This window comes from Mesoplodon mirus (assembly GCF_964341445.2).
Source record: "Mesoplodon mirus genome assembly, chromosome: 1".
NCBI lineage: Eukaryota > Metazoa > Chordata > Mammalia > Artiodactyla > Ziphiidae > Mesoplodon > Mesoplodon mirus.
Genome location: NC_138976.1, coordinates 231,497,200 through 231,618,718, shown reverse-complemented (window position 1 = coordinate 231,618,718; position 121,519 = coordinate 231,497,200). Strand labels below are relative to the sequence as shown.

Genomic DNA, 121,519 nt, shown 5'->3' with positions numbered 1-121,519 from the left:
GAGCAGCTAGGCCTGTGAGCCATGGCCACTTGGCCACTGAGCCTGCACGTCCGGAGCCTGTGCTCCGCAACATGAGAGGCCACAACAGTGAGAGGCCCGCGTACCACAAAAAAAAAAAAAAAAAGAAAGAAAGAAAGTGATAGAAAGAAATTATCAAGATTAACATTTTAGTGACATGTAAAAAAGAAGAAAGGGTTGATAAAGCCAAAGCTAATTATTTGAAAATAATAAAACCAACAAAGTTTGTCATCATTTCTCAGGAAAAAAAAAAGAGATAACAAAAATAAATAATTTTAGGAATAAAAGGGGGATCAGAACTACAAAAATGGCAGCAATTTTACAAATTAGAAAAAGTACTATCAACAGGTATATCATAAGAAATTTGAATATTTAGATAAAATGGAAATTTTCGTATGATATGCCAAGCTAAATAAGAAATAGAAAACTTTAGGGCTTCCCTGATGGTGCAGTGATTAAGAATCCACCTGCCAATGCAGGGGACAAGGGTTTGAGCCCTGGTCCAGTAAGATCCCACATGCCATGGAGCAACAAAGCCCGTGAGCCACAACTACTGAGCCTGCGCTCTAGAGCCTGCGCACCACAACTACTGAGCCCACGTGCCGCAACTACTGAAGCCCGCACACCTACAGCTCATGCTCCACAACAAGAGAAGCCACTGCAATGAGAAGCCCATGTACCACAATGAAGAGTAGCCCCGACTCGTCACAACTAGAGAAAGCCCACGCAGAGCAACAAAGACCCAATGCAGCCAAAATTAAATAAAATAAATAAATTTATTTTTAAAAAGAAAACTTTAATAGACCGATAAACAAAAATTTAAAACTTACCCCAATCCTCTTCTCCAATTAAAAAAATAAAAAGCATCTTTCAAGGAACATATTATTCCAACTCCATCAAACAGTTCATAAATAGAAGATAAGTAAAAAAGGAAGAATGCTCCCCAATTTATTTTGAGTCTAAAATAAACTTTTCAATCAAAAAAAATCAAACATAGGAAAGGAAATTTTCAGGTCTGTGTCATTAATTTATATAGAAATAAAAATCCTAAACAAAATATCTGAAAGAAAAATCCTAAACAAAATCCTAAATAAAATAATAGCAAACCTTATCCACCAAGGTATAAAGAAATAAAACATAGTTTATAAAACCCTTCCAAAATAAGTTCACATCTTTTATTGGCAATTTCCTAACTCTGTAAAGACCTCAAATGTCTCTAACCTGCTTCTTCAGCCCCAAAATTGGAATAATGTCTTTCTCTTTGCAAGAATTAAATAACAAAATAATACCCTGTATGTGAGTCAGTGTTTTATAATCAAAGGAAAAAGAGATTTGGAGCCAGACAGATCTAGGTTCACACCACGGCTTGTGAGTTCTTCTGAGCCTCAGTTTTCTCATCTTTAAAACAAAGCTGATAAGCATAACTACTTTTCAGGGCTTCCCTGGTGGTACAGTGGTTGAGAATCTGCCTGCCAATGCAGGGGTCACAGGTTCCATCCCTGTTCCGGGAAGATCCCACATGCTGCGGAGCAACTAAGCCTGTGCACCACAACTACTGAGCCTGCGCTCTAGAGCCCTCAAGCCACAACTACTGAGCCTGCACGCCTAGAGCCCGTGCTCCACAACAAGAGAAGCCACCATAATGAGAAGCTCACACACCACAACAAAGAGTAGCCCCCACTCGCTGCAACTAGAGAAAGCCCGTGCACAGCAGCAAAGACCCAATGCAGCCAAAAATAACTAAATAAAATAAATTTTTAAAAAAGAATAACTATTTTTCAAAGTTGTTTATAGAATTAAAAAATAACTTATTAGAGACTAGAGTCCAGATCAGGATAGCAGAGTTGGAAGACCCTGAGCCCCACTCCCCCAACGGACACACCAAAACCACAAGTACCCATAGAACAACTCTCTGAGGACGACCTGAGAACAAGCAGGATGGGTTTTCTAGGACTAAGGATATGAAGAAGGGCCACACGGAGACGGGTTGGAGGGGCAGAGATGCAGTCCAGTCAGAACCCACAGCCCCACGTAAGTGACCCACAAGCAGGAAGGTATCACAACCGCAATGTTCCCCTGAGGAGCGATGGGTCTGACCAGCTCCAGGAGGACAAGCCCCCATAGCGTCTGGCTTGGAAAATCAGTAGGGCTTCTATCCGGGAAGGCTGGGGGGCTGTGGGGAACTGAGACTCCACTCTTGAAGGAGATTCATTGACTAACATTAGGGTGGATGCCAGGCAGGCAAGGACCTGGGGAAACTTTCTCCAAGGACAGAAGTACTGGTTGGAGACCTTTTTTCTTTTTTTTTTTTACTCTCCTTCCAACTAGCAGGCCCGGTGCTGGTGGGGTCGTTTCTATCACTCTCAATTAACCTACCTAACACCATGTGCCCTGCCCTGGTGTTCCCCTGAGGACCCGCCCCACCCAACCCACCTCTCCAAAGCAGCTCCTACCCCACTCAACTGACAGGCAGCCCTGGCCAGCACCAATGCCCCCCAAAGCAGATCCTACTAGAGAGGGCTGGCCCCACACACCCACAGCAGTCATGGTCAGGACAATCAGCCAGATGAGCTAGGGGCCAGCCCTGCCCACTGGTGCATCCACAACCACAATGGGAGAGCACACACAGCCCACAAAGAAGGTACCTCAGGAGCACCTGGCTCTGGGGACCAGGAGGCATTGAGCCAAAGGACCCCATAGGACACCTTCTATACAAGGCAACTCTCTCAGGAGTGAGAGATGTAGCTGATATGCCTAATCACTGAAACTAACACAGAGAGTTACGCAAAATGAGGAGACAAGGAATACCTTCCAAATGAGAGAACAAGACAAAACCCCAGGAAAATTACTAAATGAAATGGATATAAGCAATTTACCATATGAAGAGTTCAAACTAATAGTCACAAAAATTGCTCACTGAACTTGGGAGAAAAATAAATAAAATCAGTAAGAAATTAAACAAAGAGATAGAAAATATAAAAGAGAAAACAAGGAACTGAAGAATACAGTTACTGAAATGAAAAATACACTAGAATGAATCAACAGTAGATTAGAGGATGCAGAAGAATATATCAGCAATCTGGAAGATACGGTAGTGAAATCACCTAATCAGAACAGAAAAAAGAATCTCAAAAAATAAGGATAGTTTAAGGGACTTCTGGGACAACATCAAGCTTACTAACATTCACCTTATAGGGCTTTCAGAAGGAGAAGAGAGAAAGGGACAGAAAACCTATTTGAAGAAGTAACAACTGAAAATTTTGCCAGCCTAATGAAAGAAACAGACATCCAAGTCCAGGAAGCACAGAGTCCCAAACAAAAAGAACCCAAAGAGATCTACACCAAGACATATTGTAATTAAAATATCAAAAGTTAAAGCAAAGGAGAGAATATTAAAAGCAGCAAGAGAAAGACAATTTGTTACAAGGGAACCCCCATAAGACTATCAACAGATTTTTCAGCTGATAAAAATCAGAAGCAAAAGAGAAGTTATCAATACCACAGAAATACAAAGGATCACAAGTGATTACTGTGAACAATTATATGCCAATAAAATGGACAACCTAGAAGAAAAGAATAAATTTCTAGAAACATACAATCTCCCAAGACTGAATCAGGAAGAAGTAGAAAACATGAACAGATGGATTATCAGTTATGAAATTGAATTGGTAATAAAAATACTCCCAACAAACAAAAGTTCAGAACCAGATGGCTTCACAGGTGAATGCTACAAAACATCCAAAAATGTATTAACACCTATCATTCTCAAACTTTTCCAAAACAACTGAAGAGGAAGGAACACCTGAACACATTCCGCAAAGCCACCACCATCCAGTTACCAAAACCAGACAAAGAAACCACAAGAAAAGAAAATTTCAGACCAATATCCTTGATGAACAGAGATAAAAAATCCTCAACAAAATGCTAGCAAACCAAATACAATTCAATAAAAGGACTGCACACCACGATCAAGTGGAATTTATCCCATGGATGCAAGGATGGTTCAATATCCACACAGCAATCAATGTGATAAACCAAATTACAAAACAAGGATAGAAATCATATGATCATCTCAAGCGAAAGGAACTACATAATGCTCTGACTGAACAAATCAAACTGCCTATTTTCAAAGGGCATTTTACTTTCAAATTAAAGGTAAAGAGTTCTGGGCTAACTCAGTCTGCAGAATAGCACCAATATGATGAAAGATGCCCATTTTTAGCCAAGCTGTCAGCTGTGGTCAATGCTTTATATTAGTGAATTTTAACGGCAGTTGTGAGAGCCTGAAGAATGCAAAGGATTAAATATCACTCTAGATTGGGTTGTGGGAGGTGGAGAAATCATACAAATGTTAAAAAATGTTTGAAGCTGCAATGATTAAATAAAGGAACACATCAATTTGGAGCCACTGGGGAAAAAAATCATATGATCAGCTCAATAGATGCAGAAAAAGCATCTGGCAAAATTCAAAATCCATTGTGACATAAACTCCCACAAAGTGGGTATAAAGGGGATATACCACAACATAATAAAGGCCATATATGACAAACCTACAGCTAACATCATAAGAGTGACAAGCTAAAAGCTTTTCCTCTAAGATCAGGAACAAGACAAAGAGGCTCATGCTTGTCACTTTTATTTAACACAGTCTAGGAGATAAAAGTCATCCAAATTGGAAGGTAACAAGTACAACTCACTAATTGCAGATGACATAATATTATATAGAAAAGCCTAAAGACCCCACCAAAAACCATTACAACTAGTAAATGAATTCAGTAAAGTTGCAGGATACAAAATTAATATACAGAACCAAACCAAAGTCATTAGAACTAGTAAATGAATTCACTGAAGTTGCACAGTACAAAGTTAATATACAGAAATCTGTTGATTTTTATATACCAATAATGAATTTTCAGAAAACTAAACAAAGAAAACAATCCCATTTATAATTGCAAAAAGAATAAAATACATAGGAGTAAACTGAACCAAGGGGGTGAATGACTTGTATCCTGAAAACCATGACACTAATGAAAGAAACTGAAGACTACACAAATAAATAGAAAGATATACCATGCTCAAAGATTGGAAGAATTAATATTGTTAAAATGTCCATGCTACTGAAAGTAATCTAGAGATTAAATCTACAAAACAAAACAAAAAAATGTCAAAGGCATTTTTCACAGAACTACAAAAGACAATTCTAAAATTTGTATGGAACCACAGAAGACCCCAAATAGCCAAAACAATCTAAATAAAGGAAAATTAAGCTTCGATTGGTCATGCTCACTGATTTCAAACTATACTACAAAGTTATAGTAACCAAAACTGTATGCTACAGGTGCAAAAGTATACACATAGATCAATGGCACAGAATGCAGAGCCCAGAAATAAACCCGTACTCATATGGTCAGTCTTTGACAAACAAACCAAGAATATGCAATGGGGAAAAGTCAATCTCTTCAATAAATGGTGTTGGGAAAACTGGACAGCTACATGCAAAAGAATGAAACTGGACTACTTTCTCACACTAAATACAAAAATAATTCAAAATGGATTAAAGATTTAAATGTAAGACTTGAAACCAGAAAACTCCTAGAAGAAAATATAGGCAGTACACTCTCTGACATCAGTCTTTGCAATATTTTCTTTGGGTCTCTCTCCTCAGGCAAGGGAAACAAAAGCAAAAGTAAACAAATGGGACTTCATCAAACTACAAGCTTTTGCACTGTGAAGGAAATCATCAACAAGACAGAAAACCCAGGCTACTGAATAGGAGAAGATACAAGTAGATCCTGTTTTATTGCACTTTGCTTTGTTGCACTTTGAAGACCTTGCATTTTTTACAAATTTGTGGCAACCAGCAAGTCTATAGCCATTTTTCCTACATTTGCTCATTTTATGACTCTGTGTCACATTTTCCTAATTCTCAAAATATTTTAACTCTTCTACCAGCAGAAAGAGTATGACTCACTGAAGGCTCAGATCATGGCTAGAATTTTTTTAGCAATAAAGTATTTTTAACTGAGGTAATTACATTGTTATTTTAGACATAATGTTATTTCAAACTTAAGAGACTACAGCATAGTGTTAACATAACTTTTTACTCATTATGAAATCAAAAAAATATGTGACTTGCTTTACTTTGATATTCACTTTATTGCATTGGTCTGGAACTGAACCTTCAATAGCTCAGAGGTATGCCTGTATTTGCAAATGATATATCCCATAAGGGATATGTAAAATACGTACATCCCAAAATACGTAAAAAAAAAAAAAAAACCTCACACAACACAAAATTAAAAGAACAAACAATCTGATTTAAAAAGGGGACAGGGGATCTGAATAGACATTTTTCCAAAGAAGACATACAGATGGCCAACAGACACATGAAAAGATGCTCAACATCACTAATCATCAGGGAAATGCAAATCAAAACCACAATGAGATATCACCTCACACCTGTCAGAATGGCTACCATAAAAAGACAAGAAATAACTTGGCAAAGATGTGGAGAAAAGGGAGGTGTTACACACTGTTTGTGGGAAAGTAAATCAGTGCAGACACTATGGAAAACAGTATTGCAAGACGTACTTTTGTGTTTTCCCCTTTCTAATAGGTCCAAAAAAGGAGAAGCTCATCTGGTGGGACGCTACACAGAGAAGTGCTATTTGACGTGGGCTTTAAAGCACAGCTAAGATATAGATAAAGAGGAGGGAAACTCAGAGCCAAATAATTGGTCTTAAAAAGAGGAAAATACAAACCTTATACTGGAGGACCTTCTGTGAACTCGTTTAGTTTGGCCAGATCATGAAAGATATGTTGACAAAGCGTAGACAATATGGCTCCAAAGATAGTTTGATGCCAGATTGTAGAGGAAGGAGATAAAAGCAGAGCTCTGATTAGCTCCACCTCAAACTGCCTTGTTCATGCCCACTGATGCCAGGTTGGGGGAGGCTGGATGCCCTGATGACACAGTGGGGAAGCACAGCGGTGATTTACTCTCAGCAACTTTCAAATACAGTTGATCCTTGAACAACATGGGTTTGAACTGCACAGGTCCACTTATACTTGGATTTTTTTTCAATAAATACACAGTCGGCCCTCTGAATTCTCAGGAGCTGTGTCCACAGGTTCAAACAACCATGGATCGTGTGCCATGATTACTATCCACACGTGGCTGAATCTGCAGATGCAGAGTCTGTGGATACAGAGGACCCACTATGGGACTTGAGCATCGAGGAGTTTGGTATCTGCAGAGGGTCCTGGAACCAGTCCTCCACAGATACCATGGGACAACTGTAGACAATACAGTATTATTACCTGTATTCACCATGCCATACATTACACCACATGACTTAATTTATAACTGAAAGTTTGTACTTTGGACCCCCTTCACCTGTTTTGCCCACTCATCACCTCCCACCTCTGGCAACTACCAATCTCTTCTCTACATCTATGAGTTCAGTTTTTTTGTTTTACTAGATTCCACATAAGAGATCATACAGTCTTTGTCTTTGTCTGATTTAGCTCATTCAGCATAATGCCCTCAAGGTCCATCTATGTTGTCATAAACGGCAAGGTTTCACTTTTTTTGGCTGAATTTTATATATATATATATTTATACATATATATAATGTATATATATATATACATATATATATATAATTTTTTTAATCTATTCGGCCATCAATGTACACTAGTTGTTTTTATGTCTTGGCTATCGTCAATAATGCTTCATTGAAGATGGGGGTGCATACATCTTTGAGTTAGCATTTTCATGTCTTTCAGATAAACACTCACGAGTGGGATTGCTGGATCATATGGTAGTTGCAATTTTAATTTTTTGAGGAATCTCCATACTGTTTTCCATAGTGGCTGCACCAATTTCCAGTCCCATTAACAACAGTGCATAAGGGTTCCCTTTTCTCCACATTCTTGCCAATACTTCTTATCTCTTGTCTTTTTGATGATGGCCATTCTGACAGGTGTGAGATGATATCCCATTGAGGTTTTGATTTAGATTTCCCTAATGATTAGGGATGTTAAGCATGCTTTCATGTGTTTTTTGGCTGTTTGTATGTCTTCTTTGCGAAAATGGCTATTCAGACCCTCTGCCCATTTTTCAATCAAGTACTTGGGGGGTTTTGTGAGTTCTTTACATATTTTTGATATTAACCTCTTATCAGATATATGATCTGCAAATATTTACTCCCATTCAGTAAGTTGCCTTTTCATTTTCTTGATGGCTGCCTTTGCTGTGCAGAAGCTTTTTAGTTTGACATAATCCCACTTGTTGATTTTACTTTTGTTGCTTTTGCTTTTAATGTCAGATTCAACATATCATTACCAAAACCTATGTCAAGGAGCTTACCCCAATGTTTTCTTCAAGGAGTTTTATGGTTTCAGGATTTATGTTCAAGTCTTTAATCCATTTTAACTTTTATATGTAGTGCAGGATAGTGGTCCAGTTTTCCAAGCACCATTTATTGAAGAGACTGTCCTTTCATATTGCATATTCTTGCCTCCTCTGTTGTAAATGAGTTGACCATACGTGCATAGGTTTATTATTTCTTATAATACCATAAACATCTACAATTTTCTCAAAATAAAAATTTTTGATAAATGGCTCTTCCAGAAAACCCTTTATAGGCCCATTGCAAATATGATTTTCCCTCTCTTGGGAAAAAGATGGGAATAAATTATGGTGGGAATGATGATTTTCCAGCAATCTCATCAAGGTCTTTATACATGTTTCTCAGAAAAATTTCACATCGATACAACAAATGGAACATAAATCATTTTGTTTTCGGAGTTCCTATGTAAATTCATTCTTCATAAGTTGTTCCAAGCTACTCTTTAAAGTTGTTGCTAAAAATCAAAAAGGAAGCTGCCCATTAGACCCACCTGGAAGAGGTTAGGTGTAACTCCTTCTTGCAAGAGAATACCACGTTATAAGAAATAATTTTATTCTCCTCCTAAAAATTAGGAAGTCAGATTGGCTCAGTCATATGGAAAAAATCTTCATGTCTCCATCAGACTTACAAAACTACAAATAAGGGGTGGAAACCCATGTGACAATATAGTAATACTGTGTACCATTGTGTTTTAGTTTTGTTTTGCTTTTTTATTGGAATATAATTGCTTTACAGTGTTGTGTTAGTTTCTGCTGTACAATGAAGTGAATCAGCTATATGTATACCTATATCCCCTCCCTCTTGGACCTCACTCCCATCCTTACCCATCCCACCCATCTATGTCATAAGAGAACTGAGCTGAGCTCCCTGTGCTATACTGCAGGTTCCCACTGGCTACCTATTTTACACATGGTAGTGTATTTATGTCAAACCTAATCTCCCAATTCATCCCACCCTCCCCTTACCTCCGTGTCCACATGTCCATTCTCTACATCTACGTCTCTATTCCTGCCCTATAAATAGGTTCAGCTGCACCATTTTTCTAGGTTCCACATATATGCACTAATATACAATATTTGTTTTTCTCTTTCTGGCTTACTTCACTCTGTATGACAGTCTCTAGATCCATCCACGTCTCTGCAAATGACCCAATTTCGTTCCTTTTTATGGCTGAGTAATATTCCATTGTATATATGTACCACATCTTCTTCACCCATTCATCTATTGTTGGACATTTAGGTTGTTTCCATATGCTGGCTATTTTAAGTAGTGCTGCAATGAACACTTACAATGTGCATATGTCTTTTAGAATTATGATTTTCTCATGATATATGCCCAGTAGTGGGATTGCTGGGTCATATGGTAGTTCTATTTTTAGTTTTTTAAGGAACCTCCATACTGTTCTCCATAGTGGCTGCATCAATTTACATTCCCACCAACAGTATAATAGGGTTCCCTTTTCTCCAGACCTTGCGCAGCATCTATTGTTTGTAGATTTTTGTGACGATGGCCATTCTGACGAGTGTGAGGTGATACCTCATTGTAGTTTTGATTTGCATTTCTCTAATTAGTGATGTTGAGCATCTTTTCATGTGCCTCTTGGAAAACTGTATGTCTTCTTTGGAGAAATGTCTATTTAGGTCCTTTGCCTATTTTTCAATTGGGTTGTTTTTATTTGATATTGAGCTCCATGAGCTGTTTGTATATTTTGGAGATTAACCCTTTGTCTGATGCTTCATTTGCAAATATTTTCTCCCATTCTGAGGATTGTCTTTTTGTCTTGTTTATGGTTTCCTTTGCTGTGCAAAAGCTTTTAAGTTTAATTTGGTCCCATTTGTTTATTTTTGTTTTTATTTTCATTATTCTAGGAGGTGGGTCAAAAAAGATCTTGCTGTGGTTTATGTCAAAGTGGGTTTTCCTCTAAGAGTTTTAGAGTATCCAGTATTAGGTCTTTAATCCACTTTGAGTTTATTTTTTGTGTATGGTGTTAGGTAGTGTTATAATTTCATTCTTTTACATGTAGCTGTCCAATTTTCCCAGCACCATTTATTGAAGAGGCTGTCTTTTCTCCATTGTGTGTTTTTGCCTTCTTTGTCATAAATTAGGTGACCACAGGTGTGTGGGTTTATCTCTGGGCTTTCTACCTCATACCATTGATTTATATTTGTTTTTGTGTCAATACCATACTGTCTTCATTATTGTAGCTTTGTAGTACAGTTTGAAGGTGGGGAGCCTGATTCCTCCAGCTCCGTTTTTCTTTCTCAAGATTGCTTTGGGTATTCAGGGTCTTTCGTGTTTCCATATAAATTGTAAAATTTTTTGCTCTAATTCTGTGAAGAATGCCATTGGTAGTTTGATAGGGATTGCACTGAATCTGTAGATTGCTTTGGGTAGTACAGTCATTTTTCACAATATTGATTCTTCCAAACCAAGAACATGGTATATTTCTCCATCTGTTTATGTCATCTTTGATTTCTTTCATCAGCATTTTATAGTTTCCTGAGTACAAGTCTTTTGCCTCCTTAGGTAGGTTTATTCCTAGTTATTTTATTCTTTTTGTTATGGTGGTAGGTGGGATTGTTTCCATAATTTCTCGTTCTGAATTTTCATTGTTACTGTATAGGAATGCCAGAGATTTCTGTGCATCAATTTTGTATCCTGCAAGCTTATCAAATTCATTGATTAGTTCTAGTAGTTTTCTGGTGGCATCTTTACGATTTTCTATGTATAGTATCATGTCATCTGCAAACAGTGGCAGTTTTACTTCTTCTTTTCCAATTTGTATTCCTTTTATTTCTTTTTCTTCTCTGATCGCCGTGGCTAGAACTTGCAAAACTATATTGAATTAAGAGTGGCATGAGTGGGCAGCCTTGTCTTGTTCCTGATCTTACTGGAAATGCTTTCAGTTTTTCACCATTGAGAATGATGTTTGCTGTGGGTTTGTCACATCTGGCCTTTATTATGTTGAGGTAGGTTCCCTCTATGCCCATTTTCTGGAGAGTTTTCATAATAAATGGGTGTTGTATTTTGTCAAAAGTTCTTTTTGCATCTATTGAGATGATCATATGGTTTTTATTCCTTAATTTGTTAATATGGTGTATCACACTGATTGATTTGCATATATTGAAGAACCCTTGTATTCCTGGGATAAATCCCACTCAATCATGGTGTGTGATCCTTTTAATGTGTTGTTGGATTCTGTTTGGTAGAGATTAAGGGGCAGTAAAAACACTGCTTTGGTTTCTAAATGTCTGGTTATTCAGAAATTGTTGTAGTGCGTGTTTTAAAATAATGAAAATCAGTTTCACCAAAGAAAGGAGGGACCCCTAACACGGCACATGCAAGGATGGGTCAGTTCCAGGGAAAAGAGTATTCTTCTATCTCCAGACAAAATGAACCACAGGGGTTTTCTAAGCCGATGTAATCTGTGTATAAATAATGCCATACAAGGGATCATCTTTCAGTAAGACATCTTGATAGTAGGAGAGAGCAAACCTTGCCCTGAGGAAAAAAATGCTCTGTTCAAGTTTAGGGTCTAAAATAGGTTCTAGAATGATAAACTGAGGTGAGGCTGGGGCAGGAAAGTGACCATATATGAACTATGTTCTATAAAATGCAAATGTGTATGCAAGAGGATGGAAAGACATGTGAATTTAACACAAAGAGACCAACGGTAAATAGATTAAACCCATTTTATTTGTTTGTGGTTTTCAGTTTCTTATGTAGAATTAAAATCAAGCCAAATCATCAGTTTTTTTTTGTTTTTTTTTTTTTTTTTTGCGGTATGTGGGCCTCTCACTGCTGTGGCCTCTCCCGTTGCGGAGCACAGGCTCCAGACGCGCAGGCTCAGCGGCCACGGCTCACGGGCCCAGCCGCTTCGCGGCATGTGGTATCTTCCCAGACCAGGGCACGAACCCACGTACCCTGCATTGGCAGGCGGACTCTCAACCACTGCGCCACCAGGGAAGCCCCAGGTATGTTTTATTTAAAGCACCATGGAATTTATACCAAACTCCCATCATGTCTTATAAAAAGTAGTTTAAGTTCACTAAAAGGTACTCTTCCAACAGCCATATCTAAGTCATGGAATCACATTTAAATTAAATAGAGAGAATATATTTCAATGTCAGGATACTGTAATCATTTATTCTAGCCTTAATAGACTTTTTACAAATTATAACATTGAGGAGAAAATTGTTGAGAATGTAATATTTGTTTAGGCCTCACAGAGCAAACATTGTTCTTCAATCTCATACAAAATCCTTGCATTTCTCAATCAATCTACAAAGTAGCTGAGACATAACCATTGTTACTAAACGATACAAAGAAGCCAAGGTTTAGAGATACTAAGTGATTCATCCAAGGATGCTCACAGGAGAGCAGGGCAAGTTTGATCAGAACCCTGACTCCAAACTGCTTCCCTTTCTACTTCATCATCTATGTATTCCCAACAAAAAGCATGAGAATCATAAAATATGACTTTAAAAATGCCCAAGGCAATCTTTTAATTAGTTTGGATAGACTTCATTTTCAAATGTTCTTAAATTTTTCAAAAAAGGTTTGACTCAGTTGTTCAAATGCTAAGACCACGTTGTCCTCTTCATTTTCACATAGTTCACGCAAAGAAACACTGTAAATGGAAATACAGATACACATAAAACTCACCCATTCTAATGAGCGTCAGTATCATAAGAAGGGCTTTCCCCAGGGAGGTAGAGCTAAGTAAATCCCACTAGATGATGAAATGTGAGCAAAATGAGGAAAAGAATCATAAGGAACATATTTATCTCAAAAACAAAAAACAAAAAAACACCTTGTCAATGAATCAATCAATCAAGACAATCACCATGCAGCTCCTCTCCCTGTATTTTACCAAGAGGATTTTTTTTTTTTTTTTTTTTTTTGCAGTACGCGGGCCTCTCACTGTTGTGGCCTCTCCCGTTGCGGAGCACAGGCTCCGGACGCGCAGGCTCAGCGGCCATGGCTCACAGGCCCAGCTGCTCCGCGGCATGTGGGATCTTCCCGGACCGGGGCACAAACCCGTGTCCCCTGCATCGGCAGGGGGACTCTCAACCACTGCGCCACCAGGGAAGCCCCCAAGAGGATTTTAATGGCCACCAAGTCCCATGTAACCAGATCCCTCCTCCCTTCAATAATAGCAACACAAATCCCCTTCTTTTTCCCCACATTTTTTTTTATGGAGTCATTTTGTGGGGTTTTTTTTTTCAGTATGTACTTAAACCCACAGGCAACTACCTCTACAAAAAGCAAAGCAATCCTCTGTTTACCTAGATGTATGAGAAAATTAAGAAAACATGGTATGATAAACAAAATAATGGCCCACAAAGATATCCATGTCCTAATCCCTAGAAATTTATAAATCCTTAGGTTACATGGCAAAGGAGAATTAAGGCTGTAAATGGAATTGAAGTTGCTAATTGGCTGACCTTGAGGTGGGGAAATTAACCTGGATTATCTGGGTGGCCCACTGTTGTCACAAAGGTCATTCTAAGTAGAAGACAGGGGGCAGGAGAGAGTGAATGTCAGAGTGACCTGATATAAGAATCTGCCCCCCAATGCTGGCTTTGAAGACAGAAGGGGCCAAATCAAAGCATCTAGAAGCTGGAAAAGACAATCAAACAGATTGTCCCAGAGGCTCCAGAAAGGAATGCAGCCTGACAACACCTTGATTTCAGCCCAGTGAGACCCATTTTGGACCTCTGACCTCCAGAACTGTAAGACACTAAAGTTGTGTTGGTTTAAACACTATGTTTGTGGTCATTTGTTACAGCAGCAATAAGGAACTGATACCCAGGTGACGAGAATGGAGAGAGGAAATCCAAGGATGGACAGTGCAGCTGGGCTCATCAAGGACTTGGAACAGTCAGGACCTGACCTTTCATCAGCCTTTTGTAACCTGTACCTGCCTTGATTCCACTAGAGGTCCAGTTTTTCCCTGGTGTCTTCATTGACCTACTGCAAAGAATGACCAGCTCTGTACCCACAATACTGAATTTCCTCCTAGTTACAGACTCACAATTGTGACTCTTGGACATTTCCTCCTGAACAATATTCAAGAGATATAATGTGACACATACCATCTAACTCACTTGTTTTTGTTCTCAGTCCTCAGATCTCATCCTTGCGCCTATGTTTTTACGTATCATTAACTAAAATGGAAAACTTGGTTGTGGAAACTGAGAACGTGAGGGTCTAGGGATTCTTGAAGCTTTGGGATACTGCTGCCTGTTGGTCTAAAGTGCCTGGGCTGAGGCTCTGGTCTAGGTGAAAGTTCATGGATTTTGGAATTAGTTCTATTATAGAAACAATGCAACAGAGAGTTGAGGAGAAGGTCTACAAAGTCTCTGGGGAGCTGAAATGCTTGGCACCTAAGAGGCTCAGGGGCACCTTTAAGTATGAGCTCAACAGTTTTCAAATTACCATTAAATTATTAGAAAATCTGAAATCAATATTTAAAATGTATATCATACCTGATAGATTGAATGGTGAGGCAAAAATCTTTCAACAACTGATAAGCAGCTCCTTCATTCATCCTAAACAAAACAACATTTTGAAAATTAATGGTATAAAGACATTAAAGAATTTATTTCATATTGAAATGTTGGATTGGTCATTAATGTATTACTTTTGTCTGTCAGGATGTATTTACTAAAATCATTTCTGCCACAGACTCCCAGATGATTTAATCTGTGAGAATGACAATTATGAACTCCAGTCACAAGTTCACAACCAGAGATACGCAATGAACATGGGAGGCTGACCTTCTAGGAGAAACCCAAGTCGGAAAGTCAAGATCAGGAGCGTGGATGGGGCCAGAGAGTCAAAGAGAAGAACCAAGTGAATTACTCACTGGTGTCACAACTACTTTATTCACAATAATGAGTCCTACTGTCAAAAATGATGTGTTTCTCAAGAGGGTCAGAAGTTTTAAATACTTGAATTCACTAAAGATTGTTCAAAAGGTATTTAAAATGCACACTGAATTCCCGATGGTGTGACAGAATTCCCCTCCCCCAACACACCCACACACACGTCCATGTGCTCAGTGACTGGGCCAATTTCTCCATTCCCAGTAAATCCCTGCACACTGTTTTGAAAATGGTTTCCCTGCCAAAGAGTTAAAACAACTGTCATAGTCTCAGTCCTCAGATGTGTGAATTATATTCTTTTCATATACTTCTCTCAGACAATGCAGAGCATGGCATTATTTGTTATTGTTATCCATTTTTTAAATATATAATAATAAATAGTACTAAATAAAAAACATATCTGTGAACATGTGCAAATATTGATAACTGTAGTGTAAATCTTTACACTAAGTCAGCCTAAGTCTCAAGATTTTGCTGGTCAAACACGAATAACAATACCACCAAATGTATTTTCTCTTGCCCTTAGTCTGTAAGAAAAAATTTCAGTACATTTAGCATGATTAACCTATACTTGAAATTATAAGAAGGTGTTTGCCTAATATTCATTACATTCATTTATTAGATGTAAAGATGCAGATGAAGATGGATATAGAAATAGAACTGGAGGTAGAGGCAGAGGTGGAAATGACAGAGAGAGGTAGAGGTGAAAAGGATAGAGAGAGGTAGAGGTAGAGATGGGGATGCTGGGGATGACGGGGATGCTGAGGATGACGGGGATGCTGGGGATGACGGGGATGCTGGGGATGATGGGGATGACAGGGATGCTGGGGACGATGGGGATGACGGAGATGCTGGGAATGACGGGGATGCTGGGGATGACGGGGATGCTGGGGATGATGGGGATGCTGGGGACGACGGGGATGCTGAGGATGATGGGCATGACAAGAATGCTGGGGATGACGGAGATGCTGGGGATGACGAGGATGCTGGGGATGACGGAGATGCTGGGGATGACGGGGATGCTGGGGATGATGTGGATGCTGGGGATGACGGGGATGCTGGGGACGGGGATGCTGGGGATGACGGGGATGATGGAGATGCTGGGGATGACAGGGATGACGAGGATGCTGGGGATGACGGGGATGACGGAGATGCTGGGGATGACGGGGATGCTGAGGATGACAGGGATGCTGGGGATGACGGGGATGCTGAGGATGATGGGGATGACAAGAATGCTGGGGATGACGAGGATGCTGGGGACGACGAGGATGCTGGGGATGACGGAGATGCTGGGGATGACGGGGATGCTGGGGATGATGTGGATGCTGGGGATGACGGGGATGGCTGGGGATGGCTGGGGAGGGAGATGGAGACGGAGACAGATAAAACACACCTGTTGTCCTGGACCAATCCTGTCAAGGAACCGTGTTTATAGAAATCGAGTGCATAAGCATTGAGCTGCATTCTTCTTCCTTGGTGATCAAATCCCTGTGGCCTCAGCACAGGAGCCCGAGTGCTATCAATGCCAATGGTGCGCAGAGTGACCTGAAGAAATAGAGCTCTCCTTAACTTATTATTTATGTGTAAAGAAAGTTTATGATTTCTTACATTGTGCTTCATAGTTCCTTCCTAGAATCAACATGTTTAAGGCACACTCTTCACAGTGAAGGAAGAGGGTGTCCCTCATACACACTGAGGTAGTGCTGTCCAAAGTAGGACAGTAGGATGGCTTGGCTCCACCGATGAACATCACTGCCTCACAACGTACAATAAAAATGTTAGCTACCTGGCCACTAGAATATAGCAAGACTCGCTAGGAAAGAAAAGCTAATTTAAAATTTTATCAGTATCCTAATTGGTGCAGGAAATACCTTTGTACACAGAGTGTCAGGGAGCTGGTGCCTTGCATGTCTGGAAAGAAGGCTTAAACTGAGGAACTCTGACAATCTTTGGATCCCAATTACTGGAACAAAAGGGAAAGGGAGGAAGATGGAGGGGAAAGGAAAAGGAAAATAAGAAAAGGAAGAAAGCACATCAGTAGTTTTCCATGTCTGCTCATTTTCTGAAAACTCTATGGGGTCAACAGGAACTCTAGTGCAGGGCCAGTGAGAGTGCACACTGGTACAGCTACTTTCTAAAATGACTGGGGAGTAGCTCAGAAAGTTACTATTATTAAAAGTCCTTAGAATATTCTTATTCTGTTATGATCCAGAAAATTGTTTTGACCCCGAAAATCTGGAAGATTTGCAATCAAGGGGAATTGGTGGATAAGTAAGGTAAAATTACGTGGGGGAATGCAGAATCTAAACACAAGAGGAAAAGAACTATATCAAAATTTAAATCATTAAAAATTTTATTCTTGACTGTTTTTGACAGTTATGGGTGTTAAAACACTTTAGTATTTATATTCCATTTTATACATTTAAAAGGATGATGCAATGGTTCTATTTTAACATATCAACATTTATCTAAAAATGTAATCTGTATCATTAGAAACTATTTAAATATATGATAAAAATATATGTGTCTATTTAAAATGCACAAGGGTCTATACAGTTTTTCAAAATTCTCTGAAAACTGTGGAGGTTTCTCAAAAAACTAAAAATAGAGGTACCATATGATCCACTGATCCCACTCCTGGGCATATATCCAGAAAAGACAAAAACCATGATTGGAAAAGATACATGTACCCCAGTGTTCACAGCAGCACTATTTACAATAGCGAAGGCATGGAAGCAACCTAAATATCCATCAACAGATGAATGGATAAAGCAAATGTGGTACATATATACAATGGAATACTACTCAGCCATAAAAAAGAATAAAATAATGTAATTTGCAGCTACCCAGATGGACCTAGAGATTATCATGTTAAGCAAAGTCAGAAAGAGAAAGACAAATACCAGATGATATCACTTACATGTGGAATCTAAAATATGACACAAATGAACCTCTCTATGAAACAGAAACACACAGTCATAGAGAACAGACTTGTTGCCAAAGGGGAGGACGGGGTAGAGGAGGGATGGTTTGGGAGTTTGGGATTAGCAGATGCAAACTAGTATATATAGAATGGATAAACAACAAAGTCCTACTGTATGGCACAGGGAACTATATTCAGTATTCTGTGAGAAACCATAATGGAAAAGAATATGAAAAAGCATATATATATGTGTGTGTGTGTGTGCATATATATATACCTGAATCACTTTGTTGTACACAAGAAATTAACACATTGTAAATCAACTACACTTAAATTTCCACAGGTTTATTCCAACATTCAAATGGGTTATCCAGCATATTTGAAATGTATCTAGTTCTTTATACTTCATTTTTGACGTCACTGATCCAGAATATATGGGATTTACAGCGTCTACAGCAATACTGGGAAAGCCTGAAGATAGTCTTTTTTTTTTTTCTTTTTTTTTTTTTTTTGCGGTATGCGGGCCTCTCACTGTTGTGGCCTCTCCCGTTGCGGAGCACAGGCTCCGGACGCGCAGGCCCAGCGGCCATGGCTCACGGGCCCAGCCGCTCCGCGGCATATGGGATCCTCCCAGACCGGGGCACGAACCCGTATCCCCTGCATCGGCAGGCGGACTCCCAACCACTGCGCCACCAGGGAGGCCCCCTGAAGATAGTCTTATGTGCTCTTTTCACAGGAAACCTCTGTCAATCTCCAGAAAAGTGGTGGGGATTTCTGTATAATGGAACAGGGTTCCTCAGGCCAGGGTGAGAAGCTGGCCTCAAGAGCACCTTTTCCTGGATATTTCTGTTGATACGTGTGAAATGCTTTTCAATTTGGGGAAGTTGAAGTCCTTGCTAAGCTGCCTAGAAGTATAAATCCAATTCTTTCTTAAAGACGTTTTATTTATAAGCCTCGTTTTCCACTTACATGGTCTGAAGTTTCTAGATGAAGCAAATTGCCATCAGAGTTCCCAGAGAGACAGGCAAACGGAGAAATGGCTATTCTTCCTTCCTTGCAGCTCATCAAGTGAGACACAAGTTGCGAGTCTTCACACTCTTTACCTGAGAAATCTGGCCATAAGAGGTTGGCACAAATCAGCTTTGAAGATTAAGCCAGATTGCCAAGCTTTACACACCTGCTCTAGACCAGGCGGCAAAGGGGAGCCATTCAACTTTCAAGGACCAACACTGTAATGAAGACTGAATGAGACAGATCACCTGCAGTAGCAGCACATCCTGGCGTAGAACGCATTCAATACATGTTAGTTATTAACACTATTACCAACAGCGTAAGAGTTTGTATATTTTAGTTGCTCGGATCAACAGGTCATAAAAGACTAAATTTAAATTGTATCCTCTTTTAGCCCAGAATTGTTGTTATTACCTTGGTCCTTTTTCCCACCGAACTCAGACTTGGCTGCAGAATCCTTCTAGACAGGCTGATTGATTCAAGCAGCCACCATCCGCAGGTTTGGAAATGGCATATGAGAAGCAGTGTGTTTTCCATTCCTCCCTTTGTAAAGCGCCAGAGGGCGCGTTCAGAGTGGGCTCTCATCTGTGACTGAGGCCGAACCTTCCCGCTCCTTTTCTTCCTCCTCTGGATGCTCGCCACACCCACTGCCACTGTCTGCTTCCTGCTTTCACGCTGTCCAGGAAGCTACACGGTCCTCCTCCCTGACTTCTTCCAGCTGAGGATGTTAGGAAACCAGGAAATGGCTACCCAGAGCTCACCCCTTTCCCTGTATCCCTGTCACCGTTTCCAGTTTAGTTTCTCCTGGAAGATTTCCATCCAATAGCTCATGAAAAGTAAGAGCAAAGATTAGGAGTGTAGACTACGTGCTACGTGCTGTTTGGAGATAGTTACAGACATTGGCTTAACTATTTAAAGCTCACCCTAGGTGGACAGTGTTATCCTCCTCATTTATCTGTTGAGAAAATCGAGGCAGGAATATGGAGTCCCCTGCTCGAAGTCCCACTGCTAACAAGTAGCAGAGCCAGAGCTTGGACTCAGGTCATATGCAGACAGTTTATGCTCATGACCACCATGCACAGCTCCTCTCAAGGAAAAAGTGACAGAATCGCTTCTTGTTTCTCCTCATCTCATAGGTGTCCTTACTCCATTTTCCAGGCGTGTCCCAAATCCAACCTTTAATCAAGATGGTTTATAAATGACTCTATTCAATGTCATTCTCCACTGTCCTTTACTTCTTCTTTTTTTTTTTTTTTTTTTTTTTTTGCGGTACACGGGCCTCTCACTGTCGTGGCCTCTCCCGTTGCGGAGCACAGGCTCTGGACATGCAGGCCCAGCGGCCATGGTTCACGGGCCCAGCCGCTCCGCGGCATGTGGGATCCTCCCGGACCGGGGCACGAACCCGTGTCCCCTGCATCGGCAGGCGGACTCACAACCACTGCGCCACCAGGGAAGCCCTGTCCTTTACGTAATTCTAATAATCATACCTTCTTCCTTGAGAGAGCAGAAAGGACCCCCTTATTCTAAGGCAGACTGATCTTTCCAGGGCTCTATTCTTTTTATGGGATGAAATATTCTTAGGCAAGATTATTTATTTTTTAAACTGTTCCACAATGGAGCTAAGATACACTTACCTATTTTTGACAATGGGAGCTGATGTTCTTGTCTCATATCAGCCAGTTTGGAAACAATCAGTAGGAAAGAGGCAAAGTCCTTTGTCACGTTTGTGTTATACTCATTTAGAGCAGCCTTGAAGTCCTCAGGGAGATCCTCCAGAAACACCTAAATCATCAAGGAGGTCATCCAAAAAAAAAAAGCAAAAAGAAAAAACTGGAGGCCAAATATTTTTCAGAGAGATCTATGTACCATCCTTGAAAACTGAAAGTTTAGAAGAACTGCAAAGAACAATGTAATATAATTCTATAGTTATCTATCTATTCAGTAATGTAACTGTTCCATTCTTTCATCTATGAAACTCAGGTGAAATTCATTTTTTATTCCTGTTTGTGTTATAAAAACCAATACCTTTACTCTTAAAAATTTGTTTTCATGCTATTTAATCAAAACTCTTTTAAATAGAAGTATGCCCTCAAATGACATTAGACTTGTGAATATTTCAAAGAATTTAGTGACATGTTTGGAAAGCAAGCAACAATATAAAGTCCCCGGAATAAACCTCACTTAATTGTGAGGGTCTTTAAAACACCACTGGATTCGTTCTTCTAATATTTTGTTAATTATTCTTCCATCTATATTTTCATAAAAGAGATGCATCTCTAATTTTTTATAATGTCCCTGTCAAGTTTTGATATTAAGTTTAAGTTTTGTTCCCTCTTTTTATATTCTCTAGAAGAGTCTGTGAAAATTTGCTGTTATTCTTTAAATGTTTAAAAAAGTTCACCACTGAAGCCATCTGAACCTGGGTTTTTTTAAATGGGAAATTAAAAAAATATGGTTACATTTCTTTAATAGTTATCAGATATGAAATTATTCATATAGTCCTTGGTTAGTTTTAGAAAGTTGCATTTTCTAGGAATTTGCCCATTTTGTCCAAATAGTCAAATGTTTTTTCCATTTGATGTACTACATAAAATCTGTAATTATGTCTCATTTTCTTTCCTGATAATTGTAATTTGTGCTTTCTCTCCCTTCTTTGTCAATGAGTCTTGCTGTGTATTCATCACTTTTATTATAAATCTTAACAAAGAAGCAACTCAGGCCTTGCTGATTTCCCTTTTTTTACAATTGTTCTCAATTTACTTTATTTCTGCTCTCATTTTATTATTCTTTTTCTTGTATTTCCCTTAGGTTAGATATTCTGTTTTATTTATTTTGCTTTGTTTTGTTTTCTCCTAACTCCTTAAGCTGAAAAGTCAAATCACTTGATTTTTTTTCAGCCTGTCTTCAGCCTGTGGTTATAAAGGCTATAAATGTCCCTCTAACCATTGCATAAATCACATCTTATATTTGTATGTATTCTTCATTATCATTTAACTAAAATATTTGATAATTTCCATTTTATTTATTTTTTGTCTTATGTGTATTTAGAAATGAAACGAGTTTGTTCAATTTTAAGGCAATTAAGGTGTTTCTGGTCCAGAAACAAATTTCACATATATATTACCAGCATATATTTGACAAAGGTACCAATAACACACAATAGAGAAAGGATAGTCTTTTCAAAAATGGTATTGGCAAAATGATATATACATGTAAAAGATTGAAATTGGACCCCTACCATATGCGGTACATAAAAATAAACTCAAAACGGATTAAAGACTTAAATGTAAGACCTAAAACTGTAAAATTAATAAAAGAAAATATAGCGACATTGGCTTTGGCCATGATTTTTTAATGTAACATCAAAAGTATAGGCAACACAAGTGAAAATAAACAAGTGAGACTACATCAAACTAAAAACCTTCTGCACAGCAAAAGAAATAATCAACAGAGTGAAAAGGCATTTCTGGAATGGGAGAAAATATTTCTAAACCAACCATCTGATAAGGTGTAATATCCAAAATACGTAAGAATCTAGTACAACTCAATAGCAAAGCAAACAAACAAAAACACAAAAAACAAAAGCAAAAGAAAAACGGGCAAAGGACTTGAAAAGACATTTCTTCAAAGAAGGCATACAAATTGCCATCGTGTATATTAAAAGTTGCTCAGCATCACTAATCATCAGTGAAATGCAGATCAAAACCACAATGAGATAGCCCCTCATACCTGTTAGAATGGCTATCATCAAAAAAAACAAGATTATAAGGGGTGAAGAAAAATTTTAAATGTAGAAAAATTCGAACCCTATACACTGTTGGTGGGAATGTAAATTGGTGCAGCCACTATGAAAAACATACAAAGTTTTCTTTAAAATATTAAAAATAGAACTATCATATGATCCAGCAATTCCACATCTGGGTATATATCCAAAAGGGTTGCAATCAGGATGTTGAAGAGATACCTGTACATCCATGTTCACTGAAACATTATTCACAACAGGCAAGACATACAGACAACCCAAGTGTGTATCAACAAGATGAATCGATAAGAAAGTGTGCTGTGGAATATTATTCATTCTTTAAAAAGGAGATCAACATGGATGTACCTAGAGGACATTATGTTAAGTAAAATAAGCCTCACAAGAAGGACAAATACTGCATGATTCCACTTACATGGGGGACCTAAAATAGTCATATTCATAAAAGCAGAGACTATTGTCAGGGGCTGGGTGGAGGTGGAAATGGGGAATTGTTTTTCATTGAATATAAATTATTGTTATGCAGGCTAAATAATTTCTGTAGATCTTCTCTACAACATAGTACCTATGTTAACAATACAGTACTGTGTACTTTAAACTACATTAAGAGGATAAATCTCATGGTAAGTATTCCTAAATAAATAAATAAATAAAACCAGAAGAAAAATTTTGGACATGGTGGATATGTTTAGTGCCTTTGTTGTGGCAATGATATCACAGGTGTATGCATATGTCCAAATGCATTAACATGTATACATTAAACGTATGCAATTTTTATATATCAATTATACCTCAAAAAACTTTTTTTTTAGTATGTATGATGCTCTCATTTAAAAAAAAAACTTTAAAAATAAGGTATGCATATCCTCTTGATATGTCATGAAACCAATCACAATATATTTACCGTTTTAACTTATGTTTAAAACATACGCTAAGTATCTGTACACATTCATGCACAAAAATAAACAGAGTGGAGTGAAAATTATATTCCCATTTTCTTCTGCCTTCCATTATTTTGGTCAGAAAGTCAGCTATCAATCTTATTATTGCTTTTTTCAAGGAAATGTTTATTTCGGCTCTAGCTGATTTGTGTTTTTCTCTTTGTTTTTGATTTTCAGTAGTTTTAATGTTTCTTTATCCTTCTTGAAGTTGACTAATCTTTTGAAACTATGGAGTGCTGTCTTTCATCAGCTCGGGAAAATTCCCAGCTATTATTTTTGAATACCCTCCTGCCATTCTTCTCCCTCCTCTTCTTCTGGGATTGCCATTATATTACATTAAACTTTTTGAATGTGATCTACATTCTCATATGCTATTGCTTTTATTTTCTTTTTTTTCTCCCTGTGCTACAATTCAGATACCTTTTATTGAGCTATCAGTCAACTCACTGATTTTGACTTCTGATATGTATATTCTGATCAGACATCACATTTTTCAATTCTGGACTGTCCAGTTAATTACCTGGTGAAATTCTCTATTCTTTCATCAATTTTGTAATTATCTAGTGAAATTCTCCATCCTTTCATGAGTTCTATCTCTTCACCCATTTTCTTGAGCAGTCCTTATATTCTAACTTCAATATCTGAATCATCTTCGTGTTGATTATTATTGCTTCTTTCATTCCTGCTAATTGGTCATATGTTCTTGCTTACTCACTTTTTTAGGTTTTTTCTTTTCTTTCACCAGAAGTGTTTGTAAAAGAACCTGATAGACTTCAAACAATGTTATCTTCCACTGGAGTGAGCTCCCCAATTTTGTGTTTGGCCAAGTGAGTGAAGATGTGATCACCTCAGTCTAAGTAGAGATTGAAGTGGATTGATACTGTTTTCCAGTTTTAGTAAGTCTCAGTCTACATCTGGTGCATCTCTGCTCCTAGGCCCTCTGGGGTTTTGAGTATGAGGCTGGTGGGTCTCAGTCTTCTCAGCCCTAAAAGATTCCCAAAGATCCACTTCATTCCTGTAGAGCTTCATAACCTACATTTACACCTTCCAGCCCTAGATGGCTTTAAAAATGCCTTGAGGGTAATATAAGCCTATGAATAAATTCAAACTCTTCCCTCTAGTGGGTTTTTATTTAATAAATGCTACAAGACGGCAAGAAATTTGGTGTAACACCCCAACGTTTCATGCAGATATGACCCAGTGAATGTCCTGAGTTAACACTCTCTCAAGTGTCTATTCTGTCACTCCAGCCCCATGGAATCACTAAAAGCTTTATTGTTTTGTTTTGTTTTGTTTTGTTTTGTTTTTTTCTTTTTGCGGTATGCGGGCCTCTCACTGTTGTGGCCTCTCCCGTTGCGGAGCACAGGCTCCGGACGCGCAGGCCCAGCGGCCATGGCTCACGGGCCCAGCCGCTCCGCGGCATATGGGATCCTCCCAGACCGGGGCACAAACCCGTATCCCCTGCATCGGCAGGCGGACTCTCAACCACTGCGCCACCAGGGAGGCCCTGTTTTGTTTTTTTTTATCTCATAGGAGAGGCTCTCTGGATATGTTAAGTACAACTTTCAACCTCGTCCAGAATCAACAAGTTCTTTGAGAGAAAAATCATGGTTGGAGAGTCCAATCACACCTTGGATAAGTTCTTGCCATTTTATAATTTTAGCCAATATAATCCTCATCCCTTCCACAGCTCTCTGTTGCAACAGGAGTGATGGCCACCTAGCATGTCCCACCTGGAAGTGCTCAAATTTCCAATAATCTTTAAAGGAAAAAAGAGAGAGAAATAGGAGGCCTCCACTCAAAACCTTTTTTTATTGTGCTTTTTTCTATCATAACCACCTGTGTAAGAATAGAGATACTGACTTGTCTTTTATAAGAAAAATAAGTTTACTTAACCAAAACAAATAATAGTCCAAGAATGTACATGTGATGAAAAAGATATGAAGATGAAAAGTCAATGACTAAAATTGTGTTCACTGGTCTAGAGAACATTCTGTGAGGGCTAAGAATGGTAACTTAACATTGTGATGTAAGACAATATAGATGAACTCTTCTCTTTTTGTTCTTCTTTGTCACCTTTTACCAAGGTTATCTGGTATAACCAGCCCTTCCCACTTTCTCAGATTCTAGTGAAATACATTAGTAATAATATTTTATGCTGATTTAATGACAGGGAATTATGATCAAAGAAGTCATTGCAAATAAAATCGGACAACAGTCTGTGTGTCAAGGGATGATTCTTAGATGACTATTCTATTTTTTCAGTGAGAACATTATAGTTTACAGCATACACTTCCTGTCCATAGACCTACTGCAAGGAAAAAAGATGCTAAAAGACCTAGAGATTCAATGATGGGAACTATTAGTTCATTTAATGTATAATTACGCACATTTTTTTTCTTTAGCCACTGATTGCTACACGTTTATACAATCCAATGGAAAACATGAGCAAAACTTTTTATCCCATTTTTCCTCAAGGCATTTAATCTTTTGATAGATTTATAGAGGAGACATGTGAATTAAAGATTAAATATAACACTGATTACAGAAGAACAAATTATTTCTATAAAACAAATGAACTCTATATTAATAAAATTCTACTGCTGTGGAATCATTTATGGTAGGACCTATTAAATTATCTTAATTATTTAATGTTATCAGAATCATAAATTTTACCTTGGATTGATAAAACTTGAGTGTAGTATCTTGGAACTTTGCTGGAAGATACTGTCTTCCAAACAGATTTGCCAATACTAACACTAGCTTTTCCATAACATCTTGAGAAAATTGTTTTGAGCCTATACAAAATAAAATATCTTGTCATAAACATAAAAAGTGCATTAATCCCATTTTTAATGTTTAAATTGAACAATATAAATTGAATGTTATATTGCATGTTATTTCATGGAGACTAGAAATTTGTAACAAGTATAGCAACTAGGGAATGACTATCTCTGCTGGCAGTTTTACACCTGTGCCTTCTTTCTCCTTCTTGCTGCTCCCCCTCTACTTCAGACTCTTGTAACTCCAACCAAAGATCCTTGTCCCCTTACCTGGGACCTTCCTCTTTAGTCTATGATTGGTTTTCTTAAGCATTTAATGATCATGATCTCACCTCCTAAAAAGCCTCTGATTGCATCTCAATGCCTCATAAACAAAATCCAATCTCCTCAGCCAAGCACGTAAGGGTTTCCAAAACTAACCCACAAATGACCCCCCATCCCCCTCCCCTCCCCTCCCTGCCACTCATGTTAATATACTATCAACCCCTAACACAACATGGTAAAGGAACTATACTCCAATAATTATATATATATATATTTCCCATCAACCTGACTCACTCCCATCCTCCACAGCACGTGACTGTTACATGGTCATGTTAAAAAGTGCCACCTTTAATAACTTGCTCATATTTGAATCTTGGCTCAAGACTTACAATATTTAGGTTTTGTGACCATGGCAATTTGTTTAACTTCTCTGTTTCTTCATGTACAAAATAGCAACATCCATATTATCTGCCTCATAAAGCTTCTGTCTCCATGTTTATAACTGCACACACCTCCCTACATACACGCACACAGCAATAACACAACTGCACTTCTTGTTGCCTGAAATTATTTCTCCTCTTACAGAGCTTTTGGGAGACAGAACTTCCTGAGTATCCTTGTTTCACAGAACAATGCACATTCAGAGCCTACTGACATTGTGTAAAACAGAGTGTTCCTGCCAGTCAATGATGGAAGATAAAGCAAAGTTATGCTGTGAAAGGCAAGGAAATCAATAGGCATCAGGAACTACAATGAACTTAAGCACAAAGACAGAAACATTTCTTTTAGGGACATAGTTTAAAGATCTATGGTTTAGTTATAAAAATCAAAGGCTTTTATAAAAACTGCATTAAATGAAACATTAGATGGGCTTTACAAGTGGAATTCACAAAAAATGTACACAATTTGACAAAAGCAAATCTGGGGGAAAACAAGTTTCTAGATCATACAACTAATATGATATCAGCTATTTAAATACACTATAGAATTATATTCAAAGAAAATATGATTGGAGGAAAATATTCACAAATACCAACAGTGAATATTTTTTTAACATGATGGTTTCCTATACCCTTTTTCTATGAGTATATATTACATTTAATTAGAAAAATATTTATCAAAAAATCATATATTAATATTTCTGAATCCTGGAATCAAGGAATCTCTCAAGTTAATAAGAAGTTGTTATTTTTAAATAGTTGCCACAAAATATGGCTTTCTCCTAGGTAATCTATATTAGTAGGTATATAAAACTTTATTTTATCTAATTTGGTATCTCCAAATTATCTAAATATTAACTTGTATTTTCTTTGTAGAAAAAAAAAATGTCCTGAAGTGTTAGCTTCACTATAGCATCTTTGCTGTTTTTAGACCATACGTATGAAATGTCAAGCTTACCTTTCCTGGTTGGCTGACAGAGATTATGGAAAAGGCCTCTTACAAGAAAACTGACGAAAACAAGATTAGAAGGCTCGTGATAATGCAAATGTGACACAAGTCCAGCAAAGCCTGTAGGATTACCTTCTTGATCTAAATAGCCCTAAAGAACAGACATAATTTATTAGTTTGACTCAACTCAACCACATACCTTAATTAATAGACAACTTATTAAATGCCAGTTTAAAGTAGTACTTAATACTGAGAACTAAAACATTGCCGGCCATATCAGTAAACAAAGGATGTTGCAGCCATCAAGCCATCACATTACAGCAGCCTGGACAGCGAGCCCTGAGGGAACTCAGGATGGAGACAGGATGCTCCACCATCAAGCCCTCAGCCACTGCAGCCCCCACAATGGTGCACCTGAGGACACTCAGGATGGGAAAGCACAGGACGCTGGCCCCAGAGAGCTGAGGTGCAGATCAAAGGAATGATTCCAGTGAGCCCAGACTTTGCATCTTCCCATACACAGAAAAGCGCTAAACTCCTTAACTGGAGGTGTCTGGTTTTCTTTAATGAACAGTCATCTTTTGAAGTTCTGACTACCTGGTCTTTATTGCAAAAACCCCTACAGATCCTAGCTCCTCCCTTGCCTCTTGGGAGAAGCCCCTCAAGTGTTATTTGAGATGCTATGTCCTGGGCTTGAAGTCCTAAGAATGTCCACTGAATAAAACATAATTCTCAACTTTCAGGTTGTGCTTTTATTTTTTCAGTCCACAATACCAACATAAGAGAGATTAGTACTCATTACCTTGCCCACTTTGATCATTAAATCAACTGTAAGTAGTAGGAATCCTTGGCTATCACCTTGGAAAGACTGGAATTAGTTCAAGATGATGAGAAACAGAGATGGTACGGATCCTATCTCACAAAAAGGCAAACACGGTCCTACCTCCTTGACCAGGAGTTGCAGGGAGAACAGAAAGTACAGTTTCAGCATCTCCAGCGCCCGGGGCTGCTTGAAGGACAGCAGTGAGTGCTTGAGCACGGACAGCACCTGAGGAGAGGAGCCTGTTAATTCACACTGCGCTCCTGCTGAGAAACACACTCCTGGATAACAAGAGACGTGCATTGGAATTTAACATTTTTTCCTGCATATTATGATGTTTTGACACCTTAAAAACCTTGCCGGCTGGGCAGAGACTGATATTCCCAGGGCTACTTCCTAAAGATAACAATAACTTGACAAAGCTTGCTTTCCCTCTACAAACCAACCAATCCCAACTTTACGCCCCACCTGCTGCCTTACCTGAATCTCACACACCAAGCCAATATTCCCCTGTCCTAAAGCACCCCAGGTGCCAGGCAAATAGACACCACTGCAGCTCCCAAAGCCCACCCAAATTATTCCAACTAGCCGGTCCCAAACTATTTACTCTGAGATGCCTTGCCTTTCCCATGGATCCCCTCCCTCCACTCGTGTCTCTTGCCTCCCGACCATCCTGGGGTCTCATGAAGCCCTGCATGGTGCACCCTGCCTGCATTTCTAGGACCTCTGAGTTTCTACTTTGTTCCCCTAAGCCTCTCGTCTGTCTCCTCTTGTGGCCACATCCAACTGACCAGCTCATAAAAGAATATAAAACAATCAAATATATATTACTAATATCCATTTTACCCCACAGATACCAGACCCACCTAAGATTCAGTGGGATTTCACATGACTTGTTTTACCATATTCTTACATGGCACACCCTTTCCCTAACAAAACGGAACATATAAAACAGAATCATTGGAAATGAAACATGTTGCCAAATAATCTGGTAATATATGTGAATCCAGTTTAAGAGCTTACAATCTTGGGTTGTTCTGGAAGAAAATACGATATTATTGATACATTATCCCATGTCCTGCAGTATCGTTGCAGAAACGATGGAATTAGGTTGATTAAGGTCAAAGTAATAAAAATATTGAGATAGTAAAACAGCATCGAGGTAACAGTTCAGATATCTTTCAACTGCCCACTACAACGTTTATGAGGTTCAAGTAAAAGGAGAATTTCCCAACATCACCGAAATTAAACGTGGCTGCCTTTAGGCCTGGGAGTTCACAGTACCCGGGAAGAATCTCTAGTCAATGTAAGGCCAGTGGACTAGGAGGAAGGAAGGAAGGAAGGAAGGGAGAGGGGCAGGGAGGGAAGGAGGGAGAAGGAAGGAAGGGAGGGGGTGTACCATCCATCACCTCTCCTTTGGGGTGACACGTTCTCAGGGAGCCATGAATGCCCTTTCCTGCAACTTCTCTCTCTCGCTCTACATTTAGAGCAACAGCCAGGAAACAGCAGAGTAGTAAGAGGGTGAGTGACTTCTGGTGGTTCACTGTAACTCTGGAAATGCAGACCACGTCACTAAAGTCTTATTACGACAGTAAGAGTTCTGACTGCAGCGCCTACTGCAGTTCGTGGTGACGAATGGCCTCCACAGGACCAATCTGTCAGGGACATTGGCAGAAGATGAACTTTCAGTCCAGAAAGGTACATAACTTGAAAATATGCTAAATGTTGAGGTTTGGGCCAAAAGCTATTCATCTAGCTTCACATTTAAAAGGGTATTTAAACAGCACTGAGGTGAGCAGAGAGTGAAACCAAAAGAAAAATCATGCACGCTTCTTTCTTGGCAAACCACCAGATCTGAAGGGATGTACTTTCCTTCAAAGGTGAGAAAACAGAAAAACCCACAAGAGATCAGTTCTTTTAAGAAAACAGACCAACTTCCTAAAATTATTCAGTCATGCTACAACTATTTATTGGGTGTCTGTACCAAGAATTAAGACAAACAAACACCTTTGGCCTAGGGTGCTTACATTCCAGTGGGAAATATAGAGAAACTAAACAAAAACATGGTAGAGATGGTAGATATAGACAGAGACAGAGATTTGCAGCTGGGTAAGGCATGGTGTGTGCTACGTATAAATGAGCAGGGGTCACAGTCGGCACAGCAGACGGGGGTCCGTCGACAGCACAGGAGGAGTGGTGGCAGCAGGCTAACAGCAGAGCAAGAAACTGAACAAGATGGAAGAGTGAGACTGTGCACACATCTGGGGGAAGGTTCTGGAAGCAGCAGAAACAGCAAAGCCGTGCCCCTCGGACTGTTACGTGCCTACTGTCGGTGGAGCAGGTAGTGGGCTCATGTAGGAGAGCAGGACGTGGTGAGTCCAACAAGGGAGCCTGGGACCAGGCTCTGTAGAAACTTACAGACCATCACAAGAACACCTGCTTCTACCCAAAAGTAATCTGACCTATGAAAATGGGTTTTTTTAGAAAAACGTATTTTGGAAGAATTCTTTGGCATCCTCAATGGAGGCCAAAAGATATGACCTCTTATGAAACAAGGCACAACTGCATAAGGTAAATGGACAATATAAATTGACATTTTAAAAATATTATTATGATATGAAAGGGTGACACAGGAAGTAGTGCACAATCTCAGGGAAACAAGTCCAGCAGCAGAATGAACATCCACATGGTATCCCCTAAGGAGTAGATCTGAAACTTTAGAGGGTGCATCAGAGACACAGGAGACAAACTCAAGTGTCCTCTCATAATGAAGAAAAACAACAGTGGAGAACAGGAAAACGACTTTTGATTTAAAAAGTTGTAACTTTTCCTGGAAACTGAACAAATCAAAACGGAAGCAAATATCTAAGATCTAACTTAAGAAATCTTTTCTTAGCTCCAGAATGACCTGAGCCCTGCACAACGCAAAGGTTCTTAACATTACCGAATTGTACACTTCAAACCGGTTAAGATGGCAAATTTAATGTTACATGTATTTTACCACGATAAAAACTTCTGAGCATGAAGACTGAAAGTTTTCATCATGTAATAACCAAAACATCAATAAAACATAAAAGGTAAGACACACAAAATAGAAAATTCTGGGGAAAAGAATTTAAATATACAGACTTTTAAAATACTCATATAATTACATAGGCAGAAAGAAATAAACTATAAGAAAACAGGAATTAGCACAGTTCCTCTAGAGGAGATTTCAAGAGTCTGTTCCTCTATGACTGTAAATGCCAGAGGGCAGTGAAGCGATTCTAGTTTGATGTGATAAGTAAAAAGAATATTCCAAGAAATTTATGCCCATACTTGAGTCTTTTATGTGTGAAGGTTACAGAGAAAGCTCCTCACACAGGCCAAGGCAAAGAAGACCAACGACTCTGAAAACCTTTTTGAAAAAAATTAAAAAGTTTGCAAGAAGACGTATCCTTCTCTCCTGTATAGAGGTTAAAAAATGAGAACTCAAACATGGGGATATTTTGGTCTAAAATGATATGCACCTGGCCTGTAGGAGCATCAACAACATAACAAGAGGCTACTCATCACAAAAGTCCTGGAAGAATCCTCATCTTGGCAAACAGGATCCAATTTAGAGGGCAGGCTAATCAATATACAAACACAGGGAGGAATGGGTCCCTTCACAATGCATCTTCATAAGGATGAAACCAAATATTAAATTATGAATTTTAAATTTCTCATTGTGGAATTAGACTCAAAATATTTATCTGAGCAGAAAATTTCACGGTAAGTTTATAACCATAGCCTTAAGTCCAACTAAATATAAATATATCTTTGCAAGGAACCAAATACACACGTATACTTAGAAATATGACTGAAAAAAATAGCAAAATGAGAATGTGACTGTTTTTGGAGAGCGAAACTAGGTGCAGGTGCTTTTTTTCTTCCTTCAACTTTCTGCATTATCCAAATATTCTTTGATGAACCTGGGTTACTTTTTTATGAAAAATAAATTCTTTTATTACAAAATCATAAACACAAATCTTTTTGTAACCCAGATCTTCTTAAATCCATAGCTAGCACCCTTCACTCCTATGGGGCAATGTTTATCATACATGAAAATAGTCATCTGGGGCAAATCCAAATGCCCATTGGCCATAAATTCTATGATTGACAGAGACAACAAAACTAATTGTTACTCTCCCCACCCGCCCCCAGTCCTCTACCAGCCAAGACACCACCAAGCATTAAAGACTGGTGACTCCAAGAAGCTATCACTACAGATGTAAAAAAGAGCCCGGCCAGTAGCAGAGACTCAGCCCCAGAAACCGTCCCCACAGTACCTTTGCCTTAGCGTCCTCGGGGTCATCTCCCTTGGAAGCCAGGAGCATGAGTCTCAGGATCAGGGATATGCTGAGAGGAAACTGCCCTCTCAGCTCAGGGACATTGGATTTGATGAGCTTTTCGATTTTAGGGAGTGGAATATCAAAGAAATACACATCTCCCCCCAGGTCTTGACCTCGTCGTCCGGCCCGTCCAGACATCTGAAAAGAGAATAGAATCACAAAGTAAATCTTTCCTGAACAGTTTCTCCATCACAGTAAAAGAACTGAGCCTTTTATACTGCATTAGAGCAAGTAAACTGTGCAGATGTCCAACCATTACAGAACTGAGATGAAAATCCAACTGGGTACCAGGCAGGAAATTCACCGTGGCTGAGACAGAACTGAAAATGAGACATTTGTCATCCTGATGTGCTGATTTCATTCCCAAAACTGTGCTAGATATTCGTATAATGATATACAGAAGACAAAACAGCAAGAAGAAAAAAAGACGAGACCCTGGTTTCCAGTTCACTTACAGCTGATCTTACTAGTCCTCCTCTCTTCCTTCCCACCCCCCTCCTTTGTCCCTTTTCTTTCTCTCCACTACACACGTGTGCTGAGTGACAAATCACCATAAAAATTGTGCACAAACTGAGGAGATGCAAGAGTGAGATAAAATTCAGAAACGCTACTGGTACAAAGAAAGTTAAGAACAAACTCTTTATACAAGTTATATTAGTTCTCCTTTAGTAAGTGCTCAGAATGTGCTAGGTCCTTTACCCCTTTTTTATAAAGACCCTACAATCACTACCCTATGAGGTGAGTGTAATCATTGTCCGCATTTTACAGTAGAGTAACTGGGGCTTGGGAAATAAGAAACTCACTGTAGGCAAACACCAAGAAGTGAAAGACCCAGGACTCCAACCCTGGCATTTCCACTCCCAAGTTCACCATCCATAACGCCGGCCCCAGACCCCTAAATGAGAGATTCCCAAAGATGATATGGGGGGAGGATTCATGCCCAGAACAGCAGCAGAAGGAGAAATCAAAAGGACAGGGGTTGGTAAAATGGAGGAAAAACTAAGGATGTTGTATTGGGTAGGAACAAGGCCCATCAGGGAATAGAAAGGAAGTGTTCCGTGAGGAAGTGGTGGTGGTGGGGGGGCACTTGGATAAAACCTGTAATGTTGGCTGATAGATGTAGCAGAAATAGTCACCAAGTGATCCTGAGCAGGAAAACCATCTGCGTTCAGGACACAGTGGAGTCAGGAAACCTGAAAATTAGGAAAACTGTTTAATTACTACAAGCTAAAAATGTATGATGAAAGATGGCAGAAATGGAAATTGCAAGGCCAAAATCAAAACCACTGGAGGAGAATAACAAAGTCGGCTTGGTAGTACAGTGCACAGCAGGGGCAAAGACAAGAGAAGCATGAAAGAGAACCCCAGGCCGTAAACTCAGGGGCACAGGGACTGGATGAGGAGAGAGTCCTCAAGCACCTTGCACGTGTGTCTTCCCTACAAATCACTTCATTGAATTCTTGCAAATGCCATGGGACCGTCCTTATCATCCCTATTCTGGAGATAGCAAAGAAGGACCAGGCACGTTAGATATCTCACCCAAGGTCACGTAACAGCAAGCCCGTGACCTGCCCGCTTTACCACAGCTAATCGTGACTGTCAGGTTTGCAGGAAACTCCCTGTGAATTGCAGCACGTTTGCAAACCAAAGGCTCACCTTTTTTACTCTTTTACTGCCCTATTTTAGCAATGCAATAGGGAGTTTCTGCATATCACAATACCTGTCTGTAGTTTAAGGCATCCAGATAGACTGAGTTTTGAGCAAAAACCACAGATTTACAAGGCATGTTGATTCCTAAAGCAAGTGTCCCCGTAGCGGTCACCACCTAGAAAGAGAATAAAACAGTTACTTCATAAAATAGTGTTTCAGTGGAATGCCATGGAGTGACTGAAAGCCTTGAACTACAGGCTCTAGCACGTTGGCGTTCTTGCTATGTCATATTTCACTGCTCAGGGCCTTGCCCCTCACTCTGCTCTGCCCAGAATATTCTTCTCCCACGTATCCATTTACCTGGTTTGTTCAGTCCTCCGCTCAAATGTCAAATAGAAAGTTCTGGACCACCACATCCAAAATGATGGCCCCATCCTCATTATCCCTACTCGTGGCATCAATGACCACCTCAAGTGTACCATCTGTGTGTTTACTGTCCTGCCTCAGACTCCAAGCCCCTTTCACTATCGTGTACCCCACCCCCAAAAAGAGTACCAGGCACGTGACAGGTGCTCAGGAAATACTTTGTAATAAATGACTAGAAAGGGAACTTCCCACAACAGGGAATAATACTGTTACAGACCCACGTATGGGCAGTGGCCAGCCTCACCCACTATAACTTATCTGTGAAGATTATTTCTATGGAAATAAATTATCTAAGTAATAGAGCAAATCAAGTTTCACCTTTTTCCCTGAATTGCCATAATAATGGACCAGAAAAGGAGTAGGGCAAATTTTAGTTTCTTAAATAATCTATTTTTACTCATTTTTTCATATAATGCTGGGTATTTCTAATTGTTATTTCTATTTCTGTTGATTATCATGAAGTCATAGTTGAGGTTAATGGTGAAGTATATGGAATAATTTTCTTTAATTATTCTGAACCTGATATCGATACTCTGTCAAAATGAAACACACCATTTATTGTTTTTATAAAGTTCTTCAATAAGAACATGAATGGGAAAAGAAAGAACATTAAATTTAGACTATAACTAGAATAAATACCTTTTGAAACATGTGTTCTCAATAACAAAGCTAACTCTATTTCCATAGTACTTTTCCTAGAGGGATCTAGTTATCCATTTACTAAGCCACTGGTAATTGAGCAACTACTATTTAACAGATACTATTTTAGACCCAGGATATGCTGATCAAAATGGTTGTGCCTCCTTACCTCAATTCATAATCATGTAAAAAATTTTGTTTCTGGTTATTGACTTTTAAAATAAATAAATAACTTGTTATTAGTTAAGAAAAAAGCTAAACAAAGTTGTTAATGATACATTTGGGTTTTTTTTCCAGATTACAGAATTACCCTTAAATTAGGATGTCAGATTTTCTTCAAGATTTATTTATTAAGATTAAAAGACACTCCCTAGAGTAACAGAATCAATCTCTCCCCACCCCACCACACACAAATATAATGTACATAATTCAAAAAATTAATGTGGCAAATTAGAAAAAGTCAGGGTCTATTTTAAAAGATTACTCAAGGTCTAAATTAACTAGGAAATCACATAAACCCTCTTTGTGAATGTATCCAGAGTATCCCCTCACATCTTTATGGGACACACCAAATACAACATAACAAAGGCTGGGTGTCAAGTGATTCAGGGAACCTTCCTCCTGTCCGCCACCACGGACAGGACAGAGTATGAGGATGGCGCCGCTAAAGTCTGCCGAGCCGTGCAGCGGGCCCCGGGGAAGCAGTACATCCTTGTTCTTATTTCACCTATTACACCAGGAAAGGATCTGATCGAAATGCTACCCTGAATGTCCTCCACACCCATGAAAAGACGTCTACAGCCAAAATCACATGAACAGCTGACAAAATGCTGTTGACATTATAAATGAAAAGTGGGCATTTATTCCTAGATCGCCACAGGTATAATTCAAACATAGTTGGAAATAGTTGGAACAGTACTTGTTTAGGGGATACTTGAATCTCATGAAAAAGAGATAAACAATGAGAGATTTCAAACCCCCTCCCTCAACTAAATGAGATGGAAAATGCAGTGGTATCATGAGACGTTAAAAAAAAAAAGACATAATTAGATGGGAAAAAATGGTTATTTTCCACTCGTTATGGGTGCTCAGCTTCATATAGACAGAGTTTCAAGTTTTAAAATGAAGAAATTTACTTACCCTAATAAATCCTTTCCTAAAAAGAATCTCAACTAACTGCTTTTCTTTGGCACTCAAAGAGCCGTGATGATATCCAATCCCCCGTGCTGCCAAAGCCTTCAGTTCGGCACCTTTCCTTGAGAATTTCACTCGGTCAAACACCCACTGCAAAGTCTGAAAGAAGAAAGGGTTTTAGGGATTTTGATCATCTCTTATCTAATTTTAATTTAAATCAGAATTTAAAATGGTGAAATGAAAATAACAGGCACACTGTATAATAATTTAGCTAAATGAGGCCAATTATTTGAAATTAACTCTACATATAAAAAATATTTTATGGGAACAACAGTAACTATCAGAAATGTTCCAAAGTCTTGGAGCAGAATGTCTCACACTGTTTCACCCCATTTCAGGGGTGAGAAGTACTAACCAAGCAGTAGACAATCCCCAGAGGAGGTGTGAGTGTGGCTGCTCCAGCCTGAGGGAGGTCAGATCAGCCTTAGGAGGTCTCCCTGGGGAGAGCGATATCTCCAAGCAGAGCAGGTTCCTTACCTTACATGGTCTGGGAGGGCTTCCTTCTCACTGTAAATTGGTCACAGATAGCCTTAAAAATATCCCTGCCCTAAGGAGGAAATCCACTTGCATGCAGAGTTTTATGTGCTAAAATAAACACTGCTTATGAAAGAGAGAAGAAAAGAAAAAACCAAAAACCCTAAGAATCCAAAAGCAAAATACCCTCCACGTACAGTCAACTATACAAGGGGATATCAAGGACCCATGAAAATGATGATGGTTCTCGAAAAGGAGGAAACCATGAAATTTATAACAGAATGTATACAATAGAATGCACATATACACACACAGGCATATGCCTGTATGCACCTATGTGTGTATGTATGTGTGTGTGCATGTATGTGTGTGTATGCGTGTGCATGTGTGTGGTCACAAAGATATGAAAGGTTCATCCAGAAGGGCAGTGATTACTTCCTACGGTTGGCATATGGCTTTTATTGTTACTAATTTGTATTTTCAAATTCGTCTACCAAACGTATGCATTATTTGCACTATAAAACATTTTGAAGAAGAAACGGCATGCCAGATATTTCAATGTCTTTTTGTTTTGACTATAACACAGAAATCCTGAGCTTTAGAGAAACTGTGTATATATTATTTCAAGTGTATTGGACCACATGTACCGAAATATTCGGTTGAGGCGTGTGAGACCGGAGCGTAGAATTCAGGCTGTGAAAAACAGTATTGCAGGAAGAAATAACGGGAGGGCAGCCACCCCCAGGGGTTAACTATTAACAAGCAAGAGATGTATAAACCTAATCCTGTCTTCTTCAAACATGCTCTGCAGAGCCCTCAGGGTTAGGTACAGACAGAAGGCCACGCACAAGGATTTCTATTCTGGAAGCGACGGCACTGAGGCATCACACCCAGCAGCGTCTGGAGCTGCGCAGTAGTAGCAGGAGTGTGAAATGGTTTCCAGGAGCACTGCTCCATCCTGAGGGCTCACCTCAGCATCTATGGCCTTCTGATCAGCATATGTGCAGTCCTGAGGGATCTCCAAGTTCTTCTCAAGAACCTTGAGCAGATTATCATGCTCAGCCTCATGGATTAGGCTTTGATCCATTTTTCTGGGATTTTTCTGGCTTCTTTTATCTCTGTTTATAAAAACAAATTTTAAGTAATGAACGGCCACATTTGGCCACCATAGGAAGCCCGGGACATCCTTGATCCCCTCATCACCCAGACATTCACTGCTACATACACCCGGACCACCCTGAACCAACCTTCTCCCTAGGAAGCCTCTGGAACTTGTGGTCCCTCATCAGAAAAGTCCCCTATTGTGTCTGAATATTTCCCTCTCTTCCTCCTACTCTAAGCAACCTTCTTGACAAATCCAGTTCTTCCAATATGAGCCCCCTGTCCCTTGCTAAAGTGACGAGCATTTTCTCTTTCACAGGCTTGGAGGAAGGTAGGTGCCCCCAGCTCCACGTGGCCGAGTGCAGGCCAGCTCCTTCTCTCCTCCTGCTACAGCAGCTCTGAGTTTGGTTGCCAAGGGCTCTTGGCGACACCATCCCCTGCAGAATTGCCCTCTGCTGACAAGAGCTCCCAAGAAATGCCTGGAAGGTTACACCACCTCCTGGGACTGGGAATGTGGCTCCCAGCCAGTACCTGACTGATAAGAGGTACACGAAACAGCCCCCTCGACCCACGGTGGCACGATCCTGCAGTGCACCCAGGCCTCCCAGTTGGCCGGGGTCAGCAATATTCCAGCAACACCACACCCTTACGCCTCTTCCTCACTTCTCCTCTGTTGCTTCCTCGCTTTCTTGCAGGTCCCGCTCAGGCACACCCCTTCAACAGATCACTTCCATGAGGTCCCATCTCAGATCTCTGCGAGGAATCTGGCCTAAGACACTGCCCCACAAACACTGGCTTGGACTCAGTCACCAAAGCACATTATCCATCCCTCCTCACGGGAACCGCCTTTCACAGACACCCACATCTCTGGTCCTTTCTTGGTTTGTCTCTGGTGAAGGAGAAAAGCTGCTGCCTATCAGTAAACAAAGGATGCTGCAGCCATCAAGCCACTGCAGTCACCCCGACAGTGAGCCCTGAGGGAACTCAGGATGGAGACCCATGGGCTGCCCACCGCCAAGTCCGCAGCCTCTGCAGCCCCCCTCCATGGTGCACCCCGAGGGGACTCAGGATGGGAAAGCACAGGACGCTGGTCCCAGAGAGGTGAGGTTCACATCAAAGGAATGATTCCAGTGAACCCAGACTTTGCATCTTTCCATACACAGAAAAGCGCTAAACTCCTTAACTTGAGATTTCTGGTTTTCTTTAATGAACAGTCATTTTTGATGTTCCGACTACCTGGTCTCTGTTGCAAAAACTCCTCTACATCCTGGCTCCCCCCTTACCTCTTGGGAGCAGCCCCTCGGAGCTGTCTGAGAGGCTGCCTCCCAGGCTTAAGTCCTCAGAAAGTCTGCCAAATAAAACCTAATTCTCAACTTTTAGGTTGTGCTTTTTTTTTTTCAGTCGACACTCTCGCCTTTGCACGTAAGACAGTTCCTAATATGAGAATATGTGCTGACCAGTGTCCCGTCTAACTCCATTTCAGGGGTGAGAAATACAGACCAAGCAGTAGACGCACCACCAACTCACTTCCTGTGACATTCCCTTCACCTCCAGGGGCAATGCCGGGACCAGCACAGGCAGAGGGCTAACGGACGCCCCCTTACTGTTGTCTAAGGATTTCTAAGTTTTAAACTGAGGTACCAAACTTCCAGATAAAATACAGCCTCCTCCTACCCTGACAAATAGAGCTCCGTAACCACCTGGAATCTGAAGGGTGAGAGTGAGCTCCAGAGGGACGTCTCCTGAGCTGCACCAACTCCTAATTTTAAGGGAACGGCTGCAGATGGGGAGGCCGGCGTGGGGTTCTCTGAAGCACAGGGCCCAGGGCAAGGGTCCCAACACCCTCAGTGTAACGGTGCTGAACGAGGTAGGAAAATGCTGACTGAAAGAAAATGCACAACCTAAAAGTTGAGAATTATGTTCTATTCGGTGGACATTCTTAGGACTTCAAGCCCTGGAGACAGCATCTCAAATAACTCCAAGAGACTGCTCCGAGGGGGTGAGGCGGGGCGGGGGGCGGTGCAGGGAGCCAGGAAGCGCAAGAGATTTTGCAACAAAGACCAGGTGGTTGGAACATCAAAGGATTACTGCTAATTAAAGAAAACCAGACACCTCCAGTTAAGGAGTTTAGCGCTTTTCTGTGTATGGGAAGATGCAAAGCCTGGGCTCACTGGAATCATTCCTTTGATCTGCACCTCAGCTCTCTGGGGCCAGCGTCCTATGCTTCCCCATCCTGAGTCCCCTCGGGGTGCACTGCCGGGGAAAGTGGTGGCTTGATGGCTGCAACAGCCTTTGTTTACCGATATGGCAGCAGCTTTCTTAGTTCACGAAAACATTCGTCTTATGTTTAAAGCTTGACTTGCTGGTCACTAATGCAACTTGACATCCTGACTGCCAGCGTCCTGAAGAAAAGCTGTCTAAGGACTAGTGATTGAAAAGGCTGAGACCTACCATCACTTCCAGGGAAACAGCACAAAAGGCAGAAGGAAGATGCACAGAAGTGTCAGCAGGAAATCCTGACTTGCTCCAGAATGTGAAAAATCTGAGCCCGAGAAGCTCTAAATGCTGTTTCAACTTTCAGGGAAGTAACTACCAATCATTGTAAGATATTTATGGACCAGCTGTGACCTGCCAAGCAACGTGTTAAGACTGTGTAAGCAGTTCTTTACAGGAAACCGCCCTCAGCAGGAAGCCCCTTTCCTTGTCACTTTAGCAGAGCTGTATTGTGACTTTTCACCAGGCATCCCGTGCCTTACTCATCTCCAGCTCAAGCACAGCTTTCAAGTGTTTTGATCACGCAATACTTTGCCTAACTTATCGGTTCTTTCTGTAAATCAAAGAAGGAGAGAAAAGTCAGTAATTAACAGGTGACCAGATCTCTTCCCAGGCTTCCCCTTCAGTTATCTCCTGAACAAACTGCGTGATCAAGAGAACACCTAGAGGAAGATGATGAGGATTCCACAAGCCTGCACACAGTGGGGGACGACGATGACCCTGACCCCCCATCTCAGTGATTAACTGAGATTACTCTCCTCCTTCCCTTTAAAACTTCCATGGCCGAACAGAATCTCAGAGGTGGTTTTGGGGGGACACTGAGTCCACCAACTCCCCACGTTGCCAGCATCCTGATTAAAGGAACCTTTCCTTTCTTCCGACATCTGTGAGTATGTAATCGGGTCCAGCGAGAAGCAGGACCCGAGTCATTCGATAACAACTGGATATATTAATAAAAAGAGGAAAACGCACGGTCCCTGCTGTGAGAGAGCTTAACAATTTAGGAAAAAGACAGCAACACATTATAATCGACCTACTAAATACTGCAGCGCAGCAAGAGCCCGGGAGAAAGGGCACTAAATCTAAGTGGGGCATGAGGGCAAGCTTCAGAGAGGGACAGCGAACTCACGAGCAGAAGCTCTGGGGGCGAGCGGGAAGGAGGGACCTCAAGGCAGAAGGGCCATGTCACGGGAAAGCTCAGGAGGACGTGTCACACAGGGAGAAGAGCAAATACTGAGTGTTGTCGGATGACAGTAGTAGGACGTGATCTGGAAAAGTGAGGGCAAAACTCCAAACGTGGCGGTCCACCAACAATGGCCCAGGAGAAGGAACAGGGAGTGCGGGTAAGTTCATCGATGAGAACGTCAGCAGAGCGGTGGCAGCTACACTGAAGGGTGGGGAGCCTCGAGCTCCCAAGTCCAAGAAGAAGACCGCTGTGATCGCCCGAGGAAGACGCGGGCCCGTCTAGACCAGGCTGCCACTGAGGATGGGAGGGTGGGAGGAAGGGAAGACGCATCTCAGACCCAGAGTCATCAGAATTAGACACCGAGAACAAGGCAGGAGCCAGGAGCACACACAGTTCTCCGAAGCACAGAACTGGCCTGCAAATAAGGGACAGCTAGGATGTCTGTGTAGCCCAGTGTACATTCCTGCTGGGACTTGTGACGTATTTCAGCCTTCCAACCACCAGTGTGTTGAGTCACATACTCACATTGTCTTCTGTGCCTCAAGGGATTTTCTAACTTTTCGAAGCTTTTTCTCCATGTCATAGGCCTCCTTATCAGCCTTGAGGGGCCTTCTGCTCTGTTGCTTTATCTCTAGGAACCTTTTCACACTTCTAGCGCTTCTCTCTACAGCCCCGAAGCTAAATCTGGAAACAAAGGAAAAGAATGCTTGCCTTGAGAGTAATGTGATAAATACAACTCAGTCATCTAGCCATCCACTGCTGCCATCCTGACACACAGCTGTTGAGCTTTTAATCTCCACTTCTATGAGCTGCATCCTGAACAGGCACACGGGGTGTTCTGGGTCGGCAGACCCATCATTAACCGCCTTACAGGAAACAAGAAGTCCCCTCCTGGGGCAATGGCAAGCAGAGCCCCCAGAGATTTCTCCTGGAAGAGGGTCAGGCACCCCACAGGCAAGGAACGGATAACAGTGGATTTTCTCTATTTACAGAAGAGAGATGTTCCTCCTCCCCCTCTTAAGAGGTGAGAAAAAAAGTTTTTACTCCTTTTTATTTATTTTTATTGTTATTGTAGTTGTTCTTGTGTCTAATTCCACTGGTCTTTAGGTCTGTCTTGTAACAGAATCAAAGATGCTTAGTATTAGATAAATATATGTAAGTCCAGATATTTTTTTTTCCAAAGTATAGTTGATTTACAATATCATGTTAGTTTCAGTTGTACAACATCGTAATTCAGTATCTTTGAAAATTCTATTCCATTTTGGTTATTACAAGATTAGGGCTATCATTCCCGGTGCTGTACAGTAGGTCCTTGCTGCCCATCTAATATACGGTAGTTTGCATCTGTTAATCCCAAACCCCTAATTTGTCCCTCCCCACTTTTCCTCTTCCCTTTGGTAATCGTAAGTTTGTTTTCTATGTCTGTGTGACTGTTTCTGTTTTACTTATACATTCATTTGTATTATTTTTTAGATTCCACATATAAGTGATAGCATACAGTATTTGTCTTTCTCTGTCTGACTTATTTCACTAGAGAATATTATGGTTAGTGAAATAAGTCAGATTTCTTGATGGCCAAATCTTTTGTGAATTTTAGTGCCTCCTTTGCTTTTCTCTGTGTTATTTTGTTTTCAGTTTTATTGAGACATAATTGACATATAACACTGTATACGTTTAAGTTATACAAAACATGACAAGTTGATAAAGGTATACATACAAAATGATGACATAATAAGGTTAGTTCACAAAACCACCACCTTCCAAAGTTACCTTTTTTTCCTTTTGTGGTGAGAACATTTAAAATCTACTCTTAGCCACTTTCAAGTATGCAATACAGTATTGTTACCTGTAGTCACCATGATGGAATTAGATCCTCAGGACTTATTCATTACATAACTGGAAGTCTGTACCTTTGACCAGCATCTCTCCCTTTCTCTCACCCCCATGTCCCTGGCAACCACTAATCTGCTCTCTGTTTCTATGAGTAAGGCTTTTTCAGATTGCACATACAAGTGAGATCGTACAGTAAAATTTTGCTCTTTTAGGCAGGATGGAGAGAATTGGGGGTTTTCATCCTAACTTCTTGGATTGTGACTATTTCTTTCTAGAGACCAGGTAAACCCAGGGGTTACTGGCCTCTACAATACAGAAATGTCTCCAGAGTCTGGGCTTTATACTTTTTGAAATGGAAATACCTAGGGACATATGGTCCAGACTTCCTGGCACCTTGGGACTTAAACTAGCATATTATAAGGCTACTTTAATTTTATGTGGGGTAATTGTGTGCATAAACATTCTATCTCTTTTGTAAAAAACCAAGGTATTGACTGAAACTTAACACGACCTAATTAAAAATACACTAGTTTATAGTAAAAGGAGAAGAAGAAATGGAGAAGGAAAACCAAATAAAGAAGATGATATGTAATAGCACAAGTAAAATTATTTTTGTAAGAACTAAACTACAAAGGTGTAGTTTTAAATATGCACTCTAATAACAAAAGGGCACCAAAAATCGTACTGAACACTATTTTACAAGGGTCAAGTTTGTGTAACTTCCCGCTACTTAGAAGAATGCATCTAATACAAATTACAACCAAAAACAAATTAAATGACTTACAAAAAAAACAGTGCAGGTAACTTCTCCATTTGCCATAGCTTTTCAACAAGACGTGGAAACGTAACGGCCATGTTTTTTGAACTAACAACCGGAAGAGGACGAAGATTCCTCAGGACCATTCTGGCCTGTGGCAGTGAAAAGAAAATTATTGTAAGTTCTGCATAATGAAGACATGAATTCCTGCTTCTGGCTAAAACATTTTCATAGTTATCTAATCTATATTTCTGTGGTTCTTTAATAGACAATGTAACAAAAACAAAAATAATGAAAGTATAAGATAAAACATTGCAAAAGAACCATCAGAGAAATATATAAATCAATATTTATATATCATATATGAGAGAACAAAAAGATAAACAGTAATACCCACGTGCGTGCGCGCGTGCAATTTAACATGCAATTTTTTTAAGGCAACACAAATCAGTCAGGAAGAGGATTATTTGGTAAATGATGCTGGTTCCACTACATGGCGTGGAGGTGGGATAAGTCAGTTTCTCTCTACATAATGTAACATATATATACATGATGTAAGTTTCTATATCATGTATCACTTACAAATACATTTTATAGGTTTTTCTTGACAAAAGAAGTGGAATAAAATATAATTATATAGGAGCAGGAGGTAAGTTAAAATAGAATGGGAAAAACTCACCTGAGAAAACTCTATAATATATGTCACACCCCCAAAATCAGAAACCTTAATATGTGACAACAGAGCAAACTCCAAAATAAAAAGACCAGCAACTTACTTAAAACAAATATGCATAACTCATAGGACCCTGGACTAAGGCTGTAATACAAAAATCGTTCCCACAAATTAAAATAAAAATCATAAAAGGAAATAAAACTTTCCAGATGAAGAAGAGATAAAGGGACGAAAAGCTCTTCTCAGCTGCTGTCACTGTGATTCCATCCCGAGCACCATGACCAGGCAAGGGCCCCTCTGTCCTCAGCCGTCAGAACGTGGAGCGCACGTCAGGGGAGGGACGGAGGACAGGACACGGACACAGGTCCTTTCTCTCTCTCTAGTCTATCTCAGAATCACTGGACTTCATGCTCAACTGAAAATCCTACAGTGGAAGTTGAAGGTTAAAAAAAGCCAGAAAATAGTAATGACTGCACAGCACATCTCAAGGGAACAAGGACACAGAGGTGCTTCACCCAAAGCACGTGTGATAATCACCTCCTGGACGTGACCGCTCTTCACCCAGCCTGTCAGTTCTGCCTTTAAGCTCTCTCCATACTTTCTAGCGTCCATCTTTCGAATGACTATTTTATTCTTAAAATGAACGAATTCCTCCGGACACAGCTCCTTGAAAAGGAATACCACAAAATTCAATGAAATCATGCAAGAAAATCCAAAAGTGTTTCTCAGCAATATGTCTCATTAACAGAATTACAAACGTCTTGAGAGTAGAGGTTGGACTTCTATCTCCCCATCATTTCTGGTGTGTAAACCTAATAGGATGGTGAACTCTTAAGGCGGAATGTGCAGCAAAACCAAACAGGAGACGAACAAAGATGGACAGAGAGAAGGGAGGGGCGTGAGAGGAGAGAAAGGCAGGAACAGAAACCCAGGACCCGGCGCATAGGAGGGGAGATGAAAGGATTGTCCTATCACAGAAAGTGAAAGAGGAAAAGCGCGCTCAGGAGCTCAGGGGCATTCCGCCCAGTTACAGGAGAACACAGACCGTCAGGAGGAAGGCTGTCAAGAGAAGGGGCAACCTTATTTTGGAAAGAGTCCACAGGTAACTTTCAAAGATCAGATGCAAGTGATCAGAAAGAGTGAGAGCTTGTCTTTGTGAACAGCAGTTACCATCCACTTCAATCAATTCAAAATAATGGCAGAATTACTATTTACCTGAGCCCTGGGCCAACTTTCCCAGAATTCAAACATGGTATCATAAAGCTGGATCATTTCTCGAGGTGAAAGGGTAAGATCCGAAGGGAATCCGAACTTTTCAATCTATGTATAAAATAAAATTGAAAAATTTAATATTCCTTCTATTCCATCTGACGTTCCATCCTCTGCCTCAGAATCACTCATTATCATCAACCCAAAGACACTGAAAACAGCACTGATCTAACATGCTCAATGATGGCTCAGTGCAAACAAAATACTAACCAAGAGTGTCCCTGATTTACTAAGAAAGGAAAAAACTCAAAATCCCACCAAAAGGTTTTTGTATTTCCTAAGACCTTTCAGCTGAGCCAATTCTCTTATGAGGGCTGGGAGGCTCAAAGATCTGTGGACTCAGTTTAGACAAGAACACACAGCCTCCACCCTGTAACTGGAAGTGGAACTGATTTAATTATGAATATGATTCCTGGCTTTTGAGCACCAAGCCAGGCTAAAAGGGGCAAATCTGATTTTCTCAAGTCCTATGATGACTTGAAGGTCACCTTCACGACACTCAAGGAAACTTCTCCCCAGGTTACTGACTTGGTTCTGCTAAGCCTTCTGGATATCCACGTCATTCTTTTTCCACAAATATTTTTAAATATAAATTAAAAATTCCTGTTCTCCAAAAGCCTGTACTGCAGTAAATGTTACTGGATTCAACCACTGTTGCTAAGAATCCACTGCCTGTGAAACTATGATCCCTGAGACGCTGGCAGGTTTTCTTCAAAAGAAAAGTTGGGGACAGGGGGGGTTTATTCTAGGAATAGGCTTCCTCAAGGGTTCTCACTGGAAACGTTAAATCTCCAAGAAGGGGCTACAGTATCCAGATTTCTCCAAAATTATTTGACAATAGGGAACTTGTTTTAGTAAACAGCTGCTAAGTTATGAAACTCAGGTTTGGAAGTTCTGGGCTAAAAAAAGCCACCCCAAACAATACAGCTGAAAAAACTTGTTTGGTACGATGGAATGTGCAATCAAGTTTGAATCAGAAGATCTAGTTCTAATTCTACCTGTAAATGCTAGTTCCTCATCTAAAATAAAGGATCAAAATATCTGTCCTGCCACCTTACAGACTGTGCTAAAAGCAAACAAGATAAATACATCAGTACAGGTTTTTTAAAACTTTTTAAACTAGTAGAGAAATAAGTCTTGAAGAGCTAATGCCCAGTATGGTAATTACAGAAAACAAAGCTGTATTATGAACACCAAACACGCTAAGAGACTAGATCTTAATTGTCCCACCACAGAAAAGGGATGAGGGGCTTCCCTGGTGGCTCAGTGGTTAAGAATATGCCTGCCACTGCAGGGGCCATGGGTTCTATCCCTGGTCCGAGAAGATGACACATACCACGGAGCAACTAAGCCCATGCGCCACAACTACTGAGCCTGCGCTCTAGAGCCTGCGAGCCACAACTACTGAGCCCGTGCACCACAATTACTGAGCCCACATGCCTAGAGCCCGTGCTCCGGAACAAGAGAAGCCACCGCAATGAAAAGCCTGCACACCGCAACGAACAGTAGCCCACGCTCGCCATGACTAGAGAAAGCCTGCGTGCAGCAACGAAGACTCAATGTAGCCAAAAATAAATAAATAAACTTTTAAAAATAATAAAAAGTAAAAGATGTTAAAGAAAAAAAAAGAAGGGATGAGGACTCAGACTTGACACAGGTGGCAGACACACTGCAAAATAAATGTATCAAATCAACATGCTGCACCCCTTAAACTTATACAAGGTTTTATGCCAAACGTATTTCAATTAAAATAATCAACCAGGCTTTGAATGAGGCTTGTAAAAATCTATAGGATGCAGGTGATTTCCTGGAATCACTGTTTAGCATCTCAGTCTGAGTAGTGAACTAACTGAACAGAAAAAACTACATTTTGCCAAATAGTACGTGAATATGTTATTTTGGAATGTTAGCATTTTCTTCTCTTATTATTACTACTTAAAAGTGGCAACTTATTTTGCCTAAATAAAATAAAATAAATCCAAGAACTATCATAATTTTTAAGACACAAATCTTCTGTTTTGGTCACGAAAATTCTTATGATTTCTTAAGGCTTTTAAGCTTTTTAAAAAGTCTGCGTGTCCTTATTTCTACCATGGAGGGCAATTCTGCCTTTGCCGCGGATTTGTTGTCAGAATTAAATTACATAATACATGGCATCGGCCTAGTAAACTGCCTGGCACGTGATCGATGCCTCAACTGTCGCTGTGACTGATGAATGACCAACCTACAGGTCTTAATGTTTTTAATCAATTTCACGACTCCGTGGCTAAAAGTCGGGCATTCCCTTCAGTTGGTCTTCACTATACGTACGATAACTTACGAGCTGGTAAAAAACTGAGCCAGCCCAGGTGTAAAAGGAAGAGACATAAAAGGTCACAGATTCACACTCTCCTTCATTTATGTACACACAGCATGACCCACGATGTTGTTTGGGCAAATCACATCGTCCCCAGCCTCGCAGGTGACGGAAGCATTGCTCCATGTGCAGGTGAAAAAGACCAGTGGCTCGGCTCTTCCCACACTTGCCGGGGCTGACACCGTCATCCCACCCTACCCCCGGCAGCCTGCAGCTGTCCCTGGGGGGCCGGATAACTCTCCACTCCGCCAGAAACGAGCCTCAGGTGAAGGTGGGCACTCCCTCAGCTCACTCATCCTGCCCCCCTCTCTTCTGGGACCACCCGTGTTACAGAGCTACAGAGCGGACGCCCAAGGGGGACGGCCCTTCTCTTTACGTTGACGCAGCTCGTTACGCTTGTCCACGCCGCCCACTCTCACACATCAATCTGAGGTCTGCTACACAAGATCAGGAAGCACCTCCTTGTTCAGAAAGGCCGACTTGCTTTTTATCACTGATGTTTTAGGAAACATCCCATACACACAGCTGCCAAGATACATATTTAACACTGTCCAAGCCCCATTCCTATTGCCAGCGTCCGGGAGCCTGAAGGAGACTCATGCAGCAGCGTGACGTTTGCAGAGGTCACATGGGGTTAGAGGAGCCGGAGCAGCTTCTCAGTTGTTCCAGTAATAGGTACTGAGATAGAGGAAAGGCACGTGGACCAAGATGCCCGCCTCGCCAAGTCCTTCCAACCACCGTGCTCACCGCTGCTTAAAGACAACCTGCCCTGAACCATCCAAACACAACAAATGACTGTGAAAATACTACGCTACTTAAAAATGCCAGGAAATAACATGTAAAGAGAAGAGAAAAGGAGAGAAAGAGAAAGGAGTCTTGTTATCAATTTGTGGGTTATCATCACTATTCTAGTTTGGGGATGTGAGTTAGGTAACAGGAATTTTGCCCACATTTTAGTTTTCTTTAGAGTGTAGATAGAGCCACTGCCACACAAAAGAGAAAGTTCCATAATAAAATCCTGTTGGAACATTACCATCGCTAGGATTCATTCCGTTGCTTTTAGAAGCTACTGCATCACAGCCCGAAGGCTATAAAGTGATTCTCACTCCCTCCCTCACCCAGGCATTTGTCCACCAGATTGTTCAGAATACAGTGATAAGACTGCAGGCTCTGGGATCGGTCTATCTGAGACTGCACCCCAGCCCCACCCCTTCCTCAGGGGTACAAGTTCTCTCTGCCCCACCTCCCTCACTTGCCAAACGGGAATATCAGTACAGCATGTATCCTAAAATTGTTGTGATGGTTAAAAGAGACAAAATACGTAAAATTCTTAGAACCCAAAGTAAGTGCTCCATTTGGGTTGGCTATATTTGTGTCACATACATTTTAATTTTATATACATAGCAGTTAGTTACAAACTACAAGGACATAAAATCTGTCTTCAAGGACTTAGTCTAGTAAGAAGACAAGCACGTAAAGAACTTCAGCAGCAAGCTGACCATAACTGTTGTCATACAAGAAAAATATAGACAAGGTGCTATGGAGAGAAGATTCCATCGAGCTAAGGAAGTCACAGAGGATTCTGAAGAGGTTTCCCATTAGAAGAATCATCAAAGATGAACAGAGTCTGGACAATGGGTACTTTGCATCTGTGCTGAAACACTCTAGTTTATATATAAATCATGAGGGCTTCCAGGTAAAATCCATCAAGTGGATGACAGAAAGGACTTGGGGCCAGTTCCTAGAAGACCTGGGAAGCCTAGCTAAGGAGCTGTGCCTTTTGCCGGTTCCAAAGAAAAGCCATTAGAGGCTCGGCAGGATCAGAATTATCCTTACTAATTATTTATCTGAATTAGCTTTCTGATCCAGATGATTATTTAGGCAGAACATGGAACTACTCCCTGTGACATCAAATATTTTAAACAAAGAAAACTCTATGTGGCTTAAAAATTGTCCATTTAGGGGCTTCCCTGGTGGCGCAGTGGTTGAGAGTCCGCCTGCCGATGCAGGGGACACGGGTTCGTGCCCCGGTCTGGGAGGATCCCACATGCCACGGAGCGGCTGGGCCCGTGACCCATGGCCGCTGAGCCTGCGCTCCGCAACGGGAGAGGCCACAGCAGTGAGAGGCCCGTGTACAGCTAAAAAAAAAAAAAAAAAAAAAAAAAAAAAAAAAAAAAAAATTGTCCATTTAGAAGGCTCATCTGACAACAGAATTTAGAGTATATATATATATATTTTTTTTTTTTTTTTCTTTTTGCGGTATGCGGGCCTCTCACTGTTGTGGCCTCTCCCGTTGCGGAGCACAGGCTCCGGACGCGCCGGCCCAGCGGCCGTGGCTCACGGGCCCAGCCGCTCCGCGGCATATGGGATCCTCCCAGACCGGGGCACGAACCCGTATCCCCTGCATCGGCAGGCGGACTCTCAACCACTGCGCCACCAGGGAGGCCCAGAATTTAGAGTATATTTAACTTATCCAGTCTTGGAAGGAAGGCAAACTATTGCTTAATTATCACTTTGAGAGGCAACCAGAGCTTTAATGGGCCATTCCTGAAAATAGAAGGAAAAAGGAAAAATAATATGCAAGAAAAATTAAGAAATCTTCCCCCACTCAAACCCCAGTGCGCCAAATGAGGTCCCCTTAAGACCTCCACCTTACTGATTCACTACCAAAAAGTCATGTGATTGCTATGCTAGTGAAAAGCGTCTTTTCCTTGTTTGACCTAATTCACAGCAATCAGATTCTCACACGTACAAGGTACTGTCCACACACAGTTGTAGCTGCATTAAGAGAAGAGTTAGTGTCCTCGAAGGTGGACAGATGGGACACAGGTGCTGAGAAGAAGGAAAATGGGCAAAGAATAAAGAAAATCGACCCAAAAAAACTTCAGGTTAAGATGTCCAGTCATTCTTAAGCTTTGCAGATGGAGACAACACTGAGGAGCAGATGAAAACTATGCAGTTATTCTTGTTACTCTTAAAACTCAGGTTCAATATCTGTTACAGAGCATCGATTCTGTAATTCTGATGAGCGTCGCCCAGGCAGCTTTGCAATATGATACAAACCACCAATGTGGCTCAGAATAAACATGGCGAAAGCATCACTCACATGGTCCGTGGTCAGCGCAGCGCATGGGTGAAAATGGTCAAAGGAAATGTCATGATTGTTTACTGAACATATGTGCTTCTCTAAATCATTGTATCTCTCTGCATAGAGCACTGGAAATGAAGAGCAAGGATTTCCAAATGAATGAACACACAATGGTTGGAATAACTTGAAAAGATAAAATTCCTATGAATATGTCAAACATACCAAGTCTCACTTTATACGACTGCTTCATCAGTAAGTAGTCTTGGTGAGAACTGGCGCAGCAGCCAGCCTTTCTTGAAGAAGCAGTATTTTTTTCCATCATACTGTCTGTTCGTTTCCAGTACTGTTTTACGGATCGTAGCCACCTTAAAAATTAAAATTACATATTATTTAGGCAGAACATGGAACCACTTCCTGTGAAATGATTTTAAAGTATTTTAAATAAAGAAAATTTTATGTGCCTTAAAAATTACTTAAGGGAATAGGCCCTGGAGCCAGATGACCTAAGATCGAATCCCAGCGTCCTTACCATGGGCTGAAGCTCTTGGTTGGATCACAAAATCTCTCTGGGCCTCATTTTCCACATTTAAAATGGAAATAATAATAGCAGTATGGAAAAGACTATCTAACAGTAGTAATGAAAATAATAAATCATAAGGGTTGTTGGCCATTTAAAATAAATTAACATATGCAAAGCACTTAGAACGGCACCTGGCAAATAGAAGTCTTTGCTATAATTGTTGTTAGTGGGCAAAAATCTAGCCCAGTGAATAAATAATAGGTGTTTTCAACTAATAAGCCTTCACTATCTTTCTAAACATCTACAAAGTGGGACAACATAAGAAATCTCAAGGTCCATGGCAGAGCATGTCATTATACCATTTTAATCTTATTTCTTGGTAAAGGACAAAGAAAAAGAAACATAAATCGATAACTTCTGGTGAACCTTTTTTGAGATATGGGGGAAATTTCCTAGTCAGCTGCAGATCCAGCTGGGAGAACCCTTGATTTTCCTTTATAGAGTGTGGCCTTGCTCAGCACCTGCCAGGAGGGGTGACTCTGTTCCTTGAATATCCAGAGATAAGGTAATAAATTCACCAGAAAGTTATGAAACTCTCCAGAACCCAGATAGAAAGCATGACATTCAAACATTCAAAATAGATAAGCATTCTATCTGGACTAGAAGCTAATGCCTACTCGGTGAGATGCTCCGGGTTGCTGATGGTAGCAGAAAGGGCCAGGAAGGGGCAGCGGATCATGACAAGGAGATGCTCCCAGACTTCTGCTCCAATTTCTCCACCAAGACAGTGGACCTATTAAAGACAAAAATTCTCCATTAAAAATGAGCAGAAGGTCTGAAAAGATATTTTTCCAAAGAAAACAAACAGATGGCCAGCAGGCACATGAAAAGATGCTCAACATCACCAATCATCGAGAAATGAAAATCAAAACCACATGAGATATCACTCGCATCTGTCAGAATGGCCACCATCAAAAAGAACATAAATAACCAGTGTTGGCAAGAATGTGGAGAAAAGAGAACACTTGTGCACTGTTGGTGGGAATGTAAATTGGTGCAGCCACTGTGGAAAACAGTATGGAGGTTCCTCAAAAAACTAAAAATAGAGTTACCATATGATCCAGCAATTCCACTTCAGGGTATTTATCCAAAGAATACAAAAAGATATAAGCATCCCCCGTGTTAATTGCAGCACTATGTATAACAGCCAAGATATGAAGCAATCTAAGTGTCCACTGACGGATGAGTGGATAAAGAAATTGTGGTATGTATATGCAGAATGGAATATTATTCAGCCATTAAAAAGGAATGAAATCTTCCCACTTGTGACAACGTGGAAGGACCTCAAGGGCATTATGCTAAGTGAAATAAATCAATAAATCAGACATAAAAAGACAAATAATGATCTCACATGTGAAATCTTAAAAAACACACACACACACAAAAACAAGCTCAAAGACATAGAGAACAAATAGGTATTTGCAACAGGTGGGCATGGGAGAAACGGGTGAACTGCTTTTGTTTGTTTTAGTTTAGTTTAAATAAATTAAATAATTTTTCAGTTGATTTAAAATCAGCGAATGAAAATAAGACAGGGAGGGCTTCCCTGGTGGCGCAGTGGTTGGGGGTCCGCCTGCCAATGCAGGGGACATGGGTTCGTGCCCCGGTCTGAGGGGATCCCACATGCCACGGAGCGGCTGGGCCCGTGAGTTATGGCCGCTGGGCCTGCGCGTATGGAGCCTGTGCTCCGCAGCGGGAGAGGCCACGGCAGTGAGAGGCCCGCGTACCACAAAAAAAAAAAAAAAGAAAAAAGAAAAGAAGACAGGGAAACTTGAATCATCATACGTGGTCTCCAATTACCTTTAATCAACCATGCCAAGTTTACATAAATATTGGCAAATTCAGGCAATAGAAAATCTTGACACAAATTCTTTTAATTCCCATAACCAATCCATCAATAATTCCTCTTTGGGCCTCCCTGGTGGCGCAGTGGTTGAGAGTCCGCCTGCCGATGCAGGGGACACGGGTTCGTGCCCCGGTCTGGGAGGATCCCATATGCCGCGGAGCGGCTGGGCCCGTGAGCCATGGCCGCTGGGCCTGCGCGTCCAGAGCCTGTGCTCCGCAACGGGAGAGGCCACAACGGTGAGAGGCCCGCAAACCACAAAAAGAAAAAAAAAAAAAAAAAAAAAATTCCTCTTTATCTTACGTTCCAAAATGTCTTTCAGATCTAAGCATTTTCTCCATGTCCACAGCCCCCAAGTAAACCACGATACCCTCCTGGCCACCCTCCTAGCTCCCCAGGCCATCCCCTGAATTCTTCACATCACAGCCAACAGGTACGTCTCAAGGATGAATTCCAACAGGTCATGTCCACAATTAAATTTCTTCAGTATCTTCCCACTGCATGTGGAACAAAATATAAACTCCTGAACAGGGCGTATATGTTGTGCTGGGGGTAACCGCCCCCCACCTGCCTCTCCAGCTTCATTCAAGCCTCTCTCCCATCCCGCCCTCACTTTTCTCCAGACACACTGAACTTTGCTTTCTTCCTCGACCACAACTTTCCTACCCCGGAGCTTCCACATATATTGCTCCTTCTGCTCTTACCCCCTTTTGAACTTGCAGAGTTCGGCTCAATGTCGCCCCACTGCAAGACTTTCTGACCAGCCACCGCAGAGCCGTCCCCCTGCTGTCTCCCTGCCATCACCACAGTGGGGTCACACGGATCCATCTCGTCACCATACACGCCGACGTGGGCTGCCACCGTCATGGGTAGGCGTAGCTGTCTACCCCTTTTTCCAATGATTCTGCGACTTACCCTGGGCATCCCCAGCACCGACAGCACCTGGCACTGTGGAGACACTCCGTATATATTTGCTGAATTAATGAATGTCCTTTGACCAAATAAAGCAAATGGGACTAGATTTAGGGAAGAGTCTCAAATGTGGTCTCCTTTAAACAGATTGAACTATGACACCTGGCAATCAACTGGAAAGGACTTATCATCAGAGCCAGACAATTTAAAACAAGAAAAACTTCCCCTGCCCATTTGGCTTTGCCCTAGTCAGATAATACACCGGTCCGCTGAGTGGTGACCTTAGGCTTCGCACAGATAACACACTTCCTTGGTTCTGCCAGAATAGGCATCAGTCTCCAAAGACCGTCAGCTTTACCCTGACCTAAAATTGGGGAAACTGAGGTACCCCATGTCACAGCATTTCAAAGCTTTGAGACGAGTACAATTCAAGGTTCTCGATTGCAAAGACAAAGCTGTTGGATTTTTTTTTCAATATGAATATTCAAGGCCCTCAGAATGTAGCATATACAGAATGAGCAAAAAAAAAAAACCACAGTAAGTCAGATTCAAACCGATCAAAAGCACAGCTTGCTTGGTAGCTTCAAGCTTACAACAGAAAAAATTAAGTGAAATACAGGCTTATCATCATTTTCCCCTTTAAACTGAAAACCCCTTGGAGCAAACGAATTCTTTTATAATGCTTTAAGTCTCTTTGAATAAATATTCTTAATTCTGCTGTAAAAACTTTCTCAGTATCCTTCATTTGCTCTATAAATGTCCATCATTTTCCATCCTGCTCTCTCTGTCCAGGGAAACTGACCCACAGAGGCTACTTCAAAAGAGCTCCAATACTCTCTGGTTCCATTGGCTTTGGCCAAAGGAGAGCCTGGGCAAGAGACCTGAAGGGAACGAGGGTGAGGCCTTTGTGCCATTGGCAGCCTTCCTGGCAGGTTACCCTGAGCCAGGTGTGCTCCTCGGCTAAGGCAGCTGCCCCTCGCAAAGCGGCCAGCACGCTCAATCTCCCTGTGGGTCTCAGTGACCATACCTTTCCTTGTCCCTTTAGGCTGAGGGGTAACCTCCTGGCCCTGGGCTGCTGCACTAACGGCACAGTTCCCCCACCCACACACCTTTGCAAAAAGCTCCTCTTGAATTCTTCCAGTCTGCGTGTGTCATCTGTGTCCTGCTGGGACCATGACTGACAAGATACTGTACCTAACTGACATCATTGTTATAGCCCCAAAGTCTTCGCTTTGGAGATCAAAGATCAGATTTTTGGAATCTCTGTCCAGGAAAACTTATGCCCTGGTGGTGAGTTCTGCTCCGCTGAAACGGTGGTCACCAAAGACGGCTCCTCTGCCATCCAGAGGTCCGCAGACACAGATACCCTGTCCTGAGCCAGAACAGGAAAACGGAGCCCAAAGACCGGTGTGATTCACAGGGGAAAGCCAGTGTCCTCCGCAACCGAAACTCCACGCAGACGATGAATGCCCCGAAGCAGCAAATGTCTTCAGTGTGGCGCTTATGCAACCAGGAACTCAACCCAGAGAAATAATACCAAACCCACCTCATCAAATATAACGTATCTGATCCTTTTCACCCACGCCTGGCGATGCGGAGCTAACAGCAGAATTTCAAAGCAGGCAGGCACTGTGACAAGTACCTAAAAGCAAGAACATTGGGCAAACAAACGCTTTTGAGCACTTGCTACACCCAGATGTAGTTCTAAGAATATAAAAGAGAGAGTTAAAACTCCTGAATGGACCTGCTGATTAAGTAGAATATGATATATTCTTTAGAATCTTGTGAAGCTACAATTTTTATAGGTCAAAATGGTAAGATATCAGATTTGAAGTTTAAATTCTGATTTATGAGCATTCATGGTAATTACAATAGGAAGAATTCATTGTCGCAGGTTTATTCCTTCAAAATCTGACCCCGAGGTTCAGTTTAGGTTGAAAACCGTTTGCTAAAAATGAACAACTATGGAAGTTGGGAGAGGACGGGGCAGAGGAAGAAGGTGACTTCAGAACACACCTGGGGACGCTTTGGCCCACCTGGCTTGGACTCCGGAGCACGTGGCAGCTGTCAGTGCTACTCCACACGCAGCCGAAATGGCCAATGTCTCTGCCCCAGCCCCGCTCAGTCCCAGGGTGCCGAAAGTGGGGCAGCACAGGGGCCGACAGCCGGCCTCTGTCGGACCTCACGCCCCGTCCCTTGGCAGCGGTGCTCTTACAAATGGCGATGTGGATGTCACATCTCACGTCTACCATGCAATGTGCTATAGTCACGTTTTCACTTTCTGTTCAGCTGTAACTGTTTTCAGTGAGTTTAATAAGGAGGGAAACTGTCTGATTTACTTAACACCATGAAATCCATCCATAAATACAACATTTTGAAATTATGATGAGTGTCCTTCCCATCAAGAAAGGTCAAAAAACAGTTATTCTGAATGGAAATCAGTTTGTCAGTTTTTATAACATGGGGTTCTTCAGATCATTTTCAATCCACTTATAAACCAAGATGATGCCATGAACTATAACTGAAATCTGCAATCAAAAGGTAAGTGTCCTTGAGCAAGATGAGCTCCATTTCTTACTCTCTGGAATATAACACTGTTAATTTTCTCTAAAGCCACTTCATCTTTTATAAATTCAAGAAAATTACTTCTACAAGCCCTTGTCAAGATATTGCATTTCTACTGAAAGAGACTTCTAAGTACTATCATATAATTCGATAACAAATGCATTAATTAGTGTAGGTCCTACCTGAGAGTTTAGAGCCTCATGACGATAGTCCCGTGTAAAAATACCACACAGATTTTCACCGCTTGGCAGATTTTTGTTAAAACGATTCTCAACAGTTGCTGCAACCTGATTGACAAGGGCCTGATTGACAGGGAAAAATATCCATTAATCGCATAATAAAGTACAGGGGAAACCTCAGAGAGAGAACGACAGGCACTGTCTAAAAATACGTACTGCTGGGAGGGCAGGAAGCTTCATCACCCCTTTCTCTTACCATCTGCCTAACCCATGGGCTGTCTCTGAGCTCTGTGACTGCGCGTGAACTTCACTTATAACCTCAACCCAATGTAAAATGGGAAAAACCGGCTTCATCAGAGGGAAAAAGCAGGAAATGTTGCCCACACATGACAAACAGCTGATACCTCGGCGACCAAGGCTTAGAAAGAAACCGTGCGTCTATGTAGAACGGCCAAGGAGGGCAGCCGAGATGGACGTGTGGTTCTCGTATTTGGGGGCATCCCCAGACCTCTACCTGCGAGTGTACAGGGGACCCACACCACAGACTAGGCAGGTGGTGGCCAGCGGAATCTGAGCGTGTGCAAACCCATACATATCTCTGTATTTCACACTCTATGCCCAAAAAAGTCTCACCTAGATTAACATGTAAACTTTAAAACATAAGCATAAAGATACTGGAAAGTGGACATTTTCACATATTTTCATATATTTGAGCACACTCGGAAACACTAAATGGAAATATTGATAGATCTGACTACACAAAGATATTAACAAAATATCATTAATATAACCGCAATATAGCAAAAAGATAAAATGACAAAAGTATATTGGTTATACTTTACAGAGAAAAAGTAATATACTTATTATACAGACTTCTGGCCAATCAATAAAAAGGCAATCCCCTTCCACTACAAGAAAAAGAAAATGGGCAGATGTCATGAACAAGTAGTTCATGATTAAAGAAATATCGCTGCCCAGAAATCATACGGAAAGGCTCCCCAATCAGTGATCACAGAAATGCAGATTTATCATGAGATGGAAATTTCTACCTAGCAGTATGGCAAAAAATGTTTGAAGACCATAGGAATGTTGGAAAAAAATAAAGGATATATATACTTCCATATACTGTCAGAGGGAATAAAAATGGATTTAAACTTTTAGAAGAGTAATTTGGCTTCTAAAACCTTTAGAAGAGGAATATGTATTGTGTTGAATTACCAATTCCACCTCCAGTAAGCTTAATTTTTCTTGATATATTTTATTAATTTCCTGCTATGAACACTCACTGCTTTCGTAACCATGAAAAACGAAAAACTACAATCAAAACTAAAGTGCTAATTTCAACTAATCACGTTGATCAGTCTGGTTCTGAGCCTGATCCCAAGTCACTCAACACCACATTTTCCTAGAAACTAAAATGGAGTGAGATCTCATTTTAATCTGTAGAATCAAAGTTATCCCAAGTAAATCTGCCTTTCTTAAGAGTAATCGCATTAAAAACAAGGGGTTGTAAATGAGGATATGCAAACTTATACTTCCTGTAAATCAGCCTTTCTCCTAAATGACAAAGATCATACTTTCTGTATTTAAGTTTGGCATTAGGTGGTTCCAGCCATAAAAGAAATATGGCAAAACCACCTGGCATGAGAAACACACCAGGCACTGACGCCCAAGAGCAGACAGGATGCATCCCATCAAGGGCAGAGGCAACGCGGGCTTCCTAAAGACTCAACATTGCCCGACAAAGTCGGGATGCTTCTCTCAGTTCGAGCTAAAAGCTGAATGACAAGATCACAGGACCAGACCTCTGCCTCACAGTGCTCTAAGGGAAGTATTACTTTGGCCTCTCAGACTGGAAGGAGAAAATGCAGGTTAGAAAATAAAGTGAGACGCATGGAAACAGAACAGGCTGGTGGTTGGCTAGGGTGGGGCTAAGGGTGGGTAGAAGGGGTGAAGGGGGTCAAAAGGTACAAACTTCCAGTTATAAGATAAATAAGTCTGGGGATGTAACAGTGACTACAGTTAGCAATACGGTATTGTGTACCTGACAGTTTCTAAGACAGTAGATCCTAAAAGTTCTCATCACAAGGAAAAAAAAAAGTATAACTATATGAGGTGATTCATGATTCATGTTCACTAGAATTATGGGGGTGATCATTTAACAATACATACAAATATTGGCCATTATGTTGTACACACGAAACTAACAGGTTACATGTCCATTTCATCTCAATAAAAGTGGAAAAAAATAAATTGTGAAAAAAAATAAAGAGAGCTAGATCTACCACATGACTACGTGCATTAAACTAAAAGAGGAGGTTCGGGAGTGAAAGAGAAAATTCAAGTCACTTGAACGACCCCCCAGCCCCCAGACCTACCTTGGTGGGGGCCACGTACACGACCACCCCATCGTCGCCCTCCCGCAGCACCTTCTCCATGCAGTAGTAGGAGGCGTAGGTCTTCCCTGAGGACGTGGGGGCCACTATGACCGCAGACTCATTGTTGTCCACGACGTCCAAGAGCTCTCGCTGCGGGGTTCAGGGCACCGTTGTGTCAGCACCACGAGAAGCATGTTAGCAAAACAAATACCTTAAGACACTTCCAGCATAATTCTCTGAGCCACAAAGGAGCGGCTGCGAGTTGAAAACACACCAAAAGATACACGGGAACTTGTGAAGAACTCACGGCCTCTCTCAGAAGAGAGAACTGCAGTGCTTTTGAGCGTCTGGAGGTGGGTTTGTGTGGGAAAAACAGAGAGTGGGTCTGAACAAAATATCTTGTCCTTGGGTAGATATTCTTTCTTATTACTTGTCATTGACTAAGTGCACGACGGCTCTGAGAAATGAATATCTAAGAGTATGTATTTTTGTAAGGGTGAAAAAGTAGCTGAGCAGAAAAAAAAATCAATGATTAATCATTTTACTACTTATCTTGTACTTTCTAAATAGAAGGATGCCAGCCCCTACTTTGGAGGGCATGTGGGACCTTCATTAAAACAGACTCCCGGGGCTTCCCTGGTGGCGCAGTGGTTGAGTCTGCCTGCCGATGTAGGGGACACGGGTTCGTGCCCCGGTCCGGGAGCCACAAGCCGCAGAGCGGCTGGGCCCGTGAGCCATGGCCACTGAGCCTGCGCGTCTGGAGCCTGTGCTCTGCAACGGGAGAGGCCACAGCGGTGAGAGGCCCGCCTACCACAAAAAAAACACAAAAAACCAAAAAAAACACTCTCATCCCTTTAGCCTATGCTTTTATTCATCAAAATGAGGACTAGTCAAAGGGTCATTAGCCTGTGTGATGGGCAGAAGATGGAAAAGCCCCCGCAAAGCCCCATCCTGCACACTCTCTGAATCCAGGTCCACTCTGGGCCACACCTCAGAGCAAAGGCGACATCAGAAGAAGTGCAGCGGAGGGGGGCGTAGATACCTGGAGGGCCCTTAGCTGCTTCGTGTTCTGCACTTCAGGAAGGAAGGACCTGGTCCCCCTGCCCCTGAACAGCAGGCCGGGAGTTTCTGAGGCTCTCCAGCCTCATCGACACCGGAGGATAAAGTCAGCTTCTGATAAGACCACCTGTTAGACTGAGCCTCTGAAATGGCATTTTCAGAGCTAAACATGTGGAACTGATAAGGTTCGAGGCAATTTTATAAGGTTGAATCAACGCAGAAACGCACCCTTCTATTCCTAGTTTTCTAGCCATCAATATTATTTTACACTTGTTTATAGAAAAGTAGCTACTATGGTCACGGGTACAGGCTGTAAATATCTAAACAACTGTCCCTACTGTTTAAACTCCTTGAATGTCTCTGTCACATTTCTATATTTACATAGGATATCCTGCAGACACAGGGAAGCCCCGGAGGATGCTCCATAATGATACAGTCGGATAACAAAGACAGAACTTCAAATATATACGTGTGAATCCATCAGAGTACCTCCAAGAAAATGGTCTATTTATGAAAAATGGATGATATGAAAAATTCACTTTCTTTAAATGGGAAAAAGTCTACATTTGACATTTCCCATGACAACTTTAAATGAGATGACTCAACATTAAGAATTTCATGCCAGATGTGCTGTGTGGAATCATGAGAAGCTCCTGAGATCAGATTTAATAATAAAATACAAAAATGTTTCTTTCATCCAGTCATTACCTGCCAGGTGTCAGGAATAAAGTCCTGGACTCTGGGGTCTGGATCTTTCCTCTCTTCTCGTACCAAATAGTGGCCCATGTACTGCAGCTGAAACCGAGCTGGCCCAATGCCAACTGAGTATTTGTTCTTCTTCTTCTCCTTTATGTCATTTCCTGTGACCTATAGGAGTTTACAAGCCCATTTTGATTTTAAATTATAACATCCTTTAAATGATTAAAAACATTTTTTAAAATAACTGAAAACTAATATTTATGAGAAAAGCATTTTACCATCTTTCAAATTTTGCAATATTTATTGAAGAAATCTCTTACCACCTAAATCATTATCTTAACTAAGAGTAAATAGCAGACATCAAGATCTTCAGATATCCATCACGGCACCTGAGCTACAATCTGATATCAAGACAACTGAACAGTCGCAATATAGTTTTTAAATGTTTTGCTAGAATTAAACACAGGATTAGTTTTAAGGGTCTGCAGAGACTATCTGGCATTTTTGTCCAGAGAAGCTTTTGTAAAGTTTTCTAATTCTAGGTTACTTCAAGTTGGGGGAGCTGGATTACTAATAATGATTATGAACTTGGAGTAAATATTTTCAGTAAAAAAAAAAAAAAACCCAGGTAACTGTGCTTACAAGACACTTGAGGTGCACCTAATAATTACTCTACTAGAATGGAGCTATTCTGAAAACATTACCTGCGCTGGATGCAAAGTACTTGCCAACTCCTCAAATCCTAAGTACCTAAGGCATCTGGCTATGAGTTGCCGATCTGCCTCTTGCAAAAGTTCTGGGTATTTTTCCATCACGGAGTAGATCCTTTTCATCATTTGAACAGCTATACTTAAATCTTTTGTGGTTTCACCTTGGTAAAGAATAAACAGCAAAACTGTTATAAAGGCCATCAAAAATAATAAATGTTTGATTGTCCAAGATGAGTCACTCAGGCTATCAACCTGACCCAATTAAATTCATTGTCTTACTTAGCATTAATGGATGTTTTGGAATACAGAAAACTCAATCAAATGAAAGTGCAACTAAACACATTCCAACATCTCTGTGGATAACTGAGATGTAGCTCTGTAAGTGTTGGGAGAAAAAGGAAAATCTTGTAGCTCATGATAGAAATAAGATCACTAAAGCCCAAGTTGGTCTAAGTTCTAAGGAATACAAATCTTTCCCAACTATTATTTTCATGCCTTCTCTACTATGTTCAAAGAAAAATGTCCAGATGAGTTTAAATATCTGGTTAAAAACTTGGCAACGTTTATTGAATCTTAATGGTGACCAGAGATAAGTATCTGGTGTAATCACTGGAGCCTTTAAATTCAATCAGTCTGTTACACCTGCCAGATCCAAACTTTGCTAATCCCTGTCCATTTCTTTACAGTCACATACATCCTTTCTAGTCCTCCTCACGGCTGGTCTTTTCATACTTCACGTTAGGGCAGTTTTGATTCGCCCTTTCTTCCAATCAACCTACATTTTATCTATTTAACAAATATTACCAAACACATACTGATGCTATAAAGGCTACAAAAGAAATTTAAGCCACTGTTAATCCTGATCTCTCTCAGGCCAACTGCAAATCCTGACACAACATCTTAATTAGAGAGACCCACAGAGGCCAAGTCTTATGCTTCTCATTGGGATGAAATCTCCAGGGAAGTCTGTCGTTGCAGGGGCAGATTGAAGTTTGCAGAATGACAGGGTGAGGGGGAGAAGAACCCCCAGGGACCCCGTGTTCAACGGATTCAAGTGTGGAGACGACCCAGACAGACAGGTCAATGAGGTGTACTCGGAAGTACTGTCAGTTGGAGGCATACTGGCCCCTCATCATTTCACCTGCCATCAACTTACACGTCTCTACCCAGCCATGTTTCTCCCTTACCTGCCTCTTCTTTTCTTTTCTACTATCTATTGTAGCAGTTGTAAAGTAGAGCACATGGAAACCACAGCAACTTCTGGAAGAACTCAGCATGCCAGGCAAACATGATCCAAGTTTTGCCCAGAAAGAAAATGCTCACACTTCAGATCTCAGAGATGAATGACAGACAGACTCTCCCTGGGACCTCACCATCTGTGGGTCCCCTTAACGATGCCCACAACTCTCTAAGTGGTTGTTTGTAAACTTTGGGAATTGACTTGAATTTTTTTATTGGAGTGTAGTTGATTTACATTGTTTTGTTAATTTCTGCTGTACAGCAAAGTGATTCAGTTATACATACACATTCTTTTTCATATTCTTTTCCAATAGTTCCCTGTGCTCTACAGTAGGACCTTGTTGTTTATCCATCCTGTATATACTAGTTTGCATCTGCTAACCCCAAACTCCCACTCCATCCCTCCCCCTCTCCTTGGTAACCACAAGTCTGATCTCTATGTCTGCATGTCTGTTTCTGTTTCGTAGGTAAGTTCATTAGTGTCATATTTTAGATTCCACATGTAAGTGAGAAGGAATTGATTTGAATTTGCTTATGAATGTGCTGTACCTTTGCTACTGGGGCCCCCTTTGAGACTTCATTGCTCATTGATAAAATAGAGGTAATAATACTTGGAGGACTTCTCCAAGGACAAAATCAGATAATGCAGCTAAGGCTTCCCTAAGCCTTCTAACACAGACTTCCAGTTAATAAATAACAGCTATCATCATTAGATTTTTATTCTTCTCCAATGTACTCAAACAAACAAATCAACAAGAACGCACAGCCACATACCTTCAGCACGGCAATGTTCTTTCCACGCTCTCAAGCAGGCAGTAATCCCCACCATTTCAACTCGAAATTTCACTGAGCTACTTTTACATGATTTCAAAAAATCTTCTAGGTTCTTTATTCCAGAGTTTATATTCTCTTTCAGCTCCTCCTCAATAGAAAAGGACAGAACATTCCATCTTTTCTCTTCTTTTTGTTCTTCCTTGGCAAACAGCCTCTCCTTATTCTCTCTAGTAATTTTTTCAGCCTTGGTCTCCTGCCCAAAGAAAGAAGGAAACATGTCATAAAACAAGTTGGAAATAGTCCAAGATGGCATTGCATGAATGAGACCATAGTTTTAAGTGTATGTTGATTATTTTGAACGTCATCCCATTCTTGACAAGGCACAATTTTCATTTCAGTGTCTGTTTCTTAACACTGAAGCCTCTGTGAATTCAAATCTTTGGACAATCCAATTTAATGACTATAAAGCCTCTGTGCAGATAATTTTTCTAGATTTCTAAGTGGTGTAGGTTATAAATTGAAGAGTAAATGTAACACAATCAGAAACACCAGGACCCTGGTGTTTCTGTCTCCTGATCTCTCGGGAATTGGTTTTCCTCTTCCATCCCCCACGGTCACCTCCCTCCCCCAACTTGTGCTTCTAGATATGTCTTCCACAAAGCCTTGCTCAACTCTCCCAGCCTGAGCACGGAACCCTCCCCTGCCCGGGCGTCTCTCTATCAAATGCCCATCACACGCAAAGCAGTTGGATTTTCCTTGTCATGAGACAGGAATGTGCCGTAGTTGTTGGTGTGTCCCAAGCACAGCACAAGTTCATCCTCTTTTATGGGTGAACGAGGAAGGGGCAGGTGGGAAGGAACATCATAAATAAACCGGTTTGCTCTGTCTAGACAAGCATTTCCAACCAACTTACACACAATACAGACCCGCTTCTACTACACTTTTACCTACTTGACTTATTAATGTGCAAAGAAAATTAGAGAACTGTTGTATCCGTAAGAGAACACTGACACACCTTCCATTATTCTGCTTAGTCATGAAACTCATATCTAAACTTTGCCTTTAATGAAGTCAATTTTCACTGTCATCACTTTCTCAGTATTTAATTCGAATCAGTGGAGCTTCTCCAATGTTTCAACTTCCCAGATGTACTGTCCTGTCCTGGGATAACTCGGCATGGTTCGGTCTCAATAGGACAAGAACAAGCCCTGGCTCTTTGCCAGGTACAATGTGTTTGTTTTAGCTTGAAGTGTTGCTGGAAGAGCACATTTACATGGTGCTGAGGTTGTTTAATCTCCACGAGATAAGTTATTTAATTTCCAATAATGTAGAAGATAAAAAAAACATGAAATTTTTTTCAGTCTTTATACCTTACACTAGGTAATTAGAATTTTTGCCAACTTTCTATTTTATAACCTCTCTCGAAAAAAAAAATAACTATATAAAAGAAGCTTTTCAGTAAATAAAAAAGGAATAGTTGTAATTGGATGGTCTCACTAAAGATAAAATTGGCTGTGAAAATAAAAAGGAGGTTGTCGCCATGAGGAGAAAAACAAAGATCACCAAGCTGGGCCTGGGGTGGCTGCTTGTTGACTATTAAAGCAAAAGTCCTCATGTCTGCTCAAATATTTTTTTAACTTTAGATATAATTGAAAAATTCTAGGATATTGAAAGTGTACATCATGGTGGCTTGATATACATGTACATTGTGGAAGGGTTCTCCCCACTGAGTTAATTAACACACTCATCAACTCACATATGTATCTTTTGGGGGAGGAGGGGAGGTGAGAATATTTAAAATCTACTCTCTTCGCAAATTCAGTGATATGATGTAGGGTTATCCACTCGAGTCACCATGTTTCTCCTGTTTCTATGAGTTTGACCTTTTTTTTCTTTTGGATTCCACGTGTAAGTTACACCACACAGTATCTGCCTTCTCTGTCTGACCTACATCACTTAGCACCTCTAGGTTCAACCACGCTGTCACAAATGGCAGAATTTCCTTCTTGTAACTGAATAATATTCCAATATATATACAGACCACATCTTCTTTATCCATTCATCCCTTGCTGGATGCTTACATTGTTTCCGTATCTTGGCTGCTGTGAATAATGCTGTAATGAACATGGGAGTGCAGAGATCTCTTCTACATCCTGGTTTCTTTTCTGGGATAAATACCAGAAATGGGAATGCAGGACTATATAGTAGTTTTATTTTTAATATTTGGAGGAAATATACCATTTTCCATAGTGGCTGCACCAATTTACATTCCCACCAACAGTGCACAAGGGCTCCCTTTTCTCCACATCCTGGCCAACACTTGTTGTTTCTTGCCCTTTTGATGATGGCCGTTCTGACAGGTGTGAGTCGATATCTCATTGTGGTTTTGATTTGATTTCCCCTATGACTAGTGATGCTGAGCATCTTCTCATGTGCCTGTTAGCCATCTGCATGTCTTCTTTGGAAAAATATCCGTTTAGTTACTCTGCCCACTTTTTAATCAGATTGTTCTATTTTTTGCTATTGAGTTGTATGAGTTTTCTGTATATTTTAGATATTAACCCCTTATCAGATATATGATTTGCAAATATTTTCTCCCATTTTGTAGTTAGTTGCCTATTCATTTCTTTGATGGTTTCCTCTGCTGTGAAGAATCTTCTTAGTTTGATACAATCTCACTTGTCTATTTTTGCTTTTGTTACCTTTGCCATTGGTGTCACATCCAAAAAATCATCACCAAGACCAATGTTAAGGAGCTTACGGCTTATGCTTCCTTCTAGGACTTTTACAGTTTCAGGTCTTGAAGTCTTTGATCCATTTTGAGTCAATTCTTGTCTATAGTGTAAGATAGGGTTCCAAGCCTCATTCTTTTGCATGTAGCTGTCCAGGTTTCCCAACACCATTTACTGAAGAGGCTGTCTTTTCTCCATCGTACATTCTTACCTCCTTTGTCACAAATTAATTGACCATACATGCTTGAGTTTATTTCTGGGCTCTCTATTCTGTTCCATTGACCCATGTACCTGTTTTTATGCCAATACCATACTGTTTTGATTACTATAACTTTGTAATATAGCTTGAAATCAGGGAGTGTGATGCCTGTAGATTTGTTCTTTTTCCTGAAGATTGTTTTGGCTATTCAGGGTGTTTTATAGCTCCATACGAATTTTATGATTGTTTGTTCTATTTCTGTGGAAAATGCCATTGGAATTTTGATAGGGATTGCATTAAATCTATAGATTGCACTGGGCAGTAAGGACATTTTAACAATATTCTTTCTTCCAACCCATGAGCACAAAATATCTTTCCATTTATTTGTATCCTCTTCAATTTCTTTCATCACTGTCTTGTAGTTTTCAATATACTGTAACCTCCTTGGTTAAATTTATTCCTAGGTATTTTATTCTCTTTGATGCAATTGTAATTGGGATTGTTTTCTTAATTTCTGCTTCTGATAGTTCATCATTAGTGTATAGAAACACAACAGATTTTTGTATATTGATTTTGTATCCTGTGACTATACTGAATTCATTTATTAGTTCTAACAGTTTTTTGGTGGGGTTTTTATATAATATAATGTCATCTGCAAACAGGCAGTGTTACTTCTTCCTTTCCAATGTGGATGCCTTTTATTTCTTTTACTTGCCTAACTGCTCTGGCTAAAACTTCCAGTGCTACGTTGAATACAAGTGGTGAGACTGGGCATCCTTGTCTTGTTCCTGATCTTAGAGAAAAAGCTTTCAGGTTTTCAGCTTTATCATTATATAATGACCTTCTATCTCCCTTATTACAGTCTTTGTATTAAAGTCTATTTTGTATGGTACAAGTATAGCTACCCCTGCTTTCTTTTGGTTTCCATTTGCATGGAGTATCTTTCCCATCCCTTTACTTTTCTAAAAACGTAGCATGGGGCTTCCCTGGTGGCGCAGTGGTTGAGAGTCCGCCTGCCGATGCAGGGGACACGGGTTCGTGCCCCGATCCCGGAAGATCCCACATGCCGCGGAGCGGCTGGGCCCGCGAGCCATGGCCGCGGAGCCTGTGTGTCCGGAGCCTGTGCTCCGCAACGGGAGAGGCCACAGCAGTGAGAGGCCCGCGTACAGCAAAAAAAAAAAAAAACAAAAAAAACAAAAAAAAAAAACGTAGCATGGAAAGCAACTATCAAAGGGACTGAACAAATAACAATAAAGGACAATGAAAAGTAAAAAAAAATTTTGATAGAATGAATATAACCTACCTGTATCTTCTTGCTCTTGGGTTCACAGAAATTCTTCTTTGGCTTGATATTGATAGCTTGAGGTACAACAAATTTTGAAGAGACTGATTCTAATGACTTCCCATAAAATCGTTGAAAACGATGATACATTTGCAAGCATCTAAGATGATAAGGATCTCTAGATTTTGCTGGAAAAGAAAAGGCTTAAAATGCAACACTACTACATATTTTCAACAGCGTTCTCACTAATCCTTCACACCATCCCACACACACGTGCACTTTTCTTTTTAGTTTGGAACAGTAACTTAGGCTGATGACTTTTGTTAAAGAAGGAATCTTAAATCACACTATCTCTTGTCCACAGAATGATTCCTTACTTTATTTAAAGGATGCAAGCAACAAAACACCCTTTCATTGTACACCTCTCAAAGCAAATATCAGGATGCTACAAAAGATGACAGATTCTGGGCATTACTTCTGTTTTGTGCCCTGTGAATGAAGTTAAGAAGGGGGAAGGTAGGGCTTCCCTGGTGGCGTAGTGGTTGAGAATCCACTGCCAATGCAGGGGACACGGGTTCAAGCACTGGTCTGGGAAGATCCCACATGCCGCGGAGCAACTAAGCCCGTGCACCACAACTACTGAGCCTGCGTTCTAGAGCCCGCGAGCCACAACTACTGAGCCCATGTGCCACAGCTACTGAAGCCCACGCTCTGCAACAAGAGAAGCCACCGCAGTGAGAAGCCAGTGCACCACAACGAAGAGTAGCCCCTGTTCACCGCAACTAGAGAAAGCCCGCGTGCAGCAACTAAGACCCAATGCAGCCAAAAATATAAATAAATAGATAGATAGATAGATAGATAGATAGATAGAAGGGGGAAGGTCAAGGCCAAATCAGGAAGATGTCCATCTAGGGTATCATGGCTTCTTGTATCACTTGAGAGAAAAATCCTTACTCCAGACCATGGCCATGGAGCCAAGAACTTGGCAGCTCAGAAAGACTCACTGTAGAAAAATCCAATGACATAGGAAATCCCAACACTCAAGGTATGACTTACTCCCATCCCCAGAGAAAACTACAGCACTCACTTCAAGGGACTAGTTAAGCAGGCTGATTTTTCTAGATCTGTATCTACATATGTAAATCAAACAGCTCCGAAGGATGTTAATGATTGATCTAAAAACTCTCTTGTATTTTCAGGATATTAGTAGTTGTTTATAACAGCAGGCTGGGAAGTGTTTCGTGGGAACATGCTTACTAGGTCCACTCTTAGATTCTTCTGAAGGTAAGTTCTGTCCACTGGAAGAAGGGTGGGGGTGAGCATGGGGTAGACAAAAGAAGACAAGGGATGAGCCGGGGAGAAGGGTCCCTAAGTCAGTCTCGGCTGACTTGCTCTCAGTGGTGCCACAGCCTCCATCCCGAGCGTGAAGGTGGGTAAACTGCTGCCCTTGTTATGGGTGACGTGAAAGCAGCTGCAACTGCTTGAAAGCCTAGAGCCTCAATATTTCTGCCATCAAGGAGCACACTGATGTCTTAAACTATAAACTGTCGTAGCTTAAAACAGCTTCTAACTCTTGTGGGACAAATGCCATCTCTGTGCACTTGCTCCTAAGACAGCTGTGTGCCCATGTACACGTGACGGTCAGCAAAGTGGGGCTCTTTCCTCACCCTCTTTACTGACATATATCTACATATCTTGTACGTTATTGTTATTCAAGAAATAGAATAATTTTTCATTGTAACATAAAAGGCAGAGAGTGAAATAGATTTTAAGGTATTTCAACAGAATCGCAGAGCTCACCATCAAAGTGACCCTTTGTCCTGTCATAATCATCACTAAGGGGTCTGTGGGAATGCCAGTGCACAAGCTCATCAAATTCTTTCTGCTTGACCAGTGAAGTTACAATAGGATCATCGCTATGAGAAGAAAAGAAATATAGGCACATTTTAAATTGCATGCCTCCAAATATAGCACAGCATAGATCTCATTTTTTAATAATTAAAAAAAAATCATAGCCACCTTTCTTCTTTCTGAGATATAATGTGGGTGATAGAATCCAAAGAGCAGTTTACTGGGGCTTCAGAACCCAGAATCCACCCCATATCTTGTGCCATCGACATCAACAAATATTCATCCACTCATTCATTAATTACAAACACACAGATGGAATGATTTTACTCTAAGGTTAAAATTATGTTGATTTTTAAGCTAGTTATGATCACAAGACACTGTTAAATTTGAAACTAAACTCATTATGTGTTACAAACACATGTTACATCTAATATAACCTCTTTAGAAATAATCTGTCGAACTGTGTAAAAGCTTTAATGAGTAATTCATCCATTCTACCCAGTGGCCCCCATACCTCGTTAGGAAAGGCAAATCTTTCAAAATGTCCCCAGCAAACTTATCAACCACCTGACATGACACTGGAATAAAACCCAAATTAGCCATCTTTTCCTTGGAGGTATCTGTAAAAAAGTAGTAAGACAAGGTCAAATGCGAAACTTTAATACAGCAATGTTACACATCATTTTCTAAAATTTCACGTTTAAAAAAACATGTTTCATTGATCTTATTTATTTACATTAATCAATTCTAGCCCTTCCCATAAAGCTATTTTCCACATTAAAACATTCTGGAACATGGGAGAATATAAAGAAGTAGGCAGCATTTAGGCATGTAGGTAGGTAGATAGAAGGATAGATAGAGAGATGGATGGATGGATGGACAGATATACACTGACAGACAGAAAAACACCTATGTTTCCTATTTCAAATGTTTGTTCCTTTTCTTATTTCCTATTATGAGACAAGGAATTTAAATATGGAAGTCTCACTCAGAAATCTCTTACATATATACTTTTATAAAAATAAACAAGTAGAGGGAAAATACAGATGTCAATGACATTATATGATATCATTAGTCTTCCCTTACATCCTCCTTGAGCTCATGCCCATGTACACCTACACATGACAGATGGGTATCACACGTCACATATTGATCACATATACAATAGCTGGCTAACAAATGCCCCTTTATCCAGTGTCTGGTTCATAATTCCAGGTGAGCTGCAGTTGCTCTGCTCGTTATTTCCTTGACGTTCACCGTTCCCGTGTTTGCCTGAAACCTTCCCATGAGTTCCCACAACTCTCCCCGAGCACTTTCTTCTTACAGCCTTGGGTGCAGCCAGAGTCCTAAGGGCTTCATGCCCCCCGAGACTTGACGAAAGTCACAAGGTAAATACCCCAGCTACCTTGCTCTTGGGGTAAGACATCTCCAAAGTGGTTTGCACACAGTTCTAGGATTCCCAGTAAAACTCACCTGTAGTTGCCCACGTGGAAACCTACGCATTAACACGGCCTGCACCGACTGTGTTTTCTTCCTGGTATTACCTAAGCACTCCCTTATTGGATCTTCCTGGGAACAATAAACTCCTTGTTCTCAAGCATCTTTGTCTGGTGAAACTCATTCTGACATAATGAAAGGGTATATATATTCTTCCCCTTTACTCTGAAAAATACACTTGTATCGATATATATTCTTCCCCTGTACTCTGAAAAATACATTTGTATCGATACGTCCCCAACCCCCCTTAGCTTGTCACTTTCCATCCAGGGTCATTTTATTCTTCCTGAAATTCATGATATAGAAATGTCTCCAGTGATGACAGGATGATGGATAAATCAGCATTTGTATTTTGAAAAATGTCCAAGCTACTCATTTCTTAAAACTGTATTTTAAGAATAACATATGATTTCATTATGTTCTGACTTCTATCATGATATTTGGGAAAGTCTATTATTAGAGACTAATTTTTATTCCTTTGTAAGTAACTCTGGTCCTTTTAAGATATTTATTTTTACATTCTCTAATCCCACTGCATTGTGCCTAGTGTGTGTTATTTGTGAGTGTGCATGTGCATACGGTTGCTTTGTCCCACTCAGGACTCATCATATGCCCTGAGTGTGCAAATCCCTGTCTTTCATCATCCAGGCAAACTCCAGCCACAGTCTCGTCAAATATGGCCCAATCTACACTGGCTTGGCCTCTCCTTCCAAATCTCCAAATGAATGAAAGGTTAGACAGCTTCATTCTGTCTTCCATGTCTTTTAACATGTATTTTATCATTTTTTTAATCTCTATTTCTTTTGTTTGTTTTTCGGTTCTTTTAAAATTTCTCCAGCTTGAGATATAATTGACATATAACCCTGTGTAAATTTAAGGTATGTAATGTGTTCATCATTATTGTACCTGTAGTTCTTTTGATTTATTTCTAGCTCACAAATTCGCTCTTTAGCCAAATCCAATCAGCTTTTGAACCTATCCACTGACAGTCTTTTCATTTCTACAACTTTGATTATTTTAAAATGTGAAGATGTTTTCTATCATTTTGTTATTTTTTCATGTTTCAAATTTCATATTTTATTTCTTCAAGCATTTTTAAACACACATATAGTATATTCTACTTTTGATAATTACAAAATCTGAAATACTTAAGAGTTCTCGTTTTGCAGCTTACTGTTTGTCTGGGGGCTTATTTCTCTGCTGTTTATAAATTTGCATGTGCACTCGTATGTGGCAGAGAAGCCTTGTAAAACCAGGGTATATGATGATGTTCCTCTACAGAGAACACACCAGATTCCTCTGATCGCTTTAAGGTTATTTTCCGGCTTAGAGTTGTCTTGACTCTGCTGACTGAGTGCACTGAAACCCAGATTCTTAGGAGGGCAGACCTACAATTAGAAATTCTCAGAGTGACCCAGAGATCAGTCTCTCCTTTCATGTTTGGCTCCTGGAATTTCCCTCCTATTGTTTCAAGCTTACTTACGATTTTGTAAAAAGATGTCTGGTGTCGCTTATCTAACATTTCCATCATTACGCACAAGAGATTTTTCACTTGATCTACACTTCAGATTGATAGAAATGGAAGTCATGTATATCTGGCTTTCTTAAAAATTGGCAACAACATTAGTTACAAGGAAAACATATCACTGTTCAAAATTATACTCAAAGTATTATCACCCCAAGGATATGACAGTATAGGTCATTTTAAATGCATAGTACCCGAAAATTATTTATACTTGCAACATTTAGTTACTGGTGCTTTCAAAACATTTTCAGAGGAACGATGCTTTTATTTCAAATTAATTTAGAGATTTATTACCTCTGATTGGTGATGGATCCTTTTTAAGAAAGGGAAATTGTTTTGTTCTCAGAGGAAATGGCTTTCCAACATCAAACTTTGTGACCAACTTTGATACAGTATCCCAGAGATGTTCATAATCTTTCATAATGACATTTCCCAAATTCAGATGTAGCCCTACATGAGTTCAAAGTAGTAAACACTGAAAGTCATTCACACATACACAGAAGCACACATTTTGACTAAATTCACAGAGCTCTGAAATACTTGTCAAACAGTGAAATTTTCTGTGACTGCCACACTGAACCTACAGCCAAACGGTCCCTAGTGCTGACTGTGGGGCTGGAGACTTTAAAGTTTATCCTGTTTCCCTATTTGATAACTATTAACTGTCTTAACTAACAATAACAGATGGTGAATATCTAACTATTCTTCAAGGTAATAAAAAATGCTATGTCACACATAACTTCATAATCAATAAAACAATAAAACTATGATTTTTCAAAAATGAGAAAGTTTGTAGAGGATTGCTAAATTTATTTGTAGCTAACTCATTCTAACACTTGTAATATGTAGGAACCAAATCTTAGAGGTCAAAGAAGCTTCAATAATGCTCAATCAGTTATAGTTCTCTTAAAATGTCTTTTATTTTTCTTTGACTACGAATAAACAGCAGAAGATTTCTTCTAATAAAATTATTCAAAGAAAGAAAAATTAATTATGTACAACAAATATATAAATCAGCTTTATCTTTGGAAAAACTTAAAATTCCCTAAATATCTAATAGTAGTACATGATTACATTAATTAGAGTAAATATTCTGAAAAATGTTCTGCATATATTTAACTGAAAAAATCACCTGTTAAAATTATCTAGAAACGCCAAGTTCCCAAAGATGTATGTTTTCCAAAAATACTTGTGGAGTAATATTAAGGTAAAAATATTTTAAAATACAACATTCACTCTGATTGCAACTAAGTAAAACTTATACACATGCATAAATAAATATCTGAAAGAAAATGACTGCTATATGTTGCAAGTGTAGAAAACAATTTTGAAGCTTTAAATCCTTTATAATGTTTATCTCTGGGTAAAGGCATAATTATTATAACATACTAGGGTGGTACCTTGAACGCTTTCATTCTCATAGTAAAAGGCTATATTCTTCAATAAAAGCTCATCACTTAAGTCGGAAAGGTGAGTTAAATTCAGATTCCAAAATTCAAAAACGTCTATATTACTTAGGATGAAGTATTCACACCACTTTTTCTGAAATTGGAAATAAAAACCAAGTCAGTGACAATTTTTACATTAGCAAGAACCTAGAATACTTCAAACATCTCAATAATCCAACTGAAAGGCAGGTGGGCTGCGCTCTTCCCATTCTTACGGATGTGAGCCCTTCCAGGCTGCGTCATAATGAATGCGTCACACCTTGAAAGATTAAAGTTAAAATAAAATCAGGCTGACCAAGAATGATTCAGCATAGTCCTCATTCCCAGTCACAGAAATCCGTACTTGACTCTTACAACTTTTCTCCCACAGATACGGGACTAGAGAAATACTTCTGCTTTCAAATGTGCCTCTCTCTGTTCTTTCCTCAGGGTTTAATGCTTCCAGTGTTACTGTCAGGTCAAAACAGCATTTAAAAAAAGAGCATTTGATTGTTTAGGAGATCCTTCGCAAAGATCCCCATCCACCTACATTCCTGGGCAGCTGTGTTCCCGCCTGTCACAGGCAGAATGTCTTCAGCAGCAGCACTGAGCTCAGAGCAGGGCAGACACGACTCCAGCAACCGCAGCGCACAAGTCAGCGTTCGAGTTTGGGGAGTTGGGTTGAGAGGGAAAAATGGAGGCTTCTCTGCTCCACACACGATAACACACCCAGGCTCTCCAAACGTGGATGTGGAACTTTAACAGTAGAAGTGTTCCACTAGAAGTGGAATGCAGGCAAGCTGCATACATTACCTTAAACTTTCATATGTTTCTTAAACTTCTTTCACATTAAAAAAAAAAAAAAAGCTGGGCTTCCCTGGTGGCACAGTGGTTGAGAGTCCGCCTGCCGATGCAGAGAACGCGGGTTCGTGCCCCGGTCCGGGAAGATCCCACATGCCGCGGAGCGGCTGGGCCCGTGAGCCATGGCCACTGAGCCTGTGCGTCCGGAGCCTGTGCTCCGCAACGGGAGAGGCCACAACAGTGAGAGGCCCACGTACCACAAAAAAAAAAAAAAAAGCTGAAATTCATTTTATTTTATTCAACCCAACATACCCAAAATATTGTCATTTCAATGTGTAATCAATATAAAAATATTCACAGGGCTTCCCTGGTGGCGCAGTGGTTGAGAGTCCGCCTGCTGATGCAGGGGACATGGGTTCGTGCCCCGGTCCGGGAGGATCCCACATGCCGCGGAGCAGCTGGGCCCGTGAGCCAAGGCCGCTGAGCCTGCGCATCCGGAGCCTGTGCTCCGCAACGGGAGAGGCCACAGCAGTGAGAGGCCCGTGTACCGCAAAAAAAAAAAAAAAAGAAAGAAATAGCCAGCGGCCACTACAAAATGAGCTAATCAAGAGTGTGGAAGAAAATAGAAAAATATGTGAAAAGAAAAAATTTATATATATATATATATATATATATATATATGTATATATAATTCCAGTGTTAGAAACAATAACAAATAACAGAAAAAAAGGTCTATGCATTTAAAACAGAATAAACCAAAATATTAACAGTTATCAGAATTGACTTGAGTGGTGGGCCTCTGAGTAAGATTTTCTTTTGCTTTTGCTTTTTTAAAGTTTACAAATTTCCTCTAAATGTCCTCTAGAATGGATGAAGATAATCAACTATTACACTGATTTCTTTAACTACACTCAAGAACAGAACATGACAGAAGCCATCTCTTATAGTTGATGGCGCAAAATCCTGATCTTAACACAGACCAGAAGGGGGGCTATGATACATCCCCTCAGGCTGAAGACACACCAAGATGTTGGTTTTTACCCCCCAGAGTTATTGAAATTGGGAAGTGACTTATTTAGGCCTTTACACCTTTAAAGCCGCCAAAGGGCTGCCATTGTTCCCATACAAATCTGTTTTTGAAGGTCATTGTGGTTTTTCTACATCTAACAACTGAAACAAAAAAACAAACTAATCAAGGGTATACTTACCATTGTTAAGAAAGTCTGAACGTCCTCAATCCAGTGGGAAGTGATGAATCTGGTACATGCTCTTTGGGAAAGAGGTAAGTGGAGGAGAAATGCCACGCTGAGACAGTGCAGTCTACACCAATCTGTCACCCCCTCCAGGGTGAGGCAGCTCCTCTCCCCCTGCATCAAATAAAGAAGGTGGGTCAGGGGACCGCGGCCAGGACACCGCCTGCTGCCTGGGCGCCACGTGGGCAGGAACCACGCGCTCTCGCGCTGCACCACGTGGGCAGGAACCACGCACTCTTGCGCTGTTCACGCTGCATGTTTGCAGAAGTTCTTTTCTTCACATAACACACACGTTGGGTAAGAGGGACAGGGAAGCGCCAGCTTAGCAGCAGTTTACATAAAGCAACTTCCTGTGTTCTTAGTTGAGCCCAACTTCACATGAGCTGACCCAGCAGCGCATGAAGTCAGGAGCTCACAGGATTCTGCAGGGCGGGGCCACACGTGAAATGCTCCATATCTTCTCTCCCAGGCGTCCTATTTTAAAGGTTATATTGAAAACTACCAGGGTGAGGAAACTGGTACAATCTGAAAACATACCCAAGTAGAAATAGGGTAAAGAAGTGGGCATATTTAACCTGATGAGACAATGTTTGCAGGGCTGTCACTGGAACCAGACTGAGGCTCATTCAGTGTGCCTCCACAGGGCCAGACGGGGTCCAACGATGAGAAGCCCCAGAGAGACAAGTGGTTTAGTATCACTTTTGTGATCATTTAAAATGGCATGCCTAGCCATCTACGTTATTTTGCAAAAACACTATTCAAGCAGACCTAAAGGACGCGGGAGAAAGATGATGAGCCCTGTTCATTTCTGAAACTATGAAAGAAAGAGACCAAACTGCGTTTCTCTTTCATAAGAATCTTCAACCAGGAGTTCCCCAGCACTCAGGGTGTAAACAACACAGTACGTGTACACGTGTGTGTCTGAGTGCACGCGTGCACATGTGCAGACACACAGGGATGGCTGGTTGGTTGGAGAACAAACCCACTCCAGTCAACAGAGTCTCAATGGCCTCTGTCAGCCCTACAGAAGTTGTGGCTTTAGCATCTGTCCAGCCAGGACAGCAGGAAGGTCCTTGCACAAGGCAGCAGACAGAGGGGAGCTTGGATCAGACAGACAGACCTGGTTTCAATCCACACTGTATTTCATCCTTGGGTTTGACAAATGTTCCCTGGACTCTCTGAGCCTCAGAAAGAATCACAGCACCTCCCTTAAACTGCTGTCGTGAAGACTTAATGGCACAAGGCATGTAGGAGCCCAGAACATCATAAGGGGGTAAACTCTCACCAAGGGCCACTTTCTTATCTTCCTCTGGAGGGTTGGACACATTTGACTAAAAATGTACTAAGGGAAATAGCTGTGAGTAGAACACCAACCCATCTAACAGCACAATAGATGTTTCAATAAAATCAAATAAATAAAATTTCGCTGGTGTTTCACGGTAAACCTATCATACCTGTTGGATGTTAGCTTTCTGAGCATCAGTGGTCTTCGATCTGTTTTCTAAAAAGTGATGGTATAAACTCAAAGACAAGGAACACGAAGTAACACAAAGAACTTGCCGAATGTCAGATCCTTCCGGCCACAGTTGCTTTAGCAGAGAAATAGTTTCACATGCCTGTCACAGAAGGAAATTGTAAAATGTCGTGATATTTAGAAAAATATTTTCAATCATAAGTGATCTTACTAGAAGAACTCATACAGAAGAGAAAAACAGATATGACTACACAGAACTATAAACATTTCTGTTTAAAGGAAGAAACAAAATTCAAAATGGGAAAATAATAAGTATTTCAATGAAATTATTACAAGTTTAAATATGTAAAGAGCTCCTATAAATCAATAAAACATCAAGCCTTTAATAAGAGATGAGCAGACAATTCACAAAATACAAATATTAATAAAAGTGTTCAACCATTTTAGTAACAAAAAGGACAATTAGATAGCATATTTTTACTTTCAAATTAGCAAAGTATATTTTAAGGATAATAGCACTGGAAATCATGTGACGTGTCATTTCTCTTATATTTGCAAATCAGAATATACATAGGCACAGAGTTACTGCAAAGCTATTTGGCAATACATATGATTATCATTATGTATGCTGATACTTTCTGATTGACTATGCAAGTTCTAGGTATGTAGGTTAGGTAAGTTATACAAAATGTGTACCAAGATTTATGCTCCAAGATGTTCATCACAAAGTTATCTGTTAAAGCCAATTTTCAAACAATTTAAATGTGCAGCATTAGAGAAATATTAGGCATCCAGTAAAAATAAAATTTGTGAATAATTTTTCTGATAATCGGAAAAAGTGGTGTATTAAAGTCTGTTATTAATATGTTTGTCTGTTAATATTATTATAGTGATATTAATTTCCTAGTTTGACAAACGTACCTTGGTTACATCAGATGTTAACAACGGGGGAGGAAGCTGGGTGAGAGGTATATGAGAACTCTGAACTATGTGTGAATTTTTTTTAGTAATTAAACAATTCAATCGAATAAAAAGTTTTTTAAAAGTTTCAGTACCTCTTCCATCATATTTTTCCATTTTAAATTTCCAAAAAGACGTCCTAATGCTAAAACTCTACATTCCTCCAATTGCTTAATCAGGGTTTTATAAGCATTCTCAAAGTTCTTTTCATTCTGCAAAAGGAAGGCAAGTCACATAAATCGTCATGAATAATATATCACATTACTTTCCAACTAAAGAAAATCATATATTGAAGATAATATCGTTACAATATATTTCTAAGTAAAAAGAAAAAAATACACGAATGTAATTACAGATCATCAACAATGCTTTTAAAGCCTGCCAAAGAGCACTATGCTGTCTTCGCCAAATTAATTTTTGTCTAGGTCCATTTTATTTTTTAACAACTTCATGAAGGTATAGTTAACATGACACAAAATCCACTCACTTTAAGGGTACAATTCAATGGCTTTTGGTAAATTTACAGAGTTGTGCAACCATTGCCATAATCTAATTTTAGAACATTTTCAATACCTCAAAAAGAAACAATTTACCCATTTAATGCACTAGATTTTATTAGAAAAAAATTCAAATAGACACAGAGAGAATAGCATAACTGCCTTCCCCAGGTAATGATCATCCAGCAACAGCCATTATCAACATGCATGGCATTTTTATACACATTTCACATAGTCCTCAAATTGATCAGTGAAATCACCTCTTTAAGGTGAGTGTTCAATAAGCTAGGAAATAAGTTATTTTACCAGAAATAAAATCCTCCATTAAAAAATGTTTTTCTTGAGGAAAGACTGGTAAGGAAGTTTGTAGGGACTCTTCAAACACAGATTCAGAAATTGCTCTAAAAGAATTTAAAAAATGAAATGAATGGATTACAGGACCTCCTGTCACTATAAAAAATAATTTTTTAACTAAAAAAAAAACACACGGACTTCCCTGGTGGCACAGTGGTTGAGAGTCCGCCTGCCAATGCAGGGGACGCAGGTTCGTGCCCCGGTCCGGGAAGATCCCACATGCCACGGAGCGGCTGGGCCCGTGAGCCGTGGCCGCTGAGCCTGCGCGTCCAGAGGCTGTGCTCCGCAACGGGAGAGGCCACAGCGGTGCGAGGCCCTCGTACCGCAACAACAACAACAACAAAAAAAAAAACCACACACACACACACACACACAAGGCTGTTTCTACTCACAGCAACCAGAGTTGGAAATAGTTTAATGACTGAAGTTCTAACGAAAGCAAAGTAAACTATCTTATTGGATTTTGTGATAACCATCCAGATATTGGCAGTGCCACGAGGGGTGAGACCCTAAACTCAAAAAAGTGAAAATGTTAACTGACACAAAAATCATTTTGATGATATATAGAATGGCCTTCACATTCTAAATTCACTATAAGTAGTAAAAATTAGACAGAAGCCAAATTTATTTCTAAAATTGGTGAGCATTTTTGAACTCCCAAACGTTCAAGACAGTCATTACCAATTATACCAATACAGCAAAATAATAAGATCACAGGATTAAGATTCTAAATAGTTTAAAAATTCTATTAATGATTTAATGTTAAGAAATAATTTTATTTCAGGGACCTCCCTGGCGGTCCAGTGATTAAGACTCCATGCTTCCAATGCAGGGAGCACAGGCTGGATCCCAGGTAGGGGAGCCAAGATCCTATGCGTCATGCAGTACAGCCAAAATATTTTTTAAATTTTTTTAAAAATTGCATTTCATCAACTTTCTCCATTGTTTTCTCCTGAAAAGCTACCATATTCACCATCATTTCACTAGTATGTGGACGCATGTCTGGCCTTCCTAAGTGGAGGTGGAACCCCATGCCACACTTAAGCACAGAAGGGCTGGGGTCAGGCTGCCTCTCTTAAAATCCAGGCTGTATTACTGGATTTGGAATTGACAATGGGCAGGTTATTTGTTCAAGTATCTACTTCATCATCTGCAAAACACAGACAACACGAACACCCCCCTCACAGGGTCATTGTGAAGGTTAAATAAAATGACCCATGGGAAGTACCAAGCACTATTGTTATGACAACTGCCCAATAAATGACTGCATTTTTGCTTTATTATCATTTCTATTTTTCTATACCTCTCTGTTAAACCTATGATAATTTCCATAAAAGAGGTAGAAATAAAACTGAGTCAAGTAATGTAGAAAATTTCGTGAAATTCTAAAAGTTTGTCTTTTAGGTGCATACTACCTTCCGGAAAATCATCTGGTTTTTGTACTTGCTCGGCATAAAGTACGCGTAAAGTCGAAGGACATCGGATGCTTGGCCCGAGAAGAGCACGGCATTGACGTTCATTGCCCAGGACTGAATGATTAAAAAGTTGAAAAGGTGTACTTGTAGATGGCTCAGGCTTTCATCGGCAACGATCAGAAAATATGGGTAACTGTCTTCCAAGAAAGTTTTCCACTCTTGTGAGAAGCACCCAGAAAAGTCTGTTCGAACATCAATATTGGTATTATGCTGAAGGTGGAGAATTAATGCCTTTCTCAGAGGAAGAAATTCAGGGATGTCGTTGTATGCATGCTCAGCATCCTATGGGGTAGACAATTTTGAAATCATCATTTAGCTGTCTACTAGTTTTCTTGGTTAACACATACCATGAAAGTCATTAAAGGAATAGGCTCCAACACAGTTGTATTCTGTTTTATAGTCAGAACATAGACCCTTGATCCTTGACTGTCATTCTGCAAACACAGGCCACAAATCACAATTTGGGTTTAAATACATCACACTTTCCCTCCCCATTCTAATTCTTCTCCTCTCCAATCTCACTTCAAAAAGAAAAAGAAAGAAAAATATGGAAAAACAAATGGTAGCTATAAATCATCCACAGGGAAAGCTGGGGTGGATCACTCTGCAGGGACAGTCCCAGGTCATCCGGAAGTAGCCCTGGTTTTTATCAAAAGCCCACAATTCATGCATTGCTTGCAGGTAGTCAGCAATGTTCAAATATCTAACGATAATACAGATCACAAAAGAACTGAACAGACATGCACCAAAACCTCCAAGAATAACACACTGGTTACCTTTAGGGATAGAATGAGGAGGAGGTGGTGGTATGATACATACATGTATTTGAAACTGCTAAAATTTCATTAGTTATATGCACATTCAAAAAAAGGAAGACCAAGTATCTTCCCTTGGATGCATTTACTGCAGAGCAAATAAGAACGAAGCAACATTGGTGAGTTTGATCCACCTCTGGGCTCAAACAAACTGTTTTTTTTTTTTTTTTTTTTTTTAGATGTTGGGAGTAGGAGTTTATTAATTAATTTATTTATTTTTGCTGTGTTGTGTCTTCGTTTCTGTGTGAGGGCTTTCTCTAGTTGTGGCAAGCGGGGGCCACTCTTCATCGCAGTGCGCGGGCCTCTCACTATCACAGCCTCTCTTGTTGTGGAGCACAGGCTCCAGACGCACAGGCTCAGTAGTTGTGGCTCATGGGCCTAGTTGCTCCGTGGCATGTGGGATCCTCCCAGACCAGGGCTCAAACCCACGTCCCCCGCATTAGCAGGCAGACTCTCAACCACTGTGCCACCAGGGAAGCCCCCACAAACTGTTGAGTTTTGAAGACAGAGGTGGACCTACTTGGAGTTGGGAGATTAGAACCCAGAGATCAGCTCAGTCGCTTCCGAGGACGGCCCTCCCCCTCCTCCAGGGTCCTGTGTGTCCTCACAGGAAAGCTCCATGAGGGCAAATAAAAAATAATCCTCTACAAATGACCCAATTTCATTCCTTTTTATGGCTGAGTAGTATTCCATTGTATATATGTACCACATCTTCTTTCTCCATTCGTCTGTGACGGACATTTACGTTGACCTGGCTATTGTAAATAGTGCTGCAATGAACACTGGGGTGCATGTTTCTTTTTGAACTGGGTCATCTGTAGAGACGTGGATGGACGTAGAGACTGTCATACAGAGTGAAGTAAGTCAGAAAGAGAAAAACAAATATTGTATATTAACGCATATATGTGGAATCTAGAAAAATGGTACAGACGAACCGGTTTGCAGGACAGAAATAGAGACAAAGAAATAGAAACAAACGTATGGACACCAAGGGGGGAAAGGGGGGAGTGGAAAGAATTGGGAAATTGGGATTGATATATATACACTAGTATGTATAAAATAGATAACTAATGAGAACCTACTGTATAGCAGAGAGAACTCTACTTCACTTGGCTGTACAGCAGAAACTAACACAATATTGTAAAACAACTACACCCCAATAAAAATAATAATAATAATCCTCAATGTAGTCATTTCTGAATGCTGGGATTATGGGTCACTTTTTTTTCTGTTCTTCCCTTTAAATTTGCTGAATTTTTATAGATCTATTTCACTTTGAAATAAGAAAAAAAGAAACTACTTATAAAACAATGTCATTGTAGTCTTAGTTCTCAAATCATAGAAAAGAACCCAACTGTCACGTTACCTTGAAGAAAACAACGGCAAACTGTCCTCCTTTACTAATTAGATCCACAAGGTAGCGTTCAACCAGGTAGAAGAAGTGCAGGCCCTGTTCAGGCCGCAAGGATTTTTCACAGACGTGTGTCATCAGCAGTGAGTCTCCATCAATCAGAAAAAACTCAGACTCAACAAAATCATTGAAGAGACTGTCATAACTAAAATACAAACAGTGAAAATGAAAAATTACACGAAGATGAAATCAGGCCCAAAAAGCAGCAGCTTTATTATCATCGTTATCTTCATCATCATTATCATCAAGAGCTTGATTTACTGAGTAATTCTTTCATGTTGGTCTCTACACTGACTTGCCAAAGACACCCGCACGCATGAGTGTCCTTCACAGGAAGAATCAGCATCACCTCCGCTCAACAGGGAAGGAAACTGAGGCTCGAAAAAAGAGCACTTTATCTAAGGCCAAAATGTGGGCTGGACTCAGGGACTGAACACCTATATCTGAATATAGACCTTCCTGCTTCATCAATCTCATCCTTTCTAAAGAAGATGTGGCATATACATACAATAGATTATTACTCAGCCATAAAAAGAAACTAAATTGAGTTATTTGTAGTGAGGTGGATGGACCTAGAGTCTGTCATACAGAGTGAAGTAAGTCAGAGAAAAACAAATACCGTATGCTAACACATATATATGGAAACAAAAAAAAAAGTCATGAAGAACCTAGGGGAAAGACGGGAATAAAGACACAGACCTACTTGAGAATGGACTTGAGGATATGGGGAGGGGGAAGGGTAAGCTGTGACAAAGTGAAAGAGCGGCATGGACATATATACACTACCAAACGTAAGGTAGATAGATAGTGGGAAGCAGCCGCATAGCACAGGGAGATCAGCTCGATGCTTTGTGACCACCTGGATGGGTGGGATAGGGAGGGTGGTAGGGAGGGAGACGCAAGAGGGAAGGGATATGGGAACAGATGTATATGTATGACTGATTCACTTTGTTATAAAGCAGAAACTAAAAAAAAAAAAAAAAAAAAAAAAAGACACAGACCTACTAGAGAATGGACTTGAGGATACAGGGTGGGGGAAGGGTAAGCTGGGACAAAGTGAGAGAGTGGCGTGGACATATATACAATACCAAACTAAAATAGATAGCTAGTGGGAAGCAGCCACATAGCACAGGGAGATCAGCTCGGTGCTCTGTGACCACCTAGAGGGGTGGGAAAGGGAGGGTGGCAGGGAGGGAGACGCAAGAGGGAAGAGATGTGGGGACATATGTATATGTATAGCTGATTCACTTTGTTATAAAGCAGAAACTAACACACCATTGTAAAGCAATTATACTCCAATAAAGATGTTTAAAAAAATAATACATGGAAATTGTAAGCATGATTTCGAAAAGATTGAATAAGTGCTCTCAAATAAGGGAAAAAAAAAATCTCATCCTTTCATAAAACAATGGGTTCATTGACAGCTATGGACAATAAAGCAAGAGAAGACTGTTTCCACTGACCATCAAACAGCTCTAAAAGTTCTGTGTTCAACAATCTCATATATATATATAAAATACTATAATACGTATACTAAGATAAATGATAAATAGATTAGAAATATGGATAGATGGAAGGATGAATGGATAGATAGATAATAGATAGACGGTAGATGATAGATAGATGAAAGATGGATAATCGCTTTAAGGCCAATCCGATACACAGGGAATAAGATGTAGAAGTTTATATCTCTTGATTTATTACTACAACACTCACTCAGCTTTTGCCATTTGATCCAAAATCAACTGTGACATTTTCTCTAAAAGCCTCATGTACTTTTCTAAACCTAAAAAAAGAGAGAGAGAAAGAGAATGAATTATTTTCAATCAATTCTTTTTAAAAGAGCTATCATTTACAAATTATTTGAGAAAGAAAAAACAGTCATAAAGTTAATTCTATTAAATCTGGTAGCTTGCAGAATCAGTATTTTACAATTTATAAATATTTTAAATTGAAAATTACCCATTCTTGCCACGTGCCTCCAACCTGATGGAAAATATGAAATATAGCAAATATCCTTTACTGTGGTACCTCTAAGTGGCAGATGCTAATGAAAACGGCAGACCTACAAAGAAAGAAAAATTAGAAATGAATTATTCCATCAACAAACAGTACTGAATGACTACTGTGTGTTAAACAAAACTTTAGGCACTGGGAATAGAAGAATGAACAAAAGTCAAAATTCTGTCAGTTCCCATGAAACTTAAAATTTACCAGGAAAGATAAATATCCATCAGAAAATCATACAAACAATGGAACATTGCAAATGCGACCAAGTCAAAAGGTCAGTGGAAACTTCCCTAAAGAAGCAATGCTTGAGCTGAATTCTGAAGGATAAGAGGAGAATTAATTAAACAAAGGGGTGGGGTGGGTAGCACTGCAGGCAGAGAGAACCCAGAACACCTGGTGCAAAAGCCTTGTGGCAGGAAAGTGTGTGGATGGTTCTAGGCCCTGAGAAGAAGCCAGCTGCGCTGGAGTGCAGAAGGCCGCAGAAACACAAAGCCATGCAGAGCCTCTGATCGCATGTTTGTCATCCTAAAATCTACTGATGGATTTTAAGCAGCTAGTAATGTGATTGACTTTGCATCTTGGAAGATTACTCTGGCTCCAGTACAGAGAATAGATGGGGTGAAGCAAAGACCCCGCTATTGAGGCGGAGAGAAAGCCACTGTTCTAGAACAATGGTAGTAGCTGCATGCAGTGCAGCTAGACAGTAGTTTGAGGCACATGTTAATCTTAGACACTCAGAAGGTGAGTTTGACATGATGAGGCAATGGATCAGCTACGGATAGAGAAGTGGAGCCCCTTAGGATTCTACCTGATGCAATCGGATGGAAGGCAAGGCTGCTCCCGGGCTGGAAACCCTGGGATGCGGCCAACGTCAGGGAAAGATCCTAAGTTCATTTGTGGTCAGCCTGGGTTCGACTTACTGTGGGATATGTCCTGTAAGTAATTAAATGTACAGGTCTGGAGATAAGACACGAGGTCTGGGCTAGACCTCAATGTGAGAGCAGTTTCAGTATTATGGTTAAGTGAGGCCACCGGTGTGGATAAAGTCGCTTGGACAGAGAGACACAGCATCAGGAAAGGCAGTTTCAGTATTATGGTTAAGTGAGGCCACCGGTGTGGATGAAGTCGCTTGGACAGAGAGACACAGCATCAGGAAAGACAGTATCAGATACACAAGATGAGATGGGTTAAATCACAACATCCCAGAGGTTCACAGTACCCTTAATGTCTCAGGACTTTTTTTTTTAAATCGTACTCCTAGGACAAAATGAATACCTAATAGTTCATGTAGTAAGCAGTGAGCTCCAAACAAATTAAGTCCTAACACCTTCATTTGAAAATACAATGCACATAAACTGAAAGAGATAATACAGGTTTTGAAATTAACTAACAGTGACTAATGGGGCATGAGTGCATGCTGGACACTGGGCAGATTTTCAACCACAGCTATGTTGGCAGAATAAAGCCCCCTTCATCTGACAGGTAAGGGACTCCCGGCCTGTTCCCCCACCCTCACACATCCTACAGGAAGCTTTTTTCCATATTAAACTTTACCCCAAACTCGTTCTCACCTAAACATCACACAGAATCCACAATCATTATGCTCAGTTCTCTCTCATGTAAGGGAGAAACATGCTAAGGAAAATAAAACCAGCTACCTATCATAATAACCACGAGTGAATATGTACAAAAAATTAGAATTGCTCAACATTTAAGGGGGAAGAAAAGAAAAAATAAGAAGCCAGATGAACAAACATGATTCAAGGACAGAGTAGTCCTTTAAAAAAAAAAAAAAACTCCAGGGCTTCCCTGGTGGCGCAGTGGTTAAGAGTCCGCCTGCCGATGCAGGGGACACGGGTTCGTGCCCCGGTCCGGGAGGATCCCACATGCTGCGGAGCGGCTGGGCCCATAAGCCATGGCCACTGAGCCTGCGCTCCGCAGCGGGAGAGGCCACAACAGTGAGAGGCCCGCGTACCGCAAAAAAAAAAAAAAAACTCCAGTTAGATTTCTCAATAATGACAATGACATTAACTAATAAAATAATAACACGTTGCTACAGCAAAACAAAAAAAGTAAATGTTCATAAAAGTTTTAAATACAACTTCAGAAAAATAATTTATGCACAGAACAATGGAATGGGCATGCTGAAATTTCAAGTTAGTGATCTAGGGGTTAAAATCCAGGAAATTTCTTAAAGGAGAGAAGAGAAAATCAAAGGGATGGAAAATAGAAAGATTATTAAAATATGGAGGAGAGATCAACAAGTTCTAAGTCCATTTCACAGTAATTCCAGTCACAGAGAAGTACGATTGCACAATGGGGTGAGGATAAATTAAAAGTAATCAAAGATATAATACTTAGCATAACATAACGATATTAGGCCAGAGTTAAAGAAAAATATACTCTTTTAGATTGAAATTTTTTTCCAAGAACTGAGCAGAAATAATGGCGAAAGAGAAAACCATGCTTAGAGACAGCTTGTGAAACCCGAAGAGCTCCAGGAATAGAGAAAGACGGAAGCACCACAAAGAGGTGTAAGGCAGACAGGCAGATGTGAGCAGAGAGCATGGGCGCTGCCAGCAGGACGCCGGGCTTCTCACCCCAGCTGTGAACATACTACAGTTGAGGTAAGTTACTTTCTCTGTCTCACTTCACTCATCCACTCGTCGGACAATCATATTACTCCCCCTGGCTGTGTTTTCAAGCCATTTAGAAGTATGAGCTGATGCATACAAATGGATTAAAATAGTACCTGGCACACAGATACAACACATCAAAATGAGAGCATTACTGGATGTCTTGATAAAAGAAAAGAATACTTTCAAAGTTCTGGGAGGAAAATATTTTGAACTAAGAATTCTGTATCCAAACAGTCATTCAATTCATCAGGAGGGGAAAAAGACAGTACTGCTAGACATTTAAGAAGTCAGGGGCTTCCCTGGTGGCGCAGTGGTTAAGAATCCGCCTGCCAAGGCAGGGGACACAGGTTCGAGCCGCGGTCGGGGAAGATCCCACATGCCGCGGAGCAGCTAAGCCCGTGCGCCACAACAACTGAGCCTGCACGCCACAACTACTGAAGCCCACGTGCCTAGAGCCTGTGCTCCGCAACAAGAGAAGCCACCGCAATGAGAAGCATGCGCACTGCAACTAGAGAAAGCCCACGTGCAGCGACGAAGACCCAATGCAGTCAATTAAAAAAATTAATTAAAAAATTTTAAAAAGCAGTCAGAAATCTCACCAACTACTCATCTTAAATGAAAATTTATTTTAAAAGATAGTACAGAAAATTGAAGAAAAAAGATAAAGAGGACAATCGAGAAACATTGAAACTATGTATGGTCCACAAAAATTAAAGGAAGCTAAAAAGAAAAATAAGAGGATGCATGACACTTTGAATTTTGAGAAGTATCCATTTCAAGCAGTAGTCTTAATGATATAGAACTATGTTTCCCAGCCAAAGACAAAGACTTCCTACAACTGTACATAATCATAATTTTGTAAGTGCTGCTAACTGGTTTTCCATTTTTGAGTCAACACAGAAACAAATCACAAGAATTAAAGTCATAAAATACTATAAATTATGACAAACACTGATAGTATGAAATTAATACAATTAGCCAAATTGGGAGGTTCATACATGGGGAGGCTTCATTTCTGTGAGGCCGGGGGTAACCCAGCTAACAAACAGAGACGAAAATGTAGCACTGGGTGGTTCCAGTTTACAGCTTCTAGTAAATTAATCGATCTCGGCATTTTTAGGTGATAACACAACAAAAATAGAGGCAAAGAGCTGTTTCCATACAGAACTACACCAGTGTGGAAATACTCCGGGGGGGGGAGGGGGGGGATCTTAAACCTGAATTTGATCAAAACTCTGGTAGCAAGAACTGTCACTTAGAAATTTAGAAAACAGAAGAACATGTTAAATGTTAAAATATACCAAGAGGACTAGTAGAATCACTACAAGACAAGATTTAAAAAAACAAAAACCGGGCTTCCCCGCTGGCACAGCGGTTAAGAATCTGCCTGCCAATGCAGGGTACACGGGTTCGAGCCCTGGTCGGGAGGGATCCCACCTGCTGTGGAGCAACTAAGCCCGTGCGCCACAACTACGGAGCCTGCGCTCTAGAGCCCGTGAGCCACAACTACTGAGCCCACGTGCCACAACTACTGAAGCCCACGTGCCTAGAGCCCGTGCTCCGCAACAAGAGAAGCCACCACAATGAGAAGCCTGTGCACCACAAGGAAGAGTAGCCCCCGCTCGCAGCAACTAGAGAAAGCCCACGCGCAGCAACGAAGATGCAACGCAGCCAAATAAATAAATTAAAAAAAAAACAAAAACAAAAAAACCCCACCACCAATATAAACTTTCAAACAAAACCCCCAGCTTATTAAGAAATAAATTGCAAGAGGATGAAAGAGATGGTAACAAACTTCCAAACACAGTAGTGTCAGAACCTTGTTTGGGTTCTGATTTTAAAATCTTAAATCGAAAGAAGGGGAAAAAAAGAGGAATCGTGGACTACACGTTGGAGAAGAGACAGCCAGAGCCAGAGAACACGGTCCAGGCGATGGTGGAGCACGCAAGGGGACCGCTCCTGAAACATGGCCTGGAGAGGAGCTGACCCGCAGTGGGCAGGATCTGAGGGTGGCCTCTGAGACCCCAGCCTCCCCGGTGTGCCCCGCCCCCATAACCTGTCCCCTGGGCGTAGGCAGGACCTGTGACTTTAGTGGGACAGCGTCTCCCCCCATGGGGGTACATCTGCGAGACTATCATACACACAGGAGAAAGGAGATTCTCCTACTGGCTCTGCAGACCTAAAGCTGAGGCTAAGCCCTTCAGCGGGGTCTCTACAGGCCAGGAGGAGCCTCGGGCCAACAAGAAACAGGGAACTCCAACCCCACAGCTGCAAGGAACTGGATCCTTCCAGCCAGCGGATTCGAGCCGGGAGACGCAGGTCCGGGCTCAGCCCCCTGCCTGGACTTCCCATCCACCGAAACTCTTAACACGGTGAATTTCGACGGACTTCAGCCACTAAAGGGGTGATCATTTGTTGCACAGCAATAGAAAACGAATGCGTACCCCTTGACCGTGAATACTTCGTTAAAAAAATAAATTCTTACAGCGCTAAGCCACTGAAATGTAGGAATCACCTGGGACACCTTATGAAAATGCAGACTCTGATTCTGCAACTTTGGTTTGGGTCCGAGGCTCCGAAGGGATGAGGAAGATGCTTAGTGCTGCCCCGTCCAGGGCTCACCGGCCCTGCCCGTCTCTGACGCGCCTTGGTCTTCCCAGCAGCCCCATGCCCACCCTTTCTCCGAAGAGGACCCTTAGTGCCTGCGCGCCCGTCTCCCTCCTCAGACCTCAGACCTCAGCGCTCCACGGCCCCGCCCCCGCCAGCGCCCACCTCCCCCTCGCAACTCTTGAGCTCTGCGACGCACCGCCCCCGGCAGCATCCTGCATCCCTCGCCCCCGCCCTGCATTCCCGGAGCCCAGCGCCTGCGCCGGGCACCTCCCCGCGCCCACCAGGCCAAAGACCTCGAGCCCCTGCGAGTCCGCAGCGCCCCGGGACCCGCGACACGCCCTCACACCCTTTACCCAGGACCGAACCTGGAGCCGGACCCGCAGCGTCTGCAGGGCGGCTGAGCGCTCCGCAGAGAGGCAGGAGGGCGCGGAGCGCAGGACAGGTGTAGGGAGCGGGCGGGGCGGGGCGGGGCGGGCCCCCGGTAGGCCAGAGGTCCGGGAGGCTTTCGGTTTCCTTTCTCGTCCCCAGCACTGCAGTTTCAAGTTTCGTTTCACCGCGCTTCAGTGTGTGAGCTGGTGCGGGGGGGGGGGGGCGCTGAGCATCCTTCCGCCACAATATCCAGCAAGAGGCGGCAGAGGCCTTGGGGGTTTGGGCATGAAATAGAGGGAAAGGAGGCAGAGACGTCCGGGACATCCACCCCAACAAGACAGGGTCAAGAAGAGGCGGGATGAGAAATCGGGGAAATGGGTCCGCCTAAAACACGGTCACAACCTCGACGTTGCGGGTTACGTTTTACTCGGCAGGAAGCTTTAGGACTTCAAGCCCAGGAGGTAGCATCTCAAGAAACCCTGAGAAACTGCTCTGGGGAGGTGAGGGGGGCGGAGCCAGATCACATCGCTTTTGCAAGAAAGGGCAGGTAGTCTGAACGCCGGAAGATGATTGTTAATGAAGGAAAACCGGACATCCCAAGTTAAGGAACTTAGCGCTTTTCTATGTATGGGAAGATGCAAGGGTCTGGGCTCACTGGAATCATTCCTGTGATCTGCACGTCAGCTCTCTGGGGCCACGGTTTTCACATCCCGAGTTTCCGCGTGGCTCCCCGCAGGGAGTGGCCGCAGTCTGATGGCTGCTGGACGGCAGGTATTCTTTTCCTTCCTGAGTTCCCTCAGGGCTCACCGGCTCACTTTGGAGGGCTGCAATCGCTGATGACTGTGACGTCCTTTGTTTAATGATGGGGCAGGAAATATTCCATTTCTCAAATGTAAGGTACTGTGGAATCTGAAATTCCACCTTTATGCAAAAAGAAAAACAAAACCAGTTAAGAACGCGTGAACTTGGAGTTTCTGTGATGAGAAGCTGAGAATTACCGTTCTGTGTCAACTGTATTGGAGCTTTCATGGACCGAGAAACATCTTTCTGTAAAATCGAAAGCGCAACATTCTCACTGTTTTTTGCCGCACCACGTGGCTTGTGGGATCTTAGTTCCCCCACCAGGGGACTGAAACCCAGGCAGTGAAAAGGCAGAGTCCTGACTGCTGGACGGCCAGGGAATTCCCTATTTCTCACTTTAATTGATGTTATTTTTACGTAATTTCTGCCTGTTGATGTTTGCAGTTGCTTAGTGTGCTCACCTGCTGAATTTCATGAACTTCCTGAGCGCTATAAATGTGCCAATACGCTGGAATTCCAGGAGGTGGTGGGTGGGGGAATCTTAGCAACAGTGGGAAGCCAGGAGCTGCTCTGTCCGCAAGAAGAGAGGTCCAGGCTCTCACTGCTCCACAGGGGAAAACAGACAGATGGCCATCGACTAGAGAAAAGGGCAGGGGATGAGAAGGTGGACACTTCTCCCAGCCATCAGGCTTTTATTTACTGATTATTTATTTTGCAAGTTTGTGATGCGTTTGTTGTGATGACAGTGACAAAGAAAACGAGAACTTGGAACTTGTCACCTGACTGGTCCAAAGTGACACTCCGTTTGTGTCCCTCCTTCTCTAAGCTCTCTAAGGCACTTGCCTGGGGCCAGCTGGGCAATGCCCCTCCCTCCTCCTGCCCAAAGGTCAGCGTCCTGACTCCTGACACACATGAGATCAGAGCAAAGGTATCGATACTTTGCAGGATGGACTGAAGTAAGGCTCTGGAGCTGAGGAAATGATTGGTACTTACGCAGGGGGCATGGAGGGTCCTTACCAGAGGGAGGTGGAAGCCACCTTCTTTTTGGCATGGTGGACTCTCGTGGTCTACACGCACTGTCTACACCTCTTCCCCTCCGCCGAGTCCTTGAGCCCCTTTATTCCAGATCTGCCTTGAAACAGCTCTGTCAGAGACCAGTGATGAGTCAGTGATTGAGAAATCAGAACAATGGTCCTCTGGTCCACGATTCACTGACTTCTCTCTCTGAAATTTTTGAAAGATTTTATTTTAGCCAATCTCTCTTTTCCTAAGAGCCTCTTCTCCCTCGGTTTCAGTGACAGTATTCTTTACATCTATTTATTTCCCTCCCATCTCTTGGGATTAATGGAGTGATCACGTAACAATTGCTCAAATTAGAGCCTGGGGACTGTTGTTGAATCTTCACTCAAATCCCAGTGAACTTGAGCTCCTAACATGGATGGAATCTAGCAGCTCTGTGCGGCCATTTTCCACAGGCCAGTGCGGGCACCACCACTTCTCACCTGGATGGCTGAAACAGCTCTTCCCTGCTGGACTGCAGTCAGTCCCTCCATCCCATTTCCACCTGCTGCCAGGGTCACCAGTGAGCATGGAAAACGGAGCCTGTCCGGTCCCTGTTGAACACACTCCAATGCTCCCTCATTGCTTCTGGATTAAAGCAACCTACTAGTCCTAACTCTTTGGGACCCTCCAACCATTGGATAGGTCTCCTTCCACCCGCCCTCGAGTCAGGGGCCACAGCCAAGCGCAGGACCCCTGTCCTGCACAGACGTGATTGACAGGTGGTTTGTTCCATGTACTCACAGTCCCGGAAGGAGCCAGCACCCCAGACAGGGCACACAGGCCAGGACCGGGGTGCAAAGTCCCCAGGTGGGACTGCAGAAGGCAGACTCGGTCATAACCAGAGGGTGGGGTGACCCTGGTTCCCTTGGGAAGTCGTGATTGCTTGCTGAGATAATCGTGCTGGTGGTCAGGGAGTGACAACTCCTGGGTCAATGCAGCTGAGCTGGCGGACAGAGGAACTGGCCGGGGTTGGGGGTCGGGCATGGGGGTATATCTGCTCTCACCTGACAAGCCCCCCAGAGAGCAGATGTGCCCCTGGAGGGACTCAGGGATCCCTGGGAGGCTCAAAGACGTCGAGGATGTCAAGGCAGTGAAGCTTCCCCAAAATATGGCACCTCGGCACATGGAGCATCTCAGCTGGACGGCAAGAAGCAGGAAGGTCACTCCAACCTCCAACCACCACCTTTACATTCTTCCCTGAAATCAGGGGATACCCCTCACCCCCATCCCCCGGGACCAGGGAACACAGGGCCAAGGAGGCAGAAGGCTGTGTGAACTCACCTGGTCACTTCTAACTTCTACTACCCCAGCCCAAAGCCCTCTGTCTTGCCGATTCTTCACATACTTATTGCTTCTTTGTCTAAAAAGTATAAAATCTTCCTGCTCTGCATGCACCCCTATGTTCATAGCAGCACTATTCACAACAGCCAAGACAAGGAAGCAACCTAAATGTCCAGCAACAGAGGAATGGATAAAGAAGGTGTGGTCCATATATACAATGGAATATTACTCAGCCATAAAAAAGAATGAAATATTGCCATTTGCAGCAACGTGGATGGACCTAGAGATTATCCTACTAAGTGACGTAAGTCAGAGAAAGACAAATATCATATGATATCACTTATATGTGGAGTTCTAAAATATGACACAAATGAACTAATTTACAGAACAGAAACAGACTCACAGACATAGAAAACAAACATAGTTACCAGGGAAAAAGGGAAGGGATAAATTGGGAGATTGGGATTGACATATACACACTACTGTATATAAAATAGGTAACTAATAAGGACCTACTGTACAGCACAGGGAACTCTACTCAATACTCTGTAATGGCCTATATGGGAAAAGAATATTAAAAAGAGCAGATATATGCATATGTATAACTGATTCACTTTGCTTTATGTCTGAAACTAACCCAACATTGTAAATCAACTATATTCCAATAAAAATTTTTTTAAAATCTTTCTGCTCTAGTCACTTCTTTTGGACTTCATTCTCTTGTGAAGGGTCCCAAGTACATGGAAAAATTCAATAAAATGTGTATGCTTTTCTGCTGTTCATCTGTTTTATGTCAATTTAACACTTAGGCTCAGCCAGAGACCCTAAGAGGGCAGAGGAGATCTGTCCGCCTCTACAGCAACATATGGAATTTTAGGCCTTACGATACCTTGACATCCATTTAAACCTTGGTGACCCAGACTTTTAGGGAGCAGGACAAATGCCTCTCCCGGAAGCAAAGTGGACCCCTGACCAGGCAGGAGAGAGTCCGGTGGAGAGACAGCCAATGGAAATGTGAACTTCAGAGGTGCTCGTCCTTGTGGGCACTAAAGGGAGTTGAGGGGTCTAAGTGGCAGGAGTGGGGGAAGTGCAATCCCCAGGGGCAGAAAGTTGGCTAATCAATGCCTGTGGCAATGGTGACACCCACCGGGGGGCCCATGTGCTACCTTGTAACTTAAATCAGAGCCTTTGAAGAGTCCCTTGGTCCTCTTAAACAAATTAAATCAGCTGCCAGGGGCGTATAGGGAAGGTGGCAATGGCACTGAACTTCCTTCAAGGGCCCAGCACTGTCTTCTGAAACAGGAAATGAGTCCTCACCGTGGGTGACATCTGGGTAACATCTGGAACTCCTAAGGGGACAAGACATGTCCCAGTGAGGTCGTCTGGGGTTGAGCATGTGTAGAGATGTCTGTTGCCTTGCTTTATATGTGAGTATCTGCAAAGCAAAAATCCCCAGATTTATTCACCCCAAAAGGAAGGATTCGCAGGCCACCAGCCAGACATACGTGAAAATGCACAGATGCGGACCATCATCGGCCAGGCATCAGAGCTGGGACAGCTGCCTAAAGGGTGGCCGGCTGTGCCAACCTCGGCCCCCCTCCTCTGCCAGGACACCTGGTTTAAGAGACAGGAAAGCAGCCACGTGTCTCTGAGCTCCTTCACACACAATGATGGTGACTCCATCTATAAACTCTGCAAACTCCCAATTCTGTTCACTCAGTTGATCCCAAGCGGTTCCCCAGGCAGCCGCGGGGTCTGGGAGCGGGGGACTCCTCCAGCTCCTCGGCATCTGGCCTGGACTGAGGGCAGGGGCCACGGAGGACGTGCCCTGCTCCACACTGGGACCTGCCGGAAGGTCCAGGTCCGGCTCCATCCTCTAGGGAGAGGCCTCGTCACAGATCCATGCTGTGGGGCACTGCTTTTATGACCCAAAGCAATGAGTCCAGAGAACAGAGGGTCATGGGCTCACGGTCTGTGAGAGCCTCTGCTTCCGGGAGATCCCGGCATGCACAGTGCAGGGCTGAGAAAGGGCAGCGTTTTCCGTCAGAAGCCTGTGGGTACCACGGCCACCGTAGGTGGTTCAGACACTTCAGGGGTCTTGAAAGGAGACTGTTAATGCCTCGAGTGAAGGAGTCTCGGAGGACACTTACGGAGTGCACGCTGATCTCAGTGTGGACTGACGTTACATCGTTTTGTGCAGGGGGCCCACTTAACGTGGACTGACTTGCACGTTACACCTTCAATCAGATTAAATGAGTGAATGCGGATCACGTGTCTCCAGAACCCAAACAGAACTAAAAGCCGTCGGAGCTGCATCCACACTGTGGAGGCAGGTACTGGCTGTCGGCGATGCAGCAGCCCTCAGCTCACCAGACAGGTCTCAAGCATCTCTCCTGGTGTCCCACGCTCTCTGTGAGACAACGGCGTCCCCCCTGGGCCAGGCACTTTGTCAGAATCCGTGTGTCCAGGATGAGCATTTTAAGTGAACAAACGGATCTCCTCAGAAGACGATATTATCAGTGCCAGGTCACCTGTGTCCCTGGAGACAGATGGACACAGTTAAGACCTCACCTGCAAGGTGTGTGCAGCAGCAAGGCTGCTGTCCCCACGGGGAGCCTGGCAGAGGTACATCATGTCCTTCAGAGATGGGACCCTCAGACAGCAGAGAGGCTGTGGACACAGGCACAGAACAGAACAGCTGTGCCATCTCTATAAAAGCCAGTTATGCACCGGCTGCCAGCTGGATGGAGTGACGGGGGTGGGACCCTTCCCTGGGCCCACGGCGTGAAGGGGGTGGAACCCACTCTCAGGGTGAGAACACATCCAGGTGGTCTAGTGCCTGGCGAAGCAACGAGGATAACCACCCCTTCATTCATTAGGTCTACGGTTCAATTCATAAAAACTATTTGTCAAGGGTGTAGCAATCAAATACTACATTGTTTCATTTCTTACTTTTCTTCTGATTATGCTGTGATTATTGTTTCAGAAGCTTACATAACATGTGGCTTTGTAAGGAATGCAAGACTTACTTTTTTGGATGTAATAGTTTTGTTTTTTTTTTTGGCTACATCGGGTGGCGTGTGGGATCTTAAGTCCTCAACCAGGGATCGAACCCGCACCCCCTGCATCGGAAGCACAGAGTCTTAACCACTGGACTGCCAGGGAAGTCCCATAATAGAGGTTTTTTTACCACCAAGATAGTTGCATGCTTTCTTAAGATCATAATGCCAACACCTTTTATTACCAACACAGTTCTTCTCTACTAAATTTGCTTTGGTTTGAAGTGTATAATCATAACCTCAATATTAAATATACAAATCATAAATAAACAGTGGAATTAATAAATTTGTATGTATCCCTATGGAAAAGTGTCATCAAAAATCTGGGCTTCCCTGGTGGCGCAGTGGTTGAGAGTCCGCCTGCCAATGCAGGGGATACGGGTTCGTGCCCCGGTCTGGGAAGATCCCACATGCCGCGGAGCGGCTGGGCCCGTGAGCCATGGCCGCTGAGCCTGTGCGTCCGGAGCCTGTGCTCTGCAACGGGAGTGGCCACAACAGTGAGAGGCCCGCATACCGCAAAAAAAAAAAAAAAAAAAAAAAAAAAAAAAAAAAAAAAAATTTACTTACCTCCTCATCATGAAGAAATACACAAAACATTCAAACAAAATCACAGGGTCCAGCATAAAATTAAGATGAGCCCCCGGGTCCGAGCCATTGCTACCACAGGCTTCTGCAACACCTGCTCCTCCATCCGTCAGAAGAAACCTCGGGGCTGAAGGCACACCAGCTCGGAGCAAATTCCTTCCCAGAACGGCAAGCGCTGAGAAAGAGCGAGTCCAGCAGAAGCAGACGGAGCAGACCCGGGATTTCTGTGCCAGAGCAACTGTCCTCCACGTTGGCGTTTCTTCAGCATCTAAATCCTTCTTTGCTCCAACAGCTGGTTTCCCCCTTTGTCACATTCTTCCTTCCTTTCTGCTTTCCCGGGAGTGACGGCCGCATGGTCCAGGGCAGGCTCCTCGGGGGTGGCCCCTGAAGCTGGGGGCAGCTGTCCCCCTGTCCCCGCCTGTCCTGCAGCAAACGCCCCCTGTGCAAGGCTGATGCTCCCCCGCCCCGAGACTCCCTGAGGCAGAGAAAATGCCAACTTCAGGAGAAACAGGGGCTGTCCGTGGTGATTTACGTCAAAGAAATCTCGAAGCCACTTTTAAATATCAAATTACCCTGGTAGATCTGCCTTTCCCCTCTAATGGAGAAAACAAACAAACTGTCTCTTCCATCAAGGCTTTACTTCCTTTTTATCAACTCAACTGAAAGGAATACAATCTGCCACCATAAAGATGCTGCATTTTTAACAATGCATTCATACTGTAAATACAAATGATTATTACTTCTTTTCATTATCATTCTACAGTAAGTTTTTTCTATGTGATTATAAACATGTCATAAACATCACTTTCTACGACCACTTTAAAATCCATGAATTTACTTAACCATTCCATAAATTGGAGATTTAGGCTGTTACTGATTTTCTGCTGTTATAAATAATGTTGTACGGAACATGGCATCACCTATATCCTCAAGAAGAGTAGGAGAGAATGAGTGGGTCAAAGGATGTGAACTTTTTAAAGTGTGAACCTTTAAAGTGTGCAGACACTAATCTACTTATAAATGGATCTAAAGATTTGCGAATACACAGATGAGAGCTGGCCTGGACTAGAGGACACTTTGTTTCAAGGATTTAAACTCACTGAGGGTCACTGTAATGCTCTGCATAAACACATATGAGGTTTGAGGGTATTGCTCTAAGTCTCTAAATTTGGGAGTAGTTTGTCACACAGCAGTACATACTGATAGATATTTTGACTTAGGATTTTGGAAGTGGAGCATGAAAGTGTTGCTGCAGAATCAAGGGGTGGAAGATGCATAGAGGCAACGATCAGCAGGTGCAAGCAGGTAAAACCACAAATAGGAAGCAAGATGCCAGGGCATGGAATTGATAGACAAGTGTGCTGGCATTCCCCAGGATTATGGCAGGACTTGGGGTGAAGAAGAAAGTCAAGAGCCCAACTGGATCCAAAGTCTTGATTAAACAAGGTGGGTGAAGGACAGTCCACTCAAAGGACTAACACTTGAAAGAGCAGGACTTTTTATAAGAAGAAGCGATTGTTTGGAAGGTGAACTGGGACCCAAGGAAAGGCCACTGACCCCACCTCCCAACCTCAGATGCACATGGAAATGGGCTCTGGTGGTAAATGGGAAAGTGCATGGGACTCGTTTTCACCACATCACCTCGGGTGAGGCATGGCAAGGCCAGAAGCAGACCAAGAGCAGACACCAGAAAGAGCCTGACAGCTTTGTTATTCAAATTCTCAGGGAGGGGGGGAAGTACACCATGCTGGGCCACTCAGAGGAAGCATCAGGGTCAGTCAAGCGGCAGAGGAGAGGGAGAATTGTGGGCAGTGCCTTTACTGTGGTTTCCATGCAAAGGAATTGGTAAACAGTTTAGGATTAGCTGATTTGAATAAATTCCACAGGCTCTGGGCACAGGGGCTATTCCTGGTTGTCTGGTACCTGGCCCGGGGGTGATTAGGGCAGGTGTATAGTGGCCTGGAGTGTGAGAGCCCTATATAGGAGGTGGCTGGGGTGTGGGCTTGAGGGACTGGCCAGGAAACAGAAATGAGCAGCTCCTAGTCAGGGTCTCAAACCTGGTCAAATCAATGTGTTAAAAACTACATCACACTCACCAAGGCCACAGATTCTGTGGTCAGGCCCCACAGTTGTTCCGGCAGCCAGACCCCTGCCCACCCGCATAGCCTGGGAGCAGCTGCAGCCTCACCACAACAGGAGATGCATGCAGCCCCTGGGTGCCTGGCTCTGGTGGCCAGGCGGGATTGTGCCTCTGAGCACAGAGGAAATCTTCTATATTCTCCACTCCTTCCAGACCAGGAGAGATAGCTGACTCACTAAATATGCAGAAACAGAGATTAGACAAAATAAGGAGATATGTTCATATCAAAAGAACAAAACAAAACCTCAGAAAAATAATTAAATGAAACAGATATAAGCAGCCTAACTGATAAAGAGTTCAAAGAAATAGTCACGAAAGCACTCACTGGACTCAGGAGAAGGCTGGACGAACACAGTGAGAACTTCAACAAACAGTACTGTTACTGAACTGAAAAACACACCAGAGAGGTTCAACAGCAGGTAGAAGACGAATCAGCAAGCTGGAAGACAAAGCAGAGGGACTCACCCAAACAGAGCAGCAAAGTGAAAAAAGAAAAGTTGTATAAAGTGAAGACACCTTAGGGGCCCTTCGGACAACATCGAGCAGAATAACGTTTGCATTATGGGGGACCCAGAAGGAGAACAGAGAGAGAGCACGAACCAGAAATAGTGTCTGACAACTTCCCTAATCTGAGGAAGGAAACACGCATCCAGGTCCGGGAATCCCAGAGAGTTCCTCATAAGATGAACCCCTAGAGGGGTGGGATAGGGAGGATGGGAGGGAGGGAGACGCAAGAGGGAGGAGATATGGGGATATATGTATATGTATAACTGATTCACTTTGTTATAAAGCAGAAACTAACACACCATTGTAAAGCAATTATACTCCAATAAAGATGTTAAAAAAAAGAAAGATGAACCCCAAGAGACCACATCAAGACACATGCCAATTAAAATGGTAAAAGGTAAGGATAAAGAGAGCATCCTGAATGCAGCGAGAATAACACAACTTGATACACACAAGAGAACTCCCATAAGGCTATCAGCAGATTTTTCAGCAGAAAACTTACAAGCAAGAAGGAATGGCATAACATATTCAAAGTGCTGGAGAAGAAAACCTCCAAAGCAAGAAATCTCTACCAGCAAGGTTATCACTTGGAATTAAAGGAGGGATCAAGATTTTCCCAGATGAGAAAAAGCTAAATGAGTTCACCACCACTGAACCAGCACTACAAGAAATATTAAATGGACTTATTTAAGCTGAAAAGGAATGACACTAATTACCAATAAGAAAACAAATGAATATAAAATCTCACTGGAAACTGTAAATATAGAAAAAAGGTAGTGTATCAATCACTTATAAAGAAAACACAAAGGTTAAAAAACAAAAGTAGGAAAATTAAAATTACAATGATTTTTAAGGGATACATAAAATAAAAAGATGTAAAACATGTCACCAAAAGTATAAAACTTGGTGGGGTAGTAAAACTATAAAGCTTTGGAATGTGTTCAGATTTAACTTGCTACCAACTTAAAACAGGCTACTGTTTGCATAGGATATTACATGTAAACTCCATGGTAACAACAAAGGAAAAAAACAAAGTAAATAAATCAAAGAAAATGAGAAAGGAATCTAAACATGACACTAAGACACCACCAAAACACAAGGGAAGAGAGAAAGAGAAGGTCAAAGGAACAGAGTGAAACTACAAAAACAGACAGAAAACAAGTAACAAAACGGCCATAAGTACATATCTATCAGTAATTACTTTTGATGTAAATAGACTAAATTTGCTAATCAAAACACATAGAGTGGCTTAAAAAAAACACTCTATGGTTAAAAAACAACATGGATAAAAAAACAAGACCATCTATATGCTGCCTACAAGAGACTCACTTCGGATCTAAAGACACACAGACTGAAAGTGAGGGAGTGGAAAAAGGTATTCCATACAAATGGAAATGTAAAGAATAACAGACAAAATAGACTTCAAACTAAATACTGTTACAAGAGACAAAGAAGGGCATAATATATATAGGCTCATCCACCAGAGGGCAAACAGCAGAAGCAAGAAGAACTACAGTCCTGCAGCCTGTGGAACAAAAACCACATTCACAGAAAGATAGACAAGATAAAAAGGCAGAGGGCTATGTACCAGATGAAGGAACAAGATAAAACCCCAGAAAAACAACTAAATGAGGTGGAGATAGGCAACCTTCCTGAAAAAGAATTCAGAATAATGATAGTGAAGATGATCCAGGACCTCGGAAAAAGAATGGAGGCAAAGATTGAGAAGATGAAAGAAATGTTTAACAAAGACCTAGAAGAATTAAAGAACAAACACCTAGAAGAATTAAAGAACAAACAAACAGAGAGGAATACAATAACTGAAATAAAAAATACACTAGAAGGAATCAACAGAAGAATAACTGAGGCAGAAGAACGGATAAGTGACCTGGAAGACAGAAAGGTGGAATTCACTGCGGCAGAACGCAATAAAGAAGAAAGAATGAAAACAAATGAAGACAGCCTAAGAGACATCTGGGACAACATTAAACGCAACAACATTCGCATTATGGGGTCCCAGAAGGAGAAGAGAGAGAGAAAGGACCGAAGAAAATATTTGAAGAGATTATAGTTGAAAACTTCCCTAACATGGGAAACAAAGTAGTCACCCGAGTCCAGGAAGCTCAGAGAGTCCCAGGCAGGATAAACCCAAGGAGAAACATGCCGAGACACATAGTAATCAAATTGACAAAAATTAAAGACAAAGAAAAATTATTGAAAGCAACAAGGGAAAAATGACACATAACATACAAGGGAACTCCCATAAGGTTAACAGCTGATTTCTCAGCAGAAACTCTACAAGGCAGAAGGGAGTGGCATGACATACTTAAAGTGATGAAAGGAAAGAACCTACAACCAAGATTACTCTACCCACAAGGATCTCATTCAGATTTCATGGAGAAATCAAAAGCTTTACAGATAAGCAAAAGCTAAGAGAATTCAGCACCACCAAACCAGCTCTACCACAAATGCTAAAGGAACTCCTCTAAGTGGGAAACACAAGAGAAGGACCTACAAAAACAAACCCAAAACAATTAAGAAAATGGTAATACGAACATACATATCGATAATTACCTTAAACGTGAATGGATTAAATGCTCCAACCAAAAGACACAGGCTCGCTGAATGGATACAAAAACAAGACCTATATACATATGCTGCCTAAAAGAGACCCACTTTACACCTAGGGACACATACAGACTGAAAGTGAGGGGATGGAAAAAGATATTCCATGCAAATGGAAATCAGAAGAAAGCTGGAGTAGCAATACTCATATCAGATAAAATAGACTTTAAAATAAAGAATGTTGGGCCTCCCTGGTGGCGCAGTGGTTGAGAGTCCGCCTGCCGATGCAGGGGATACGGGTTCGTGCCCCGGTCTGGGAGGATCCCATATGCCGCGGAGCGGCTGGGCCCGTGAGCCATGGCCGCTGAGCCTGCGCATCCGGAGCCTGTGCTCCGCAACGGGAGAGGCCACAACAGTGAGAGGCCCGCGTACGGGAAAAAAAAAAAAAAAAAAAAAAAAAAAAAAAAAAAGAATGTTACAAGAGACAAGGAAGGACACTACATAATGATCAAGGGATCAATCCAAGAGGAAGATATAACAATTATAAATATATAGGCACACAACATAGGAGCACCTCAATACATAAGGCAACTGCTAACAGCTATAAAAGAGGATATCGACAGTAAAACAATAATAGTGGGGGACTTTAACACCTCACTTACACCAATGGACAGATCATCCAAACAGAAAATTAATAAGGAATCACAAGCTTTAAATGACACAATAGACCAGATAGATTTAATTGATATTTATAGGACATTCCAATGGTGTGATGAACTGGGAGCTTGGGATTGACATATATACACTAATATGTATAAAATGGATAATAAGAACCTGTTGTATAAAAAATAAATAAAATAAAATTCAAAAAAATAATAGAGAAGGGCATAATATGAATGACCAAGGGATCAATCCAAGAGGAAGATATAACAATTATAAGTATATATGCATCCAACATAGGAGCACCTAAATACATAAATCCATATTCATGGATTTAAAGTGAGAAACTGAGAGCAAACCAATCATCGTAGGGGACTTTAACACCCCACCTACTTCAGTGGACAGATAAGCCAGATAGGAAATCATTATGAAAACAGTGGACTTAAACAACACATTAGACCAAATGGACTTAAAAGACACATGTAGAACATGCCATCCAAAAACAGCAGAACACACATTCTTTTTGAACGCACATGGAACATTCTCCAGGATTGATAGACCACGTATTAGGTCACAAAACGAGTCACAATAAATTCAGGAAGATTGTAATTGTATCAAATCTCTTCAACCTTAATGGCCAGGATTATTTTATTCTTACCCTAAGGTAGAATTCGTCACCAAACATTCCTGAGCAGAAAAATCCTATGAAGTAGAACAACTACACTGCCTGTCATTTGCAGGACAGAATGGAGTGGGAGGAGAGAAGACCCGTGGACAGGGTTACAATCATCCAGGGAGAGGGTTCAGGGTGCAGGGTGGATGCACACTGGCTGCAAGGACTCTGAAACAGACGTCTGAGAGGCCCCCCGGATGGTCTTTGTACACAGGGAAAATCAAGGGCAAAGGAGAGACAGCATGGAAGGGAACTCCAGAGCAGGAGAGTGTGCCAGGGAATGCACGTGCACCCTCCAGGTATCTCTTTCCAGCTTCATCTAATCCTTACAAATGCTGTGGGTGGTGATTATCACCCCACTGGATTATCACCCAAACCCAGCAGTTTGGGGCCCTCACCATGTGTCACATATCTGGTTAGCAATAATCACACAACTCCAAGTTCACGTGCATTCCATGATAACGGTTCTGTGATAACCACAGCTGCAGACTGCAGGCTGGCAGGGACAGACGCAGAGTGTGCCCACTGCAGAGAAGACAAGACAGCCCCACAGCTTTGGAGCATCCTGGGTCATCCTAATGACACAGGCTACCAAGGATACAAATCCCCGCACAGAATTCATCAGAATAAGTAACAGAAACAGTGAAAGAACCAGGGCGATCCCAGTTCCCTAAAGGAGGGATTATCAAGGAAGATTGTTTTTTTTTAAAAAAGGAGAGTTGATTGTTGAAGAGGGGCTAGGATTCCAACAAGGGGAGAGAAGGAAGATTCCCCAAGAAGAAGAAGCTGGACAAAAGTGCAGATCAACAGGCCCAGCAGAGACTGGAGGTTGATGACCAAAAGCGTGTGCCAGAGGCTCCACACTAAGGAAGAACCTGAGAAAAATCTAAAACACACACGGTGGTGGTCAGGATGCAAAGGTCTCTGCTAGTGACAGCTGGCATTTATCGAGCACGGATCATGTGTGGGGCACAGTCTGAGTGCTGGACAGTTTCTGTTAGTTCTCAAAACCTCATTGTTGTTTGACAATTGACAATTGACAATCAAATTACTATTGTCATTGTGAAAGAAAAATGTTGCTGCCATATCAGTAAACAAAGGATGTTGCAGCCATCAAGCCATCACATTACAGCCGTCCAGACGGTGAGCCCTGAGGACACTCAGGATGGAGACAAATGGGCTGCCCACTGCCCAGCCCACCTAGCAGTCAACTGCTGCAGGACCCAAAACTATGCACCTGAGAGACTCAGGATGGGAAAGCACAGGACGCTGGCCCCAGAGAGCTGAGGTGCACATCAAAGGAATGATTCCGGTGAGTCCAGACTTTGCAACTTCCCATACACAGAAAAGCGCTAAGTTCCTTAACTGGAGGTGTCTGGTGTTCTTTAATGAACAGTCATCTTTCAATTCTGACCACCTGGTCTTTGTTGCAAAACCTCCTGTAGATCCTCGCTCCTCCCTGACCTCTTGGGGCCAGACCCTCAGAGCTGTCTGAGATGCTGCATCCTGGGCTGAAGTCCTCAGTTTTGTCCACTGGATAAAATATAACTCCGAACTTTTAGGTTGCTCTTTTTTTTTTCAGTCAGGTTTAAGTGATGACTAAAACACCTCCAATAAATAAATAAATAAATAAAAATAAAACAACTCTGGGGCTTCCCTGGTGGTGCAGTGGTTGAGGGTCTGCCTGCCAATGCAGGGGACGCGGGTTCGTGCCTCGGTCCAGGAGGATCCCACATGCCGCGGAGCGGCTGGGCCTGTGAGCCATGGCCGCTGAGCCTGCGTGTCTGGAGCCTGTGCTCCGCAACGGGAGAGGCCACAACAGTGAGAGGCCCGCATACCTCAAAAAAAAAAAAAAAAACCCACAAAAAACAAAATAAATAAATAAATAAAAATAAAACAACTCCATACTTAAAAGATTTTTTTTTGATGTGGGCCATTTTTAGAGTCTTTATTGAATTTGTTACAATATTGCTTCTTTTTTTATATTTTTTTCTTTGTCTTTTGGCCACGAGGCACGTGGGATCTTAACTCCCCAACCAGGGATCGAACCCGCACCCCCTGCATTGGAACGTGAAGTCTTAACCACTGGATCACCAGGGAAGCCCCAAACAGCCACAGACTTAAGTGATAACTAAAACATCCCAAAATTTGTGCCAAAAAATGAGACTTCGGGGAACATGGGAGGTGGTGAGTGTGTTTTTGTTTGAGGAAAGTGAACTGGGGAAGGGTATTCACAACTTTTTATCACCCCCTCCCCTGGAATGTTGGGGAAGAGTCGTTTCTTACAGAGAAAGTGAAGGTAATGGGGATCCCCTTTGTTCTACAAGCAAAAATGCCTGTATTATGTAACAACCTAAATGGAAAAAGAAGTTGAAATAGATACATGTATATGTATTCATGTATAACTGAATCACTTTGCTGTACAACTGAAACTAATACAGCATTGTTAATCACCTACACTCCAATATAAAATAAAAAATTTTTGAAACAAAAAAACGCCTACAGGACTTGAGGGAGGTGAGAAAATGCCTAGGAGCCAATCCTGACCACGTGAGATGCACGATAAGCGTCACTGTATAAATGAGTCCATAATTTTTTTAAAGACAGAAAATAAAAAAGACCGAAAGGAGAAAGTGGCATGCTAAAGAGAGAATCTACGAACCTTTTCTCAATAAATACAGTAAAATACGAGGGTGTGGCCGGGATGGCCAGGTCGGAAGACCCCAGCTCATCTCCCAGGGCCCCCAAACCACCACTGTTTGCAGAGCAACTATGGATGAGACAGCGTGGACTCTAGCAGAAAAGACCTTCTAAAACTCAAGAGAGAAAGAAGGAGCCACAATTACGGGGGAAGAGGGCGGGTGGAGATGTAGTCAAGGCCCCCAGCCTGGGGCGACCCACAAACATGAGGATGATCACAACGGCGAAGGGTCTCCCACAGCAGGGAGAGGTTCGGGCTCCACCTGGGGCTCCCCAACCCCAGGGGTCCTGCCCGGGGAAGACCAGCCCCCAGAACACGCGGCTCTGAAGGCGGCAGGGCTGACTTTCAGGGCGCAGAGACACCGCTCCCACGGGGCACAGACCCTCCCCCACTGGGGACCCGGGACCTCAGGCAGAAGCAGTGACTTGAGAGGAGCCTGGGTCAGACCCAGCTGCTGGTCTGCCCACCTCCAGAGGGACAGGACAGGCCCTGGGCCCCGCCGGACGTGGAAATCCCAGTGGCCACTCTGGGAGCTCACGGTAGCGTGCGCCCACAGCGCCAGGGCACATGCTCGCACCCTCCTTCTAGACGGTTCCCCACGCACACCCGCCAGGGGCCTCAGGCTGAGCAGCCCGGCTGGAGGCCAGCTCCGCGATGCCGCAAGATGCCTGTGGACCACGTGCCGGAGATGCGGCTAAGTAGGTACGAGAGTCGGGGAAACTCCCGGGAGCACGCGGGATGCTCAGGCCCGCCCACTGCTGCCCGGCCTCTCCTGGCCGGCCAGTCTGGAAGCGCCCGGTCCACTCTGGCCCCGAGCCACAGCTCCTGGCCGGAAACCCCTCTTCCCCTGTCCTGTCCAGAGTGACCGAGGGGCTGAGATGGACCGCGTTAGCGAGCTAAGCACTTACTCTGCCGTCGTTGCAGGGGCGCTGGCCAAGGCAGGACACTCCTGGGACAGACGAAGGGCTTTGTCACCCGACTCGGCCAGCGGCAGGAGCATCGCGGGGTCAGTCCCCTGGTCCCAGGGAGCAGCAGGACGCGCAGTGCATTGTGTCCCCACTAAGCATCCTGAACTTGAAAAACCCAAATCTTCTGTTAATGGGCTCAGGCAAACCTGCCCCTTTGCCCCAAGAGAGACGTTTTCTTTATTACCCTGCAGAGAAAAAAAAAAACGTGGCCTTTTCTCTAGAAGGCGACACTATCTGGTAACTAAAGCAGCCCCAGGTTTAAGTGATAATTAAAACTGCTCCAATAAATAAATAAATAAAAATAAAACAGCTCCATACTTAACAGATTTTTTTTTTTTTTTGATGTGGACCATTTTTAGAGCACCCACAAGGCTGCTCACTTTGCAAACATCCTCGAAAACAGTCTGGGAAAAAAGCAAGGCCCCTGGCAAATCCCCTCCAGCGGCAAGGTCCAGGCCCCCGTGGGGTGGCTTCCCTTCTCTGAGGGCCCTTCCCGCTGCGGGGCCTCAGCCTGCCTGCTGGGCCTCTTAATTCCATCCACCTGTTTGGAAGAGTCATTTATTACTCTGTACCTTACACTAGAAAGTCACATACGTTCACGAGGGCAATGTTCTTCCCATGCTTTTAAGCCAGCAATTAACCCGATCATTTCTATTCGAAATTTCACTGCATTAGGATTTTTAAAAACCTTCCAGGCTTTTTATTCCAGAGTTTAAAATCTCTTTCATTTTCTTTTCAATAGAAAATAACGTTACCTCTTTCAAATGTTTTTTTAATTCCGGGGGTCTATGTTTGTGCCCAAGTATATAGCGCAGGGCAGAGGGCAGATCATTTCCTCCAAGGAAAGAAATAGGTTTGCAGGAGCCCCGCCCTCTCAGGAGGAAAGCTGCTCTCACCTTCAGCCCAAACAGAAGTCCCCAGGAGATGAGCTGCATGAATAATTTATAAACGTTTAGACAGTTTTCAAAATTCAGACAAAATAACAAAGCAGATGAGTATGTTAGACCTGTTTTGAGCAACTACCTGTAAAAAGATTTTCATTCTAATAAACTAATAAATAAATGTTTCTGTTAACTTAAAGTGGGCAATTCTAAATCCAGGCTTTGAATGCTTTCATGCCTTAGATTCTTTATAAGTCTACCTTTTATAACAGAAAGAGGATAAGATGTAATCTTATTGGAATTTATAACAGCAAATAAGTAAAATAATAACTCATTTGTAAACAAACATAAGAAAGAAAAAGCATGGGGAAAAAAATCTCCAGAGACAAACATCAGTTTAAGGAAAGGAAACAATGTAAAAAAAAAAAAAAAAGAGGTAAAATATGTGGAATGTACCTGTGATATTTCACAATCCTCCTTTGACTGGGTAGTTCAGTTACAATGACTTGAAGAGACTGATTCTAATCATTTCCCATAAAATTGCTCATTAGTCTGATTCTTTTCACTGACATCAAGAACCCTTGGATCTCTAGATTTTTCTGAAATAAAAAGACTTAAAATGTAAAAATGCATTTAGAAGCACAGCTCCGCAGTGATACAGTGTCCTCACTACTTCTCTGCACCTTCTCACCCACACATTGTTTTTTTTTAACTCCAAAACAGTCATTTAGTCTGATAACCTTTGCTAATGAAGTCAGATTAGGACATGCAACAAAAATAATTCCTTATCTGAGCAAAGAGCTCTGCTAAGGCCCTCTCCAGGGGTACTTGCACGCTGCCCGGGATGGGGCAGGGGAGGAGAGGCAGGTAGGGGCTCATTCAGAACAGAGGTCAGCAAAGTAAGACCCACGAGGGCAAGTCGGACCAGCACCTGTTTGGGGAAGATTTTATTGATTTTGTTTGGTTGTTTGTTTTGATTTTCAAGCTAAGCATGTTCTTTACATTTAAATGGCTATACAAGTACCTACATCAGAGCCTCAATTTTGTCTCCTGGCTTCCAAAGCCTAAAATATCAACTACCTGGCCCTTTAAGAAAGTTTGTGGATCCCTGATCTAGAATATTCCTGAAAAGGAAAACCACTAGTCTGGCCACAGCCCAAGGTTCAGGAGCTTACAGCTGAGCAAAACTCCTACCCATTATCCTTCACCTTGAAAAATTCAAACGACACAGAAAATTCCAGCAGACAAGGTAAGACTCATTCTCAATCTGATGAACACTCTTTGCAAACATAAAAGCCACAAATGAGCTGGTGTTTTGCTGGATTTTTTTTTTCTGTGTCTCTATTTATATGCGACCACAAATCAAACCATTCTAGAGGTACCTCATGCAGAATCTTGGTAGCTAGTTATACAAATAGCCTTCTTTATATATGCAATTGTGAGCTTACTTTACGTATTTCTAGATTCTTCTGAAAAGAAGTCTTGTCAGTCCTAAGAAAGGTGGAAAGGAACACGGGGCAGGAGGAAGACGCACTAAAGGTAGAGAACGAACCAAGAAGAAAAAGATCCCCCATGGACCCAGTTTTCATGGTTTCACAGGCTCACTTCACTGCAGGCTCAGCCCCTCCTTGGTACTGACTTTCTGTGGGCACATTATGCCGGTATTTACAGCACATAAACACTGGAAAATGTGTGCGTGCAGAGAGCGGAAATTTCTAGGAAGGCTAGGGTTATATCAGCATAGTTACTTCTAGGAACAGACAGATTCCTAAGAGCATCAAGTATCTTTCCCACTTGTAACAGCATCCGGTATTTTTAGTGACAATGCCGTGTATGTGTACTTCCTGTAAGACGAATAAGCCTCTATTTGAAGTAACAGCTACATCTGCGGGCATCTACACATGCACGCCAGGCAACAGAACATTTTTTTCTTTTTTTCCAGAGAGTTTACCTCCTAAGGTGCTTCCCCAGTTATGCATGTACTAATCTCATCCAAAATATAATTTTTCTTTCTAATATAATACTTCTTCACTGTTCAATGATGAGCAGAAAAGGCCTTTGTATGTAAGCTCCATCTTATCAAAGTCATAGAGCTCACCATCAAAGTGAAAGTGAAAAAAAATAAAAAAGACAAAGTGAAACTGACACCTGGTCTCGTCAGGGCCACTGCCCAGGGGTCTGCCAGCCGGGCCAGTGCCAAAGTTCATCCCATCCCTTTTGTTTACCTAGTGAAGTAACAGCTGGATCATCACTGTAAAATATATTTTACATACATTTATATTTTATCATAGGTATAAATAAATTTAGGCCCTTCTAATGCAGCTTAACAAATTCAGCCTATAACAATATAGAAGATAAATGTCAGCCCATAACAACGTAGAGATCCTACAACCCCTTTTTCTATTTCTATCCTATGACGTCAGTTGTGAAATCTCAGTGGTTTTTAAGGGACACAGAACTGTGAATCTCTACCATTCCTTCAACAGCATCATTGTCATCAACAACTATTTATTAAGCCTTAAAAAGCTGCAGTAATCTTACTGTAAGTTCAAAACTATATAGATTTTTATCTAGTAATGCTCAAATCACACTGATATATTAGATATTATACTCACGCCAATATATTTATGTTACAGTCACAGCAGTACATCTGATTTACTGGATTCAATGGATCTGACACCTGGACACTCATTCCACAGTGATTTAGAGTCTATTGCAGGCAGCCTGTTAACGCTGTACCTCTTCAGAATATGGCAAATCCTTCATCATACCTCTGACAAACGTGTCAAATAGAGCAGAACTTACACCTCCTCCCTCTGACTAATTTATATGTATTAAATACCAAAAGAGGGAGAAATTAGAGTGCTTATAAGAAAATATTGTTACATAATTTAATGTTTTTCTTAGAAAACAATGCACAGAAATCTGATGTTCCACTTAGTACTTATTTGTCTAATTTTTCTAATCAGCAGAGAACATGAGGAAGAAGGGAAAATGAAATAAATCTGGGGGAGAAGCTGCTGTGCACCTGTGTTCCAGGCTCTTTCTGTGCTTGAAGTTATTTAATCTTCCAGCAACTTCTCGGGGTAGGTGTTACAACCCTCTTTGCCCATTTACATCGTGGCGACTGAGACTTTGGTAATGTAACTAAAGTCATCTGGATTCTATCAGGACAGCTGGCCTCCAAGCTTGTGATGGTTCCACTTTATTAAACTGACTTTTTTTTAAAGAATATTTCTGTTATTGTGTTTTCGTGTCACCCAGGCCGAAGAAATCCTGAATTTTAAAACTCCTTTTTGGTTCATAGGGTCCTTTAAGAATCTGCTGATGAACATGGATTTTCTAATAAAATACGCCTCCCTTCCTGAATGATCACACACACACACACACACACACACACACTCATTCAGAGGAAACCTTGTATGCAGTCTCAGTCTTGATACTGGTGTATTCCAGGCTAAAAAATCCAGTTCAAAAAAAAGTGCACAAGGCTCAAGGATTTAGTATTCTAGGGAGGGGGCTGTCTTTTTTTTTTTTTTTTTTTTTTTTGGCTGTGTTGGGTCCTCGTTGCTGTATGCGGGCTTTCTCTAGTTGCGGTGAGAGGGGGCTACTCTGTTGCAGTGGGCGGGCTTCTCATTGCAGTGGCTTCTCTTGTTGCGGAGCACGGGCTCTAGGCGTGTGGGCTCAGTAGTTGTGGCACTCAGGCTCAGTAGTTGTGGCTCGCGGGCTCTAGAGTGCAGGCTCAGTAGTTGTGGCGCACGGGCTTAGCTGCTCTGCAGCATGCAGGATCTTCCCAGACCAGGGCTCGAACCCGTGTCCCCTGAATTGGCAGATGGATTCTTAACCACTGCACCACCAGGGAAGTCCTGAGGGTTGTCAGTTTTTAAAATCTATCCGCATGTTTTCATGAGGCATTTCCTTTGCTCTTGGTGACATGATACACAGTTTGGGGACAGAGAAGACATAGACACAATGTCCACCCAATTGACAGCACACACCTCAGGAGGCAGTGTTCGTGTCTCTGAAATTAGTAGGAGAACTCCAGACACATATCCGATTGCCTACCAATATTTCCACTTGGATGTGTAGTGGGAATCTCAAATTTAAGACGCCTGGAACTAAAGGCCTCAAACTTGGGGCTTCCTGGTTCTCCCCAGTCCCAGGAAAGGGCAGCAGCATCCTTCTAACTGCTCAAGGAAGCAAGCAAGGACGCAAACACACGCAAAAGCTGGGGCACCGTGGACAGTGGAGAAGAAGAGAAACTCAGCGAGTTCTTTGTGCTTCTCCCTTCTTGATTCTTCCCTTTGTTTAGATTTGACTGAGTTGCAGTTTCATCATTTTGCTGACTGAAAATGAATATTTATTCATCGAATCAGCTAATGTATACTGAATGTCTAGCATGTGCTCACAAACAGCTTTCAGTACACAGAGCTGGGATAGTATGAAGAAATAGCTCATAACAGATCACATTTATCAAGGGCTTACGATATGCTGAGCAGAGTCTAGCTACATTACAGCGATGATCACATTTAGTTTTTACAAAAACCTGTGAGGAAGCACATGGTTGCTCTCCCGGTTTTTACATGTAAGAGAACTGACTCTTCAAATGTCTTAGCTGAAGTTACGCAGTAACAAAGGGAAACCTAGATATGCAGCCAGTCTTATTTCCAGAGCCCCGATTCTGAATTATCAATATTATGCAACAGGCTTTTTAAATGAGGAAACAGAGCATTGCAATATTTGTAATTAGTGTGTGATATCTAGTACAGATCTTAGCTACGTAGAGTTCTCTAAAATTACGGTTTTGAATAGTTCCGTTTTCCAACTACAAAAAAATGAGGTATTTAACTTCTGTATGTGTTACAATGTATACTAAGTAAAGTCACCTCCATGTGTCTTTGGGACAATATTGTTTAAGCTCTGACAAAGATGCATATTTCCTCTTTGCCAAATTAATCTTTATTTAAAAATACAATGGATTGCTTTGATTATGAAGTTTTCAAAAGTATAGAAAATAGCATGACCTCCGTCCATATACCGATCACCCAGCCTCAATTATCAACATATAACACAATTATAATGTTCATTCATAGACTAACAGTCCAAAGGGTGATGAATAAAATAACTTCTTTTAGGGAAGTGGCTATAGTCAATGGATTAGGATATAATTTTATAGAAAATAAAACCCTCAGTTAAAAAAAATAGTTATTCTTAAAGAGAGACCAAACAAGGTACTAATACTGCATTTTTAAGAGTCCGAGTCTGGTATTTCTCAGACAAAATAAAGATTTACTGATGGCTGTACCTTCTCCCAGCACAAAGATAAATTCTAAAGTTTTTTAAAAACCTGAGAAATTTTTTAATGACAGAGATAACACTAAAGCAAATAACGAATCTAAAAGCAGGACATTATGCATGTCACCAATTTTCATGAAGGATGTCTCGCAAAACAGTGAATTTTCATTGATTCTTATTACTGTATTGTACATTTAGAAGGTGGCTTTCAAACTAAAACAAAAAACAGTGTGGGGCTGGGAATGTAAATTGGTGCAGCCACTATGGAAAACAGTATGAGGTTCCTCAAAAAACTAAAAATAGAGTTACCAGCAATCCCACTCCTGGGTATATATCCAGACAAAACTATAATTCAAAAAGACACATGCACCCCAATGTCCACTGCAGCCCTATTTACAATAGCCAAGACATGGAAGCAAACTAAATGTCTACTGATAGATTAATGGATAAGGAAGATGTGGTACACATATACAATGGAGTGCTACTCAGCCATAAAAAAGAAATGGTGCCATTTTCAGCAGCATTGATGGACCTAGAGATTATCATACTACGCAAAGTAAATCAGAAAGAGAAAGACAAATACCATATGATATCACTTGTATGTGGAATCTAAAATATGATACAAATGAACTTATTTACAAAACAGAAATAGACTCAGGCACACAGAGAACAGACTTCTGATTACCAAGGGGAAGGGGGTAGAGGAGGGATGGTTTGGGAGTTTGGGATTAGCAGATGCAAACTAGTATCTATAGGATGGATAAACAACGAGGTCTTACTGTATAGCACAGGGAACTATATTCAATATCCAGGGATAAACCATAATGGAAAAGAATATGAAAAATAATATATATATATACATATATACATAACTGAACCACTCTGCTGTACAGCAGAAATTAACACAACATTGTAAATCAACTAGACTTCAATAAAATAAATTTTTAAAAAATGTGGGGTCACAATTCCACGAAGGCAGAGATTTGCTGCAATTAAGTAAAAACTATGAATTATATTAAAAGATAACTTTTGATGAAATATTGACTGTCCTCCATATCAAAATTTACTTTAAAATGTGAAATTTAAAGAAAACTAGATTGACTCATAAGACCGTGAATACATTTTTTTAGTTACCTTTAATTACCATTGTTGTAGGACCATGAGTCACCTGTTGGCACTTTATCAAAAAAAAATAAGTAGCCTCACCAGTGAGCTCTGTTCTTAGAAGTCCTGGAGCAGTTCTGTGTGCTCAGTGTCCCTGCCACTCTTCCAGTTTTCTGACTCCTCATTCTATTTAAAAAGAGAAAGACAGATTAAAAATAAATAAAAGCCAAACAAAAAAAATAAATGACTCAATATGATGGGAGTAGGTCATATTTTCTTTTCATTTTATATTAGATTTTTTTTTCTCCTTTAACTAGAAAAGGTAATGAAGTTTTTTGCTTGGTTTTTCTCGGAATGTTTTTTTTGCGGTACGCGGGCCTCTCACTGCTGTGGCCTCTCCCGTTGCGGAGCACAGGCTCCGGACGCGCAGGCTCAGCGGCCATGGCTCACGGGCCCAGCCGCTCCGTGGCATGTGGGATCTTCCCGGACTGGGGCACGAACCCGTGTCCCCTGCACTGGCAGGTGGACTCTCAACCACTGCTCCACCAAGGGAGCCCCGGAGAAGTCTTTTTAAGTGTAATTGGCTTGGGACTTCCCTGGTGGTCCAGTGGTTAAGAATTTGCCTTCCAATGCAGGGGTCGCGTGTTCGATCCCTGGTCGGAGGACTAAGATCCTGCATGCCGCGGGGCAACTAAGCCCACATGCCACGAGAGCCCGCGTGCCGCAACTACAGAGCCCACATGCCAGAATGAAAGATCCTATGTGCTGCAACTCGAGAGAAGCCTGCACACCGCAATGAAAGATCCTGCATGCCGTCATGAAGATCCAGCGAGCTGCAACTAAGACCCGACGCTGCCAAATGAATAAATAAATATTTCAAAAAAAAGTATAGTTGGCTCACAATATCATGTTAGTTTTGCATATACAACATAGTGACTCAATATTTTTATGCATTACAAAATGATGACCACCTGTCTGGTTACCATCTGTCACCAAAGTTATTACAGTATTATTGACTACACTCCCTAGGCTCTACATTACACCCCTGTGACATATATCTTATAACTGGAAGTTTGTACCTCTTAATAGCCTTCACCTATTTCACTGATTCCCCATCCCCCTTCCCCTCTGGCAACCACCAGTTTGTTCTCTGTATCTATGAGTCTGTTTCTGTTTTGTTTTGTTTTGTTTGTATGTTTGTTTTGTTTTTAAGGTTACACGTATAAGTGAAATAATAAGGTATTTTCCTTTCTCTGTCTGACTTATTTCACTTAGTATAATACCATCTAGGTACACGCATGTTGTTCCAAATGGCAAGCTTTCATTTTTTATGACTAATATTCCATTATATTAGTATATATAATATATAATACTCAGCCATACACACACACACATCTTCTTTATCCATTTATTTATAAACTCTTATGTTGCTTCCATATCTTGGCTATGGTAAATAATACAATCGGCATGCATATATCTTTTCAAATTAGTGTTTTTGTTTTCTTCAGACAAATAACCAGAAGTGGAATTGCTGGACCTTATACTGTTCTACTTTTAATTTTTTGAGGCATATCCATACTGTTTTCCACAGTGGCTGCACCAATTTATTGATGGTGCACAAGTGTTTCCTTTTAGCCACATCCTCACCAGCTCTTGTTATCTCTGGTCTTTCTGATGAAATCCATTCTGACAGGTGTGAGGTGATATCTCATTGTGGTTTTGATTTGCATTTTCCTGATGATTAGTGATGTTCAGCATCTTTTCATATGCCTTTTTGCCATCTGTGTGTCTTCTTTTGGAAAATGTCTATTTAGTTACTCTACTCATTTTTAATTGGATTGTTTGTTTTTTTGATATTGAGTTGTATGAGTTCTTCATGTATTTTGGATATAACCCCTAATCAGACACATCATTGCAAATATCTTCTCTCATTCAGCAGGTTGCCTTTTTGTTTTCTTTATGATTTCCTTCAGTGTGTAAAAGCCTTTTAGTGTGAAGTAGTCCCATTTGTTTATTTCTGCTTTTGTTTCCCTTGCCTGAGGAGACATATCCAAAAAAATACCGCTAAGACCAATGTCAAAGAATGTGCCACTAAGTCCTGGCATGACTTCCTGTGTGGCCCAGGATGGGCCTGAGGCTGGTGCTGGCCTGCTGGTGGGTGGGACCTGGTCCCCAGAGGGCTGGCTGCTGGTCCCTGGGGGTCTTGGGGTGGTGCTTGCCTTCTGGTAAGCAGGTAAGCCCCCAGTGCTAACAGGCTAGAAGAAAGACTCCAATATGGTGCTTCCAAAAATGACTGCTGTTAGCATCTCTTTTCCCAGTGGGAGTCCCCATTCCATCCTGCCTCTCCAGGAGGCTCTCCAAGATCAGCAGGTGGGTTTGACCCAGGCTCTTTTCACATATTTATTTATTTATGATTTTTATTTTTGGCTGTGTCGGGTCTTAGTTGTGGCATACAGGATCTTTCGTTGTGGTGCGTGGCCTCTGTAGCTGTGGTATGCAGGATCTCTAGTTGTGACGCGTGGTCTTAGTTGCCCCGCAGCGTGTGGGATCTTAGTTCTCCGAGCAGGGATCGAACCCATGTCCCCTGCATTGAAGGCAGATTCTTAACCACTGGACCACCGGGGAAGTCCCATGACTCAGACTCTTTTCAAATTACTGTGTCTGTGTTGGGACTCAGAGCATGTGAGATTTTGTGTGCACCCTTTAAGAGCTAAGTCTTTGTTCTCTACAGCCTTCCAGCTCTCCCATATGCAACCCCTCACTGGTCTTCAAAGCCAGACTTTCTGGGGGCTCATCTGCCCAGTGCAGGACTCCTGGGCTGGGGAGCCCCATGTGGGGCTCAAGACTCCCTGCTCCTTGGTGAGAACCTCTACAATTGTGATTGTCCTTCCATTTGTGGGTCACCTACCATCCCGTGGGTCTTGACTCTACTGTGTGTCCACCCCTCCTACCTGTCTCATTATGGTTCCTTCTTTCTATCTTTAGTTGTGGAAGATATTTTCTGCTGGTCTTCTGGACAATCTTATAGGTAGTTGCTCTGTAAATAATTATAATTTTGGTTTGCTCATGGGAGGAGGTGAGCTCAAAGCCTTCTGACTCCACTCTCTTGGCTATACCCATCTATTAGTGCATTTTTAACTCCAAAGTGTTATACAGTAATTGCTGTATAAACCTATAGAAGATATATCAAAATAACAAAGATATCATGGAATCATAATTTGAAAATTCTGCAGACTTGATGACAATGTTAAGAAATGAAATCATCTCATCACTTCCTTCTTCGTCAACCTTTTCATTTCTTTCTCATTAAAGGCCCTCCATGCTCACCATCATTTTAATGCCTGTCTTAAATACATGAACCTCTAAACCCATGGACCTCCAGTTGACTTGCTAGCTTTCCACTGTCTGGGAGGCAGGGTACCCAGGTGGCTAAATGTACAGAGGTTGGAGTCGCACTTCTCTGCTGAAACGCTTTGTTAAGAACAGATACACGTGTATGTGTGACTGAGTCTCTTGGCTGTGCACCTGAAACTAACACAACATTGTCAATCAGCTACACTCCAATATAAAGTAAAAGTTAAAAAAGAAAAAAATCCAGGGCTTTCCTGGTGACTCAGTGGTTGAGAGTCCACCTGCCAATGCAGGGGACACGGGTTTGAGCCCTGGTCCAGGAAGATCCCACATGCCATGGAGCAACTAAGCCCATGCGCCACAACTACTGAGCCTGTGCTCTAGAACCTGCAAGCCACAACTACTGAGCCCACGTGCCACAACTACTGAAGCCCACGCACCTAGAGCCCATGCTCTGCAACAAGAGAAGCCACCGCAATGAGAAGCCTGCAAACCGCAACCAAGAGTAGCCCCCACTCTCCGCAACTAGAGAAAGCCCACGCACAGCAACGAAGACCCAACACAGCCAAAAATGAAATAAATAAATTTAAAAAAAAATTTTTAATCCATTGTCCACCTTTCATTAGGTATTTAACTTGAGAAAATTATTTCCATACTCCAAGTACTCTTTTACAGGTGATGCGATAATACTATAAACAGATATATGTTTATATAGATATGATACATATCATATAGATTAAATAGATATGATAATATCATGTAGCTCATAGGATTATTCTGAGAATTAAAAGAGATTATTCATGGAAAGGAACTATCATAAATAATTGTTACTATTACTGAATTTATTACCTCTTCTGAGACTATCTATGGTAAGTCTCATTAAAAAGATGGAAGGAGTATTGAGTTAAGTCATTGTGAGAAATAAAATAAAAAATCAGGACAAAACAATGAGATTCGTTCATGTACATTACCTCTTAAAAACTTTTTGTTTCTTTATGTGCTTTGCATAATATATGCATAACGTCTAAGGCTATCAGTTTCTTGCCCTGGTGAAAACACAACATTGACCCCCAGGAGAGTATGATTAAGAAGTTAAAAAGGGGTGTTTGAGGTCATCCAGGCTTCCTTTGAAACTATCAGAAAATATGGGCAATGCTGTTCCAAGAATAATTTCTGCTCTCATGAGAGGCATCCAGAAAACCCCGTTTGAACACCAGTGTTAGCACTATATTGAAGACAGAGAATTAAAGCAGTCCTCAGT

The 121,519-nt window shown here is 41.6% G+C and overlaps 1 protein-coding gene across 1 annotated transcript; it reads right to left on the bottom strand.

Annotated features, from left to right (window-relative positions):
• Positions 1 to 12,119: 12,119 nt before the first annotated feature.
• On the bottom strand, positions 12,120 to 92,805 carry LOC309806459 (putative ATP-dependent RNA helicase DDX60). Its single transcript, XM_082625311.1, has 38 exons — positions 92,622 to 92,805; positions 86,960 to 87,062; positions 86,714 to 86,783; positions 84,953 to 85,142; positions 82,712 to 83,053; positions 80,541 to 80,657; positions 79,466 to 79,627; positions 77,967 to 78,125; positions 75,931 to 76,072; positions 74,825 to 74,980; positions 72,023 to 72,128; positions 71,458 to 71,573; positions 69,679 to 69,845; positions 65,445 to 65,697; positions 63,426 to 63,592; positions 62,731 to 62,889; positions 60,964 to 61,113; positions 58,589 to 58,708; positions 57,388 to 57,483; positions 53,704 to 53,819; positions 52,729 to 52,871; positions 52,525 to 52,634; positions 47,009 to 47,113; positions 46,331 to 46,459; positions 45,148 to 45,272; positions 43,056 to 43,214; positions 38,940 to 39,087; positions 37,442 to 37,594; positions 35,307 to 35,411; positions 33,524 to 33,724; positions 29,337 to 29,441; positions 28,403 to 28,544; positions 26,634 to 26,755; positions 20,891 to 21,038; positions 19,215 to 19,357; positions 16,716 to 16,867; positions 14,924 to 14,986; positions 12,120 to 13,062 (listed from the first exon to the last, which is right to left on the bottom strand). The coding sequence occupies exons 2-38, from the start codon at positions 86,961 to 86,963 to the stop codon at positions 12,963 to 12,965; spliced, it is 5,145 nt and encodes a 1,714-aa protein (XP_082481437.1). The 5' UTR covers positions 86,964 to 87,062; positions 92,622 to 92,805; the 3' UTR covers positions 12,120 to 12,962.
• Between the last annotated feature and the right edge of the window lie 28,714 nt (positions 92,806 to 121,519).

What these genes read in the sequence shown, in the direction of transcription:
- LOC309806459 (XM_082625311.1), bottom strand. An exon ending in TTACCTGCACTGTTTTTTTT is followed by an intron (nt 43,215 to 45,147) that starts GTAAGTCATTTA and finishes CTTTGTTTCCAG; the next exon opens with ATTTAGCTTCGGGGCTGTAG. An exon ending in TGCAACTCCTGGTCAAGGAG is followed by an intron (nt 28,545 to 29,336) that starts GTAGGACCGTGT and finishes TCTGTTCTTTAG; the next exon opens with GGCTATTTAGATCAAGAAGG.